This window comes from Echeneis naucrates, chromosome 17, assembly GCF_900963305.1.
Source record: "Echeneis naucrates chromosome 17, fEcheNa1.1, whole genome shotgun sequence".
Taxonomy (NCBI): Eukaryota; Metazoa; Chordata; class Actinopteri; order Carangiformes; family Echeneidae; genus Echeneis; species Echeneis naucrates.
In genome coordinates this window covers 2,035,159-2,179,337 of record NC_042527.1, presented here as the reverse complement: position 1 = coordinate 2,179,337, position 144,179 = coordinate 2,035,159, and the positions used below count along the sequence as shown (strand labels likewise).

The window sequence follows — 144,179 nt, the reverse complement described above, 5'->3', positions numbered from 1 at the left end:
AGCTCCCGCCCCACACAGTGATGCAGCTATTAAGGATGCTCTCAATGGTTCCTCTGTAGAACGTGGTCATGATGGGTGGTGGAGCACTTTCCCGCTTCAGTTTGCGCAGGAAGTAGAGATGCTGCTGTGCTTTCTTGGCCAGTGATGCAGTGTTGGTGGTCCAGGAGAGGTCATCGCTGATGTGCACCCCCAGGAACTTGGTGCTGCTCACCCTCTCCACTGCAGCACCATCGATGGTCAGTGGGGGGTGTTGGGTGTGGCCTCTCTGGAAGCTGACAACAATCTCTTTGGTCTTGCTGACGTTTAGCAGGAGGTTGTTGTCTTTGCACCAGTTGGTAAGAAGCTCCACCTCTTTCCTATAGTGGGTCTCGTCGCCGTTGGTGATGAGGGCCACCAGTGTTGTGTCATCTGCAAACTTCACGAGGTGGTTGGAGCTGTGGGTTGGTGTGCAGTCATGTGTCAGCAGGGTGAAGAGGAGAGGACTGAGCACACAGCCTAGTGGAGCCCCTGTGCTCAGGGTGATGCTGCTTGAGATGCTGTTGCCAACACGCACCGCCTGAGGCCTCTGGCTGAGGAAATGTTGCCAGTTGCAGAGGGAGGTGCTGAGGCCCAATTTGACCAGTTTGCAGATGAGTTGTTGTGGTATTATGAACGCTGAGCTGAAGTCTATGAACAGCATTCTCACATATGAGTCTTTCTTTTCCAGGTGGGTGAGCGCTGGGTGGAGGGCAGAGCAAATTGCATCGTCTGTGGATCGTTTTGCTCTGTATGCGAACTGGTAAGGGTCCAGGTTGGGGGGCAGGGTGGATTTGATGTGTGACAAGACGAGTCGTTCAAAGCACTTCATGATAATGGGTGTCAGTGCCACAGGACGGTAGTCGTTAAAGCAGGATGGGGATGATTTCTTTGGCACAGGTATGATGGTGGCAGCTTTGAAGCCTGATGGCACAATGGCTTGCCTCAGGGAGGTGTTAAAGATGTCTGTGAAGACGTCTTTCAGCTCCTCTGCACAGTCTTTTAGCACGCTACCAGGGATGCTGTCTGGACCTGCTGCTTTCCGGGTGTTGATGGCGGAGAGTGTCCTCTTCACTCTGGCAGCAGACAGGCACAGAGGCTGGTCGTGCAAAGGTGGTGGTGTTTTCTGTGGGCGAGTGGTGTTCTGTTCCTCAAAGCGTGCAAAGAATCTGTTCAGGTTGTTGAGCAGAGTGATGTCACTCTCACAGCTTCGTGACGGAGGTTTGTAATCTGTGATGGCCTGAATGCCCTGCCATAGGCTCTGTGCATTCTTGCTGTCCTTGAAGTGGGAGGTTATCTTGTTTGTGTAATCTTGTTTCGCTTTCCTGATGCCACGGGACAGGTTGGCTGTCGCTGTTCTTAGGGCTGAATCATCCCCAGCTTTGAAGGCCTTGTCTCTGGCCTTCAGCAGCCTGTGGATGTCTCCTGTTAGCCATGGCTTCCGGTTAGCTCAAGTGGTGATGCTCTTGATGTGGGTCACATCGTCTATGCACTTGGTGATGTAGGAGGTCACAGTGTCTGTGTACTCTTCAACATCTGTGATGCTGTTGTAGGTGGCTGCCTCCTTGAACATTTCCCAGTCTGTTGTCCCAAAACAGTCCTGTAGAGCAGAGGCCGCCTCCTGTGGCCACGCTCTCACTTCTTTCAGAACAGGTTTGATGACTTTCACTCACGGTCTGTATGCAGGCATTAGCATAATGGTGAGGTGATCAGAGGCGCCGATGTGGGGGAGGGGGTGGCTTTGTATGCTCCTTTGTGCATAAACAAAGTCCAGAATGCTGTCTCCTCTTGTAGGAAAATGGATATGCTGATAAAACTTTGGAAGAACAGTTTTGAGATCAGCATGGTTGAAATCTCCAGCAAGGATGATGAAACCATCTGGTTGTGCTGTTTGTTGTTCACTAATAGCCTGGTACAGTTCATTCAGCGCCGCACTTCTGTTGCTGTTGTTATTAGTTGGGGGAATATAAGTAGCAACCAGCAGGATCAAACTTATCTCCCTTGGCAAGTAAAAAGGGCGACACTTCACGATCATGAACTCCGCCAGAGGTGAGCAGTGTTTGTATACTACAGTGGCATCAACAATTAGCACATTCAGCGATTTACCCAAAATTTGTGTTTAAAAAAAAAAAAAAAAAAATTACATCTCAGAAAAAAATTTGGGTTACAGGACAGTACATTGAGATAAACCTTCTCAGGCATACTTAAAATATCATAAAATATACAGATATGTTGCAATCAGATAAATGTGCGGAACACTTTGCTTGTAAGAAAAGGTATTTTACAGTTAATTGTCATGCAAATTTATCCATATAATTACCTGGGAACGGAAACGGCACCCATTTGCTCAAATATCTATACTTTTAGACTGGAAATCAAGTAAGAGAGTCAATTTAGAAAAACAGAGGGAATAACTGTCACTAAATAATAATAATAAAAATATTAAAACTACAAGCAGTGATGAACGGGCCCTCACACACCTGCAAAACTCAGATGACCCTGGATTCAACTCCACGAACCCATTAAAACTTGACATGATTTGTTGTGTGTGGCGTGCATGCAATGTATTGTGAATGTAGAATATGTGGTGCTGGGGAGCAGGACTTCCACTTTTATGGCGACCTGTTGAAATTGCTACAGCCAACACGTGTAGTGGATGAAAAAGAACGTGATGACTTTTCATCTTCAGTGTCTTGAAATCTATATGCATTTGAACTTATTTGGATAAAAGGTGCATGCATTGGGATTTCTGACTTCCTGTCTTCAGTAGGTGGCACTCTGCGTGTCGCTCAGTACCCAGTACAGATAGATGATTTCGGGGCAGGGGTCTGAACGGGTGTGCAAAATTTTGTAAAAAATTGGGTACTATAAGTACCGGCCTCCCCTCAAGAACAATGCGCAAAAAATATTTTGATAATTCGTAATCTTGAAGGTTTTGAAATGACACTCAGTGAATATGAAGTCATTTAGATTAAATTTGTATGAGGAGTATGTCCATCTATGAGGCATGGGCCTTGAGTGATTTCCTGTGTCGAGTTGGTGGCGATCTAAGTCTGACTCAATATTGATATATAGACGTGTTCAGGGTGGCTGAATTTGGACCTGACAATGTATACTGGAGTTATGAAGACTTTTCATAGCGAAGCCTGAAATCTCTCTGCAACACCACACCCAACAGGGACGAGTTATTAGAAAGATTTTGATAATGTGACATCTTCATGGTCTTGAGATGGGGCAGCACGGCAGTGTAGTGGTTAGCGCTGTCACCCCACAATAAGAAGGTTGTGGGTCATTTCCATGTAGAGTTTGCATGTTCTCCCTGTGCCTGTGTGGGTTTCTTGTGAGTACTCTGGTTTCCTCCCACCGTCCAAAGAAATGCATGTCTAGGTTAACTGGTGACTCTAAGTTGTCTGTAGGTCTGAATGCGAGTTTGAGTAGTTGACTCTGTATGTCAGCCCTGTGATGAACTGTTGACCTGCCAGAGTGCACTCTGCCCTTGCCCAGAGTGAGCTGGGATTGGCTCCAGCACCCCCGCAACCCAGAAAAGGAAAAGCACTAGAAGATGGATGGATGGTCTTGAAATGACACATTTCACATTTGGATGAAAACTGAAGGAAAAGTATGTACTGTAGCTTATGATACATATATGTACCAATTGTTGTCCTGCTATGTCAAACCCTGAGCAAGAGGCTGAACAAAGGGTGGCACTTTGGAGCTAATTTTTGACGTACATTTCTGCAACTAATGAAATATAGAAATTTCATGCATTTCTGACAAGCAGTCCAAATTTGATGAGTTTTAGGCTATGTTTAAGTCCCCAAAAAGGCCATTGAAGCGGGAAAACAAAAATCCCTGTAGATGCACTAGGGGTGTTGCACTGTCGAGTGCTCAAGCCCAAAATAATAATTAGAAAATTCTTTTGCAGAAATTTTGAGAGTACCTTGGGGGGCTGCTGCCGGGATGAGTACATAATCCATTTTCCAGTCTTCAAAAGTCACCCCAATCATATTCTGGTTTGGACAAATTACTTGTTATTGTATTGTTACTGTAGCACCCCCAGTTTTCACAAAGGGCTCATTTAAGACACACATTTGTATTGTGACTGTATGTACAACATCTTGTATTTTCCTCTTTGACAGTCACGTGACAGCGTATTCCCATAACAAACTTCCACACCCACTGGGTCTCCACCAACGCTGTCCGAATGAAATAAATGAGTGATTACAGTCTGCTAGACCTACTAGTATTGTAATAAGACAGCAGGTTGAGCTGTTTTCCCTGAAAGACAGACTAATGACAATGATATACACCTGTGGGATACCAGGTAGGGAGGAGAGATGTTAAAAGGGACATTTATTCTGCGATTGCTATGATGGCTGTAACTGCTTTGCGTTGATTGGCGGCTGGTAGCCATTTGGGCTAGGGAGGGGCACTTGCAGCTGGTTAGGGTTGCCGGCATGAAGAAGGTAAGGTAGGGGAGGCTACCCTGAGTCGTAGCCAGGGCCGGGGTCTTAGTGGGGACGCTGGTCGCCACTCTCACAGCCGTCTGCCCAGTGGCACTTCATCCTTGGTGCTGTTGTTGTGGGCTCTAGAGCTGATTCCTGACTGGACACGCTGCCTGACTAGGAGCTTCGGATGGCGCATCAAGCGAATTGAGGGAGCATCCTTGCCAACGGGCGAGTGGAGTATAATTTACTTTTTATTTTGTGTTTTATTATTGTAGTTTGTCTTGTGTGTTAGGCTATCTTGTTGGCTTGGCTGTCACATCCTTGGCTGTCTAGGTAATCTGTGTTTATTAATTCATTTTAGATTGTGTGGGGGCCAGTGGTTTTAGTAGCAGGGAGGTGTGGATGCAGGGGGTCCAGCATGCAGTAGCTCACAGGCTGGGACTGTAGTGGTGTGCTGTTTATATAAATCACAGCACACCACCACCGGCTTTAATCAGAGTGTGGTGTATTTAAGCTAGTCTGTTCTCTATCTAGCCCCCAATGGCATTTGGTAAACTCTGGGTGATTGGTACTCCCCCTCCTGGCCGTTTATCCAGCTCTGTGTGTGTCGCATAGTGCCGTCTTCCTGCATCCTAAATTATTGTCCAGTTTTTAAAGGAATAAATAAAGCTTATATTTTTATATTATTGTTGTCTCGTGTTTCCTGTGTGGGTTTGTTTGATTCCTCTGACATATTGGTCAAATTTAGGTGGTGGCAGCATTCATCTGTCCTGTTTAAGAGGTTCATTACAATATGTTTAGTACGGCCCTCCTTGCCCACATATTTGGGACAGACGTGATGATCAGCGTTGTCAGCTACTCAGTAAGGAAAGTCAATCAATCAATCAATTTCCATAATTTATTGATGATAGGCATGTCATTGTAATTGACACTGACGGAGAATATCTAATGTTGTGGGAGAGACAAAAAGTGAGTAAAAATCATCTTAAATGTGTTTAGAGCTATCATTGAACTTTCTTCTGTTAATTTTTTCTTATTTTTTGCCATTGAAACAGGCCATTGGTTTTTTGAATAACTTAATGAGATTTATTAATGCTTTGTCAGAGCCACATTACATAGGAAAAATAAATTTTTTCCTGTATTGTCTAATGTTAGAATATAGAGCAACCAAATGTCTTTCACTGTGAAACTTAGCATTTACATTCAGGTTTTCATTAATTTGCAGTATGGATGCTAATGGAGGGGTGAGGATCTCCTCTCTGCTCTGGCTGCCTTTGGGAAGGTGCCGCTTTGAGGGCTTTGGGACGGAGCTCACGGCCATACCTGCTGCTGCTCCTGCTTGTTGAGAGTTGCAGAGCGATTTGAGCTTTCACATCAGTCTACAGCAGAAAAGTCTTCATTAACACCACAGTCGCTAATTCAAATGACAAAGACACTAAGTTGTAAAATAAGTAAGAATAAGAAATGTGACTCTGTGCAGGCCCTGAGTCACTAATAATGCACCTACAGAAAAGCTATTCATCATGCATGTTAACAATTTAATCATGACAACTCCGACTGAGACTGTTTTGGCAGAAGACTAATACATACAAACACTCACAGCAGGGTTAGGGTTAGGGTCCTTTCAGACAGTGGTATTGTTTCTGATTGTCTTCTAAAGTGTGGAAGAATTTGAGAAAAGGTGATTCTTTGAAGAAGTGTCTGCACTTTTTGCATGTATATATATATATTTATACATATATATATATAAATATATATATATATATATATATATATACATTTTTTTGGGGGGCGGGGGGGGGCTGTTTCCAAATTTGTTATTCACTTGTGGATGTTGAGTTGCAGTGTGCTGCAAATGTGTTATTTTTGAACATGTTGAGGCAAAAAAGTGCTTTTAAATACCATTCCTTCTCTCTCTGTCTACCTTGAGCATTCTCTTTTTCTCAGGTGGTCACCCTGAAGTGGACATAGGAAGGAGGAAGATGGAACTAGATCTAGAGATGCTCAAAGTAAAGCATCTAATGGTTCAATACAAACATTTACTTGTTTGAATAACCTTATGAATGACCAACAGTTACAGAATGAGTATACTTATGGGTATTCATTGCCATGGATAGTAGAACACCTACATTAATCAATCTGCCTATCTGTCACGTCATCACTATGAGTTTGCTCAATACCTACAGTGTGTGTCTGTCTATCCTGTGATTTACAGGACTCCCACAATGCAACACACTCCCTACAGCAGCAGACCCTTAATTTTTACCAGCAACAGACCAGCACACTGCAACTCAACATCCACAGGCAAATACCACAAACACACACCAAAGAGACTCATGCGCGCACACCCCCACACACACACACGTATAAACCAGTCTGACGTATTGGTCTCCTCTCACTAATCAGGATAGAGATGGCAGTGGAGGCTTTGGAGCAACAGGAGTCAGTGGTTTCCACCACTGAGAGCTTTATACTGAACAGACTGAAGGCTGTAGAGAAAAGTCCAGAGGAAATTATTAAGGTACACACACACACAAACTGTACTTTTGTGCTTCCATTTCATTGCTCTAACTTTGTGCTTGTTCTCTAGGAGGCTCTGGAAGACTTTGTTCCTGGTAAGTCATCACATTAGTCATTTTATTATTTCTAGATGTAGCCAACAACAAAGATTAATCGATGTTTAAAGGTTTGCTTTCCATCCAACAGAACCGGCACAGGTTGCCATGGTGATCCCTAATGTTCTACAATTGCTTTCTCCACCTGTCAAGAATCATACTGAACTTGACACAACAAAAAAGAGTAAGCTAATTTTTCTGTTTGTATATACACATAAGTCATCTTCAGTTTGGTTCCAGTGGACTGCAGTGGCAACCTATTTCAACCCTGTTTTTACCCAGCATGAGCAAACATGATCTTCCCTCTTTGTTTCAGCTGTGTTTGCCATGGACATCAGTGTGACTAAAAACCTGGTGACTGGGGAGAGGGCCGTTCCCCCTGAAGAGTTACATCAGCTCAACCAGGTTTGGGACAGTCGGAAGTGTGTCCAGACTCTTGACTCACAACAGGTATAATCATTAATTACAATAATTATTTTCAGTCTTGTATGTACAATTTAAAACAGCATTATATTAAATAAACAGTATTGTTTCACAAAGACAAGGAAAATTATTGTATACCATAAATGACTACTACGAAGAAGTTAAAGGTTAAAATGACTGTTAAAAATGTGTGTTTTGAATAGTTGGTTCACTGCAGTTCAAGTTGGAAATACTCACTAATGGTGCTGGCTGATAATTTCATCTGTAGTTATTATATAAACATATTGTTAACAAGGTTTAACACTTGATCTTCATCAGAAGGTCTTTATCATATATTTCACCTGTTTTGGCATTGGGTTGGTAGAAGATACTATTTTTAAGTAAGTCAGACTGCTCATTGATTTAGATTTTCTGTACATACAAAGTCATGGGAATGTAGAGACAGATGATGTAAAAAGAGTGAATGTAAACTACTTTTATCTAATTTATATTGTCATTGTTTTACCACAGCATGGACACACCCTGTTTTGTTGCCAGAGAGAACCACAGGATGACTATCACTATGGTCGCCAGGGAAACCATTACAGTGAGGAAAAGAGGCACAACCAAACCAACCAAAAGGACAGTTACCACTTTGGAAGCAACAAGACAGTGGGATATTACTATGGAAACTGTCCCTACAGTTGTTGTCAGGTAAATAGTGTTTATACACATAGGTCTGCTGGGCACCATAGTAACAGCTTTATCAGGGGCAATAGAGTAAATGGAGTCAAACCCAATGACTGTCCCCCTCCAAAATCACATGATCAGGATACAGTGTCAGCTTACCCAAAACAGATCTGCTACACTCCAGCCAATTATATTCTTCCAAGCAATTACATAAATGTGGATGAAGAGTTTTTTTGTTACAGCCCACCCTCCTACCAAAACACTGCTCATTACAGTGGCCCAATCGCTTCTGACAGAGGGCCACCCTCTATCTATGGAGATGATGCTCTTTACACCATCCTTAACACTATGGAAACCACTGAGCCGACCACGGTCATTTTCATGGGCTTCCAGATGATACAGGATGATGGGCACAGTCAAGAGTTAGTCAAGAGCTCTCTGAAGGCCGAGCTGGTCTTCTTGGAAGACAGTGAAGAAAATGGCAAAGACATTAGCATTGAGAAAAGGAGGAGCCATGCTCAGCGAGGGGCCAATGGAGACATGAGGCTTGTGGAGGAATGTAGAGACAGACAAACCGAGAGACAGGTCCAGAAAAAACACAAACCCTGCTGTACTGTCTGCTAATGGTGCTAGCTGGCATCATCTGCCTACCCACCTTGTGATTAACTGCATAGGGTAATCAATTTCCAATTGCTGCTGGATATTAACTGATGAGCTGTTGTTTCAACAAGCATAAGGTTGGATGCTGGATCTCACCATCTGACTCCACTGCTGCTTTCATGCAAGTAAATGCAAGTGGGGCAGCTCAAGAGGGAATGCATTGTGTTGATTAAGGTTTGTGTTGTTGCCCACTGTTCAATTACTTGTTTCTGTTTCTGAAGAGAAGGTCTGATGATTGTCCTGTCCACTTCCTGTCAAGCCCACACAACTGACAAAAAGTTCATGGTGAACTGCAAAATGTTTGCTTGGCAGGTGAAATATTGGCCTTGACAAGGCTCTAAGGTGATATGCCAGGTTGTGTGTGGAAGTTTTTAGGTGGCTGAAAGATCAGTTACTGCAGTTAAAGCTTTACCAGTTAGGTACATTGATGAACCTGTGCTGCACTTAAAAAGTTGTCAATGTATAAACCTAAATTATCTGCAGCCTAATGCTTCTCAGTGCTTCATAAATTTATTTTCTATAATATATCAATAAATGCATATGTGCAAACAATGAATTGAATATCAAGATTGTGGAAATTCCTAAAAGAAATGCAGCTGATAAACTCAAGGTGGGCTTTCCTTTGGCTCCCTCTGATAGTGTTAACATAGCAGTGCATTAATTTAAAATTAAGAGCAGGTATGTTACTTCAGCTAGGTAGCATGGCAGCATAGTGGTTAGCACTGTTGACACACAAGAAGAAAATTGCAGGTTCAATTTCCAGGGCTGGGGCCTTTCTGTGCAGCGTTTGCATGTTCTCCCCCTTTCCCCCAGGTGCTCCTGTTTCCTCCCACAATCCAAAGACATGCATGTATAGGGTAATTGGTGACTAAATTGCCCGTAGATGTGAATGGTTGTTTCAGATGAAATTATATGAATCCTTTTGATATTTATATTTATATATATATATATTTTTTATTTTTATTTTTTTTTTTTGCTATTTTGCTTTGCTTTTGTCCAACTGCTGTTGCTTGTCACTGCTTACACTAACTTCATATCTTTGTACTGTACATGAGTACATGAATTAAAATGGGTTTTCAGGTTGCACACCCAATAAAAAATCTAAAATCTTTGATAATAGTCAGCTTGGCACCTTGTGGCTCCAGCTCACAATACTGGTGATATTCATCTCAAACATTTCCACAAGAAAAAAATCTAGTTCTCTGAAATCCCCTATTGCTGAAAGATTTAACATATTTTTCCCCTGATCAAAAGAATTTATGTCCGTCTCAACTGTAATTGAAGGTGCTGGAATAATGATCCAGATCAGTTCAATCCACTTTAATTGCTGCTGATAAAATTTTGTCGATTTTGCTGATTGATGTTAATAACTTATTTTGTTGGTATTGATCAAATGCTGAAAATGAGAGAGAGAGCAAGTAATCCTCTATGATTTCAAACAGCTCAGATGTGCCCAAACCAATCATACTGGATATTAGCTTGTGTGAGGTCACATTAACAATGATACAATATTGTGTGTTTCTGTGAGGTGCCAGCGTGTGTGTTTGTGTAGACACATTCTATTAGTTTTAATAACGTTGGTGACAGTAATTGTATCCTTGGCACATACAGACAGTCAACATTAATTTGTCACTGAAGACAATGGTGCTTTAGTCACATTAATGTTTTCATTAATTATCATACTTTTAAGTTTAGGGGCAATGGTGGAGACAGGTTTTTACAAAGACACAGTAAAAACAGGGTGCACCCTCAACACTTGAGGCAACTTTGGTCTCATCACACTGGAATTAATGACTCTTTTAATTTCATATTGACAAATATACCTGGAAACCAGTTTCCCACTCTTTGTCTGAAGTGGAGGGTCCTAAGAAGAAATCCAAACCTTTTAACCTGGCTAGCAGCTTGAATGCGATGTCAGTCAACAAATGTCTGGCCTCAGCTTGACCTCGCGAGTACATGAAGAAATGGGAAAATGGATTGCCACTTAATTTTCTTGGGCTGGAATGGGAGGAGGGTGAAAACCCATCGAAGACATGAATGGAAACATACCCGAGCTGGAACCAGTTGGTTACCAGTTGTTTGTGTATTCTACCATGGATAGGTGGGTGGACCAGAAGGCAAGATATCTAGATGTGGTTTGGGGAGTTGATTTGAGGTCTTAGTTGGCCTGCTCCATCTGACTGTTGGTGATACCCGGACGAGAGGCTGGCAGATGGCCCCAATGGCTGGCAGAAACTTGAATCTCAGCTCTGGAGAACTAAGGGCCCTGGGTGGAAACAATGTCTCAATGGATGCCATGGAGTCTGAACATGTACTGGGTGAGGAGGAGAAGTAGAGGACCACAGTGCCCAGCCTTTCAAAAACAGCCAATGTTTGTTACCCTCAGAAGGTGAGATTCCAATAACGGGCAAAACATCACTTGATTGCTACACACTGTTATCCATGCAACTCCAACTGGCCGCTCCCATTATCAATTCCAGGTCATCTCCAGAGTTGGGACATTCTATATCTGGTTTGTTAGTTTGTGACTTCTACATTTGTCTAGGCGTTTGTTAAAGTGTGTCACATTTTGTTAATTTGTTTTCTGAAAAGTAAATATAAATTTGTTATGCTAATGCAATTTTGTTTTATGATATGTAACACTTTTTTTCCAAAATGTAAATTTATTTCAAGCTTTGCAAAAGTATTTCAGATTTTGTAATGTTGGTTTGCACCTACCACCCACCGTAGTTAAACCATGTGCATGACACTGTTCCTGTTCTGTTTCTGTTCTGGATTTGATTTGATTTGATTTAATTCTGTTGTCTGCTGTTGGTACCTATTATCTAAACACATAATCCAACCCAAGATCCATGAGGAAGGAGTGCCACTCAGACCCCTTGTCAGTAGCATCAACTCGGTAATCTACAGCATCACCAAGAACCTCTTTTTTATCCTGTCCCCTCTTGTGAGGGAACACGGCACACCACATCCAAAACTCCATAGATTTTACAAAAAAGGTACAGAACCTCACTCTGCTACTGAGTGAAACCATGGTCAGAAACACAGCTGTGCCATGGGTCATTCAGTGTCTCCTGTTGTGGCAAAAATCTACATGGAGGAAGTGGAGGAGCGGGCACTGACCTCATTCATGTACACAACCACCAGCCACTGGTTCAGATATGTGGATGACAAATGGGTCAAAATCAAAACTCAAAAAGTGGAAGCTTTCAGTTAACACATAAATTTAATGGACAAGAACATAAAGTTCACCAGGGAGGATACGAAGGATAACAGTTTGCCCTTCCTGGATTGTGTAGTGTCCTTTGGTAAGGATGGCAACCTCAGCTTCGGGGTCTACCGGAGACCTGCACACACAGACCAGTACCTCTTGATTGACTCCCACCACCCAATGGAGCACAAACTGGGGCTAATCCGAACCCTGCAACACTGGGCCCAGAAGGTTCCCCCAAGCACAGAGGGAAAACAGAAAGAATTGACACACATAAAGGCAGTACTATGAGGTCGTGAGACTGATCAAGTCCCTTATTTGGATTATATCATTTGATTCCATGGGTCACATGGAAGCGTTGAAGGAAACTTTCAATCAGATGAGTATAACACATATCACACATACACAGGATAAGCATCCATAGTGAAGACTGATGAACAGCGTGTAACAGAAAGATTCACAACGTCACTGGAAAAATTTATGTTTACGTAGCACATTACATGTACACATCGGAACACAATTAAAATGTATGACACTGCTAGAAGGGTTGTTAAAAATACACCTGGTGGATATAGCTCACATTGTAATGCAAATAAAAGGAGGCCACAACCAGTTCGACCCCACCAATAGCTCAATGGGAAGAAGTCAAGAGAGGCCATGGCCTGAGGCTCATCTCATTAATAAGTTATTAAAGGAAGGTGAGGCCCAGAGTTGACCTAGACCAAGTGGTTTAGAGCAGAAAGAGTCAACCTGACATAGAAAACGTCACAGAACCTCGCCCTATATAAGGGACCCAGGAACTTTAAAAAAAAAAAAAAATCCAAGCCAGGAGATATTTGCAATCGGTAGAATAGAGTTACGGAAAATTCATGCTAATTGTGGGAAGCCAAATCAAGCGACTCCAATGATGACAGAGTAGCCCAAAATGAAGTTTTAAAAAAGTAATGGTCAGTGACATCAGGGGAAGAAAGAAAAAAATATAAAATTTAAAATAAATTAAACAGCTCAAAAATATAATTAGTCTCAGATAAAGAGGAGTAGAAAGACTCAAAACCTTTTAGTGATAAAGTCTATGAATATTCTCATTCATCCAGGTCATTGTTCTCTCTCTCAAAAATTGATTCGTAGGCAACTGAAACGAACCATAAAAACAAACAAACAAAAAAAAAAAACAACTAATGCCCATATTTAAGCTGTGGAGTTTACTTGTGCTGTTGAACAAAACCGCTGTTCATAACAATCAGAAAAATAAGGTTTTATTGATCTGATTCACCGGCTTTCTTTCTGCCTGTAGGCTTGTTTACTCTCACGGGCTATATTGAAAGCTATGAGCTTACATTAGCAGCTCAGCTAATGTTAAGTAACACTGTCAGACAAAAGGCAAGCCCTGCCCCCTTCTTTCACAGCAGTTCAGCTTGGAGTCACTTCTTTCTCTGTGTGAACAGGAAAACCGGTTCCTAGTGAAGCACTCTCACTCACATACACACGTGCATGCATGTTTGCACGCAAGCAGCTTTATGATTCCTTTTCAGTTCTCAGAAACTGTCTTAGACCCAGTACCGACTAGCCTCTTTAAAGAGATTTTTTACTTAATTGAGCCGTTCATTCTTGATCTGATTAATCTGACCTTATCGTTGGGTTATGTACCTCAGACTCTAACAGATCTTCAACAGATCACTGAAGCTGTGTGAAGTCCCCTCCTGCTTCAACCACTCCACAATAATCCCAGTCCCAAAGAAACCTGCTATCTCTGGACTAAATGACTACAGGCTTTTAAGAGACTGCTGTTGAGCCACCTGAAGGACATCACAGGCAGCCTACTGGACCCCCTGTAGTTGGCATATCGGGTAAGCAGGTCAGTGGATGATGCAGTCAACATGGGGCTGCACTACATCCTGCAACACCTTCACTCCCCAGGGACATATGCAAGGATCCTGTTTGTGGACTTCAGCTCAGTGTTCAACACCATCATCCGAGACATCCTCCACTCCAAATTCACCCAGCTCACCATCCCAGCCTCCAGCTATTAGTGGATCACTAACTTCATGACAGACAGGAGGCAGCAGGTGAGGTTGGGGAAAATCACATCCAGCACTCGAACAATCAGTACAAGTGCCCCCCAGGGATGTGTGCTCTCCCCACTGCTCTTCTCCCTACACACACCTTGAGTGACCCATCTGTGAAACTCCTGAAGTTTGCAGACGACACAACGGTCATTGGCCTCATCCAGGATGGTGATGAGTCTGCCTACAGGCAGGAGGTGGAACAGCTGGCCCTCTGGTGTGGTCAGAACAATCTGGAGCTGAACATGCTCAAAACTGTGGAGATGACTGTGGACTTCAGGAGTAGCCAATCCACACTGTCCCCCATCACCATTCTCAATAACTCTGTGTCTGCTGTGGAAACTTTCAGGTTTCTGGAGTCTACCATCTCCCACGACTTAAAGTGGCCCCCCAACATTGACTCCATAATCAAAAACGTCCAGCAGAGGATGTACTTCCTGCGTCAGCTCAGGAAATTCAACCTGTCCCAGGAGCTGCTGATCCAGTTTTATAATGCAGTCTGTTCTCTGCACCTCCATCATAATTTGGTTTGGATCAGCCACCAAACAGGTCACGAACAGACTGAAACGGACAATCAGGACTGCAGAGAGAATCATTGGTGTTAACCTGCCCTCCATCAAGGACTCATACACATCCAGAGTCAGGAAATGGGCAGGAAACATCTCAGGACCCATCACACTCCAGACACAACCGGTTTGAACTTCTCCCCTCTGGCAGGCGTTACAGAACACTGTACACCAAAACATCCAGACACAATAAACACGAAGAAATCATCTTAGAAATCCCAAATACCCCCCCCCATGTGCCTGTCTTGCTCTCCATTGAGCCATCTGCCTCGACCGGTTGCCCCTATCTGACAGCGAAATAGCCCTTTGTGGTGATCTGAACTGAAACTGGCAGTCGCCAGCCTCAGATGAATTGATTCTTCCACTCGTTCAATTCTAAAATGTCCAGAAAAATCTACTTTAATCGATTTGCTCATTACTAATAATCCTTATAAGTATACCTCTGTAAATGTATTTCCATATAATGTGAATGATCACTGTATTGTTGCAGGTGTCAGGGATACTAGAATTCCAAAGGTTAAGCCTTACATCACAAAACGTGACACAAAACACCTCAGTGATCAGGGCTGCAGACATCTGAATTTCGCTGATTGGAGCAGGGTCTCCATAATACCTGACGTTGAACTAGCCTGGTCTTATTTTGCTGACCTGCTTATGTCAATCATAAACATGCCCCCTACAACAGGTATAGACTAAGGGTTAGGGAAATTTGTGAAAGAAATTATTATTGGGCTGAAGCAAGAAAGTCAAATACTGATGCTCTCTGGACCACTTTTAGATGCTTAATGAATAAATGTACTGCCATAGTTAAGAAGGTTAAATCCAGCTATTATCTTGCTCTTACAAAGGAAAATTTAAATAACCCTTGGAAATTCTGACAGTCAATTAAATCATTATCTCCAACTAACTCCTCTAGTCTCCCAACTTGCATTGTGTCAGAGTCGGCCACTATCCATGACAGAGCTGAGATGCTCAATCGTTTTAACAAGCATTTTGTTTCATCTGGTTTTCTTTTTGACAAAGTAAATATTTCCTCTTCTGCCGTGTTCTCCGTGTTCGGTCTGTGCAAGGAATAGGATGTCCTCCAGGTCACGTATGGGACTGCTGCAACCACTGCCCATTCCCTCCAGACCATGGTCGGACAAATCCATGGACTTTGTGGGCTCCCAGTCTCTCAAGGTAACACCACTGTCCTCACAGTGGTGGACAGATTCTCGAAAATGGCCAGATTCATTGCCTTGCCCAAACTGCCTTCAGCCAAGGAGACTACTGAAATTTTGATTAATCATGTGTTCAAGATTCATGGCTTTCCCAAGGACATTGTCTCAGTCCAGGGGCCCCAGTTCGTGTCACACTTCTGGAGGGAATTTTGCCAGCTCGAGGACGCCCACAACTCCCTGCCCACCTCTGCCACAGGATATTCACCCTTCAAGTGTGTATATGGTTATGATCCTCCTGTGTTTGCTGCCCAGCAGTCTGAAGTGATGGTTCCGTCATGGTCTGTCGTTGCCAACGCATCTGGGCTGCGGCACGACAACTTCTTATCCACCAAGGGGACCGGACAAAGATAGCAGCGGACCGCAAGAGACGACCCGCACCTGCCGACCAGCAGGGTCAGAGAGTATGGCTCTCTGCCAAGAATCTGCACCTCCAGGTCCCCTCAAAGAAATTGGCTCCATGTTTTGTGGGTCCCTTCCCCATCACCAAGTCCAGCATCATCAGTCCAGCAGCTGTCCGTCTGTGCCTGTCTCGCTCCCTCTGTGTCTACCCCACATTCCATGTCAGTCAGGTCACGCCGGCCAAGGAGAGTGCCTCGGTTCTGCCCCCTCCTCCTCCTGAGGTTATAGACGGGGTCACGTCAACAAGGTCAAACGGCTGCTGGCTGTCCACAACAGGGGCCGGGGCAAACAGTATCTGGTGGACTGGCAGGGGTACGGCTTGGAGGAGAGACAGTGGATTCATTGCGGATCAAACCCACATTTCAGACTTTGAACGTAACCACCCTGAACAGCCTGGACCATCTGGCAGCCGGTCCTAGAGAGGGGGGTTCTGTCACACCGTGGTGAGGTTGTCTTGTCTTGGTTTTATTTTGTCTTGTCATTTTCTGTTTTATTTTGAAATTTCTAACTTTCCTCTCGTTTCAGAGCACTTGCCCTTCCTCATGTATCACCTGTGCATCTCCCTGATTACCATTGTATCTTGTATCCACCTGTTCCCCATTTCCCCCACATATTAAATAGCCTTTCTTCCCCTTGTCTTGTGCCAGTGTGTCGTTGTCCGTGTCCCACACCAGCGTTCCGTCTATGCCACAGCCCTCGACTCCTGTGTAAGCTTTTGATCCTCGATTGAGTGAATTTTTGTTTGCAACTTTCATACCTTAGTTAAATTCCTTAGATCCATTGCCTTTTGTTTATCCTCTGTAAGGGTAACTTTTGTTTGTTTCATAGACTAGATTCTTAGATAGATTTATGTTCATAGCTGTTGTGTTTTCCTCGTTAAGAGTGATTTTTAGTTCTTGTAACGTTTTATAGAATTACCTTTGATCCTCCGCTTAGTAGTGTGAGTGAGTTTCTTTTGTTTTCTTAGTCAGGTTTTTCCTCCCTACGGAGTGTTTTGTTTTTTTTTTTTCCCCCCTCTTGGTTCCTCTAGTGTGAGTGAGTTTCTTTTGTTTTCTTAGTCAGGTTTTTCCTCCCTACGGAGTGTGTTTTTTTTTTTTTTTTTGTTTGGTTTTTTTTTTTTACCTCCTTCTGAAGTGATTTTGTTTTTTTTTGCTGATTTAGACCCTTTAAGTTAATGTTACATAGCTCTGTTTCTTTTTATCATTCGGTTCTGAGATCATTGCTGCCACGAATAAAGTCTGTGTCTTGCAAAGCCTCTGTGTCTGAGTCTCGGCCTGACAACCACATCCTAAATGCATCCTCTTCAATCCATTTGTCGTTAACTTTGCAATGCCCCACCTTTGCATGTTGAAGTAAGGTATACCCACTACAAAAAAAGTAGACTACACTACTGATTATGTATGAAATTTTTCAAAAACAAAAGCCAACAAAAACAAGCAGGTTTCCACTATGGAGCAGTTCAAGGTGCAATACACAGTCAATATGTCACAACAGTTAAAAAACACATAATTTTTTTTAATACATGCAAGTGAAACACACCGGAAGTTATGACTGCGACATTGATATACATTATGGATTGTTGATGGTATGATGTGTTGAAATGTCTGATTTTATGCTCCTCACATGCTTTTATACTCTTTAATGATTATAGATTTTGAACTTAATGAACTGCTTATGATAAAATACAGAGTGACATTTACATGAATAAAGAAAGTAACAGCTGCACAATGTAATGAGGATAGAATGTACAGACATGAGTGAAAAACATCTTTTAAAAAATATCCATATACGGTATATAATGCAACTGTGACCTTCTGTTAATTGCTGACTGAATGCAGAAGATACACTGGGGTTGTGGGGGTTGTAGTTTGTGTCTGTTCTTCCTCTCTTTACACAAAAATAGGGACTATCAATGGCCGCCAAGGCTCAATCATGAGAGTGGAGCCAAAGATCATGAGGTAGTAAACTGTAAACAATCTCTTTTTCTATTGTCTATTTTGCTGTTTGATGTTATAATAAAACATGTGAAACTGATTTGGATGTCTCCTGAACGTATGACTCTGAACGGGTCATTTTCAATGGGCAAGAATTCAAATCTATACATGACGCTCCACTGCAGCCGCACGGCTCTGATCCGTTAACATGGCTGCCAAAATGAAAAGCAATAGGTTCTGCAGCGCGCACGTGCTGCTCAAGCTGGCAGTGTGTTCCAGGCCTGAGCACTTTGACCATAAACAAATGATGCAGCTCGACGTCAGTCTGTCGTTTACATACTGTAAAGGGGCTAATTTGCAGAGTCTCTCATTTACTACACAGACTTTTTACCAAGTTAATCAAACAAATAAGCTACACGCTATGTTTTATGGTCAGCCAATGTGCTTTCCCATCTGCATTAAACACACCTTCTGGAAATCTAATAACTATAGCAAATTTATGGTAAATTTAAGACAATTTAATGTTTAATTACCCGGATTTGAAATTAAGACATTTTAAGACTTTTTAAGGATCCGCAGGAACCCTGGGAAGAAGAGATTCAGCTCACCAGGGACCTCCTGTTCACTGGTGAGCCTGATCTTTTGGCAGCTCCAGGCAGCAGTTGATGAAGTGACCCTTGTGGCCACAATACAGACAGTGCTTCATTTTCATCCGCCGCTGACGTTCTGCTGGAGGCAGGCGCCACCACAGGGACAGTTGATCACTACTTTGATGGCTGATCTAATGGCCTCATCGAAAGTCGTGCATTCCTCTCAAAGTGCTACCCCCCTCCCAACTTCACCGTTGAGCCTGTTAAGGTGGTGATGAGCGCTGCCTCGCTCCAGTCTGACTCCACTGCTGCAGTTTGGAAACGACTCACAAATTTCCGGACAAAAAGCCGTCCTTGGCGGATCTGGGAAAGCTGCAGGCTGGCGTACTGGCCCTGCAGGGGATGATCATACACCTGCATGAGCTCCTCAATGTAGTCATCAGCTGACATGGCGAAAGCGGAGTTTTGCTCAAATAAAGCGTTGTAAAAGCTCACTGGAGGACCCTCCAACAGGTTGACCAGGTAAGCCACCTTAGCCATTTCACTGGTTGAGCATTCAAGGTTAACTGCCACCATGTTAGAAATTGGCGACATGTGTTGAGGTCACCTGAGTATTTTGCTGAAGGAGGAATATGGGGTTTGGGACTGGCTGAGGCGTTTTATGGAGCTGGCTTAGTGTTAGCTGGAGGATCTTGTTGTTAAACAGGCGGCTGAACGATGAGGGCAGGAGCAGCGTTGAGCTAATTGGTGAGGGCAGTTAGTACAGCAATGACTTGGGTCAGCTGGGCTGTGACATCCCGCAGGGCTGTGTCATGCTATCCCAAATGCAATCCCTGGATGGCTATTGCCCACCTGAGGGCCTTCTGCTCTGTAGAGTCCATGGTGGCTGGATAATTCTGTCCTTAATTGGCTTCTCAGCCACGCTTTAAACCTTCTGACTCCGCTGGATCCTTTCTAGCTAGACAATTCTGTTACAGTTTGATCAAGGACAGCCAGGACCCAAATGCAGGGATGTTTAAAGAAGGATTTATTTAACAATGGAGAAAACAAAAAAATGCCGTGCAGGGAAAAACGGAAACTGCAAAAACTACAAAAACACAAAAGCCATAATGGCAAAAGTAGCAAAAGATTAGAAAATCACCAAGGGGGATCAAGGGAAAACTAGACTTACTCAACAGCTCGAACTCAAGGTGCCTTGGACTAAAAAACTCAGTGGAGGAATTACTAGACAAAAGCAGAATTAACAATCACTAGAGAATCCCAAGAGGGCATAGCTTCTCGAAAGGAAGGACTCAGAGACTGGAGGCATGGGCATTAATCATCTGGCACAGGAGTCAGAGTGTGAGTGGTTTACAAAGGCTGCTTGATTGCCAATGAGAGGCAGGCTGACTAGTTTCTCTGCATCATCCTGAAACACAATGTTTCTGATTTCCATAATGTTTGTCAGGTGGAAGAAAGCTGCCCTACTGACTTGTTTGCTGAAACATCTGGATCAAGATTCGGCTTTTTAAGCTGGGGTTTGATGACTGCGGTCTGAAGGGTCTGAGGTACATAACCCAAAGATAAGATCGAATTAATGAGATCTAGATTGAATGGCTCAATTCAGTACAAAAAGCTCTTTAAAGAGGTTAGTTGGTACTGGGTCTTATAGACAGGTTGATCGTCTGGGTGATGAGACTATAGAAACTAGCGCTGAGAGATTCAGAGGTGAGAATGATTCCAGATGTACAACAGACGTTGCAGTTGATTCAGGAGTCGCTGTATTCAGTAGGAGATTATTGTCTAATGTAGGTAAGAGCTGATGAATTCTTTCTCTCATTGTGAGAATTTATTCAGTAAAAAAGTCCATAAAATCATCGCTGCTTAGAGCTAAGGTGATCACTGGCTCAATTGAGCTATGACTATCTGTCAGTCTGGCTGCTAAAGAGAAAACTTGGGGTTGTTCTTGTTTTCTATTAGTGCTAAGTAATATGAACGTCTAGCACTGCGGAGAGCTTTTTTATACATTTTTAAGCTAACTTTCCAGGCTTGGTGAGACTCTTACTGGAACGCCAGTTTCTTTCTGATTTCTGTGACGTCTGCTTTAAGGCAAGAAATTGGGAATTATACCAGGGAGCCAGCCTTCTCTGTTACATAGGACATTACTTTCTTTTTGAGTGGGGCGGCATCATCAAGACTTGAACACAGTGTGGCCGTAGTGCTAATCACAAGGTCCTCTGCCATACACCCTAACCCTGTGTATGGGAGAAATCCTCATTTGAATTTAGATATGGCATTGTTTGAGATGACCGAATGTTCTCTTTAAATTTAGCCACAGCAGCTTCTATAGCTGCATTTATTCCTCGACACTGTGCAGCCAATTAAAGTAAACTCAAATGTAATCAGGTAATGGTCAATCAAACATTTGAGTGGGTTCACTCACATGCTGGGAAAAGCCATTTGAGTCTAGTAGGGAAAGAAACCCAGAACTAAGGCTGTCTGAGATGTGCTGAGAGACATGTTTAATCGTTTTGTCTTTGTATATCTGGATGATATTTCATTTTTTCTAAGACCCAGAAGGAACAAGTTACCCATGTGTGGCAAGTACTCCACCTGCTCCTCCAGAATCAGCTCTACATAAAACCTGAAAAGTATCAGTTTCACCAGTCTACTGTCTCTTTTCTGGGGTTCATTATTACCGCAGGAGAGATGAAGATGGACCCTGAAAAGGTAAGTGCAGTCCGGAACTGGCTGGTCCTGGCTGACTGCAAACAGATAGATGTTTTTAGGCTAATTTTTACAGAAACTTCATCAGGAATTACATTGCCATCGCAACTCCCCTCTACACCATCACCTCCTCCTTTGTCAAGTTTTCCTGCTCACCAGAAGCAGACCAAGCCTCCCAGGACCTACGCTTGAGGTTCTCTTCCTTCCCCATTCTCTACATGCCTGACCCCAAGCTCCAGTTCATCTGGAGGTAGACGCCTCTGACATAGGGGTGCAGTCCTATAACAGCACTCCCCCGTGGATAACAAGGTATAACCATTCACCAATTTCGCAAAGAAACTGTCTTCTGCTGAACGCAATTATGATGTAGAGAACTGGGAACTGCTAGCTGTGAAACTGGCTCCGGAAGAATGGCAACACTGGCTAGAGGGGTCTGAGCAGCCCATTGTGGTCTGGACAGCGCACAAAAGTGCATAAAAAGACTAACAGACTCAATGCTAGTCAGGCCTGGTCGGCCTTGTTTTTCGCCCACTTCATCTTCACTATATCCTACGGGTTCTAGAATATCAAGCCTGATGCTCTGTCCCCACAGTGACTCACCTGAACATTCCCCCAGCAAACTGCCATCCTGCCCCCAACTTGTGTGGTAGGGGTGTGTGGTAGGAGCAGTCACTTGGGACATTGTGGAGCGGGTCCGACGGGCGGACAAAGAACAAGAAACAAGAACAGGGTTTGGTATTTGGACCAATCCTCGTCACTGTATATCTGCTTCCTTTAGGCAACATTATCAGGAAACACAGCATGAAATTTCCCTGTTATGCAGACAGCACTCAGCTGTATTTATCAATGAAGCCAAATAAAATTACACAAATAGGTATACTACAGACATGTCTTCAAGACATAAAAGTCTGGGTGACCCGTAACTTTTTACTTCTAAATTCTGACAAAACTGAAATTATTGTACTCGGCCCTAAGCACCTCAGAGAAACCCTGTCTAATCATCTAATCAGTCAGGACGGCCTTACTTTGGCTTACAGCTCCGCTGTAAGAAATGTCGGAATAACTGTCTCTTGTGAATTTTTAATGGGTTTTCTTCCGCCTTCTCCACATCCACTAGCTCTCTGGCAATCACAGACTGGCCCAGAAAACCCTCAATGTTAAGCTAGACATTCATTGCCCCTACTCCTCCTTACTCCCTGACCCCTACATGAAATGGGACACTCAGAGGAACGCGCACAATTTAGAGGTAGGGCTTAAACCTTTGAAACAGATTGGATTTTAAACAACACATTACACAGCCCACTTAAATTAGAGGTCACATGTCAGACTCAGTTTTTTTCGTTGCCTTGTACACTTCCTGTTTTATTTTGAAAATCTTGTGTTCCATGTTGTTGTTTGCAATTTACTTCCCCTCTTTGTTCTTTTTCCCGCCATGAGTTGACTCCTAATTTGTTTCACCTGTGTTAGTTCCTGTATATGTAAACCCCGCCTCATTCCCCATGTCTCTGCCAGATTGTCTTTGTTACCTTCTGTGTGCTAAGCTCTCTCGCGTTACCAGTTGTTTGCTCCCAGTGTATGACCGGACTGTTTTTTGGTGTTTGATTCTCCTGCCTAATCCTGCCAGCCTTTTTGTGTATGACCCCTGCCTCCATTTGGATTAAAAGCTCTTGCCCTACTGGACTCACTACCTCTGCCTCGCTTCCCCTTTTTGCACCTGGGTTCACTCTCATCAGCTCTGACATCACATCTTGGATCTGGTCATAACCCATGGCCTGTCCCCTGGTGTGTCTGACCATCACTGTCTTTTTTGACATTACCAGTTTTAGCTGTCAGGAATGACAATGATGAGGAAACGTTATCATACTTCTGAGGTGGCTCATGCTGGAGTTTTACTTGCATCTTGTGATTCTATTGCCAATATTTTTGACAATAAACTGAAGTCAAGCCTGGACTCAGTGGCTCCCATTTTCACAAAAATTTAGGGGTAGGGTTAAAAAGTAGGGATAGGGGGTATATTCGGACTGGGCCTTACTCTGCAAGTAAGGAGTCTGACATACTCCTCCTGTCACCATTCGCTTTTAGCCTTATTGGCAATGGTATTGGTTTGCTGGGGGTACATAAACAACAACAGCAGCAACAATATCAACATAAGCCGTGAGAGCAGTATTTTCCATGAAATTAGTGTTATGCACTTTGTATATATGTGTGTGTATGTGTAAGCTACAGTTTCTCATTGGATGCTGTGGATAGCTGACTGTGACTGATGTGGGGGGCTGGAACAACACGCCCCCCAGCCCGGGATAGCAGGCAGCCACCAGGGCACCCAGCAACCCTGAGAGCACAGGCAGCCCCAGGCCATTCCCCGGAGACGGTTTATGTTAATATTGTTGTTGCTGTCATTGTTGTCTCTGTGTACTGTCAGGGTCAGTCAAGTTATCCTGTTATCCCCATATGAGTAGGTATTCACACGTGTTTCCCAGGTCTCACCTCTTCAACCCATTGGACTGTCACTAACAATGCCATCATCTCTCTTGTATATACTGATAATTCATTGTTGATTCTCTTGTATCCTTTAAATTTTAAATTTTGGAATTATAAATGAAATACCTATTTTGATACATCTGTATATATTTGAATGTGACCATTGTAGTTATTTCCTATATAATGCTTTATTAACTGTGTTATTATCTTAATGCTTTTTGTTTAACAGAGTGGGGTCCACACAAAGTTCAGGAAGTATTCAAGGTTGTGTCACTGAGAGTGGAATTGTTGGACTGAGGTTTATTGCTGTTATATCAAGTACTTTAGCTTTTCCCTCTAATGCCCATCCAAAGCTTTTTGTTTTTCTCCTCTCCTTTTCCCATCATGGTTTCAGTACTTCTTGTGTTGGATGATCTCTATTATGCCCTTTTAAATTCCCCCAGTAACTTAGAGCAAGCTGTTTTCGCCTTACCTCTAAAGGCATTTCTCCCATTTCCACTTGTAATGCTGAAGTCAGGGTTGTTCTAGCTGCACCTGTCACAATCTTTGTCGCGACTGAACAAGGACTTGAACCCAAATGCATGACTCGAGAGACAATTTCAAAATAAACAAACTTTTAATGACAAGTATCAACTGAAAATCACTCAACAGAGGAAAAACTATCCAAGATAAAGAATCACTCACTCTGAGGTAAAACCGCAACAAAAAACACTCTGACTAGGTAAGGCCATGTATCAAAGAATACAAAACCTGACTTGACATGAAAACTGGCATGGACTGGCACTTGCTCACAACCTTCACAAGACAAGATGAACTGGCAAAGGGACAAAGGGAAACACAGACTATATACTATCTCTCTCTCTCTCTCTCTCTCTCTCTCTATATATATATATATATATATATATCAAATCAAATCTCAGGGCTCAGGGGGGGCGGCCATCTGCCTCGACCGGTTGGGTTGAGAGTGGGAGAGAGAGAGAGAGAGAGTGAGACAGGCATGGGGGGGGGGGGGTGTAGGCAGGAACATGTTGCTGCATGGAGTTCATGGAGTTGAGCTGTAGTGCAGAATTCATGAAATATGGGACCAGCAGGTGTTGCAGGAACATGGGATGGGTCACCACCTGCAGGATGAGGACAGGGAGAGAGAGGAGAGGAACTGGGAGAGACTTTGGCAAAACATTGTTAGTAAATGCAGTATAAATGCTTAGAACTGGGTGAAACTGTGTTTTTTAAGAAGGGTGGTTCTTATCAGCGCATGCAAGGAGGGAGGGAGAAAGAAAGAGGGAGAGGGGGAGAGAGGGTGACAAAGAGAGAGAGAGAGAGAGAGAGAGAGAGAGAGAGAGAAGCTCAGTCCTTCCCCCAGCAGCCTAGGCCTATAGCAGCATAGCTAAAGAGTAGAGGACTTTAACTTTTTAACTATAAGCTCTGTCATACAGGACAGTTTTAAGCCTGGTCTTGAAAATTACTAGAGTCCGCCCCCCGGACCGATGCTGGAAGTTGGTTCCATAGAAGAAGAGCCTGATAACTGAACGATCTGCCTCCAGATTTACTCTTGGAGACTCTAGGAACCACAAGTAAACCTCCATCTAGAGAGCGGAGTGGCCTGCTAGGACAGTAAGGAACTATGAGCTCTCCGAGATATGATGGAGCTTGGCCATTAAGAGCTTTATACGTTAAAAGAAGGATTTTGAATTCTACTCTATATTTTACTGGCAGCCAATGAAGAGCAGCTAACACGGGAGAGATATGATCTCTTTTCCTAGTTCCTGTTAATATTCGTGCAGCAGCGTTCTGAATTAATTGAAGGCCTTTTAGAGATTTGTTTGGACATCCAGATAGTAATGAGTTACAGTAGTCCAGCCTAGAAGTTACAAATGCATGGACTAGTTTTTCTGCATCATCCTGAGAAAGGATGTTTCTGATTTTCCTAATGTTTCTCAGGTGGAAGAAAGCTGCCCGACTAACTTGTTTTATGTGATGGACAAAGGACATGTCCTGGTCAAAAATTACTCCAAGGTTTCTTACAGTGGAGCCAAAGTAATGCCGTCCAGACTGATGAGATGATTAGATAGTATTTTTCTGAGGTGCTTAGGACCGAGTACAATAACTTCTGTTTTGTCAGAGTTGAGAAGTAAAAAATGACCAGTCATCCAGACTTTTATGTCTTCAAGACATGCCTGCAGTCTGACTATCTGAGTGACTTCATTTGGCTTCATTGATAGGTACAGCTGAGTATCGTCTGCGTAGCAGTGGAAGTTGATGCTGTGTTTCCTGATAATGTTGCCTAGAGGAAGCAGATAAAGCGTAAAGAGGATTGGTCCAAGTACTGAACCCTGCGGGACTCCATGACTGACTACAGTACATGAGGAGGAGCTGTTGTTTACATGAACAAACTGATGTCTTTCTGATAAGTAGGATTTGAACCACCTTAGTGCAGTTCCTTTAATTCCAATTTCCAATTTCATTTTGTATATATACACACACACACACACACACACACACACAAGATAGATACAATAGATAGATAGATAGATATTGGGAAACAGGTGGAAACAATCAGGGCAGGGCAGGTTACCGAAAACAAGAGAAGAGTAGGATGTCACAATAAAACAGGAAGCCACGGGACAAAAACTAAAGATAATTTAACATAAGTTCTTGGACATGAAAATCTTAATGCCTGAAATGTAATACTTCCTTACTCTTACTAGTCCTATGTAAATGGTCTTTAACGCTTTTCTGTCTGATCCCCATTCGCTTCCAACAAGTACTCTCTTCACTGTTTCAAAGCGGCTTGCGAACAATACGGTTTTCTTCATCCGAACTGTTCCCCTCTAACTCTCTTTTGTTTCTCTGGTTAGCATACCAGTTCGCACTTACCTCCTTGTCCTGCCTCCCGTTTGCTTTACCTCGCACTTTTTCACTCACAATAGGAGCCCTGTCATCACAGTCCATTTCATCCTCATAATCTACCACCTGAGATGTCATCCCGATCCAGTTCGCGATCCAGTCACAAACCAGTTCATGCCAATCGCCTGCAGCCCAGCGCCCTCCACCCTTGTAGAACATCCTCCGTAGCCACAATGTCTAACCCTTCCGGGCTTCAGACCAAGACAATTGATTAGACTCGATTCACATTAGCCCCACCTACTGACTTTGATGGGTGAGTTTGACAGATAATATAAACAGGACCATTAAAATAATCAATTAAATACTGAGATAAATATATATATTTACATTAAATGAACAGTTTTTAATTAATTAATGGCACATTTCAGTAATTATTAAAAGATTTATTTATATATTTAATTCTGTCCCTTTTGATCCTCCATAGAATGAAAGTGTAGGCTCTCTGTGGTGGCATTCCCAGTGGTTGCAGGCTCTGGAATTTCTTGGTTCAGACACCTCCTCTAGTTATCATTTCTTCACCTGGATCCTCAGTGCCTAGTAAAAAAAACAAACGAACAAAAGCTGCTGAGTGTGTCTGTGTGTGTATGGTGGGGGTAGGGTGTGAGGTTTGGCTTTTAACTCTAAAGTAGTTCATGCCACATGTTTGAAAAGTGCCATATAAATAAAGTTTGATTGGTTTTATAGTATACTTCTGTGCAACGTCAAAATTTCTGAGGTGAAACGCAAATTTTAAATTTTTACTGTATACTCAACACAGTTGTGACTGACCCTGTGTATATGACAGTAATCCTACATGGGCAAAATCGCACAATCATGTTGGATGTTACGTTGTGTGAGTGTTACAGATGAGGCGTAAAGGAACCAGACCAGTGCATCTGATATGAAGTATGCACCACTAGCTTGGATGTTGTGCCCTGTGAGCTGTGACGTGTGTAACCCTGCTAAAAATCCCTATCCATAAAAAAATAGATTGTAAATAATAAAAAGTTTGAATATGTTCGTCTCTGGGTAAAGTTGTTTAGTTGTAAAGTTGTATAAAAAGGAAATTTCATAAAGGTTAAAATAGTTTGATAAAAGTGTAAAGTGTAATAAATATGTTTAAAAATGCTTAAGATGATACAAAGGTACATTGTTACATTTTTCATTTTATTTTGAAAAAAGCTCATGGGGAAAGAGGAAGTACTGATTGAGCATAAGTGCAATCCTGGTCCTGAATTGGTTAAGGTGTGATTGACAGATTAGCTAAACCAGCTCCTGCTATTGACTGTGCCTTGTGGTTTCAACGTGGGAATGTGAGGATTAATCTGGACCACTGCCGACCTGCACATGACTTGTCTCATGCAGACATTGTTGCAGGCTACCTGGGAAAGACTCCATTCTCGCCTTCTCACCTGCCTAGTCTATCTGCAGCATTGCCCCATTAAAAATTAGTTTCTTTACGAACTCAAGGTCCCTCTGCTGTAATTAGAAGTGGGCTACATGTTTATAATTTTTAACGGCAGGTAGATGCAGCAGTCTGACAGTAAGGAATTTCTGTGTGAGTCTCTTGGCTTTTGGAAGCATTAAACACTGAAAACCGCTAATTAGGGTAAGGGTATAATATCCCTCAGTTTTTTTGGTTTATTTTTTTGTTTTGCCCACTTAAGCCACTTTAGTTTGATTGCCTTAAATCACTCTGGGCAGGGTTCTAATTCTGTCAAGCTGTCACAGATGAGAGGAGGAGAAGGGAAAATAAACAGAAGCTGATACACTATGGGAGCTGAACCTACTGGGGTCATATGCAGACTTACAAGAGTTCCTCAGGGCCATAACCCTCCAAATCCAGAAATTGATAAACCTGACCACTGCGGTGAAGGCGGGGTGGCAATGAGCTGGGCCAAGGTTGGGGCAAGACAGGCGGACACAAAGGCCTGTAGGAGAGACATATAAAATCACCCCTGTGACTGTGACAGGGTTGATTACAGAGTTCACAGTGTTTGGACAAATAAACCTGGGTGCCATCTTATGGGAGAGCAGAGGGCAGCTGAAGACTTTGGGCCAGCAACTTGGGGAGGAGAAACCTCAGAACCAACAGTGGTTGTGGGGGGAGGGGAAAGACGGGCCACCATTTTATCTAGATGGGCCTGAATCTGAGCAAGAACGGGTGCATGTGTCTGAAAAGACTCCCCAATTCCCTGGAGAACCCTGGAGTGTTGGTCGAGGAGAATCCCATGAACCGCTAAGACTTGATGGAAGGCAGCTGGGTCTGCTGAGTCCACATGGCCAGATTGTGCTGTCATGTTACGGCATAATACATACAGACAAATGTCTCTGTCGCTGAAATTGAACTGAAAATAAGGGTCTGATCACTAAAAGATGCAGCTGACAGATAAAGACACACACAGTAGATTTCAAGAGTCACATGCTTTATTCAAGCTGTTACCACCAAACCTTTAATTTGGCAATGGTAAACAACTGGAACTCAAAGAAGTATATACTCAAAAATAAACATAACAAGGATTAATAACACGTGAGCTAATTCTTTACAAATTAGAGCAGTTTTTGATATGAGTTGAAGATCCTTGCAAGCAAAGCAGGTGTTGCCCAGTTTTATCGCTATGATTATTGAAAAGTGATAAAATGAACACACCAGAGAGGTGAAGATTAGAAAATAGCAAGACAATAATGTGACAAAATAGATGTAATTTTGAAAACTAAACCTGAAACACTCTATAATAGTATTGTATAAGTATCATAAGCTGGCATAAACTGCACCAAATCTAAGACAGAGGTAAAACCAGTGTGGAAGTGAAAAAAAAGACCCCAACTGCGATGAAATCATATGTCAAATGCTGAGCATACAGTGGTGTGTAATGTGTACTAATATAATAATGTTCTTGGTTGTGCAAGAAGCAAAGCAATAAAGACACATTTTACAATCTGCCTGGCTTTGTGCTAATATCCAATTTAGTGAGGAATTACTGAGTTTCGTATCCGTAATCACCATATTTGGGAATTTCTTAAGGTTACCTGAGCCTCTCCTTTGCAGTGCTGACAATAGAGTTACACCACAACTCACGAAAACACACTCATCTCATTTGGCTAGTTCAGATTGATCCTGTGTAGCAGTAGTTTTACATTGTAACACATTTGTGCAAACACATTGAAAACCTGCAACACAATTAAAGAAGAAAAGGTTGTAATGAGCATGGTATCATTTTATTTGAACAGTTTTATTTTTATTCATCCTCTTCCTGAGTTAACCTGAATAAACCTTTATTCAACAACTGAGCCACATTCGGTTTTCAGCCAGTGTGTTAGCTGGTTTTGGAGCTAAAGCCATACCAAAGTAAGGTTTGACTAACTGACGTGTGGAGGATGATTTGCATACACTAATGTGCATGCACAAAGCAAGCCAAAGTGATGCCGTCCAGACTGATGAGATGATTAGATAGTATTTTTCTGAGGTATATATAACTGAATGTACTCCAGACAAAAGGCAATAGGATTATTGATTCATTCATCTTCTACTGCTTAACTTAACATATTATAATGCTTGTAATTTCATACTCATATACTATTAAAATCATAAGTGTATGTGTGTGTCTGTGCGCATGTATGTAGAAATACATGTACACATATATTTACATATAAATGTATAAACTGTGACATGACAGACAGTTTGTGTTATCCAGTTACATACTCTCATGCATAAATCAGATTTTGAATGTCGCACTTCAGCTCACTTCTCTTGGGATGTGTCATCCCATAGAAAAAATATTCATTCACAGTTAACAATGAACAAACACTTTAGGGGATCTTTGCTGTTGACAGACAATGACAAAGTTAGAAGTAAACAAAGGTGTGGGATTTCATTTTAGCTTTAAAATGGCTGTTGTTCTTCAATCCTTCTTCTGATTTGCTAATAAGGAGGCCTCCCATCGCTGTGCCACGGCCTTCTGTCGTTGAGGCACTGATGAAAGGGAAGGAGGGAACTGTGGGGGGAGTCAACTAAACCACTGGATCCAAGATGCATGGTTGAATGGATGGATGATGAATTTTTAAAAAGAGAAAAACACAGGATTGGACATTTGGAATAATTATTAGACAGAAGAATGCAAGAATTATGGGTAGATGATAATAATAATAATGATTCTAAAACCTGAACTAATGAATTAAAATTATTAATCAGTCCAAATGATTGACAAATAATAGAAATAAATAAAGGAAACAAATGATCAATGAGTAAAAAAATTAATCTCTCGAGTAAAATGGGTAAAAAAAATTATGTTTTCATATTGCAAGGACCAAACGTGACAGTACATGTTTGAAGCCATCATGACTTGGCTCAGCACAGCAAGTGTTCAACCAATCCTGATGGAAAAGTACTAATTCTGCCTGATCTCCTGAAGCTATTGGCTATTATTGTGTTTCCATACTCAACAATAACTCATCAATAACTAATCAATATCTAGGTTACATGGTAAACCAATCTGAACTTCAATAATTTGCTTAATTGAATCATTTTGACATGTTAATTTACAGCATGACTTTGAATGAAATCATATCAGAATGTGAGAGAGAATATCTGAGGGATGAGCCTAAAGATAAGCCAGAGCCGAGTGTGTGTGTGTGTGTGTGTGTGTGTGCAATTACATTATATCAATCTATCACACTTTTCATTAAGACACACTGTTGTGTTTGATGTCAGACCTGAAGTGATATATGTATTTGTATGAAATCTTCTTCAGTTTATGTGGATTAATATATAAACTGAGTCTTGTTCATGAAAGCTGTTGGGAAGATGGCCAAGTGCTTTTAAACTCAAATATAGACATGGGAAAGAATCAGACCTCTGTCTCTAGACTGATATATCGACAGACTACATATGGCTTCCTGCAACTCCTTACCTGGACTTCAAGCCATTCCAACGATACTTTTTTTTTTTTTACCTCAGATTCTGTTCACTCAAATGACTTTATGTACAGGTGATTAGTATCATCATTGCAGCTCGATTCAAGCATACTGCCTTTGATATCTTGTGGCACTAATGAGATTTATTCATTTACTACTGAGGTTACAATATTTTGGGAGCAAAGGATGGAGGATTTTCCAATCATTCAATAGTGTTAAAACTATTTCATGAGTGGACACAAGTGTCTGCCCACCCTAAATAGTGGATCACTTCACCTTTTTGTGTGTGTGTGTTATGATTTTTTAGCAAACCTTGTGGTCACGTGACAAACTGGATCGTTCCATTTTGCGGGTTCTTGAAGGCGATGGAGGGGAGGAGAAGCATCTGTCTGAAGCCTTCATCACTGGAATGAAAATCATTTAATAACCAAGTACAAAAATAATGTTCTACATAGTTCTGTACCAGATAAGACATCATCTCAGGAGCACTGCAACACCCAGAAAAGGTTTTGTGGACAATACGTACCATTGTAACCAATGTTATCATTCAGGCCTGGAGACACCAACACAGTATCATAGCTCTCTCTCCCTCTTCTCCAATCCTCCTCTCTCCTCCTTCTCCACATCTCCTCCCTTTGCCTCCTCCACTCCTCTTCCCTCTGTCTCACCATCCTGATCTCCTGCTCTACCAGTGACTGGCTGCTGAGGGAGCGCAGCTTAAAAAATGGATTGGATGAGAAAGTGCTCTCCTGTGTTTTCATAGCCACAGGGGCAGAACTTAGGCAGAATTCAGAAGCACTGCGAATTATCAAGTTGGAGGTCTCCACAATGATGATGTTGGCAGAAGGCACCACATCCAAACTCTGCAGCAAATCTGAGAGACCCCCAATTGCAGAGGAGAGTAGGCTCTGGGGGGAACACTGAGAGGAGTCAGGCTCCAGGATGATGACATTGTTGGCAGTCATTTCATGGTAGACAGATCTGGGCAGGGAAGGGGAACAGGACGGGGAAGAGGAGATAGACAGAGTGGGGGTGCGGCAAGCAGGAGGATGGGTTGCACATTGTCCCGGTAGGCTTGATGGTCTGAAACACATCAGAAATATCACATCAGGTTTCATTTTGGGTTTTTCACAGTTCAATTGGACAATTAAACATCTATAGATTTAATAATCTTTGTATTTTTTTTTTCTTGGTGTACATGTCATACCATAATCTATACGTAATCTATAATCTGTGGTGTGACACTCAGGGCACTTTAAGGGCTTCCTTTTACTGTGACCCTGTGACACCAAGGCATGGAGAGTAAAGGCCAACAAATGGTCTAATCCAACAGAAAATGCTGAAAATGTTAATGTTGTTTCAAGCACTGTGTCAAGCAAACAGAGCATCCAAATATGTTTGTGTGGAGTTGTTTAGACTGGTCAGGGCGCCTGTTCACCACAAAAAATGGCTTCAATGGGCATGTGAGCCTCACAAACTGGACCATGGCATATGACTATGGAGAAAATGATCTGGTCTGTCCAAGGTTCAAGGTTGGTTTTCTTGTCATTTGCATTTTAGCACATGGACTTAATTTAACTCAATTGAAAAAACTGTAGTCTATCACACAGTGAGAAAATTGCCTTCAGTTAGGACACCTCAAAGAAACACCTTAAAGACATGAAATACACATTCAGACTCATGACACAGATAGCTTCAAACCACAAGTGACTTAATTGGCAGAATGCCCCGTTTACTCCACGTACACCATAAGTTTAAGTGAAATTCATATACAACATAATAAGTTAAAAAAATGGTGTATATAACAACTACAGTTGAGCCGGATCCTCGGCTGAAACAAGCGTCCGGTACAGATATAGCAATTTTGACGAGTATGAGTATCATAAAGTAATACGAGTCAATACTCAAGTTTAAACGTTCCTTTTTACTCCTATGTGAGATGTGAAGATACCGCATTAATATTGGTTAGTAATATTATTTATAATATATGTATAATTTAACAATTTAATTTATAATATTATTTATTTTCTGTCAGAAGTTAAACAAATGAAATGTAAATAAAATTATTATATCATAAACTAAAATTACTTACTTCTGACCAGTCAGAAGCTTCAAGCGTTACATGAGAACACAAACAAATCTAAATTCTTTGGTCAATTCCAAAAAATTAAAATAGGGTATACTAAATAGAAAAGTCTCAATTCTGACCAGTCAAAAGCTCGACACATTTGCATTGCATGCTACTCTGCTTCTTGTCGGACTTTACATAACCAAAATATCCCCACACTACCGAATTTCTTTCTTCCTTCTCAACAATGTCCTCGTGTTTTGAGCCTTGAGCTGTGTCCATTAGGGTGTCTTCTTCGGGGACGCTGTAGCTCGTGTTAACATTTGCTGCCATTTTGGCATATTTCGCTCCCACTCCCAAAGTACTTGCAGCCAAAACATAAGTACGTGTGATTACGTTTAAACCGGCTGCATGACCTACTCTCTCTATGTGTGTCAACCTAGCCTGACTTCGCTGTAACTCTATTACATTTGCGTGATTTGCTCGGCACGGCACTATTCTCATTATCATTGGATGTTGGAGCTGTCTGTCAAAATAAGGATGGAATGAGTTCTATCGACCGTGTCTTATATTACTATCGAGGAAAAGTTATTTGTTATTTGTTTATTTGTTTATTTGTATTATTTGTAATAATACCATAATAAAACCAGGCTGGTTCTTCTAATATATACAAGCGTCATCAGTGCCAAAACGAGCATTTTTGTCCGCTTGAAAGCCTGTAGAATCTTGGTTTCAGATTTGGTATTTTTAAATATGCGATTGTAATCTGTCTGTTTGTATGTATTTAGGTTTCCTCACTGGGATGTATTGGGGGCCATGATATTAAGCGTGTTACATGGAACATCCTGGCCCGCATATTCCCTGATAATGTGGGTCGCAAGATTAATTGGAAGGGCATCAAAAAATCCTTCAGCCAGACGGCGACCAAGACTTTGCTTCTGAGTAAGTAATTGTGATAACGGTCTTAGACCGTGACATATCTGTTATAATAGATTACACGAAATGACTAACGCTAATTAATTTGATTGAGGGCACTGGGGAGGTGATCAATGCTTGGGGCATCAAAAAACATTGCAAACACCAACTAATTAACTGCAACGTGCACATGAGACAAACAGCGCTCAGGAAAAGTGACAGTAATTCATGTTAATATGCACAGAATTGTCAATGTGATATAAACACTTTATGCAGAAAGCATATTTTTCTATAACTCTATGGAGTGTCAGCGAAGTGTGAGAACTATACTGCGGGCTGGAGTTTACAGTGAGGAATAGACAGATCTGCATTATGCATGTCCTCTATGGAGCATCTGCATTCAATGGAAGCAAATTTCTGCCAATTTGATGGAGAAAATGAAAGTTTTATCATATTCTTTAAGTCATAATGACAATTACTATATATATATATATATATACATATACATATATGTGTGTGTGTGTGTAATGATACAATGAAGCTTCTTGGATGAGAGGCGTAACGTCTTCAGATAAGACTTTTGAACAAGTGCAGTTGCTTTGAAATTAATCCTTCCTGAGATTACAGTGACCTGGACGAATGACAGCATTCACATATATTAACAGTAATTATTGGTTATGGCAGTTATAACAGTGAAAAGGCAAAGTATAAAGTGTTGATTAGTGGGTTGTAGGGATGCAGTTATGTGAACTTTTTTAGATTTTGGTAAAGCCATATAAACTGTTTACACACGTTTCCAGTATTTATACTAAATTAAACTAACAAATATCTGGCTGTAGCTTTAAATTCACTGTTCAGACATGAGATTTGCTGAGTTGTGTCAACAATGCAAATAAGGACACCTAAATGTCAAGGAAGCAAAATTTCACTTGCTTATATGCATCTTTTTTAAAACATTACAGCTGGTTATTGTAATGGGAGTTCATGAAATGTTGTGTGATTTCAGATGCTGTAAAAAAGAGCCACATTGGCCGTGCAGCGACAGAAGCAGAAGCAGAGATAAGCAGACATGCTATTCGCTGGTTCAACCGGGCAGCTCAAAGGGGAAACTCCCGGAGGTGTCCCAGTACTTTAAATGAGGACCAACTAGGGACAAGTTAAGAAAAAAAAAATGTATGCAGTGTTCTTTTTTGACTGATTAATCTTTTCACAATGTTCCCTTGTTGTTGTTGTTGTTATTTTTCATGTCTAACTGTAATGATTATTTTCCACATTAAATAAACCATAATTGTCATAATTTTCTCCACTAATTGATTGGTCTAGAGTGGGTTAAAGTGGGTTAAAGTCTCTCAATATATATATATATATATTGTATTTTCAAGTCTTGAATGTATTGAATGTTTTATTACTATTAATAGAGGCAGACTGGTTAAAGGAAGTATTCAAGCTTTTTCAGACCAATCTAGATATTCGTCAGCTAGATTTTAGATACCTCTGTAGCTAGTTATGGCCAAATGAGCCATTTTGAATAAAATCTGGCCCGGATCAGCTACTTCATGAACGGATCTGGAACGGATCCGGACCGGATGAGTTACTTCATGAACGGATCTGGATTGGCTCCGCGCCAGATTTTATGGTTTTTATCCGTTCCACCGTGCAAGTGGACTCTGATCCGGATCCATTTTGCAGATCTGTTCCGGAGCCTATAGCAGATCCTGGGCGGATCCGGGGCAGAGTCAGTTTGCTATCTGGGTAGCTTGTCCGCACCCGTGAAAAAATTTTGATTCGAAATAAAACTGGTGCTTTTGTCATGAGAAATGGCTGCATGCATCCCACATCGCATTTATCATTCTCACTGTTTCTTTACCGGGCCAGCTTTTTTCCCGGTTGGCTCACTCATTTTGCCTGGGAATAAATATAGCAACTTCTGATAAACCAATCAATTTCAGGATTAAAAATTTTACTTTCTGTAAAAACCATGTGTACTTCCGTTTTAAGTCCCCTTCTGGGTGTGAATACGGATAGAGATAATGTAGATGGTTGAAAAGATATGCACAGTGGTGAACTCATTCATCCCTAAAAACAACTTATATACAAAGTGAAAGTGCATTCAAGAATTCACCAGTCTAATGACCTCTGGGTCAAAGATGTATTTCAGCCTAATTGTTCTCCTCTTAGTGCAGCCTCTTGCCCAAGGGGAGGGGATCAAAAAGTCTATGGGCAAGTGGGTAAGACCCACCATGATCTAGGCTATCTCCAACACACCTGATTCAAATCAGTTCGTCATCAAGCTGTGCTGAAGTCTGATTAGGAGCCACTCATTTGAATCAAGTGTGTTGGAGCAGGAACCATCTAAAACATGCAGGACAGTGGCCCTCCAGGACTGGAGTTGGAGACCTCTGCTCTACAGTGCCTTCCTATAAGTAGCAGAGCAGTTCCCATACCAGGTAGTGATGGAGGAATTGGGTATACTCTCCACCACATGCCTGTATAAAGCTACCAGCAATGAGGTATTGATGACGGTCTACCTCAGCCTCATTAGTGGACCCTCTTTGGTGGCCCTCTTTAAGATGGTGGAGGTGTTTATTGTTCACTACAAGTCCTTGGAAATGTTGATTCCAAGGAACAAAGACTCATCATTGTGGGATATCAGTCAAACTACTGCTGTGTCGTCTTTAAATTTCACAATACAGCTGGTGTTTGGCTGAGCAGTTGTGTGGAGAAAGCGTGTACAACAGGAGCCTCAGTCCAGAAAAAGCAACTTGTCAAAAGACTCCTTACTGTCCGGATGGATGAGAGCAGTGAGAATAAAAGACGATACTGTATCCAGTGTAGAGTGTTTCTTTACAGTAGGTGTACTGGTGTGGATCGATATTCCTGTCAATGTGGTGGATAATGTGGACCATGACTAGCATAAGCTTTGTATATGCATATACATATACAAAGCTCAGTTTTACAGCCACAATACATTTTACTAGTTTATATGAGAAAAGATCATTCAAGGCTTAAGGTTCCAAGGGATCAGCTTCACCTCTATTCCAGTGGTTTTCATGAATAATTGAGCCACATTCATGACAACCATCCTCCACCCCGTTTCCTTCTTCACTTGCTCAACATTGCATTCCTCTGCATGTCAAGTTGGACCAACATTTTTACATTGTTTCTACTGTTGAAGGGCTGCTGAACGCCAAAGAACCAGCAGTCATGGACAAGAGGCAGAGAGAAATTCACCCCTGAAAGAGCTATGCATTGGGATGTGTGCAAACCATAGCCCTCTGAGCATGTGTGCAACCACAGCGTGTATTGCTGGTTGCTGAGGGCTTTTTTTTTTCTTTTTTTTTTCTCTGCCAGGCAGATCAAGGAGCATTATGGCAGGTCAGATGGAACACTGAGAGATAGCAACACACACCAGAGCCTGATGAGCTAGACAAAGGCAAACAGAACGAAAGGACTCAGCTGCCTCAACTGCCTTTTCAACTGCCTGTGACTAAGAATTCTCAATTCTTAGTCATATGCCTGTTAGAGACACTTTCAGATTTTCACACCACTATTTATTACCCGTTTTGCTTTTATTGTGTCACAGCACATTTTATTCTTTTATCTGGTATTTTAGCATTTTACTTTTTAGCATGCAATAAACTCAGAAATGTTCTACTGCTTTACTTTTCATCTCAACAGTGAAAATCAGTGCTGGAATTTTTTTAAAAGAATCCTTCACATCCCTGCATGACATACACTCTGATGGAATCACCCCACAGTTTCGCTGCACCATGAAGAATATACTAAAGTTGGTTGATGTTGACAGTTAATTTTACCTGGGTATAGTCAGACCCTGTGCAATTATCCCCCTCTCCCTGCGATGTCTTTCTTCTCTCTCCAAGGTCATTCTGATCTCTTTTTCCATGGCACTTTCTGGCTCCTCTAATGGGCTGCGGTAAGATGAGTCATCCAGACCTGAGTCCTCTGAACTGGGGAAGAAGGTGGAGGAAAAGGGGGGCTGGATCTCCCTTTGAGAGGACAGGAGGCATCACCATTAAGGCGAGATAAGCTTACACTAGATCACCAAAAATGATTAACATGTTGTGCTTTCATTTCATTGTTCATCATTTCATTTCATCATTCAATTTGATTTGATTAGGTTTTTCTCAGGTCTTATCAGAGACAGATATGGCAATATCAAGTTATAGTTTCCATTAGTCTACCATGGTATGCACTGTTTTATTTAATTTTAAATGGACATAAAGTATGAGATATCTTGTTAGGAATTAGCTGTATTAGTGTTGTTTCCTATTGCCCCACATTACGAAGGTCACAGGTTTGGTTCCCAGGCCTGGGGCCTTTCTTTGCACGTTCTCCTCATGCCTGCATGGGTCTCCTCCGGGCATTCCGGTTCCCACCATCCAAAGACATGCATGTTTAGGTTAATTGGCGACTCTAAATTGCCCGTCGGTTTGAGTGTGAGTGGTTGTTTGTCTGTCTCTGTATGTTGGCCCTGCGATGGACTGGCAACCTGTTGGCTCTAGCACATCACACAACCCAGAAATTAATAGGTGGTAGAAGGTGAATGAATGAATATTTCCAAAGAGTGGTAAGTAACTTTTAATTCTGACATTAGCTATGTGGTAAATAGATAAATTTATATCACTCCTTAAAGCAACCAGCTGTTTCAGCTCTACAGTCTATTTACTCTCAGTAATAAATTCTTATTGCCAGGGGGCAATATATGAAAGCAAGCTAGCACCTAAGTGTGGTACTTTGGATTGTATGTAATTAATGGTTTCAACACAGTGTGTGAAAAATGTATTTGACAAACTAAACTAAATTAACAAATTCCTATATTAAACTGTTTGATTTCAAAATCGCATTGTATCCTTTTATCCTTGTTAGTATTGGGACTGTATCCCCGCCTGTCATGTGGAAGGCCGCAGTTCTATTACCTGATAAGGAACCAAACCCCAGCTTTGAGGTGCCCACAAACCAGTGATATTCTTGTGTTTGTCCAAAGCCCAGGGACGGTTGCGTCAGTATGGACATCCAACGCAAAACTGTAACCAAATCTAATCATGCAAGCCAAGCTGACTTGCTGTGGCAACTCCAAATAGGGAAAAGCCAAAAGAAGACACACATATTGTGTTGTTTTATCTATTGTAACCATTGTAAACCTGAAAATATCTACCTGTGTTTGCGGCGGGGGCTCCGGGTTGGGGGGTACAGGGAAGTGTGTGTGCCCTGGAAACTCCCATGGACCCTGAGGCATGGTTTGGGGACGCGCTGACCTTTAGCCTCCTCCTCCATCTTTTTCCACTGCTGGCGCGCCAACAGAAAGTCTAGGTGCTCAGTGGAGACGTTCTCACTTTGTGTCTTTTGATGCACACAGAAATCTATAGGGACCTGAAAAGAACAGGGAAGCAGGATGAGCTTGTTAAAAATGGGTTTTCAGCCTTTGAATGTGCATATTAATATTGTTGAGAATAGAACAGAATAAAATAGACAAAGGAGAATATGTGTGATAAAAGGCTGGTACATTTGGCAGGCCGCTTTACATATATATATATATATATATACATACATACATCATATATATACATATCAGCTGTTGAATTATTTATTAGAATTTTTAGACTAAAAATACCTTGGATAAGTTACTACTGAAAATGTTACTGATACTGAATATGCATCTTAATGGCTAATAATCAAAATTAATGTTTTGAATTGACTTAGATAAGGCCTACCCTCCGGCTGGGGTCTGTGGAGCTGGCTGTGGAGCTGGCAGGAGACCGTAGGACAAGGTCCTGCCATGACCTTATCTGCTCTGCATCATCGTCACCGACACCCCTCCACTCCTGCTCCTCTGTTTCCATCCTCTGCTCCTGTGCTGCACTTTCTTTCTCTGCCTTATTAGCTTCTTCGTCATCACCTATCCTCTCCTCTATCCCGCTCTCCCTCTCTCTTATGCCACCCGCCTCCTCATTGTTGGTGACATCAGAGGTTGCAAAAAGTGCCCACTTGTCTTTCCCAGCATTTCTGTCAGAGTAAACAATAGCCAGCTCAGCCTGGAGACAGTCATTAAAGTGACCGTCACCGAGTTCATCTCTGTTGCTGAGATCACGACCCCAAGGGTCTTCCATTTTGGCTGCTACTGGCTGCTGTGAAGGGTGTGAGGTAAAAATCAGGGGCTCTGATGGTGTAGGACATTGTAGATTGTCAGAAATGAAGGAGAGCACAGACAGAGCATCTGCTTTTATTTCTCGTTCTGCATCTCCACCATCTCCAAATTCTGCCTCTTTCTTTGCCTTTCCTTCATCACCCCCCTCCATCTTTTCTCTTCTTTTCTCTTCTCCTTCAATCTTTTCCCTTCCTTCATCTGCCACCTCAATCTTTTCCCTTACTTTATCGTCTCCCTCTATCATTTCCCTTCCTTCATCTTCCACCTCTATCTTTATTCTCCCTTCATCTTTGCCCTCTTTTTCTCTTCTGCAGCAGTCTTTGTTGTATGTTTTTGCTTTACCCCTGACTTCTAAATCTACTTTCCCTCTAGTTTTGGCTTCTTTTTTTATACCTTTTTCTTCAACTTGTCCATCTGTTTCTCTTCCCCCTTCTTTCTCTATTTTTATGATTCCACCTTCACCCTGTCCCTCAGTTTCTCCTGTTCCTCCACCATATTTGTTTTCTTCTCTTCTCTCTTTTTCTTCTTGTTCTTTACTTTTGCATAGTTTGTCTTTTCCTATTTCAGAATCGAGGTGGTCACATTCATCTCTGTCTGTTTTTCCATTTTCTTCCTCAGCTGCTTCTTCTTCCAGCCCATGGACTTCTGGGAAGTGTTGCTCCTCCACAGCGTGGCTATGGCTGCTAAATATGTTGTCTCTTTCCAAATCTGTTAATAGCAGTGGTGATGAACTAAACGCCATGGTAACTGACTGTGTGAGAGTGGGAGAATCGTCCATTTGGTTACAATTGCCAGAGCTACAATTGTTGTGGTTGTCAGTCAGCTCAGGTGTTGCCCTCCTTAAACCAGCTGTGGCTCTCTGTGGAAAGAAACATTTCAATCATACACATTTTCTTATAGCCCAATATACCTACTCTGATTTAAAAAGATAAACAAATACCATATTATTCACACTATGAGGCGCACTTAAAATCCTTCAATTTTCTCAAGAATCGGCAGTGCGCCTTATGTATGAATTCTTGTTGTGCTTACTGACCTCAAGCCAATTTTGTGTGGTACACTGCAATCTGTCAAAATGTTTTAGTGCAACTTTGGTAAGTGACAAAGTCGCTCCGCTTGATGGATTGTCAGAGCATTCCCAGCTAGTGTTGTGCGAGTCATGAACGAATTATTCAGTACTCGAGAATCACTTTACTGACTCATGAAGCACGATTCTTGGTCTCCACTGACTCATTCACTGACTCATCCCTGCTACCGCTAGTTGGTTGCACAGTTAACTGAAGACACCAATCAGTATGCCATTACTGTCTATCTGCTATTCTAACAGCTCTTGTAGAAACACATCAAGCTAATCATTGTAATTGTGGCAAAAGCAACAGTTCATGTTTTTTAACTGAACTCCCCATTTCCCCTGGCAAACCGTCACTATTTCCTTCCCTGCTATAAGCTGTGAGTGAAGGAAAAACATTCGTTACAAAGCTGACGTCAACCTAGCTCCACTCAAAACACAAGACTCACTAAGCTCACAGTACGTAGTGTCAGCGCGCACGAGTCGTTCACTCACCCCTCCCTCCGGGTCAGCTACAAATGGCTGCAGCTCGCAATATACTCGAGCCATAAAGATGAACGTATCACTCACTGACACACCCCCTCCCTCCTTGTGAGCTGAATCACGGCAGCCCGCAGTATGCACCTACTGGGTAACTGATTCTGTGACTCAAATGACCCAAAAACTCGATTCACTTTGTTGAGTGACACATTTAAACTCGATTTAGTCAAAAGAATAAATTTTACCATCACCCTAACCCTCCCAGCTGACACAGGGACGTTGTATTAACGTTGGTCCTTGGTTTGATATGGGTTGCAACGCCAGTCAACGTTAGATAACTAATCATGTAGTGCTGGCAAGCAACCATCATCCAACATTTAGTCAATGTTACCTCACTATAGTTAGACACTAAGCCAACGTTGGGCAATATAACGTAAACCCAACTTTCAAACCCATATCATAATCCAATTATAATCATATGCTGGGCTACAACATTGTTCCAACGTCACACTAACTGGCAATGATAAACCAATCCAACAAACCAATACCGGTATGTACTGTGCTTCAAAGAAATATTACTGTACATTAAAATGTGAGTGTATTTTTCTATATTTGTCACAACTGAACAATATTCTGAGTTATTGTGAATGAGTGGAATAAAGTTCAACTTACCTGACTGTTTTGTTTTGCTATGTTTTACCATACGCCTTATGTATGAAAATAGACCCGTTCATTGATACTGCGCCTTATGGTCCACAAAATACAGTAATACAAATAAAAGGTTCCATAAAAATGTAAATTTTTGGGGGGGGTTTAAATTAATTATGTAAGTTTATATCTTGCAAAATGAGAATTTGAGTGACGTAGTTGTATATGCTATCTAAGAAGTGCTAAAAGCAGCCAAAATAAAGAAAAACAAATAAACGAATGGTATACTTTTTCTGCATTTTTTTCTCAATTTGCACTTTTTAATTACATTATGATATCTTTGACTTAAAATTATGGCTTAGTCTTATTGTTTAAAAGAGTTTTCACTTACCATCTTAAAATTCTTACTCAACTTAAAAGCCAGTGTACAGAGATTTAGTGGCATGTGCTGTTAAGTTTGCAATTTGCAGCCAACTGCTTACTCCCTTTAGAAGAGAACAGTAAACGGTGAAGCACTGCATCGCTGGTGTTGGTTTGCTAAAACTATTACAATGTTACCTATATACCTACGCAGCTATTAAATGTTTTTATAAACCTTAGACACCTGCAGATAAAAACATATATAACAGTACAGCACATACCCACAGAATAAACAGATTAAAATTAGTACACACAGCCCAAAAATGTTCAAGTTTTCACATCATTACCACTGTGACACTGTTAAGGGCTCACAAATTGTCATGGTCTCTTGTCGGCATGTGCCAGCAGATGAGAGCTGTTGCTATGGTAACAGTAAATGTAGCTGTAGAAGCGGAAAAGCTGCTATAATCAGTATTCTTTTAGTTAAGTCACTAATAGGCCTTATAGAATGACCTTTTCCTATTTCTGAAGATGTTAATGAAATCTTTTCAACACTGACGTGTGTCTGTGTCTGTAAGTAAATGTAACTGTAATAATAATAATAATAATTAATTGTCATTTTCCCCAAGGCAGAGTTGGATAAAGAAATTACTATTGTATTAATCGCTTTCAAGGCCTTATTTAGGCCCTGTACAATTGGGTGACAGGGACAGTCCCTGACTGGGTGACCTGTACCTGGTGAAACTTGTGCCTGAAATTATCCATAATTTCAGTGGCGGAGGAAAAAAATGTTGAGCACCGACTATTATTTCGGTGGCCAATAAAACTAACCTGCTGATGTTACTACCAGAAAGCATGCACCTGAGAACTGAATATGTGGCAGAATTGTTTACTACAGACCAAAGTGACTATGAAAGGTTGGAACTCTAATGCCTCCGATTTTCATTTCAGAAATCTGGTCACCTTACCACACAATTATTTTCTGATGTGACCTCTTACTGAAAAGGACCCAGTGTTCAGTATTCCAATTCAGGGGCCTAGTGGAGTCCATGCCTACATAGGTCAAGGCTGTTTTAGCAGCAAAATGGGGACCAACACAATATTAGGCAGGTGGTGGATCATTGTATAGTGTATAATAAATTTATGACCGCAGGTTATTAAATCAAGAACATAGAAATGTTAAAAATCTGTCACAAAAAAAGGGAAATTGCATTGTTATTTATTACGCAAATAACACACTGGAATAACTAAATAGTCCTTATTCACATGTACATTAACCGAAAATCTGAATGTTTTATTTGAAATTTATTTGGATTAAACTTTTGTGCAACCTATTTTTTAATTTAATAAATTTGAGATCTGTTCAATCGTATTAAACTTTGGACTGTGGACTATGTTTCCCTGTGGGTACAATACAGCTAGCTTTGAAACCTTTTCCAGCCTTTCTAAGGACATAGACACAATGATGCTGACCAAAGAATTCATACTTGGACTTGTCTGTGCAGAGGACCTTCTTCCAGTCATCTACAGTCCATAGTTTGTGCCTCAATAATGGCTTCCTAGCAGCTATTTTTCATTTAAACCTTGTTCCTTCAGTTGTCTAATTTTGGTCAGTTTTGGAGACTTTCTCAGATTCTGATCTAGAAACATTAATCTTTGTCTGAAGATCAGAGATCTTCCTTCTGTCTTTACTGCTTAAAACCCTCCTCACTCGCAGATCTTGTGCCTGCCAGTCTCTATCATTGAGAACACTTTTTCACTACACATTTTGAGTGAGGAATTTCAAATTGAATTCACAATTTCATGCTCAAATTAGAGCCAGCACACTTGAATTATCTTAGAATGTTAGAAAATAAAGAATAACATACTGTACAACCACAAAAACAAATATTTCTGTTCAGGAATTCAAGTAAATTGTCAGACTGGTACAAATATAGGACCTCAACATACAACAGAGACTCAGTAACAGTCCCAACAAAGTCTTTATTTTTACAGACAGAGGCAAAGATGAGGCTCAGGCAGTTTACAAGGTCAAGTTTACAGGCAAAATTCAAAACCAGGCAATACAAAAAACCAGGGTGAAGGCACAGGTGGGGGTCACCAAACTCACAGGCAGAGGTACCAACAGGGAACAGGCAAACTCCAAAGGATCCAAGAAAACATGCTGAGTGAAACATGAAGAACACTAGGAAAACACACTGGAAACATTGGTAAGTAACACAACAAAGTTGGAGCAAACAGCTGAAGACTCAGGACTTATTTAGACAAGGGCAGGAGGATATGAGAGACAGATGTAAGATTACATATACATCCGGGGATGCTTCTCCTTCATTCACCTTGAGTGAATGTAGCCTTGGCCAGGAGGATTTGATGTCTTCAGGTGGTATCCACTGGTCACTGGCTGTTTCGGCCCTTAACCACAACAGCCTACCTGTGGCGGGCCGGCAGTGGTGGCCAAGTCACTGCCCATCTCCTCCTCCTGGCTTCCAGCTAACCTCCTCCCTCCTACTCCATAACCAGCACGAGGCTTTCTCCGCTGCCTCCCCCATCCTGCGAGCTGCAACCTTTCTGTCCCTCCCTCCCAGTCCGATGGCTGTGAACATTCTCCACACCGACTGGGCAGGAAACCCTCGACAGCCGACCTCAACAGGGAACAGCCATGCCTGCCATCCCTTCTCCCTACACTGGTGCAGAAGGTCCTGATACTTGGCACTTTTTCTCTCAAACGCCTGCTCACACCCCTCTTCCCATGGGACAGTAAGTTCTATGAGGATGATCTTCTTCGCCTCTTCTGACCACAGTACCACATCCGGCCTCAGGGATGTCTGGACAAACTGCGGGAACTTCAGCCTTCCCCCCAGGTCGACCTTCATTTCCCAGGATTGGGCCTTTTGCAGTAGACTGGATTTTGCTGTAACTGTGGTTGGTGGCTTTCCCCCTTCCCTTACAAACTGGATTGCTGTGGCCTTTAGATGTTTCTGCCGTTTCTTCTTCCTCTCCTGCTCAAGGGTGTCAGCAAGTGTCATGAGCACCTTGTCATGGCGCCACCTGTACCTTCCTTGGGCAAGTGCGGTTTTACACCCAGACAGGATGTGTGCCATGGTTCCTTTCTCCCCACAAAGCTTGCACAGTGGGCTGTCAGTCAGTCCCCACCTGTGCAAGTTTGCTGGGGTTGGGAGTGTGTCATACACTGAGCGCAGTAAAAAGGAAATGTGAAATGGTTCCAGCCTCCATAGGTCTGCCCAAGTAATCTTCCGCTTGGGGAGGTCCCACTTGGTCCAGGCTCCTTGGGAAGATAGCGCCACAGCCTTTGACCTTCGCCCTTCCTCCTCCAGACTTCTAACCTCCTCCTGGATCATTGCTCTTCTGTCCCTGGTTCCTGCTTTGCTCCACTGCTGGAAATGGGCTGCTCCAAGACCCTGCCTTCCTATGCACGGTGCTCCGATGATGTCGAGGATCTTCAGCATGCTCTCTGCTTGTGCGACCGCTGACTCAGCTCCCCACTTGCGGCCGGATCTCGTGGTGATCCCGGCATGTTTGATTTGGTCATCGTGGGAGTCTCTGTAGGTCATAACGACTCGGCACTTGGCAATCTTAAATTCCTCGACCACGGACGTCAGAGGAAGTTGAAGTTGTCCCGATCTGATGTACAGGCCTACTGAGGTGAAGCTTGGAGGAATCCCCAGCCACTTCCGGAGATACTTGTTGATTTTTCTCTCCATTCCTTCCACGCTTGTCATCGGGGCTTCATACACAGTCAGTGACCATGTGAGTCTTGGCAGCAGTCCATGTTGATAGAGCCACGCTTTAAATTTCCCTGGCAGTCCTGACTTCTCGATTCTCCTCAACCATTCCTCTGTCTGCTTCTCCATATTGACGATGTTGTTGTGATCGGCCAGTGATTTGTCAAACCACTTTCCGAGACACTTGATGGGGTTTTCCTCTAATGACGGGATCAGTTCCTCTTGCACATGCAGCCTAAACTTGTTGGTCAATTTCCCATTTCTGATCACCATGCTACGGGATTTCTTTGGTTTGAACTTCAGTCTGGCCCATGTTGCCACATGGTCCAGAGCTGCTAGCACCCATCTCGCCTCCACATGGGTCCTGGTTGTCACAGTAAGGTCATCCATGTAACCCCTTATTGAGGGTTGTTGAATGCCTGACTCCATCTTTGGACCCTTTGCCTCCTTTGCTGCAGCCGTAATCAGCAGATTCATTCCCATGACAAAAAGGATGGGGGAGATTGTGCATCCAGTCACTATGCCCTTTTCTAGGCTCTGCCACCGAGTTGTAAAATGGGCCGCCTTGAATCGCATCTGGATCCCTCCAAAGTAGCTGGTGATCATTCCCTTGATGTGTTGCGGGATGTGGTAGTGGTCTAGTGCTGCATGGATTAGGGCATGAGGAATAGATCCATAGGCGTTGGCCAGATCAAGCCAGACTACTGTCAGGTTGCCATTTCTGGTCTTGGCCTCGCGGATCATCTGGGTAAGAACACCCGTGTGTTCCAGGCATCCGGAAAAGCCAGGTATTCCGCCTTTCTGGATAGCCGTATTGATGTATTTGTTGTCCGTCATGTAAGAGGTCATCCTTTTGGCCAATACAGAAAAGAAGATTTTTCCTTCCACACTTAGTAGAGATATGGTTCGGAATTGCTCAATGGTTGAGGAGTTCTCTTCCTTTGGTACAAAGCATCCTTCTGCCCTCTTCCAGCACGATGGAATGGCACCCTTTCTCCAAATTCTTCGGAACAGCTTCCACATCCTCCGAAGGAGCATTGGGCACTTTTTATATACCTTGTAGGGTATACCGCTGGGGCCGGGGGCAGATCCTGTTCTGGCCTTCCTCACTACCTCCTGGACTTCTTTCCACGTTGGATCATTGGTATCGAGTTCCTTTTCTGGGGCCTCTACGCTGCTGATGGTTGGGTTACCTTCCAGGCGCTGGTTCCTGAAGATGTCATTGTGAGTCTCCTCCAGGAATGCCTCCACCTCTTCTCTCGGGCTGGTCAGCTTCCCAGATTTTGTCTCACCTAGAAGAGTTCTGGTGAATTGGAAAGGGTCTTTGATGAACTGGGCCCGTTTCTTCTCTCTGTCCCTACTTTTCTTCCGTAACCACTCTGCCCTTCTGAGTCTGCGTAAGCGATCCCGGATTTGACTCGTCAGGTCCTTGAGGCCTTCCCTTTCCTCCATTGGGGCTTTTTTGAATTGTCTGGATAGTGACTTAATTTCTCCCCTCATGCGCTTGATTTCTCTCTCTCTTCTGCTAGGCTGATGTACAGACTTACTTTCCACTTTCTTCTCCTCTACTCCAAACCGCTCCCTTGCCAGGTTATAGGTTATCGTTGTAAGAGTGCTAACTTTCTGCTCGGCTGTTCCCGCCCGTGTGGCTTCTAGTATCTTGTCGAGGTCTTGATCTAGTTGGTTCCATTCCTGGTTATCACTCATCTTGGGCCATTGTATTCTTTCCCTTGCAGGGTGTGGTTGGCTCACTGGATTGGCATCAGGTTCGTCCCTCCTGCGGTCTTGAGGTAACTCAGGTGCTGAGAGATCTCCGGTACTGTGGGGTTGATCCTGCCTGGAGTTCTCCTGCGTCTCACCAGGTGTTACCACTGTGCGCTGCACCTGTGCTCCCCCCTTTCCACAGGCAGTTCGGCTCCGATGGATATTGAGCCCTCTTATGTTCTTGCAGATTTTTCCACAATGACACTTTACTTCCAACGCCTCTCCAGTTAGCGTTTTCTGAGTGAGCAGTCTCTGTGTCCGTAGTCCGTTCCTGGCCGTTACCATTGAATCAGTCCGGTTGAGTCCCTCATCCTCCCCCCCTCTCGGGACACATAACACATTAGGGTGGGGACAGGTGATGAAACGAGCAAGACAAAACAGGGAAACAGGAAGTAAAATGATCATACATTAAACAAGAGGAAGACCTACCAAAAAAAAAATAAAAATAAAAATCAAGAAGTGGCAGGATGAACATGAACATAGACTGTAGATTGGCGTGACAGTAAATAACTGTAATTTGGCATCTATATCAAAAAATAATGTGCTTGAATTTTTTCTCAACTTTTTGTTTTGAAAAATAATGGCTACAACCGGTGGCATTGTGGTTGGCACTGTAGCTCCACATTAAGAAGGTCGCAGGTTCAGCCTAGGGCCGAGTTTGTATGTTCTCCCCGTGACTGCATGGCTTTCCTCCAGGTACTCTGGTTTCCTCCCATTGTCGAAAGACATGCATGTCTAGTTTAACTGGTCATTCTAAAATTGTCCGTAGGTCTGAGTGTGAGCAATGGACTAGCAACCTGTCCAGAGTGTACCCTGCCCTTGCCCAGTGTGAGCAGGGATTGGTTCCAGCACCCCTGCGACCGAGAAACAGATAAGCAGTTGAAGATGAATGAAGGGATACAACCAATAATTATATTTTAATTCATCATTATCATTATCATCATTACAGATATCATTTTGATTAAAAGGCTTGCGTATTGTAGTGCTCACTTTTGATAGTTGGTTATAAATCCTATGCAGCAAATTAAAGCCTGAAGTCCAAGCCCATAGATATCATCAGATGCTTGGTTTCATCCTTGGTGATACGCTACTACAGAGCTGTCTTCAGTTGCTTCGTGTTCATGCAGTTTTTTCTTCAGTTTTGTCTTCAGCCAGGGAAATTCATGTTCAATTGCATTCAGGTCAGGTGATTGACTTGGCCATTGCAGAACATTCCCTTACTTCTCCTTCATAAACTCTTAAGGTGTTTCTGGGGTATGCTTTGGGTCATTAGCCATCTGCACCATGAAGTTCTGTTCAATGAGTTCTGAGGCGTTTGGCTGAATATAAGCAGATAATATTAACAATACCTCCTGAAGAATGTTCTTGATCTAGCCAACTGTTGTGAAAGGGTTTTTATTGACCAGGGAACAAAGCTCATCGGCAAAGCTCTGTTCGTATTTTTTTATCAAACTTTCCCCTCAGTCGGGATATTCTCACCTTGTCCCACTGTTTCAAATTCATCTTGAACCTGACTTTATATCTGAGAGGAAAAGAACCGTACAGGTTTTGAAAAACTAAAAACAGAGGTATTTTCCTCTGTCACCTGCTGAGGGGTCATTTTTATACTTTTATGGTAGCTGTTGTTATAACTTTTCACCAAATCCTGTAAAACATCCAAGTATCTGCGGGTGTTTTTAGCGGTAAAATACCTCCACATTCTAGTTTTCAACATACGGCTAAATCTTTCCACCACCGAAGCTTTCAGGTCGCTGGAAGGGCAAAATGTTTTAACTTGTGTTTCTTCATCAGCCTCTGGAAATTCTTATTGAAAAATTCTTTACCAGAGTCCGTTTGTAACTTTTCAGGGGTCCACCTCTCTTTAAAAACAGATTGAAAAGCATTCGCAGTCTCCGAGGCGCTTTTATTCTTTAAAACTCTCAAGTAGGCCTTTTTGGAAAATACATCTATGACCTTCCAGAGATAATGATAACCGTCGTTGTGCTCGGCCATAGCCTGCATATCGTAGAAATCGAACCATCGGTCGTGGCACAAACACTCTATTCCTGGGAAAATTTACTCTGACCGGCTTATGCAGAGTAAAACCATCCTGCTCTGATAGAAATTCTTTAACTTTTTCCACATTTACTTTTTTACCCGTTTCATCTTGCAAGGCTCTGCGGAGTCTGTCCGCTCCTCCAAAGCTGCCCGGGTGAACCGGGTTATGATATGCTTTTGTCATGATGCTTTTCTCAGACATGTTAACACCCGCGCCTCTCCAGAGTTTATGAAAAAATCAGCGAGACTCTCCTTTTTTTAATACAACTTTTATTTTTCATAAAGCATCAGAAATACGGTGCAAATATATGATGGTTCAAAATATATGAAGCTTCAAAATACATTGAAAATATATGATGGATCAACACACACACACACACATTATAATATTTAAACATCGAGGCTGTACAAGGTGGTCCTCATCACCGAGGCTCCAATGGTGGCTCTAACAACACAATGCAGCTTCAGCAATTCATTCGAGACGTGTGTAGGCACATTGTTTCGAACACGTCGATTTATGACATCTACAATCAAAGCATATATCATAAATAGATTATCCACATTGTCATAATTCATCTCTCTGATCATTTCATCAAATGCTTCGGGTAATCCGCAATTTTCCACAATAATCTCCCATTTCTTAAACTCTTCTCCGCCGTTCCACAGGGTGAAGGCTTCTTTGATGCTTTTCAACTCCAGAGCATTTCCTTTTTCAACCAGTTTATCGAACAGGTCAGTGATTTTCTCATTCATGCGTCTTTTGAATTTCAGATCGTCGAGAAAGGCTTCTGCCAGACCTTGGATCCTCTCACCCGACACGTGGATGGAGCAATTTTTCAAGCCCGCGGCGATGGTGGGAAGAAATTTATCCGTCCAAAGTCTCTTGTTCACCTGCTCAAAGTACTTCAGGTAGAAGTAGTCTGGCGCATCCTCCAGACACCCGTGCTCCCTCTTACTGGGGTGGCCGGTGATACAGCCGTAGCAGATTTCCGAACAAAAAACGGAGATGACGTGGTTCAACGGATGAGACACCACGGCTTTCACTGTGTTCAAAAGAGCGGCGGACAGCCGTCTGTCGGTCACATCCTCTCTCTCCGCTGCACTTTCTGTCGAAGATTGGCTCGCCTGCGGGGAAGGGGGTTAGGGTTAGGGTGTCAGGAGCAATCTGTGTAGCCGTCTGGGAGTTCGGCGGCATTGCGAGATATCTGCTGAACGGATAAGGAGCGATCCAGGTCAGATGTCTTTTCCTGCGAGACCACAAAGTCAGTGGCCTAGGAGGACGAGGACTTGGCGGGCGGACCGTTGTCAGTATGAAAGACATGATTTTATGTTCTTGTTCTCGTTGTTCTTTTTAAAGTACGGCTGAGAGGAGGCGGAGTGACTCGCACGCCATGTTAGCCATGTAAGCATGTTGGAATTGGTCGGGAGGAGAAAGAGGAGGAGGCTGAGGAGTTATTCGTAGGCCAATGGCATAGAAGGGGTGGAGTCTAATAAACCAGATTTTTTTCTCACCAGCAGAATGTCTCTGAAATGCTGACTGCTCGCAAACAGTGTATTCCTCCATCACCGTCAGCCAGTTCTTGAACGGAATGTGCAAACATCTCTGAAACACTCTGCACTCCAACACAGACTTGTCCTCATACCCTTCACTCACCCAACAGGCGGCTCTGTAGTACCATCGACCCGACGGGGTGCTCTTGGTCTCCCACACAATGCTGGCTGCAATTCTTTTTTTCGGAACTCCTGATTATCCCTCTTCTTCTTCTTCTTTTTTCGCACCATTCACTTTTAAATTTGTTACACCCACCAACGTCAGTGCCGACCAGTCTGTTGAGGTGAGTGTCGCTCTCGATCCCATCGGGCTGTAAACCTCATATTTTTCCAACTGGTAAAAACACATCTCTTGAGAGGTATAGTTGAACACGTACCCCCAGCCTTGGGTGCTGGATTCTGAATCTGACACAAATCTGTCACCCGCTTCTTCGGAGCTCCTCGTAATTCATGATAACTCATTACAGGAGTCTCGCCGATGTTCGGCAGACTCTGATTTCATGTTGTTTTCAGCCATTTTTCTTACTCTCGCAAAAAAACAGACCTCAACACTTTTGCTTTCACTGCAGCACACCTCCAAGCTCTTTGCCTGTCACCCTCTATATGAATTGAGCGCCATTCTGCTTGTGCCTGCCCCCGGCATGATCTGATTGGTTGTGACCTCATTGCCAGGGGCGTGGAAACACTAGGGGAGTGGTCAGGAGCAGGGAAACGCTCTCATTGGTCGAGAGGGGAGGGGCCAAAAGGTCAACTAAGATCAAAGGACCTATCAAGTTTGACAAGAAGGTGTACATATTGCTCTCTGTGGTCTTCTGGGTCTTTATGTGTTCTGGAGCTCACCACTGCATTCTTTCTTTTTAACAAAGTACAAATTACTCAATTTGGCAAAACCTAATGCTTTTGTTATCTCTCTGGGTTTGGTTTGCTTTTTCAGCCTAATGATGGCTTGCTCCACTGGTAGTGACAGCTAGTCGAACTTTATATTGAGAGTTAACTTTATGTGACTGCAAACACACAAATGCCACCCTTGAAATTAACTCTTGACCCTTTACCTGCGCCTTGTAAATGAAATAATGAGAGAATAACACATGCCTAGCAACAGCTTGAACAACTGAGTAGCTAATCCAGTCAAATTGCTTTTGACCCTTGAAAGGTGAAGTGCACATTTGGTTGTAAAATTTGTAATTCCTAAACTGTTGTTCTGATAAGTAAATACCCTCAAATTAAAAATGAAAGCACATAAAGCACATCTTGACTGTTTCATTTCAAATACATTTTGGTGGTGTACAGAGCTGTAATGCACCACCTGCATGAAATGAAAATTGTTTCAGCGTCCAAATAATTATGGACTAGATAAATATACATCAGGGACATGTGGACTGAATTGACAATTGGTTGTCTGTGGTTGCTAACTGTTAACTGAACTGTTCATTTTGAAGCATTTGGTCTTAATGGTTTGACCACTATTCAATGTCCCTCTCAGTATACTGTCAAGTCAGTCACAGATTGCACTCTCTCTGCAGAGTCAGCTCTTTTGAGTTATGTTGATGATATGATGATTTGTGTTCTGTCAGAAGAACCTTGCAAAATTGGTACAGTAGCAGTACTCAAACATTTGGCAGAAAATGGACATGTCTTTAGTATGCAAAAACATGAATTTGCTCAAAAAACCCTAACCCTAACCCTAACCCACTTTGGGATATGTGATCACACCAGAGGGCAAAACCCTCTCTCCCAAACATACAGCAGCAATCCAATCAGAACTTTGGGCTTGCCTACGCCTACTATCACATTTAAAATTACTATCACAAAATTACTTTGTGGAGCAGAAGGACTGCTATATGACATCAGAGATGGCAGCATAATGGAGGGAAGCTTAGGTCTGGTGCCTACTTTTCCTCAAAACTGGATCCTGTAGCAGCAAGTTTCCTTGAAAGCTGTATTCGCATTATGAGACATTGTAGGTTTCTCTGATGTGACGTTCATGGTTCCCCTGGTACATTTCTTACAACTAGAAAATTAAGGCAAACCACATGACTGTCTTGAAGTTCATCATGAAACATTCACCCCAAGGTCTTATCTGTTGAATGCATGCCCTTGCCGACGCAGCTCTTGAGCTGTTTGCTTATGGTTCTGCCACTTGCTCACCTGAAATGGGCAAAAGTCAGGTTGGAACTGATACTGATACTGAAGTGAATATCTACACTGATTCATGTTGTTCATTTAGTGCAGTGCATCGTTTTGGATTTTTGTTTTGTTTGATTTTCGCACCCCACTCATGTTTATACTCTTACTTACTCTTATACTGGACGCTATTTTGTTACTCAAACCTGTGTCTGTTGTTAAATGTGAAGCTCACACTTCTTCCTTTGATCTCTTTTCTGTAGGAAATGCAGCAATGCATGCAGCAACAAAAGCAGCATGCTCATTGGGCTCCTTCTTTCCCCTCTCTCACTTGCTCTCTACATCAATTGACCTTGACCCACATACTGATCTTCTCTCGCCAGTGCACTGGAGTCCTCCCAGTGGAAACGGTCAGGTGCTGTTTTTAAGGGTGGAGTTTTGACAGGCCTTGATGGCAAGTCCTGTTTACCAGGGCTCCCATTCATACTTATGTATTATCTCCCAGAAGATACCTAGTGGGCAAAGGGATGATGAGTACTGCTAACAATCCAAACTGGTATACCCGAAGTTTTTAAACATTTGCGACTGATTTTTGCAGAAAATATGTAATTTGTGCTGCAAATAACGGCTCTTCAATTAAAATTCCACAAGAAGGACACTGTCTTCCAGATAAACTCTTGAAGCATTTAAATGTGTATTTTATTTAATGAACTCCATCCAAAGGGAAAAAATATTTCATGGTGATAGAGTGCATGTTCTGATAAATTACAACTTCTAATTTGCATTTTTCAACTCTCCTTTTCCTTTTCCATCACAAGTTTTTACAGAACCTCAAATGTGTACTTCAAGTTTGTTGGATAACTCAAGTCCAGTGAGTACATGAGGCCAAACAAAATGGCGAGTGCATTTGCAGTGGTACCAAGGTCAAGGAACACTTCAACACATTCAATGATTATTCCAACATCTACCAGGCCATCTGTGGGCTCTGCATCTTCCATCTTTATGGCAAAGATTCCCATGACTGTCTGTTCCATAGCCTCCTGGTTGTCTTCAACATCCTTAAAAACAGAACAAATAAAAAATCAGTTACAACAAACACCAGGTAAGCTTGATATGCTATTATTCTTTGGTATAAACATATTAAAAACTTCTAAAATTAATATCACATCTTCAGTTTCTGCAGAGAAATTATGTAGGAAGCATAGGCCAAAATACTGTCATGTACTACAGTGTAGAACAAGGAAAATGTGTAAGGGTGGTTATATTGTGGGAGAAAGACAAGGTTCAGAGGCCTTGTCTCTGTTCGTGCGTCAATATGAGAATCAGGACCTGCTCTGGCACCTAACAAGTCAAAACAATAAGTAGAAGACATCTGGGTGCCAGGACAGAGAACTACACCACACATATGCACACAGAGCTGCACAATCACTATGGTTTAAGTTCAAGATGAGGGTGAAGGCTATCCACACAACACACACACACGTAACCTGTCCTAGGTATAAGAAGCATGTCACATGTTTTGCTGGTTGGTTCTGTCTCTGACTACGTTGTTAGTAGGGCTGATGTGAATAAAGACCTTCTAACTGTGAGAACTATGGTCCCAATCAGTGATGAGCTGGTCCATGATAAGCGTATATATTTACACATTTGCAGCATGAGAGCGCAGATACAACAAGGCTCCACACACACAATATGGCTAGTATGGATGTTGGAGATGAGTGAAGGGCAAAAATTCTTACTTTGTAATACATGCATCAGTGCATCTATGAGGATAGATTGGGGCCATCTTAATCAGTGTAACTTCAAGAAGCAAAACAGCTAAAAATGTCTTGCCATCAACTAAATGAAAGGACTACAACTTCCAACAACATAGAGCTGAGTGATATAACTTACAATCAGATTCAGTTTCATAATTAATTGATTCTTACCTCATTTTTTGATAATTTCTTTCTTTTTTTAACACTGCCCTCAATTCAATATCCAGCTGAACAATTAAAGCTAGGATGTTTTTAGTCAAAGAGTCCACATCTTTGTGAATTTAAAATACTTTAAGAACCACAGATGAAATATTTATGTCTAGGCTATTTATTGAATATTTTAAAATAACAAAAAACATTTAAATCTCTAATTAATATGATTTTGCTCATGTTGGTTATTTTGGTTTGAGCTAATTTTGTTGGTTAGAGGTTCAAATGTCAGTACTCAGTTATTTTTGGTTAATGGAGCATCCTAGGCCTGGGCCATGTATTGATATTTTATCACTATCGTGACATGAGACTAGATATCGTCTTAGATTTTCAATATTGCAATATTGGGAGATAGCATTCATGTTATCTTTTTCTGGTTTTAAAGGCTGCAGCTGAGTAAAATAATGCATTTTTTTTACCTCACCAGACCAGTTTTATTTGCCTTTACCGTCTTGTCATTATATCCACATTACTGATGATTATCAAAAATCTCATTGTGTAAATATTTAGTGAAAGCGTCAATAGTTAACTATACAGAACTGATGCAATATTGGTAAAAATATCCAGATATTTGGCTCTGTTGGTATTGCCCATGCAATAGTTTTTCATGTTGATACTGTGCAGATGACTGTTAGCAGAATTGTCTGTGTGAGATTTGGCACATGTGGCTTCAATTTAGGACTGTCTGTTTGCTATCACTTTACAGAAAAAATATATTGAGATATATTGCACATCACCATTTAATTAAAAAATCTCAAGATATGAACAGCACATTTAAGTAACAAAAATATTCATGAGTAGACTTATATAATAAATAAATATACCTTGAAGAGCCACATATGAATGCAAACTGTCCAGCCCTCAAGCTCAGAAATGTAGGGGAGACCTGTAATATCATTCATCAGACTTGTGATTAGAAAATAGCAAATCAAGCCACAATTGAAAATAAAATTCATCAATTCTCCAGCCTTTAATTCAAAAACAAATATGGAAATACCTTTTCTTCTATAATGCTTTCAGATTATAGTACATTAGTTATTTTTCCAAATCTATCATAGACTTTTTCTATTTTTCATCATGTACCACATGCATCAGCACAGAAGCTACAGGGGCTATGTGTAATGTCAGAGACCGCAACTGGGAGTACATTGAACTACTGCAAGTTCACAAATAGAAATTAGGGATTTGACAGTTGTTCTACTGCACTTTCACGGGTAAAAGGTTGTAAAAACACAGGTTATGCAATGCCTGGAACGGCATTTCACACACAGCTATTACATTACTCTTGAATTGCTGACCTGTCTGTCCTGACGGAGCCTGATGCTACCTCATTGTTGATCACCCAACTCATTCACTCTGCTAGCTTACCATTAGCGATTGGCCTGCAGCTAAATTACAAGTTAACACCGTTTTTGAATCTAGCCATCAACAAAACTTTGTCCCCAACTTGTAAACCAGTTATCAACACATTTTTTAAAGGCAGTCTAACCTTGCAACCCACACAATGTGTTTTTTGGAGGGGAAAAAAAAAATGCATAAAAGTAAACCAAAGTCATACTGAATTTCTGGAGGTCACTAAACTAAAATTATGTATGTTTCATCTATTTTGGGTTTTTTAGATATGTATCATGAATGTGTGATAAACTGGCTTGTTAAATAGCTAACATGAGCTCATATGCTCTATGCTATATTTTCGAAAGACAAATACAGCAGCACCTGCAATATCACTGTCAAACCATGCACTATTGTTCCAATATCACATAATGCATAAAAATATATACTTACTTTGACAGAGAGACTGATGTCTTTTCAGAATGCTGATGGTTTAGACCTTGACCTTGATCCATGCGATTCACTTGCCCACTTTCAGTATCAAAATGTACGTGAAATCAGCATCTGAGCGTGTGCAATGTCCAAACAACGGAAGGCCATCTAGGACATCCTTGGTGTGTACAGAGGTTATTGTGTGTTTCATTTATCAGTGTTATGTTGTATTTACTTAGCTGGCTTCATTTGCTTGAACAAGTTTTCATTATAAGTTACGCTTAATTAGGTGGACTACATTTTTACCCTTTCATGTCCTGCTCAACCGTTTGGTAGAGCACATCTTAATATTTGAATGTATTTTAATACTTTTACCATGAAGTGTCATCTCAACTGTCAACATTTTTATTTTGTTATAATTGCCCCAAGGAAATAAAAATACAACAAAATAATTTTTCCATAGCTTTTTTCTTAGTGAGGACATTGAAGGGTTAATACCAAACACAGAAATGTTGATTAAATTTAACATATATAAATTTTTTAAGAATTCCTAGAGTCCACTTTTTTGAGTGCACCATCAAAGTGAAGCAGGCTAAGGGCTGTGAAGACACAGGGTTGTTGTAGGTAAGTACCAGAGCTCTTCCACATGTGCATGCAAATTAGAAATAGACCATTGTCTTAATCCTTTTGAAATAGTGTTTGGAAGGCTTACATGCATGGGAATGGGTCCGGTAATACCACACTTGACAACTGACTATTACGAAGATATAATGTTGAGATATTGTGCTAACTTGTCAGTTGCCCTCTCAGCCCTTCAGGCACAGATGAAAGTTAGCACAGCTAGCACAGTCCAATATCACCTGAAGCCAGGAAGCCGGGTGTTCAATCTTCAAGGACCACAGGGTAAAGCACTGGATGCAAAGACACGGCACAGGCCATTTCCGAGTTCAGCTGACCACAGAGACAGCAGTAAAAGTATAAGGAAGATTGACTTGGATCCACGCAAGTCTTTGCAGCCCAGAGAAAGGAAAAGAACCAGCTGCTGTCACCAACTAAGAGGCAAGTATGAAATAGCGCCTTCCTCAACTAGCAGTGTGCCAAATTATGAGTATCAGCTGTGAAAAAGGCCTGTGTCACCAGAGGAAGCAGCAAGTCACTCACCTAAAATACAAATACCTCAGTGAGAGGGGCAAAGTGCGAATTGGGCTCTGCCTGCAGTCTTATTTCAATAAGACTCATTCACAGGTGTGACAGTTTGTGGTGACATAGGAAACAAATTGTGATGCAAATGTGGACTAAACTGACCTAAATTGGCTCTTACAGTTGTTGAGGGCTTTCATGGAGGTTTACTTCATGTGGTTCCTACAGTCTGGATTTTCAAGACCAGGCTTAAAACTTTTCTGAATGACAGAGCTTATAGTTAAAATGTTAAAGTCCATCTACTCTTTAGCTATGCTGCTATAGGACTAGACCGCTGGGGGAAGCACTGAGCACCTCTCTCTCCCTCTCCCCCTCTCTCTCTCTAACCTTAACCCTTTTGAATATCCCCTCCTCTTGCTCTCATTCTCTCCCTACTCTACCCAAATTTGCTTGTGCCTCTCTCTCCCTCTCACAACCCAACCAGTTGAGGCAGTTTGCTCCCATAGGAGACATGGAACAGAAAATTATGAAAAAGGACAGCTTCCTCAACAGCCTAAAGTTGGGCTGGAGCTCCTGACTGGAATAATAGCTTTCCACAACCCTTGGCAAGCAACAAAATGCTTTGTTTGTAATGCGCTTTTTCACCAATATTAACTAGAATTTTGAATGTATTACCATCGATGAAAAATCTTTTCCACAGCCACTTCAGTTTCCTGAGTTATTGGATTGAGAAAACAGATGAACTTGAAGACACTCACACAAACATGTGAGATAGAGCTCCTAGCTGCTGTATAAAACGAGACAATGGATCTGTTTCTTCTCTCATCCCAGGGTTGCAGTTCTTGCAAGAGTAATGAGCGAAGTAACTTTAGGATTATTTTATCACTGCTGACAACTAATTGACTGGGTATTCCAGTTTCCTCCTACAGTACAAAGACATGCATGTCTCGGTTGACTGGTGACTCTAAATTGCCCACAGAAATGATTGTGAGTCAGAGTGGTTGTTCATCTCTATGTATTGGCCGTGCAATCTGTACAGGGTGTACACCGCCCTCATCCAGTGTTAGCTGGGATTGGCTTCAGTAGTCCCTGCAACCCAGAAATGGATAAGCAGTAGAAGATGAATAAATGAAATTCCCCCTTTCAAAAATATGGCTTGCAGCACCCCCAAAGCTGTCTGAAATCCCCCTGGCTGTGGCACCATCAATGAAACATTTCTAATTGAGGAAGTGACCACCCCCAGGGTGGATGTGCTACAATTCACAGATACTGTAGCCTTCACATTCATCAGATCTGCCACTTTAGACTGCTCCTCACCTAATTTTGAAAGCTAAGAAGACCCTAAGGAATAAGCACAACAGTCCAATTACCACAAGTTTCAGTTTCAACCTGTCTTCTGATAACTGCTGACATTAATCCTTTGCCTGAAATCAGCGTAAGTGTGTATCAGTGAGTGACAGGGGTTAGTGACCAAGTGTAATTACCAAATTTATATTTTAAGTCCCTTGTCATTACAGACTAAAGATGTAATATTACTGTAATGTGTTGTTGCCTGAGGCTATTTTGGAAAACGTTGAAACTGGATGTTTTGTTGAAAGAATGCTTTCAAAGGTTTAACACATTTTTTCAAGAGAAAATGTTTGTTGAATGTTGGGCTGGTGACCTCTGTTTTGTCTCCAAATCTGCATTCAGCCCAACCTATCTTCTGTGCTCTAAAAACTGCTGATTATGTCAGCATGTAGTTGTGTGAATATGGATATTAAGAGTCAATTCTAGCCTCTCTCTAAAGGTTGCACATTGATTAATCTCAGGATTTCATAAATCAATGTTTAGACTGCCCTCTGTGTAAGTTAACAAAGAGAATGAAATGAAATGAATCGAACGTGTCTAGCCTGTATCCACAGTGCAATTAATGAGAAATTCATTTAGATGTCCTCTTAGAAAACATATTGAAGGCTGAATGAATTCATGTAGGCATTTTTAAAACTTTAAAGCTGCAGCAAAAACTGAGCTCGAAAATTTTGTTTGGTCTCTGAAATTGGAAACAGGAATTTGTAATGAACTTATGGGGGAATCTGTTGGGTCTCTTAAATCATTTTATTAAGAGTTTGGTCAATACCTGCTCTGTATGTAAACTACATTGATGTATGTTTGGCACTGTATAAATTAATCTGGTTTGATTTGATTTGATTTGATTTTATCCCATAGTAGACAGTGTCAACTGTCACAGAATGAAATCAAGCAGTCAGTCAGCATGTTCAGAGCATCAACCTGGGTCAATCAAAGCTGAATGGAATGTAGCCATTAATGATGTTATTAGTTATAGTTATAGTTAGAGTGACTGCACTATAGCTGCCTGAACCTAAAATTGCCCCAAAACATCATTTACGAGCATGTGGAAAAACAAGTCTTATTCCAGTCCATGATAAGTTTATCAGGCAATAAGGCAATACTAGTTAAAAACAAACAAAGTATTTGTTTACTGATGCATTAGCTCTAAATGTATTTGTTTATGTAAAGTAATGTGACAGCTGTTCCTCTAAACATCTGTCTGCTTTGAATTGCAGGATCAGCTATGATTATCATTTTCAGTTAAATAAGAAAGATGTTCAAATATGTTGTTGATCATTACATCTGAAACATTTACTTGATGATAGGATGTATTGAGGAAATTTGAGGACATTTTTCTCATGTAATTCAATCAATCTAGCAATATAGTCAAACTTGGGGAACAGTTGGAGTTATTAGCAGCTCTTGGTTCTAATCCAGGTGTCTAATCACTGCTTGTTTTGGATTATTGGTGGACCTCAGTCAACTCTCTTAACATGTCATCAGTCCAGTGTGTGTGTGGTGACAAGATTATAAAGATGCTACTGCAGCCAAGGACTAAGTGAAACAGCTGCCTCATCAGTCAGAATTTATTATTTTGCTCTGCACTGTCACTGCTCTTCCATGTGTATTTACAGTCTGTTGAAGCTTCTCTGTTTTCCTGAAATATTCTTCCACCCTGACTCTTACATAACACAGCAGCTTCAAATCGGGCATAGACCTAGAAATTTGACAGATAAGCGCTGGGGGTGGAAGCAAGGACAAACGCGATTTGATGGAAGCTCGAGTTAAGCCAAAGCCTCGCGCACAAGCTACATGGTGCCCGCCAAACACGCCCCCAAATCTCACCAGCAAGAGAGACCTTAAGCCCCGGGGCGGAATGGAATTTCTGATCGAGACATCGTAGTGGTGGTGTTCAGTTACCTACCAACAGCTTCCAGCACAGCAGCCAAAACGAGATCATCTCCAAACGGCCGCGGCTCGCGCATTCCTCTCCACGTCTTCCTAACGGAAACGCGAGCAGCCAGGCGGCGACCCGCTGGCGCGAGGAAAGACGCATACAAGCTGATAGGTGCCACTGCGCCTTTATGCTTGAGCGTGATGGAGAAAGGTCGAGACTGAGAGGAAGGGAGATGGAATGCGGGGAATGATATATTGAACCGTACTCTTGTCCTGTCGGTGAATTAGAGCAGAAGACATAAATCCATACTGTCGGACTACTGTAAATGTCTCTCTCTCCCTCTCTTGCTCCGATACTGTCCTCCTACTACCGTTTCACGCGCATGCCGCAATGGTCTGTTTCCGCCCTCCACGCTCAACAACACTGTGAAGGATTTGCTTCATTTGGAAAAAGAGGTCGCTGGTATAGGGATGGAACTGTGCTTCACTTTATGTAGAATGTGTTATTAAACAAAATAAATGAATGGAAACCTTTTTTTGGCCCTCAGGGAATTTGTTTTGCACAAATGAGCACAAAAGCATGTACCCATACATACCAGCACATAGGAACAACCATTGGCAAATAATAATAATAATAATAATAATAATAATAATAATAATAATAATAATAATAAAAGATATGATTTTGATCCATATTGTATAAGTGTCAGGTCCTAGAATAAAATGTCAGAGCTTTTTTAGCAGCTGAATGCTATGTGGGGGAAACAATGTATGTCTCTTATAGTCCTCATGCCGGGTGTGCTTTATCTCTGCCTTGAAGATAAAAGCATATATTCTAAGATCAGAAGGTGCCATTTATCAGCTATCATCTCAAGAGTTACATTTGTACTGTATACTGGTCTGCCGTACAGGGAATACTGTGCATTGGTTTCCCAGTTATTTTACAGCCAATTTTACAACCTTGTCCAATCGCCGTACCTGTCCCGGCATAATGATCGATCTCAGGATTTATCAGTATAATTACCAGTATAATTGTCTATCTCAGTATATATATTTATGTCATGGCTGCTTCCTCCATGTTTGACATTTCCTAGTGTGTTCTTGTGTGTCCCCTTATGGTTCTGTCTCTTTTGCTGTCAGCCTCTGTGTCATGTGTTAGACTGCTGGCATGGGTGGATCCATCTCCGCTCTCTGGTTGCTGACACTGCCTCCGTTCCCCTGCATCATATTCCACTCCCAGTCAATGATACTCACCTGCAGCTCATCTACTCATCAAGATGTGGTGTATAAATACTCTAGGTCTTCAACCACTCATTGCCAGATTGTTGTATCTTCCACAGTGGTATAGTAGCTATTAGCCAACAGAATACCCTAACTTGTGCTTGTGGGCTGTTTTTGTTTTTTTTTTAAGTCTCATCTAACCTCTCCTTCCTTGTGTCCCAGGAGCATGGCACTTTGTCTGCCAGCAGAAAGTACACTCTCTACCATCTTCACTGGAGTCAACTGGTGGCTGCCTGGACTTTTCCCTATCACCATGTTTTGAATTTGTTGAAAATAAACTCTTCTTATCTTCCCATCGTCTTGATGCCTTGCTTGGATCCCTTTGTTTGCCCTAAAAATCTCTAACTATATCTTCCTTAACACATTTGACATTACAGCATATGTCCATAATTATCTGTCACAGTATAATTATTTATCTTAATGTCTGTCCAAATATAATTACTTACCTCTGTATCTGTTCCAGTATAATTGTTTATCTCAGTACCTGTCTGAATATAATTATTTACAGTATCTATACTGTCTATCTATATGGTGTTCATATTATACAATAGTCTCCACTACAAAAACCAAGTGATGCAGAAGCACTTCACACACACATCTTTGTTTGTGTCACAAAAGTGGTCACTGACTTTTATATTTCATCTATATCTCTCTGCTGGTCTCAGCTCTCAATTTATGCCTACCTCTATCTGTCAGATACTCTGAAACACTCTTTACGCATCTGTTCTTTACAATACGGCGGATTTACTAATATGTATGGATCGCAGAACAGTCATGCTTTATTTTATAAAGCTATTAACTTTAATGCAAATACATAGTTGCATTAAAGTACATTAATCAGGATAATCATCTGTAAACTTCAAGCAGTTCGAATGTTAATGATACAAAAAAAAACAAAACAAATACGTGAATAAAATCGACTGAATAAATTCCAATAACTGTGATGACGTCATTCAGCAACATTTAGGACAGCCAATAGCAACTTTCCTCACTGAGGAGTTGCTCTAATCCTGATTTATCCTACTTTTATGTAATATGATGGAGTGGTTGTGCTGTGACTGTGTTGTATGTCTTGGACCTGGTTTTTCCACCAGTGGCAATTATTTTGTCTTTTGACATGTATCTGAAAGACAAGGTCACAGCGAGATGACAACCCAGATGCACACAAAAGCACATGCACGCAGTCACGCACACACTAACACACACACACAAACACACATCCCCAATGTGTCACCAAGGGCACAACCCCCGCCCCAGAGGGTTAAGAGATTAAAAAATATCAGATTAATAATGAATAATAATAGTATGTATATATATGTTATATATATTTTACCTGTGAATATTGTTATTGGACGTTACTTTACAATGACATAAATGAATGTGACCAGGCCATTTATTCATTCCCCACATGTACAAGTGCTTACATAGTACATAATACATGTACTTAATTATGCTTGCAAGGCTGTTCTTGCCCTCCTTTACTTCAACTTTTGTACATTCACTTGTTTACACGTTTTCTAAAAGAGCTTCTTTCAGTAATTTATTCAGTATGTCTGTTTGTGGATAAAAAGAATTCTGAAATATAAAGACTTAGGTGAAATGTGAATGCAATGCAAAATTCCAGCTCTTTAATATCTATAATTAATAAAAAATATTATCAGATGTTATCAGGTATTAGAAATACAATGATAAATAGAACACAGGGGTTAAATGTCAACATTTACATCTAATGTCTTCAACATGTCATCAATGTTTTTCGTAGGGCTCGTGAAAACTTTACGTAGCATAGAAAACTTCAGAAGAAATGAGGAGGCGAATCTTACCTGCTGATGAATTCGTGATGTATCAGCTCGTCTCAGTGGTGTAAGTGTAGTGTATCACTCTCATTCTATTTTCCCTTATATTATCCCCATCTGTCCCCTCTCTCTCTCTCTTTCTCTTTCTCTAACTATACACCTCATTGCTTGTGGGTTACATATTGAGTGTGTGTGTGGGTATCAGCCAATGAGAAAACAGCAGATTTGGTGACATTTCTGACACAAACATATTCACACACGCACATGTGCACACGAGTGAAGAACATCTGTCATTAGTTACCATCTTATCCAACAACATTTTGGTGGATTAATCAGGTTTTAAAATGTTTAGTTTTTTAATTTTTTCTATTTTTGGATGTTGAAACTCGACAGGATAATGTCCTCCGCACATGTGTCTTTCTATGAGTGTGTTCTAAGTGGATATTACATAGTTCTGATTTCATGTGTAACGCAATGTAATACTTTTGTTTCAAATGTAGTGCAGACGTGCTGCTATTTGTAATGTCATGCTGATTTGTTGATTCAAAATCTTTTACAGATAATAGATTCAGAATCTTATGTGGAGGGACCACATCAGCTGTTTCACTACTCTGGTTTCCAGCTCCACTGGAAGAAACCTTGGAGTAACTTTTGACCAGGACATGTCCTTTGTCCCTCACATAAAACAAGTCAGTAGGGCAGCTTTCTTCTACCTGAGAAACATTAGGAAAATCAGAAACATTCTGTCTCAAGAGGATGCAGAAAAACATGCCCATGCTTTTTTAACTTCTAGGCTGGACTACTGTAACTGTGTTGCCTTTATGGCCTAAGTTCGTATATGCTTTAATTTTGAAATGTATTTTATTTTGAAATGGGTTTTCTCCACGGAGGGAGTTGCATGTGTACAATTCGCTTCCTGTTAGTAGTGAAGAAGCTAGCTGAATCAACCTTCCTGTGTTTCTGTGTTCATCCGAACAATTCATGCTGTAAACGCCACAGAAGCAATGTCGTAAGTAGATAATTTCATTTTTGAATATAAATAATTGTTAAAAGAAGGATATATTATTTACATGAAAAAAGGATTTGATTTGTTGTTTTAAAATATTTAATTTATGTAGATTTACAATGTGAAAAGCACATGTTGAAAAGTAAAATGCATTTTTTGTATTTTTATGTTACAGTTTTCACTCTGCTCTGTATGATGGTACAAAAGAGGAACAGTAAACAGCAAAGAAAAGCTCACCGTGCCTCGACTCAATCATTTGCAGAGAAGAGTTTAGCTAGTTGTATAGCTGCAGTTGCTACACTGTAGTGAGGACAACATAGTAACTCATTACTTTCTGGATGTCCAAACAAATCTCTGAAAGGCCTTCAGTTGATTCAGAACGCTGTTGCACGAATATTAACAGGAACTAGGAAAAGAGATCACATCTCTCCTGTTTTAGCTGCTGTTCACTGGCTGTCGTTAAAATTCAGAATAGAATTTAAAATCCTTCTGTTAACATATAACAGATAATGGCCAAGCGCCATCATATCTCAGAGACGTCAAAGTTCCTGATTGTCTTAGTAGGCCATTCTGCTCTCTAGATGGAGGTTTACTTGTGGTTCCTAGAGTCTCAAAGAGTAAATTGTGAGGCAGATCTTTTAGTAATCAGGCTCCTCGAGTCACGTGGGACCAAAGTGCAAGATGGCTGCATGTTAGAGTTTTCCTAAGCCCCATTTACTTAAATCCTGAATAATCTGCCCATTTCTCAGCCTTTTTTCAAATATTTGTTGAAGTATTTCACTACAGTCAAGCGCATGGATGAAAATAGGAGCCGCCGCAAAAATGTCAGACTGTTGGGCTATAAGGAGGGCATGGAAGGTGATAACCTGGTTGCATGTATTGGAAAGGTATTGTCAGAGGATCTGGACATGCACATTGAGAACAATTTTGAAATTGAAAGAGCGCACCACTCTCCCGGATCACGTCCAGATGAGGACCGTCCTCCGAAGATGATAATGATAAGATTTCTGCTTTCAACTGCGAGAGATAAAGTCTTAAAAGCTGTGAGGGTGAATGGAGGCGCAGTGTGGAGTGGATGCAACATTTCCCTGTTTCCGGACATGACCAAAATGCTGGCTGAGAGGAGGAAAACTTTTACACGGGCGAAACAACTACTGCGTGACATCAATGTGAAGTTTCAACTAATCTTTCCAGCAACGCTTTGTTTCGCGTGGAAAGGGAAGAACAGAAAATTTGACATTGCATCAGAGACGGTCAAGTGCATCGAGCAGCAGGCTCCCAATTGAGAATAAACTGTGAAACATCCAACAGCGCAAGGAGAATGAGGGAGGTACGATGGGGCCGGATAACTTTTTGCAGCTCTTTTGGTTTATAGCCTTTTGGGCGAGTTGGATATATATATGACCTAAGTTAAGTTTTGTTTGTTTTATGGACATTGATTTAATGAGAAGAGGATCTTCAGTTGGCTACTGGAGAGGTTCTTGTGTTAATGCCTCCTCCTCTTCTGCGGTGGGAGGGTTTTTGTTGACGTGTTTGGTCCTGTTGGTTAAATTTAAAATTACAAGTATCCTAATAATGCTCAGTGGTACAAAAGATGCAATTTCTGTTTTTGGAATTAGAGGGTCAGACAACACTGGATGATATCTATGCCAATGTTTTATTTCATTTTTGTTTTCTTATGTGAATGCCGCATAGCGCTTATGTTAAGGTAGTCTCCTGGAATATTAATGGCCTTGGAAACCCGGTGAAAAGAAAAAAGGTACTTTTATATCTTAAGCATAAACAAGCTGACATAGCTTTCATTCAAGAATCGCATCTATTGGATGATGAAGCTAAGAAATTTAAAACGGACTGGGTTGGCCATGTTTACTATAGTTCTTTTCCTAGAAAGCGTAATGGAGTTCTTATTTTGATCCATAAGAGGTTGAACTTTTCTATCTTGAAGGAGTGTAGGGACAGTAATGGCAGAATCATTTGTATAGAAACCAACATAAATGGAGGGGAAATAACGCTATGTAATATCTATGCTCCTAACAAGGAGGACCCATCTTTATTTCATGGTCTTAATAGCATATTAGGAAATGCCCAGGGTAAAATAATTCTGGCAGGAGACTTCAATCAGGTCTTAGATGGGATATTAGATGAAAATAGATACTTAGGTATCTCAACATCGAAGGATAGAGCTGCCATCCACATGCTGATGGAGGATAATGGCCTGATTGATGTTTGTACATGACCGGTCAATCCTGGAAATCGAGAATACACATTTTACTCCCACCATCACAAATCCTACTCAATAATTGATTTAATTCTGATCTCACAGAGGCCTTTGATAGGGTCGAGTGGGGTTTTTTACACTCGGCCCTATCAAGGTTTGGTTTTGGCTCTGGTTTTGCAAAGTGGATAAAAATAATATACAACAAACCTAAGGCGTCAGTTTTGGCAAATGGTCTCTCCTCGCCTCTGTTTGATCTTTCTATAGGAATGCAACAAGGCTGCCCCCATCGTCTCTCTTGTTTACAATTGCGCTTGAATCCCTTGCAGTGGCCATAAGAGCAAACCCTGCAATTAAAGGAGTGGACGGTGGTGGGAGTGAACATAAACTAATGCTTTATGCGGATGATATTCTTTTCCTGACTGGTGATCCCCAAAATTCTTTACCTGCACTGATGAACACAATAGATTCATACTCTAAGATATCTGGATATCTAATAAATTGGACTAAATCAGAGGCAATGCCTTTATCTAAGCACTGTCAGGCATGATTTATCTGGGCATTAAATTAACCTCAGAGCTTCGTGAAATGACTGAAGAATTGGAATGAATAATTTTGAACCTCTCTTTCAAAACATTAAAACGAACTTGGGCAAATGGGGAAAGTTAAACATAAGTCTGTGGGGGAAGATAATTAAAATGGTAATAATGCCTCAATTTAACTACAGTATATAGCTATGATGTTGCCCCTTAGTAAGCCTGATCACATTTTTAAACAATATGAGAGTGTAATTAGAGAATTTCTATGGGCAGGGAGGAAGCCCAGATTTAAATAGGGTAAGATGTGTGCGCCCAAAGAGAAGGGAGGGCTTAGTCTCCCAGATGTTGAGCTATACAGTTTGTCATTTGAGATGGCTAAGATATTCAATCATTGGAGAGGAACGGTATCTGGTTTAGTATGGGCTGATATAGAGAAGAAACTGGCAGCACCATTTCATCCAATAAATGTACTATTCCAGTGCTGTCAGCATAAAGAGAAGGACATAAACCCAGTCATTAAGCATTATCAAGTGGTCTGGGCAAAGGTTCACAAGTTGCACAAGATTTCCCACTACAAACAACCTTATGCCTCACTCTGGCTCAACCCAGAGATGAAAATTGGGAAGCAGACAGTGTTCTGGAAAGGGTGGCTAAACAAGGGCATAAATACAGTAAGCGATCTCTATAAAGTGGGGACATTCATGTCATTTAATGAACTTGTCCAACAATATGAGTTACAGGAAAAAGGAGACTTCTGGAAATACTTGCAAATTAGACACTGTATAACTAAAAAGTTTCAATCAGAGAGAATGGCTATGACTATTTAGATAACCCTCTAAATCACTAGGCATCAACATTTTATAAAGACTCAATTTATTTAATCAGTAACTTGTAATGTATAATGTAATGTAATGTATAATTTAAGAATAAAGTGGCAGAGAGACCTTATTTGTGAAAGTAGTAAAGATACCTGGAGTCATATATCATAGCACTAAATGGCAAATATGTCAGAGAAGCAAGAGGGAAATTTGTTCAATAAAAAATCCTGTACCGGTTTGGACGCCTTGTAGGCTCTTCAAAATAGGGCTAATAAATAATAGTTCATGCTGGAAATGTCAAAAAGAAATGGGAATATTTTTGCACCTCCTGTGGGAATGCTCCATGGTTGAACCACTTTGGAACAGTGTGCTGAAATTTCTGGAGACATTGGTGGGAGTAGCCCTGCCGGTGTCTCCATGTTTATGTCTTTTGGGAGACAAAACAGAAGCCCCAAACTTTATCAAAAAGTGCTTTTTCAGTTCTGACGGTAGGGATAACCTCAGCTGCCAGAGTTATATTAAGATACTGGAAATCACCCACATGCCCACCACTCCAAGAGTGGAAAATCCTAATAAGCGAGACTGCATCATATGAGGTTATGCTGGTGTAAGGTTTAAGCCACCTAGAACATTATTAAACACACAGGGAAGAAAGACAAAGGACAACAGCGCTCATTTTTACTTGCAAGGAGAACAGACAGAGACATGTTCAGTTACATTCTCTAACTGCTCTGACATATCTCTTCCATTCTCCCCTCTTTATTTCCTTAGGGTGTTCCTTAGTTACATGATGTTGCAGCTCTAAAGGGCGGGGAACACACAGCTGCAACGTAGTAGATGAATAGATGCTTGTTGTATAATCATATTCAATTTACGCCTCTGAAACATGACACACGAACACATTGAGGAGCTAGTTCATAACCGAAGTAATCTGGTTTCAGCCTCCTCCCTGTCTTCATGTTCCCCTTCAAAGGTCGTTGCTTTAAATTCCCCTCTTTTTTTCTTCTCCCTGTCCTCTCTCTTTGATCTTTTTTTTCTTTCATTTCTTTAACTTTCATTAATTTTGTAAATTTTGTAATTTTTTTAAACTCCTTATGACAGGGACTACTTGAGCCTTAAAAGATTTTTTTTTGTTTACTGTGTTTAAATAAAAATTTTAATTACAAAAAAGTAATCAGGCTCCTCTTCTATCGAACCAACTTCCAGTATCGGTCCAGGGGGCGAGGTCTTTAGGAATTTCCAAGATCAGGCTTAAAGCCTTTCTGCATGACAGAGCATTCATGCGTCTAATAAAGCTCAGACAAAGTGCAATGGAATTAATACAACCAAATGAGCTTTATGAGGATTAATGCCACAGTTTCCAGTGAGTGGTTATTAGCATTTATTTCTGTAGTCATCACCTCACACCTACACAAAAGACTACCTGCAGTCCCCACCCCCTTCCCATTTGACTCCCTGTCTGCCCTAAAGATCTGTTAGGAAGATGTGTGTCCTTCCAGAAACAGAAACCCAGCAAGGCTCCAGAACCGAACACGGTGTCCCCCTCCTTCCTGAGAGTTTGTGCTGACCAACTGGCTTCCATCTTTACCCCGATCTTAAACACATCTTTGGAGCTCTGTGAAGGTCCTTTCTACTTCAAACACTCCACCATCATCCAAGTCCCCATTAGTCCATTATTGAAGGACTAAATGACTACAGGCCTGTCAGCCTGATGTCTGTGGTCATAAAGTCCTTTGAGAGACTGGTGAAGGACATCAGAATTCCCTGTTGACCCCCTGCAGTTTGCCTACAAGGTAAATAGATGATGTAGTCAACATGGGGCTGCACTACATCTTGCACAACCTCAAGTGCCCAGGGACATACATCAGGATTCTGTTTGTGGACTTGAGCTTGGCCTTTAACACTGTCATCCCAGACATCCTCAACAATAAGCTCACCCAGCTCACTGTGCCCGTCTCCACCTGTCAGTGGATAATCAGCTTCCTGGCTGACAGGCAACAGCAGCACACAAGAACCATTAGCACTGGCCTCCCCCACAGCTGTGTTTGCTCCCTGCTGCTCTTCACCCTCTGACAACTGCATCCCAGGAGAACCATCTGTCAAACTCCTGAAATATGCGGATGACACCACTGTCATTGGTCTGATTCAGGACAGTGTTGAGTCTCTGTACAGATGGGAGGTGGACCAGCTGGTCCACTGGTGCAGTCAGAACCACCTGGAGCTTAACCTGCTCAAGACTGTGGAGATGATGGTAGACTTTCGGAATGCCTATGCAGTGCCTACTGTGGATCACTTAAGATTCCTAGGATCCATCTTTTTGTGGGATTTGAGGTGGTCCTCACACATAGATACTGTCCAGAAGAATGCCCAGCAGAGATTGTACTTCCTGTAGCAACTCAGTAATTTCAACCTTCCACAGGAGCAGAGCTTGGTAGAGCCAGAGTATTTTCATACAGGTGGCATATAGGATACCACCAGTTAAACTAGGGGTGCCACCCAAATTAAAGCAATTTATGTATTGTTTTTGTGATCAACTTTTTATTGAAGTTTAAGAAACAAATAATACAGACAGGGAGAAATCCATTCACTCAATCAGGGGGCCATCAGGGCCAGACATTTACTCCCTTAGTTATTATTTTTTATTTCTTTTTTTTAGTAACTGAGTAGAATTTAGAAAAAACACAAGAAACTTGTGCGACAAAAAATGGACCAGACTCAGTGATTACCTTCCTAGCAACAAATGTTCCCTGCTATAATATCCAACTAGGCCAGTGAGCGGTGCTAGCTATCATGTCTTTGGGGTCATCAGGTGGGTCGGTGTTTCGTCTAGTTAGGCCCACAAGACCTCCAGAAGGCTAGACCGTGAACACTGGCGTCCCAGAGTCACCCCCTAATGCCAGCCATCACCACTCCTCACACAAAGACAACTATCTCAAACAGCACGACTGTTAACTTCTCTGACCTCTCACCAACTGCACCAGTGAAAGCGGGGTGGGGATACAGAGCCTGGTTCGGGTAGTGGAGAGAAATAGAAGAGGTGGAGATAAAAGTAGGGATGGGATACAGACCCTGGTTCAGGTAGGCGGCATGAAAGTATAGAGGGTGCAGGAGGTGGAGGCAACACGAGCTACACTAGCAGATTCAGCAACTAAACTCACCTGAACAGTCCTATGCTCAAACAAAACCAACACACCAACACAGGCTAACTCCCCTGGGCTAACCGCATGGTGTCAAAGAGGCACAAACACAAAGAGAAGTATTTCAAGCAGCACCATTGTCAACTACTCTAACCTCTCACCAATTGCACCAGTGAAAGCGGGGTGGGGATACAGAGCCTGGTTCGGGTAGTGGAGAGAAATAGAAGAGGTGGAGATAAAAGTAGGGATGGGATACAGACCCTGGTTCAGGTAGGGGGCATGAAAGTATAGAGGGCGAAAGAGGTGGAGGCAATACAAGCTACACTCGCAGATTCAGCAACTAAACTCACCTGAACAATCCTATTTTCAAACAAAATCAACACACCAACACAGGCCAACTCACCTGGACTAACCGCATGGTGACAAAGAGGCTCAAACAGGCCACACCCTCCACTTAAATACACTTCCCCTTCCTGGATTTCTTCCTTTGCTTTTCCCTAGAGTCTGTCTATCTTAAGAGCTACTATTACTTCTTCTAACCCAAACCCACTAACTGGATCTTACTGCCTCATCTGACATTTCCTTCACTGTTTTCCTCACCCTCTGTCCCCTTTCTCCTAACTCCTTCAACAAAGCAATAGCAGATCTGGCTACAAACCCTCTACATCCTACTTCCACTGGACAAATCCTAACCTTCCATCCTCGCTGCTCAGCATCCTTACCTAGATCTGCATACCTGAGCTTTTTCCTTTCATATGCTTCTTCAACTGAATCCTCCCACGGCACAGTAAGCTCTATGAAATATACTTTCTTTCTACTCCTAGACCACAAAATTAAACCTGGTTATGTCGCCACGTATATCAGCCTTGTGAGAGACTAACCTTACAACCGGACAAGATGTGCTTTAGAGTTGCAGTACCTGAACACAACGAACATATTGGGTCTCCATTTACCCAGAGTTTTAGTTTTAGAAGTTGGCAATACATCATATGTTGCCCTTATCAAAAATCTAATACTACTTTCCTCCAAAAACAAAAACAAACAAATGAAGACAAACCAAACACAACCATAGACCACCACACTGATACTTCTCAATACATAAGCACATTAAATCAATGACAACACTGTATTATCAAAGCAACCATTACCTTTTAGACAACCAGCCAGTAAAAGGGCTCCAAGTAAACATATAATTTTCCAGTTTATCCAGTAGGGAATAAGTCACCCTCTCGTAGGCAGCTAACTGTGGCATTGTTGTAGTCCATTCCTCCTTCATAAGGAGGTGGCTGTTTTTTTCATCCAGTGTCTTAATATTATCTGTTTTGCTGTAGTGAGAGCCAAAATAATCCATCTTTTTTCAAAACATGTAAAGTCATTTTCCTGAAGCTCAGTGGTCGATCCCAAGACACCCAGTTTTGCAGAGATTTGGAACATTTTGCACAGGACTTCAAATATAATCTGATGTGTGTTATTTCACCAGTCCTTAAGTGCTGGACATGTCCAGAGTATATGTATCATAGAAGCACCACTCCCGTCACATCTCCAACAAGAGTCTTCTGGTATTAAATTCCATTTATAAAGCTGTTGTGCATTGATGTTATTTAAAATGACTTCCAATCCTCAGGAGATATGTCTATAGCCAAGTCGCCTGCCCAGTGTTTCTTAACCTTGAGCAAAGGGTCACATAATTGTTCCTGTAATAAAATACTGATCTTAAAAGTAATGCCCCTAGCTGAACTTGATTTGCTCAGCAGTTCTTCGATTGGGCTGCAGATAAGCGGGCTTCCTAACCATTTAGACAGGGTGCTTTGCATTTGGACATATCTCCAGTACTGATTACATGGTAATTTGTATCTATGTACTACTTGGTTGAAACTTAAAAATAGCTTAGTGTTACTATCAAATAAATGTGAAATGTAGTTTATCGCTGCTTTTTGCCAAATAGTCCAGTTAACTGTTTTGTTCCCAATTAGGATTTGCTTGTTATCCAATAAAGGTGCATGAGGGGATTTGAAAAAGAAAGCAATTTTTTTTAGATGGTACTGACTAATTTTGTCTTCATCCTACGTTCTTTTTTTTTTTACTTATTTTTTTTATTTGACAAATATACATGCATACAAACTCAACAAACACACATAGAGGGAATGTGTATTATAGAGAAATTAAGTCCTTTAAAAGTCTTTTCTTTTTTTCTTCCTTCCTCCCTCCCTTTCTTGTTGACTGTATCTCTGTAAATATCCAACACTCAATTTTACATCATGCCTCCTAGAGTCCCTTACAGGTGAGGTTAACAACAATACAAACAAAGAGGGACATTCACTCCTGTATTAAAAGTAAAAAGAAAAGAAAAGAAAAAAAGGGGGCAACTCCTGAATCAGCTGCGACGCCACTTTTACATCTGGAATCATTCTCACCTCTGAATCTCTCAGTGCTAGCTTCTATAGTTTCATCATCCAGACTGTCAACCTGTCTATTAGACCCAGTACCAACTAGCCTCTTTAAAGAGATCTTTTATTTAATTGAGCCGTTCATTTTATATTTGATTAATCTGACTTTATTTCTGGGTTATGTACCTCAGGCACTTAAGACTGCCGTCATCAAACCCCAGCTTAAAAAGCCTAATCTTGATCCAGATGTTTTGGCAAATTATAGACCCATATCGAACCTTCCATTTATTTCTAAAATCATTGAGAAAGCTGTAGTAAAACAACTACACGAGCACCTGGATGGGAACAGTTTGTTTGAAGAGTTTCAGTCAGGATTTAGAGCCCATCATAGCACAGAAACAGCACTGGTTAAAGTCTCCAATGACATTCTAATGGCCTCAGACAATGGATCAGCCTCCATACTTCTCCTTCTAGATCTTAGTGCTGCATTCGACACCATAGATCATAATATTTTACTACAGAGACTGGAACATGAAATTGGAATAAAAGGAACTGCACTAAGGTGGTTCAAATCCTACTTATCAGACAGACATCAGTTTGTTCATGTAAACAACAGCTCCTCCTCATGTACTGTAGTCAGTCATGGAGTCCCGCAGGGTTCGGTACTTGGACCAATCCTCTACGCTTTATCTGCTTCCTCTAGGCAACATTATCAGGAAACACAGCATCAACTTCCACTGCTACGCAGACGATACTCAGCTGTACCTATCAATGAAGCCAAATGAAGTCACTCAGATAGTCAGACTGCAGGCATGTCTTGAAGACAAAAGTCTGGATGACTGGAATTTTTTTACTTCTCAACTAGGAACAGAACAAAACAGAAGTTATTGTACTCGGTCCTAAGCACCTCAGAATCTAATCATCTCATCAGTCTGGACAGCATTACTTTGGCTTCCAGCTCCACTGTAAGAAACCTTGGAGTAATTTTTGACCAGGACATGTCCTTTGTCCCTCACATAAAACAAGTTAGTCGGACAGCTTTCTTCCACCTGAGAAACATTAGGAAAATCAGAAACATCCTTTCTCAGGATGACGCAGAAAAACTAGTCCATGCATTTGTAACTTCTAGGCTGGACTACTGTAACTCATTACTATCTGGATGTCCAAACAAATCTCTAAAAGGCCTTCAATTAATTCAGAATGCTGCTGCACGAATATTAACAGGAACTAGGAAAAGAGATCATATCTCTCCTGTGTTAGCTGCTCTTCATTGGCTGCCAGTAAAATATAGAGTAGAATTCAAAATCCTTCTTTTAACGTATAAAGCTCTTAATGGCCAAGCTCCATCATATCTCAGAGAGCTCATAGTTCCTTACTGTCCTAGCAGGCCACTGCACTCTCTAGATGGAGGTTTACTTGTGGTTCCTAGAGTCTCCAAGAGTAAATCTGGAGGCTGATTGTTCAGTTATCAGGCTCCTCTTCTATGGAACCAACTTCCAGCATCGGTCCGGGGGGCGGACTCTTTAGTAATTTTCAAGACCAGGCTTAAAACTTTCCTGTATGACAGAGCTTATAGTTAAAAAGTTAAAGTCCTCTACTCTTTAGCTATGCTGCTATAGACCTAGGCTGCTGGGGGAAGGACTGAGCTTCTCACCCTCTCTCCCCCTCACCCTCTTTCTCTCTCCCTCCCCCCTTGCATGCGCTGAACCATCATTCTTAAAAAACACAGTTTCACCCAGTTCTAAGCAATTATACTGCATTTACTAACCACGTTCTGCCAAAGTCTCTGTCTCTCCCAGTTCCTCTCCTCTCTCTCCCTGTCCTCATCCTGCAGGTGGTGACTCATCGCCATCCCATGTTCCTGCAACACCTGCTGGTCCCATATTTCATGAATTCTGCACTACAGCTCAACTCCATGAACTTCATACAGCAACATGTTCCTGTCTACACCCACTCCCCCCCCAATGCCTGTCTCTCTCTCTCTCCCACTCTCAACCCAACCGGTCGAGGCAGATGGCCGCCCCCCCTGAGCCTGGTTCTGCTCGAGGTTTCTGCCTCTTAAAGGAAGTTTTTCCTTGCCACTGTTGCCAAGTGCTTGCTCATCGGGGGATCTGTTGGGTCTCTTTAAATAAATTTATAAAGAGTTTGGTCTAGACCTGCTCTATATGTAAAGTGCCTTGATGTAACTTTGTTATGATTTGGCGCTATACAAATAAATCTGATTTGATTTGATTTGGAGGTTACTGGAATCCCAGCATTGCTTGCACTAGTAATGACCATCTTCTATCAAACAAGTCTGATTTCAACTGTAGTTTTGCTGTAATTTTTTCTATGATGAGCACATTTTTTACCCTGTCTCTCCATTGCGTTATATTTGGAGGCTGTAGCTTCAACCAGGAAGCTGTTATTGTCTTTTTTTCTATCAGTAGGAATGTTCTCAGTAAATATTTAGAGCTCTTATCTGTCATACTGTCAGGCATTATACCCAAAATATAAATTGCTGGTTCCAAAGGTAAGTTAATACCCATAATCTGTTTGATCTCCTTTTGAATATTTTTTCAGAAATTTTGTAATTTTGGGCAATCCCAGAATATATGGGTGGAGTCCCCCACTACCCCACATTCCCTCCAGCATAAATTAGTCATGTTGCTGTATTTCGATGTAATGAACGGAGTGTAAAAGTAACGCATTTTCACTTTCCAGCCAAATTCCCTCCTGGTTGGGCTGTTAGTTATTTTATGACCCCCTTTAAATGTTTCCTCCCATTCTTCTTCTGATATTATGATATTCGCTTCCAGCTCCCACTTTTCTTTGATATCCAAGTTGTTTTCCTTAGATTCTTGTTGTAGTGTTTTGTCACTTTTTTATATCACTTTTTTGATTTGTCCTATGAGAATGATCATAACACCTCCTCTAATTTAGATAAAAATTTAATTCAATTCCTTTTGAAGTTGTGTGAATGATTTCATTGTTTGTCCCTGAAACAAATATATAATCAATATATATTAGCCCCTTGTTAGCCCATTTGTTTAATCCTGCATCCATGACAGATGGTAAAAATTCTGGGTTCTTTGGGATCTTGGTAGCCCAAAATTTGAGAGTTTCAACTTCTTTCATACCGCTGACCAGATTTTCAATGTTCCCTTGACCCATTCATTGCCCATCTTGAGTCTCTTCCGAGTCCTCTCATTTAAAAATGTAAGTAATTCTAAATATTTAAATATTATATAAATAGATATATTTTGACATGCATTTTGCTCCATTTCCACCCACACTGAATCTTTCTCTTTAGTGATCCACATAATTAAGGCTTTGAGTTGTGCTGCCCAATAATAATTACTTAAATTAGGTAGGTTCAGCCCTCCCTTCTCCTTTTTGCTAAGAAGCGTCCTACATATAATTCTAGCTTTTAAATTTTGCCATAGGAATTTAGATATGATTTTGTCCAATTTTTTCAGAAAGGCTCCAGAAATCGTAATAGGCAATGATCGGAACAAAAACAATAATCTTGGAAGTATGTTCATTCTTACTGCTTCTACTCTACCCACCAGGGTCAATGGTAAAATCTTCCACCTTGCCAAACCATTCTTTATCTCTGTTATCAGTTTTCCATAGCCATTGACTCTAATCCGTGATTTGGGATTTTTATAAGCCATTTTTACCAAGTCTATAAACACTGAATGAAACCCAAAAACCTCCAATGTTTGATACAAAAAGTTCCTCTTCACACGGTCTCACACGGTCTCACACAGTCTCACACGGTACGGTACAGTTCACACGGTATCGAATTTCCCCGGGAAGCCATCTGTACCTGGAGAAAGAATTCTTGTGTTTTGGACTCGATGAGCTCAGACTCTGATTCGCTGTATAAGTTTTCATAATATTCTGCGAAGGCCTCTGCTATCTCAGTTGGCCTAGCCATGATTAAATTTGAACTGGGATTTCTTATTTTTGTAACTATTCTATTACTATACTGGCTTGCCCTGTTGCCCACCTCATAATATCTTTGATTTATAAAGCAAAGACCTCCTTCTGCTTTATATGTTAAAAGATAATCTAACTCATGCCTATTTAATTTTTTTTTAACTCCAGGAGAGTGCAGTTGTTGGATGTTCTTTTATGTTCTAACTTTAACTCTTTGATTTGCTTTCTAACTTTCCTTGCTGTTCCAGTCGAGCTTTTTTCAATCTGGATATTATTTCCATTATTTTCCTCTTATGACTTATTTTCCTCCCTCCCACAGAATAGCTGGTGAGACCTCGCCATTATCATTTATTTGAAAATATTCCTATAAATTTTCCTTTAGTTCTTGGACAACCTTTTCATCTGACAGGACAGACACATTGAGTCTCCAGTACTTAAAGAGGCTTCCTTGCCCAGCTCGAGAGATAGTATGACAGGGGCGTGGTTGCTTATAGTTCTCTGACTCTATGCTGCAGTTCCTGACTTTGTGTATCTGTTGTTTTGAAGCACAAAAAAAGTCTATTCTCAAATAACTACCATGTGGGTTAGAAAAGAAGGTAAAATCCCTTCCTTTGGGATTATTATTTTCTCCATGGATCAACAAGACCTAATTCTTTTATAACATTATTTAGTACTTTGGATTTTTTGTATTTGGGCCCCTCTCTGATGGCAACCTAACCTATCCAGCGGCGTTGTGTTTATACAATTATTTAAAGAGACCCAAAAGATCCCCCCATGAGCAAGCACTTAGTGACAGTTGCAAGGAAAAACTTCCTTTAAGAGGCAGAAACCTCAGGCAAAACCAGGCTCAGGTGGGACAGCCATCTGCCTGAGAGAGGCCATTTACAGCATTAAGTTTTCAGCACAACATCCTACACTTGTTTCAAAATAAAAGCACTGGTCCTTCTCCTTCAGCTCACTTCTCGGTGTTGTTTTATTTTCCATTTTCTTGTTGAAGGTTTAGCTGCTGGCTGCAGCCACTTTACACTACTTTGCGTGATTCATTGTCATTCTAAAGAACTAATGGGGCTGGGAGCACCCTGTCATCTTCTACACTGCTATGATTCAGTCCATCCCGTGCACATCCATCACTCTCTGATTTGGCTAAGCGACAAAACAGAAAAGGGCCACTGTTCAAAGGAGAATCAGGTCTGCAGAGGAGATCATTGGTGCTGATCTTCCCACCATTCAGGACTTGTACAGGTCCAGGCTTAGGTAACGGGTAGCAAACATTTCTTCAACCATAACATCCTGGACAACTCTTTAAACGTCTCCCTTCAGGCAAGCACTACAGAGTGCTGCTTGCAAAAACCAGCCACCATAGACAGTTTCCCAGGCTGTCACTCTGATGAACATTTCACAGTCAGAGTGCTAAAGGACATGACTGTGAAATAACAGGCTGTTTATTTAATATAGGTCATTTGTGCATTTGCACTAATCAATGTGCACTGTTGAATTAATATTTAAGGTTATAGTTTGCATATTTTATTTTTATCTGTAAATAAATTTTATATTTATTTTATATATATTTTGTATATATATATATATATTTGTATATATATTTTGTATTTTTACTTTCATCTTATTCTGTATATATTTCCTATTTAAAAATGCTTGCATGTTAAGACAATGAAGACAGTGAAGTCAACCTGACTTGTGTGCACAAAATTTCTGTCAAAACTTTAAAAACAACTTGAAAAACTTGACATAATGAAAATTCCTGACCCTCCCCCCAAAAAAAAACAAACAAACAAACAAAAAAAACAAGACTGTCATTTTAAATCTAACCTCTACTGAATCATTCAACGTGCAACAAAATGCGGCATTTTGTTCCTTCTTGCTCCGGTTATTACGGTAAGAGCCGAACAGCTGCCTTCCGTGGACCACGCCCCCTGATTTCAGCTACTGCATCAGAAAAAGGCCGAGTGTTGTTCAGCGACCTGATTCTTCTGCTTCGGGGACTGAAGCTGGCAGGTAAATGACTACATTCGCACGATCGTCTTCGTCTTGTAATATCGTCATAGGCTTAGGATTCAAATAGTTTTATCCTTGGTTGGTGAATGACAGGTTGGAGGACGAACGGCTAGCGCGATCACTGAAGTTAGCTAATTGTTCTAACTTGACTAGGAACTTAACATTCTTAATGTCTCGCTGGGTTACTAGTTAGTCGATTTTAGTCTGGGTATTTATGTTCTCGCGTGGTTTTAGAGAACGACTGCTGATCAGCATTTTAAATTCTGTCGGTTTATTTGGTGCTTTCGGTCGTATCCTGCCTCTTCGTGTTGGTACTTGATGTTCCCTTATAAAACACGTAATGAAAATATGACACCATTCTTAACCTGCAATCAGCGTGAACCAACCTTCGTTACTTTCTGTGGTAAAATTCCAATTTGTCGTTATCATCCACTATATTGCAATCTAACGGGAGGTGACATTGATATTACATTATTATTCCGAATTACACACTAGTCATTTGATAAGTGGTTTCTAACAATTGTTACAGCGATGAAAAGGTTTGACAGGAAAGAACACTTAATTATCACTGTTTTAATAGAAGTAAGTTATGGCATTGATGTGCAAATAACCGCCCGCTTTCTCAGTGCCTTTGTGTCGGTGTGGACCCTAAGGGGTCGGAGAGTTTTATAAATAGGTAGTTTGACATTAAGAACTGGATTCCTGACCTTGTCCTGATCGGACAGAAGTACTGCGCAGACTCATAGGGAGGGCTTGACTGGGGTTCAGTGACTCTGGATGCGTTAACCTGCTCGAGTTATTCTACAGCTCAACCAAAAGGATCTGCTCCTGCTTGTATGTGACAGCCACTGTTCGGTTCTGTTACTGAGCTCAAACAACTCATAAAGCACTTTCCTGAGGCCCATGGAGTTCCAGGAGGTCCCTGATTCAAAGAGAGAGGGGGAAAAAAAACATAAGTAGCATAACACCTGTAACAATTCCTAATGTTGCTACACAGTTAATTGTCTCAGAAATAATTGCGATTAACAATAGTTCTTACAATATTAATGCTATACAGTTTTCAAATATACTTTTATCCAAGTGCAATGGTTGTCACTATTTGTAAAACTATGTGTTAAAATAGTCATCACCGCTTCATGACTTGCATTTTTTTCCCCAACTGTCTTCTCCCTTGTCATTGTAGTTGACATGAAAGTGTATAAGGACAAGTGCCAACAACAGTTTAAATCATTGTAATACAGCACGAATATACAGTGGGTAAAGTATTGAACACATCACCATTTTTCTCAGTAAATATTTCTAAAGGTGCTACTGAAATGAAATTTTCAGCAGATGTTGGTGACATCCATGCAAGCCACACATGCAAAGAAATCAAACCTTAGATGTCCATAAATTGAAAGGTCCACCCTTGTCTCATCTTTATCATCCTGTTAGATAGCAGCAGATTTTTATCAAGAATGTTTCTGTACATTTTTCCTTTCATCATTCCTTCAATTACATGAAGTTTGCTAGTGCCGTATGATGAAAAACAGCCCCACACCATGATGTTCCCACTTCCAAACTTCACTGTTGGTATGTTACTTTTGGGGTGTGCTGTGCCATTTGACCTCCAAACATGGTGTGTATTATGGTAGAGTTCAATTTTGGTCTCATCTGACCAGACTATATTCTCCCAGTATTTCACAGGCTTGTCTAAAAAGTTGTGCAGCAAACTTCAAACAAGCTTCAACGTGTTTTTTCTTCAGCAATGGAGCAGTTGTACCTGCTAATTCAAGGTCTTTTTGAAGCTCTCCACAAGTGGTCCTTGGCTCTTGGACAACTCTTCTGATAATTCTTTTGACTCCCCTGTCAAATCTTGTGAGGAGCACCTGGTCGCAGCCGGTTTACGTTGAAATGTTTCCATTTATGGATTATGGCCCAACAGTGCTCACTGGAACATCCAGAAGGTTTAGAAATACTTCTCCAACCAATGTCATCAGCATGTTTTGCAACAATAAGTTTTGCAAAGGTCTTGAGAGAGTTTTTTGCTTTTACCCATCATGAAATGTTTCTTGTGTGACACCTTTTTATCGGCCATCAGTTGGGACTGAACCAGCTGATATCAATTTGCACTGACAAGGGGCAGGATTGCTTTCTGATTACTGATAGAGTTGTCAGGTGTCTTGGTTTTTGGTGTCTTTTTGTTACAGGCCAAAACACAATGAAAAGTCATATTTACTCACAGTATATATATTAAAATCTCATGACGCATAGCTGCTTCTGTCAGAATGTTATTTTAGTGCAGACAATATAGCCTTTAAGTTGTTTTATTTTGTAGCAGTTTTAAAAAATAGTTTTTTCAAGTTTCATCACTGAACCAGTGAAATACTGATTACCGTATTAGGAAAAACTTAAACGTTAAAGTGGCTTACACAACATGTGCCAATCTACTTGCAAAACTGCCTTTAAATTCTTTGTTTAACTTAAACACAACATAACTCTCCCTTTTTATAAATGAATAATAGATTAAAATCACCACCTGTAAAAAAAAAAAAAAAGAAAAAAAGAAGAAACACATTCGCATATATTAAATCAAACATTAGTGCCATATTTACTGCTAAACCTAGTTGAACGCCATTGCAAACAGCTACTTTATATGGAGAATAGCTAAAATAAAAATATAAGTTATCTGTTCACTAGCCTTTTCATGGCATAATCACATCATACTTGCATTTATCCTGGTTTCGGTCTTTACCTGCTGTCTTAACTCCATTGTTCTGTGGTTACGTATACAGTGTTTTGATGCAACTGACTTCAAATGGAAACTGTTCTCTTTGACATTTTATCCAATTTTAACCAAGTTACTTCCAAACTGATCATTAGAAGCTTACTAAGGTCAATGTCAGCAGCCATGTAGTACATTGAATGAGGTCCTCCCAAAGTCTGACCTAATGCTTGTGGGACTATACAGCAATGATTGCACAAAAAGATTTTTTTTTAACCAAAATAAATAAATAAATAAATAAAAATCTATTTAAAAATTGCCTGTAAAACTCCCTTCGATGAAGTTGAAAAGATAGCATCATCCTTCAGTCAGTCAGTCAGTCAGTTACATTTGTGCTAGAGCTGTGATCTAGGCAGAAGGAATAAATTAAAGCAAAGCACTGGAGAAACTGTCACAACCCAAATTGGAAATATAGCTTATAAACATATACATATACTGTTGGTATGATGGCATGGTAAGACAATACCATTCTAATATCACTACATTGGGGACAAAACTCAACCAATAATCTGTTTAGAATCGTGTTTCTTTATTGACAGAGAATGAAAACAGGAGGAGAATGACAAAAATGTATGCAAAAACATACAGATGTAGCTGTGTAATAGGCTTATTGGTTGGTAAATCTTTCTTTTGCTCTTTACAGGAGATTGAAGATCAGTTTGAAGAAATCGCCTCGAGATGTTGCCTCACCACCTAAAGCAAATCCGAGTTCTTATGCTCAATGACAAGGAAAATTTAGAGAGGACGCTGTTCAGGCTTGAACAAGGTAATTCTTCCTTAAACAACTATTCCTCACAATGGCAACATGCTATGCTACCAGTATGTGATTTAGCAAAGCATGTTTGACAATGAGAGGAGGGGCTATTTACAGACATCAGCTGCGAATCTCAGTGTGTTTAGTGTGTATGTGTGTGAGAGACAAAGTGATCAGGGCAAGGAAATACATCTGAACTTTACAAGGCATTTTTAAATAGCATATTATAAAAAATGAAATCCAAACTCAGCAGGGTAGAGTTGTCAAAATCTAATTTGTAAGTTGGATAACAATCGAAATAACAACATGATTTGACCCTCAAAATCAAAGGTCAAATCAAGGATGTAGCCTCACCCCCAGCGTCATATCCCACAGATGTGTCAAGAGGGGGAATAACACACACGGATGTGGAAGTGCAGTGAGTCAACATTACCTCTAACTTGAATTTACAGCCAATTAATGGACATTCCAGCATCTGCTGATCTGGAAGACACATTAACACATCTCTAAACCCAGCCAATAGAGATAGAAAGCACTGCCTTCCCCTAGTCTGGTTCTGTTTGAGGTTTCTGCATTGTAAAGAAATCCTATTGGACTAAAGGACTTCTACTAGCCACTGTTGCCTTGTTGGGTCTCTTTAAATAACTATACGTTGATAACTACAACGGTGCCATGTATGAAAAGAATACTTGAGAGACTTAATAAAAGCTTAAAGTGGGCTACTATGAGAATCAAGCCTAGTAAGTCTAGAAGTATCTCAATAAGTAGAGGAAGATTAAGTGATCGAAAGTTTGTAATAGATGAAGAGGCAATTCCAATAATTAGAGAAAAACCAGTAAAGAGCTTAGGTAGGTGGTACAAGGCAGATTTGCATGACGGAGGACAGGTATTGCAGTTTAGGAAGGATGTTGCTGAGGGACTGGATAGAATAGATAAATCAGGACTTCCAGGAAAGTTGAAGTTGTGGTGTTTGCAGTTTGGATTGTTTCCCAGGTTGATGTGGCCACTGTCAGTATATGAGATTCCAATATCGGCTGCAGAGAAAATGGAAAGACTAGTAAGCTTTTACATTAGGAAGTGGCTTGGGGTTCCGAGATATTTAAGCACTGTGGCACTGTATGGGAAAGGGGTACTTCAGCTCCCAGTATCTAGTCTAGTGGAGGAGTTTAAATGTACTAAGGTTAGGACAGAGCTCCTGTTATCTGGGAGTAAAGATGTGGTTGTTAGTAAAGTGGTTCCAAACCCAACCAAGGGGAGATTGTGGGTAATGTACAAATAGGCCGGGGAGGCTTGGGGCTTGGCTCAGGCAAATAGGTGTGGAGTAGAGCAGATCCCAAAGAGAAGAGGAAGCTAATTGTAGAGCAGGTTTATAGACAGGAGGAAATATTAAGCGGTGCGAGGGCTGTGGCTCAGGCTAAGCAGGGACAGTGGTTGAACTGGGAAGGTGTAGAGAAGAAAAAGCTTAGTTGGAAAGAGATGTGGAGTATGGAGGAAAGTAGGATTAGATTTTTGATAGGGGCAACATATGATGACTTGCCAACTCCCCAGAACCTAAAACTATGGGTAAATGGAGACCCGTTATGTTCGTTGTGTTCAGGTACTGCAACTTTAAAGCACATCTTGTCCGGTTGTAAGGTTAGTCTCTCACAAGGCCGATATACATGGCGACATAACCAGGTTTTAAAAAGCTTAGCTGCAGGCATTGAAGATATACGGAGGCAGGCAATTTTAGGAGGGTCTAAGATAAAGAGAGTTGCAATACAGTTTGTGCAGGAAGGAGGGAAAGTTAATAAGACAATAAGGAAGCAAGGCAGCTTAGAGGATGCTAGTGACTGGGAGATGCAGGTAGATTTAGGAGGAAAGCTTGTTGTTCCCCAGGAAATAGCCTGCACAAAGCTAAGGCCTGATATAATTTTGTGGTCTAGGAGTAGAAAGAAAATATATTTCATAGAGCTGACTGTGCCTTGGGAGGATTTAGTTGAAGAAGCATATGAAAGGAAAAAGCTCAGGTATGCAGATTTAGTTAAGGATGCTGAGCAGCGAGGATGGAAGGTTAGGATTTGTCCAGTAGAAGTAGGATGTAGAGGGTTTGTAGCCAGCTCTGTTGTTGCTTTGTTGAAGGAGTTAGGAGGAAGCGGACAGAGGGTGAGGAAAATAGTGAAGGAAATGTCAGATGAGGCAGTAAGATCTAGTCAGTGGATTTGGGTTAGAAGAGGTAATAGTAGCTGGGGGCTGGGGAGCTCTTAAGATAGACAGACTCTAGGGAGAAGCAGAGGAAGAAAACCAGGAAGGGGGAAGTGTATTTAAGTGGAGGGTGTGGGCTGTTTGAGCCTCTTTGCCACCATGCGGTTAGTCAAGGTGAGTTGGCCTGTGTTGGTGTGTTGATTTTATTTGAATATAGGATTGTTCAGATGAGTTTAGTTGCTGAATCTGCTAGTGTAGCTTGTATTGCCTCCACCTCCGGCACCCTCTATACTTTCATGCCCCCTACCCGAACCAGGGTCTGTATCCCATCCCTACTTTTATCTCCACCTCTTCTATTTCTCCCCCCTACCCGAACCAGGGTCTGAATCCCCACCCCGCTTTCACTGGTGCAATTGGTGAGAGGTCAGAGTAGTCGACAGTGGTGCTGCTTGAGATAGTTCCTTTTGTGTTTGTGCCTCTTTGACACCATGCGGTTAGTACAGGTGAGCTGGCCTGTGTTGGAGTGTTGGTGTTGTTTGAGTATAGGGCTGTTTAGGTGAGTTTACTTGCTGAATCTACGAATGCAGCTTGTATTGCCTCCACCTCCTGCACACTCTATACTTTCATGCCCCCTACCCGAACCAGGGTCTGTATCCCATCCCTACTTTTATCTCCACCTCTTCTATTTCTCTCCACTACCCGAACCAGGCTCTGTATCCCCACCCCGCTTTCACTGGTGCAATTGGTGAGAGGTTAGAGTAGTTGACAGTGGTGCTGCTTGACATACTTCTCTTTGTGTTTGTGCCTCTTTGACACCATGCGGTTAGCCCAGGGGAGTTAGCCTGTGTTGGTGTGTTGGTTTTGTTTGAGCATAGGACTGTTCAGGTGAGTTTAGTTGCTGAATCTGCTAGTGTAGCTTGTGTTGCCTCCACCTCCTGCACCCTCTATACTTTCATGCCGCCTACCTGAACCAGGGTCTGTATCCCATCCCTACTTTTATCTCCACCTCTTCTATTTCTCTCCACTACCCGAACCAGGGTCTGTATCCCCACCCCGCTTTCACTGGTGCAGTTGGTGAGAGGTCAGAGTAGGTGATAGTTGTGCTGTTTGAGATAGTTGTCTTTGTGTGAGGAGTGGTGATGACTGGCATTAGGGGGTGATTCTGGGACGCCAGTGTTCACGGTCCAGCCTTCTGGTGTTGTGGGCCTAACTAGACAAAACACCGGTGAAAGGAGGTTCCCACCTGATGACCCCAAAGACATGATAGCTATCACCGCTCACTGGACTAGTTGGATATTATCTGTAGGGAACATAGAGCAGGGTGAAGGTGATCACTGAGTCTGGTCCATTTTTTGTCGCACAAGATTCTTGTGTTTTTTCTAAAACTATACAAGTTTGTTCTGGACCTGCTTTTTGTAAATTGCCTTACCTTGATGCAATTCTGTTATGATTTGTTGCTTTATACATAAATGTTATTAGATTTTTGACTTAATGAACTGAACTCCCATGAAATCACCGGTGTAGAAATATGGTGTTTTTTGCACAAGTGAAAAGAGAACTACATTTTGTAATCTTTGTTACATGTGTGTAGCAAACCTGACAGGGAACACAACAAATATGGCAGGACTTTTCCACAGGTATCAACATGAGGTAAATATATCCTTAAGCCATCCTGCCCTCATTTATAGCTGAACTCCCATAATTTTAAAGGCTTGCGAAGGCAATAAATTGCTCTTGGAGGATTTGCATTATTGGACATGCAACCTTACTAGGTGGCGATTAAGGATTTAAGCAATAGTTCATGGGTAGTGGTGTCCCAATCCCTTTTTTCATGTAGGGGTTGTGGGCATAACTAGGGATAGGAGCTATGCCTCTAGCGCTTCAGATCGAGGGTTTTCAGATGCTGACATCCCGAAGAAGGGCCAGTGAAAATTTCCCAGAATGCTTTCCGTCATTTGCATACTGAATCAAACAACAATGGGGACAACAGACATCAATGGTGTATTCTTCTCCGTGTGCCTTTTGGTTTATTTATCAACCGAAGCATGATGAATACTCAAAAAAATGACTGCAGCCATAGCCTTCATGTTGCTGCTGGGATTACGCAGCCACTTGTGTGCCTGAATATGAACTACGCAGTAACATAGAAAGTGTGGTGTCCCAATTACTAAGAGATTACAAGTAAAAAGGAGATATGGGTTCTCCAGGAAACTGGTTGTATAAGAGCGGCAAGGTAGGGATGATGTGTCTTGGTAAGAGAACACGGAAGCAGTCAGATTATAGTATCCTTCATTTATTTAGCTGTGGTCGCTTCTCATTTATACACAGCGGGAAAACAGGGAATCAGGATAGCTAACGCTGCATGAGGTGAAGGAAAACTGTCTGCTCTTGACCGCATGGAAGAAAAGAGAACACTAATGGAGCAGAAGCATGCACACAGGTGGTGCATTCAGGAACGTCGGTAAAACCGAGACGCATTCGAAAAAGTGGGAAAAATAAGTTCTCTATGCAAACACACTTTATAACACATAAATCTCACTTGAACAATGTGGGCTTTCGAACAACAAGATTACAAAGCCCTACCCCTTGTGGCTTCCTTTCGTGGGTGAGGGCTAGGGGTAGTGAGTAGGGTGAACATTGGGATTGAGGTTACAATTGGTCCTTTAACAAGTGATGATTGACTTATCAGTTGATCACGGTGAAAAACCAACAACAAAAAGAAAGCCTAGTCCTTTGTCCCTCACATAAAACAAATCTGCAGGGCAGCTTTCTTCCACCTGCAAAACATTAGGAAAATCAGAAACATCCTTTTTCAAGAGGGTGCAAAAAAACTAGTCCATGCATTTGTTACTTCTTGGCTGGACAATTGTAACTCATTACTATCTGGATGATCTGCCTCTTAAAGGAAGTTTTTCCTTGACACCAAGTGCTTGCTCATGGGGGCATCTGTTGGGTCTCTAAATAATTTTATAAAGAGTTTGGTCTAAACCTGCTGTATATGTTAAGTGCCTTAACGTAACTTTGTTATGATTTGGCGCTACAGAAATAAATCAGATTTGATTTGAAAATAAATCTCGGCACTTACAAGTCAAGTTTGACAGATTCAAATGTAGCTACATGCTATACTAATTGTCTCTGCGCAGACGTAAGCCTCTTACTTTTCGTTGCTTTCCTTTGGAGTTCGAGGGAGAAAAGAAAAAGATCTGCTTCAAGTGTCCACGGTGCATTCCGTGACTGGGGTTGAGTGGTCCATGCCTTGCTTCTCTTGCAAGGTGATGTGATGAGTTACTTTATGGCAGCGGAGAAGATCACGAGTGGAGAATGGTGTACTTTATGTCCTTAACAAAGTTGGCGTGCTTGTCTTCACATACTGTAAGATCAGCTGATTGCGCAGCAATCTATGTCAGGTTCGACGAAGAAAAAAACGAGGAAAAGGGAAACAGCAACAGCAGTCTATGTGCTCGTCCCAGGAGTTGAAGATTGTGACCTAGGCTAAGGTTGTGGAAGTTAAATGTTTGAGATGGTGCTCCCTTTAATGACCAGATCGTGGAGAAAGCTTGGAGTAGCTCTCTACCTGGTGCATTGGGGAAAAAGCAACAGAGGAGGGTTGCAGCTGCATCTTTATTACTTCAGTGTACCTGATTTCAGCCAATGTCCATGCTGAGGTTTAATTAAAACTCGGATTCACATCTACGTGTGAATTATGGGGATCATGGGGCCGTTTCCAAACAGTCAGACCACTCTGGCTCAGGCAGATGTAGGCCTCTCTATTGTTCAGAGCACATTGGTAGAGATCCCAATAAGCCACATGCATTTATTGGCTTACTTTTTCCAGACCTGTAACCCAGTTACATCTTTCTCTAAATGTGAGCTAAAACTCAATAAGAATGTTTAGCCTCTTCATGCAGAGGCAGTTTTTGGCAATTTCCGCATGTTTTTGTATCACTGCAATTAAAGCTTTATAACTACACAAGTACTAATCCCACCACTATGGTTGATGGCTTAAATGAAATAAAACCTTTTTCTCTTTACATCTATTGACTTAAAATATTGAATTGAGTTATTCTATTAAAAATGGGGCTAGTGAAAATATAATATAATAAATATAAATAATAAATAAATAATTAATAAACGAGTTTGAAATTTTGTGTTAAAACAGTGATATTTCAAAATCTTAGTTATAAAACAGGTTGAATTTTACAGGTATGGTTCACACACTACCTATCCACAGGTGTACCAAATTTTAGGTTGAAATGTAAAACTACTGAGGCACTAAAGAGTTTTTTTCCCCAAACAGTGTCCCTTTAGAAATCTCTAAAGGTGTGCCAAACCTATTCAAAATTGTCCAACTGGGCTAAAATGCACATCCATCATCCATCTATCAGTGATGGCTTAAATTAACAAAGACCATTGAAATAATTCATGGCAAACTTCCCCACGACAATAACAAAATCCAGGCCAACAGCATTGACTGTGTGTGTACATGTCTGTCTTGTATTGGACGATACCTTAGGGTCTCTACTATTTGATGAAAAACATGTCACCATTACGATTTTGATTGACAGGAGATCCTACCTTTTTAAATTAGCAGTCGCACAGAGGGGAAAATGACAGAACATAGGATTAGCTGGTCACAATAGATAAAAGTGAACCACGGATTATTGTTAGGCACATCTTCAGCTTTAACATGAGAGCAAGCTTGTGAGTTTATTCAATATTTTAGTAGGGGTTGAATAATGAAAGTTCGTATGTCATTGCAATAGAAAATGACTTCCTTTTTTTTTTTTTGTGAGCAAGCTTGTTGAAAACATTTTGGGATATAAACTCCATTTATGTTCTTTACATTTGTTACAGTATATGTTTTTGTCTGTTTTTTTTTTTTTTTTTTTTTTTTTTTAAAGAAATTGTGTAAAGATGGTACATATATATTTAAATCACCATTGTTGTTGACACGACGTCGCTTGTGGGCTGCTGTTGTCTTCTATTGTTTGAGACATTTTCAGTAACTATGATAAAACCGTAGCACCTAGAAACTTCAAAAGTTTTGTGCATGTTTCTTAAAGTGTCCTAAAAATGCCCGTGTTGAGATTTTCATTACACCATACTTATTTTTGTTGTATAACGGACGCATTTAATATGTTAATTAGATTGGGACGCCAACGTCCCAACCACTAGGGGGCCTGAGTGAACAGGTTAACAACACATAACTATTGCATCTCATCTCTTATTTAGTTTATTACTTTGTCATTGTCCAAAGCCATACAACAAAAATTTGATTGACAGTGGAACCCGGCTCAATATGATATGATTATGAAATGAAATTGATATACTTACTAAGTTTTCTCAGGAAGTACAGCCACTCTTGTGCCTTCTTGACTACTGCTATGGTATTTGTTGCACATTAGACATCTGAAATGTGAACCCAGGAATTTAAAGTGGGACACTGTGTTATTCACCCTCTGGCATTACAATGATATAAACTCCATTTTTGTTCTTTACACCTGTTTCTATGACAGTATATGTTTTTGTCTGTTTTTTTTTTTTTTTTTTTGTTTTGTTTTGTTTTGTTTTTTTTAAATGGTGTAAAGATGGTACATATATATTTAAATCACCATTGCTGTTGACACGACGTCGCTTGTGCAGAGAAATAGGCTCAGCGGGCCTTGAGTGGCTCCTGTGCTGAGAGGAGGAATGGTGTCAGCCCATCCTGACTGACTCACCACATTGTCAAGAAGTCCAAAGGCAGATGTTGTATGCTAGGCCTAGGTCAGAGGTGCCACCAGGTGGGGTCACTTAAAATCTTGGGGTGGCACACCAAAACTAAAAGCCACCATTTCAGGAATTTATTATACTGCTGTAGTATACAGGCTAGTGGAAAACTATCTGAAAGGCTTATGGAAACACCTACTGATATACTTTGGTTTATTGTGTTACATTTGATGTTACTACCGTATTTTTTTGCACTATAAGGCACACATAAAATCCTTACATTTTACTTACTCAATTGCAAGTAAAAGTGTTGGTGTTAAAAATACTTAAGTCAAAGTCAGCTTTATTGTCAATTTCTTCACATGTGCCAGACATAAAAAGCAATCGAAATTCCGTTTCTCACTATCCCACAGTGAAGACAAGACATGTAGACAGCAAAGTGCACAGGCACAATAACAAAAAGAGACAAATGTAAACTGCTAAAAACAGACATTTCCTAACATTAAAGTAACAAGTAAACGGTAAACAATAATTAAAAGTAAAGGTGTGCAGTAGATAGATAAGTGTGAAGTAGAAAAGTAGCAGCAGGTTTTATTTGTATGAAATAAATAATGTAAATATTTAAAAATGTAATAGTATAAAGACAATATAGCAGCTGTAATTTTCCAGTGTGCATGTGGCATGGTGGTGCAAAGTCAGATTTTAGCTTTCTGAAAACCTGGTAGATGGAGCTGAGGGTAGAGAGGGGAGAGAATTCAGCATCTTCACAGCTTGGTGGAAAAGGCTGTTTGAGTCTGAAGGTACGGGAATGGAAGCTCCCTTACCTCCTCCCAGAGGGCAAGAGCCTGAACAGATTATGTGCGGGGTGGCTTGCATCGCTCATGATTGAGATTGTGTTGTGGGTGAGGTGGGTGGTGTACCAATGATCTCTTCAGCTGTGATCACTATGTGCTGCACGGCTTTTTGTAGTCCATGTAGCTCCCGCCCCCAGCACAGTGATGCAACTTGAAAGGATGCTCTCAATGGTGCCTCGGTAGAATGTGTTCATAATGGGTGGTGGAGCACTTGCCCGCTTGACTTTGCGCAGGAAGTAGAGGTGCCCCTGTGCTTTCTTCGCCAGTGATGTGGTGTTGTTTGTCCAGGAGAGGTCCTCACTGATGTGCACCCCCAGGAATTTGGTGCTGCTTACTCTTTTCACAGCAGCGCCATCAATGGTCAGTGTTGGGTGTGGCTTCTTTGGAAGTCAACAACAACCTCCTTGCTGACATTCAACAGGAGGAAGTTGCTTCTGCACCACATGGTCAGAAGGTTGACCTCCTTCCTGTAGTGAGTCTCATTGCCCTTGGTGATGAGGCCCACTAGGGTTGTGTCGTCTGTAAATTTCACTATGTGATTGGCGCTGTAGGTTGTTGTGCAGTCGTGTCAGCAGGGTGAAGTGCAGGGGACTAAGCACACAGCCTTGGGGGGGGCCCTGTGCTGCTGCTTGAGGTGTTGTTGCCGACACGTACTGTTTGTGGCCTCTGACTGAGGATGTCCAGCAGCCAGTTGCGGATGGAGGTGCTGACCCCCAGTTTGTCCAGTTTACAGATAAGTTGCAGTGGTATAGCAGTGGTGAATGCTGAGCTGAAGTCTATGAACAGTATTCTCATATATGAGTCTTTTTTTTCTCTATTTGAGTGAAGGCTGGGTGGTGGGCAGAGCAGATTGCATCCTCTGTGGATCGTTTGGTTCTATATGCGAACTGGAAGGTGTCCAGGGTATGGTGGAGGATGGATTTTATGTGAGACATTACTAGCCATTCAAAGCACTTCATAATGATGGGGTTCAAAGCCACAGGGCGGTAGTCGTTGAAGCAGAATGGTGCAGGCTTCTTTAGCACAGGTATGAGGGTAGTGGCCTTGAAGCATGATGGAACAACAGCTTGCCTCAGAAGTGTTGAAGATGTCTGTCAAGACATCTTTGAGCTCCTCTGCGCAGTCCTTCAGTACACGACCAGGGATGTTGTCTGGACCTGTTGCCTTGCGAGTGTTAATGCTAGTGGCACACGCACAGAGTCTGTTCGTGAGGATGGGGTGGAGTCTTCTGTGGGCAGGTGTTCTGTGCTTCAAAGCGTGCAAAAAAGCTGTTCAGGTCATTTAGCAGAGAGGTGAAGGCCTGATGGATGGCTTTGTATGCCCCTTTGTGAGTAGAGTAGACCAGGCCCAAAGTGTTATCCCCCTTGTTGGGAAATCAACATGCTGGTGAAATTTTGGGAGGGCAGTCTTGAGATTGGCATGATTTAAAATCTCCAGCAAGGATGGTGAAGCCATCTAGATGTGCTGTCTGTTCTTCGCTGATGGCCTGGTACAGTGCATTAAGTGCATGTCACTGTTGGTAGGTGGGGGGTTGTAGACCGCCACTAGCAAAATCGCAGTAAACTCCCTGGGCAGGTAGAAAGGACGGCACCTTATGACCATAACCACGCACTACGCATCCCGGATGTAAACACAGACTCCACCACTGCGACCCTTTCCTCTGTTTCCTCTCTCTCCCTGTCCTCATCCTGCAGGTGGTGACTCATCGCCATCCCATGTTCCTGCAACACCTGCTGGTCCCATATAGCATGAATTCTGTATTACAGCTCAACTCCATGAACTTCATGCAACAACATGTTCCTGCCTACACCCCCCCCCCCCCCTCCAATGCCTGTCTCTCTCTCTCTTTCCCCCACTCTCAACCCAACCGGTCGAGGCAGATGGCCGCCCCCCCCTGAGCCTGGTTCTGCTCAAGGTTTCTGCCTCTTAAAGGAAGTTTTTCCTTGCCACTGTTGCGAAGTGCTTGCTCATCGGGGGATCTGTTGGGTCTCTTTAAATAAATTTATAAAGAGTTTGGTCTAGACCTGCTCTATATGTACCTTGATGTAACTTTGTTATGATTGTTATGATTTGGCGCTATACAAATAAATCTAATTTGATTTTGATTTGTTTACGAGGGCCCTGTCCGCTCGGTAGCATGCTAGCTGCTCTAGTTTTACGACAGAGTCAGGAATGTTGTCATTTAGCCATGTTTCAGTGAAAACAACCACACAACAGTCTCCACTCACTGCCTGATTCACTGACCTCAGCAGTTGTACAGCATCCATTTTATTGTCCAGTGATCGTACATTTGCCAGGAGTATGGATGGTATGGCTGGGTGAGTTGGACTAACTGCTACCCAAGCCCGGATACCTCCATGCTTGTCCTTTTTCTGCTTCCTCGCACACTGCTTCCGACATCTCCCTTCCATGGGAAGAGTAGCAGTTGAGTCCGGTGTGATTGCGGCCCAGCAATGTAGTCTGAGCTCACTTAATGTATCTGTTTCATAGTCCAAAACGTTGCAAATCACACTCTTGCAGATGTTTAGTAGAGCCTGTCGACTGTACTTGTATTCCGACATGGTGGATGAGACAAATACGAAAAACTTTCAAACACTTGTTTCACGAACAAAACACCACACGGATGGGAGAGAGAGGGGTCACTGCATCTACACGCTCCACCATCTTAAAAGTAGAAAGTACTCTCAAAAACTACTCGATATGACTTCTACTATGATAATTAATTACTTTTTAACCAATGGATGTTTTACTGCATCGTCAATAGATTTGATTCATCTGTATAAAACATTTCTTGTAAACAAATGTAGATATAAAGCAGGAAATTCAGTTTGACAAAAAATTTTTTTGAACCTGCACAGGGTGTTTTAAACTCTTAGACATAATAGCATTTCTATCACACTTCACTTTGAGCCTTTTAATCTGTTAACTTGGAAAACAAGCTTCTACATAAACTGAGTCTGTCCAGCTTTGGTTGGTATGACTATTATGAGGAGTGTAAAGACACATGGCACACGTTGACACACATGAATAGCTCACTGACTCCACAACTCACACCATTCCAGTCAGCCTCAATTTATCCAACTGTAATATTTTTGAAGGATCCCATAAAGCAGGAATAATAAAATAGAATAGGCAAAATTGCATAAATACCGCACGCAAAATAACCGTGTGGGTTTTGCACAAAACTGCAAGAAGTTAGAGTGAAGTGGATGTATCTGTAAAGGGTTAGGCCTGACGCTTCTCATACAATTTTAATTCAGGTATCTTGAAGAAAGAGAAAAAGGGACCCCTTGCTCGTTTGCCAATTGTTGCACTATTTACTTACAAGCTAGCATAACAATTTTCAAAGGATGCTAGCGCCATTTTAATATCAGGCTAACCAATGGCAGTGACAATATCTTTGCTGATTTATTTTAGCCAAACTAACAACCTTAACACATCTTCTGAGGTTGATGCGCACGTCTCAATTGTTGCCTCCATCCCCCTGCATGGCAAGTGGAGAAGAGCTGATGTCCGTGTGACGTCCAACACTGCAGGTCGCAAGGGCCAATCAGATATACAATCCGATTCTGGCGCGCAAGCTGTAATTTAATTTCATTTGCTTAATTTTACTCTGTAACGGCTGTTATTTATAATTTAGCAGATTACAATATTCAGTAAAATGTATACTCAAGTAAAAGTAAAATTGTTTTTTTTTTTTGTTTTGTTTTGTTTTTTTTTTTTTATACACTACTCAAGTAGTGAGTAGTACAAATTGCACAGAAATGCTACTCAATTGCAGTAATGAGAGTAAATGTATTTCATTACTTTCCACCCCTGCTGGCAAATACAAACAAAAGCAAGTACATATTTCAGAAGTAATGATGCAACGGTACTCGGTAAACGCGTGTGTGTGTGTCCGTGTCCGTGTCCGTGTCCTACCTCTTGTTGGCCTACCATGAAATCTTCCTCTACCTTAGCCAATCATCACTTCTGCAGTTGGCAGCTTCAATGAGTTGCTTCACGTCACACTTCATAACGTATCACATTTAATTGTCGGTAACGGCGTTGTACCTGTACCAGTCTTTGGGGAAGCACTGTCTTCTGTCCCCTTGATCGGTTCGAGGGAAGTTTTTCAGTTGTGGCTGCATGAGCTGCTCTGCTTCTGCCAAGAAAGTGGTTAACACCTCATGGGTCAATTGCTTGGGTGTAATGCCTGCAACCACGGAGTCAAGTATATGTCTTGTCATCCAAGGTCTGAACATATCCACTCTAACATAAGGGATTCGGGGGTCAGTGCTCTGCCTGCCCAAGGGTAGATCCGCCATCTTTTGTGTCTCAGTTCTCCAACTGAACTTGTCACAAGTCACACAGCTACAAATGATAGCACTGACACGCTGCTTTCCACCAATGACCCACACTCCAGCTGACCTAACTGCACCCTATAAATTGCAGACCGTGCCATAAATCAGCATAAACCTGCCTAACCCCACAGAGAGGTACCATTCTCTGACCCTCCACTCGGGTCGGCCTGATGACATTATCAGGCGACGGATGCAAATTGCCACTCTGGAACGCATACAGGCCAACAAGGACACAAAAATTGATATAAGAAATGGGATATTCCGATCAAATAAGAGACTGCAAACATGCCAAAATGATTCCCCTGCGAAGAGGACTTCACAGCTGTTTGAACCATTTTTGGCTGAGATAGAATTTACACCGGACAAGGAACTATTCCAATTATTAACAGTGCCACCTGAATGACAAACCAACGGAACTGTTGGCATATTGTCTAAGCAACGTATTTAATTGTGTTTTACAGTGAATCAGATAAAACCATGTCCATGTCCACCAAAGTAACCACAACAAGCAGAGAAAACTGAGTTCTGGGGAAGTTCTGAAGAGGAGAGCTTCCCCACGAGACATGACATAGCAATAACAACCACAACCGAAAAAGAAACTCAGAAGTCAGAATTTAGCCGCTAAGCTACAGGGGTTAAGTTCCAACTTGAAGCCAGGCTGCTGGAGACCGGAACAAGTTTGGCTGCACGGTACTCAGCCTCCAGCGTCACGAGTTGCCGTGGTAACCAGGGCCGCTTGTGCTGCCCGTGGCTCCAGTCTATTTTCATCAGGAAAGAGAACAATAATTTGGATATTAACTTAATAACCAAGCCAATCGAGTGGTGCGAGGCATGGCTATTAGACCACAGTGAATCAAATTTTAGTCCTCTTTCCTCAGACAGACTCCCCCTTGGATTTTGATAAATGATCTGCCATTCATTCGCCCAAATCCTCAAGAATCACCAGCCACTTAATAATCATTGTTAAATCATGCCATTCCGTTTACATATCCAAGCTCACCTGTTTCACCTGGTTTATGCTATGATTTACACCTGTATATAATGAGCATGTTTTGTTTTGTTTTTTTTTTTAACCCCTTTTTAATTAATAAATCCCCCATAAATTAAGCCATTGTTACATTCCTTCCTTCAGTAATTGTTCCACAGTAAAGAACATCCCTTCCAGATTGAGACTTGATGAAAGGCAATACTATACACAATCCTAGGTACAACAATGTGTATATGTATATATGACAGATGAGCAAGTACATATATATGCCATTGCAGTCCAGTAGCCACACAAACAATAGATATCAATGGTGACCCTGTCAGCATCTGGAGAAACTAATGGTTTCTCTGTCTCCTATTCAAAAAGATGGTCTCTTCCTCACTGGCTTGGAGGCATCAGTCATGGGGTTTCTGGTCAGAACAGGGCTTCCAGCACCATCACTATGTTCGATGTCATGAATTATTATGCTGGCCCCTTCAGCTGTACTTTGTCCTTTTGCTTGTTGCATTGTATCACTACCATCGACACTGAACAATTTCCTTTGCCTCTCTGTCTTCTCAGGTTTTGAGCTGCAGTTTCGTTTGGGTCCGAGTCTTCAGGGCAGGAAGGTTACAGTGTACACCAACTACCCCGCTGAAGGACAGCGGTTTGAACGGAACAAGTTCCGTGTTTTGCTTTGGAACTACCCAACAGGGAAGGAGGATGACTCAGATAAATTCTGTTCTCTGGATCTCAAGATAGCGGGGCCCTATCAATACTACTTTAGGCATGGGTAAGACCCTCCTGATAACAGCATTTTTTAGGGCCTTGGCACTCTCTAGTTCAAGAGCACTATTGCATCCCTTGGCATTTTTTTTACTTTGGCATTTCAATTGCCCTTTAGGGGACTTTAGCATACTCAAAAACTCATGAAATTTGGACAGTATGTCACCAGTGTGTGAAATAACAATATAGCAATAACTATAGAGTGCTGGCAGAGCTCAGAGTCACTATTGTTATTGGTCACATTATTTTGTCTGATTATTCCTCTTCTGTCAAAAATTTGATTCACTGCTTTTTCTAGGGTTTCAAAAAAACCCCTGCGAATTATACCTCAAAATGTGTGGTTCATTCTCGATTGGTGTGCTAAGTACTTTTGTCTAAGGAATACGCATTTTGGCGATGTCAATGGTGAAAAAGCAGCCAAAAAAATAGAAGGTTGGTCATTATCTTTGTGTATTTTTGTGTAGTTCCACATTTAATTTTTCAGCCTTTTATAATCCTCTACTACTGGTGCTGTGTGATATGGACAAAATTTTTATCCCAATATAGGTAATTTTATATCCCTAATTAATTTTATATTGATAACATTATATATCCTGATATAGCATTATTTCTTAAAATTATACACACATGAAATGAATGGCAATTTCTTATCTTTTCTCCTTTTATTTATAAAACACATTTTATTTATAAAAGGACAACACAATTAAAACACAATACAAATTATAAATAAAAACTACACAAAACACAAATGTCAAATCAAATCAGATTTATTTGTATAGCGCCAAATAATAACAGAGTTACATCAAGGCACTTCACATATAGTGCTAAAGAGTCCGCCCACAGGACCGACACTGGAAGATCTGCCTTCCGATTTACTCTTGGAGACTCTAGGAACCACAAGTAAACCTCCATTTAGAGAGCAGAGTGGCCTACTAGGACAGCAAATGAAGAGCAGCTAACACAGGAGAGATGTGATCTCTTTTCCTAGTTCCTGTTAATATTCGTGTAAAAGCATTCCGAAACAACTGAATGCCTTTCAGAGATTTGTTTGGACATCCAGATAGTTAATTAGTTACAGTAGTCCAGCCTAGAAGTTGCGACTGCATGGACTAGTTTTTCTGCATCCTCTTTTTCCTTGCCACTGTCACCAAGTGCTTGCTCATCAGGGGATCTGTTGGGTCTCTTAAAAAATTTTATGAAGAGTTTGGTCTAGACCTGCTCTATATGTAAAGTGCCTTGATGTAACTTTATGATTTAGTGCTATACAAATAAATCTGATTTGATTCTTGAGAGAGGATGTTTCTGATCTGATGTTTCTCAGGTGAAAGAAAGCTGCTTGTTTTATGTGAGGGACAAAGGACATGTCCTGGTCAAAAGTTACTCCAAGCTTTCTTACATTGGAGTTGGAAGCCAAAGTAATGCCGTCCAGACTGATCCGATGATTAGCTGGCATTTGTCTGAGGTGCTTAGGGCCGAGTACAATAACTTCAGTTTTGTCAGAATTAAGGAGTAAAAAATTTTAGGTTATCCATACTTTTATGTGTTCAGGACATGTCTGCAGTCTATCTGATTATCTGAGTTCATTTGGCTTCATTGATAAATATAGCTGCATGTTGTCTGCATAACAGTGGAAATTGATGCTGTGTTTCCTGATAATGTTGCCTAAAGGAAGCAGATAGAGTTGAAGTGGATTGGTTCAAGTACCAAATCCTGTGGGACTGTACAGTGCATGAGGAGGAGCTGTTGTCAACACAAACAAACTGATGTCTATCTGATGAATAGGATTTGAACCACCTGAGTGCAGTTCCTTTAATGCCAATTTCATGTTCAAATCTCTGTAGTAATAATAATAAAACATTATGATCTATGGTGTCAAATGCAGCACTGAGGTCTAAGAGAAGTATTGAGGCTGATCCATTGTCTGAAACCATTAGAATATCATTGGAGACTTGAACCAGCACGGTTTCTGTGCTGTAATGGGCTCTAAATCCTGACTGAAACGCTTCAAACAAACTGTTCCTATGCAGATGGTTGTGTAATTGGTTTCCTACTGCTTTTGCAATGATTTTAGAGATGAACGGAAGGTTTGATATGGTTATATAGTTGGCCAAAACATCTGGAACAACATTCAGCTTTTTAAGCCTGGGTTTGATTCCCCTACTGCTCTTTCTCTGTCTCTCCCTCTCTTTCGGGATTTTTTGGGTCTCTGTGCCTTGATTTAACTTTATGATTTGTTGCTATATAAATAAATTTGATTAGATTTTTTTTTTTTTTTTTTTTTTTTAATTTAAAAGATTACATAATGAAAATATGTAATCTGGGTGGTCATTAAAACTTTGTAAAACGAAAAAGCTAGTGGTGGACTAAGACTCTATGGTTTACTGTATATAGTAAACCATGCAAATAATACAAATAACCTTGCGGCTACACAAATTGTCATATTGTAGGTTGTCATATCTTCTCTTCGTGTTACTACAATTGTAATGGAATTATTTGTTTCAACGAAACCCATTCACCTCCACCTATAATCATCATGAATTATTGCTTTGTTTTGTCTGTTACAGAGACAAGGAGCGGTCAGGAGGAGGATATATTGTGGTTGACCCTGTTCTTTGTGTTGGACAAGACGACCACATTGTGCCATTAGACTGCATCACCAGTCAGACTTTTCTGTCTAAATGTTTGGGATACTTGGATGACTGGACTGATCGACTGAGGGTAGCCAAGGAGTCAGGTAAAGTATGCATGTACACACATACATGTTTTTGTGTGTTGTTTTTACTTAATAATGAACTGGGAGGCTCAATAATAATGGCACAACATTGGTATCGGCTCTTAGAGGCTGATAAAGTTTATTATTGGCATCAGCAGGTAAGAGTAACATGCAGAGTACCGTATTTTGCAGACCATAAGGCGCACTGCATAATAAGGCAATATCAATGAATGGGCCTATTTTCATACATAAGGTGCACCTGCTTATAAGGTGCATGATAAAACATAAATAAAGCGAAACAAAACAGTCAGGCAAGCTGAACTTTATTCAACTCATTCACAATAAATAAGAATAATGTTCAGTTGTGACAAATACAGAAAAATACACTCATATTTTAAATCATTCGTCCACCACAAATCCATCAAATTCCTGATATGGATTTGAAAATTGGCTTTACGTTAAAAACCAGACGTTGGCTTGACGTCTAATTATAGTAAAGACATTGGCTAAATGTTGGATGATGGTTGCTTGCCAGCACTACATAATTAGTTATCTAACGTTGTCTGATGTTGCAACCCATATCTAACCAAGGACCAACGTTAATACAACACAATACAATTTATTTTTTTAACATTTTTTATTTGACATATACATACATACATACATACATACAACAAACATTGATGTATAACATATACAATTGCACTTAACGTTCTTTAATTGTAAGTCTTTTCTGAATTTCCTATGGACTAGATCCTTATAAAATCAAATAAGCAATCCTTTATATAGCATATTTCCCATAATCCATTCCTCACCTTTACTCTATTAACCTTGACCTGCATTCACCATTGTTATTTTCAAGTGAAAGAAAGAAAAAGGAAATAAATAAATAAGGGAGGTGGCAAGAAATCTGGTATCAGCTGTACTAATAATGACCAGCTTTTAAAAAAAAACAAAAAAAAAAAAACATCTGTTTACAGCTCTAGTCTTGCTGTGATTTTCTCCATGCATATTTTTTACCCTCTCTTCCCATTGCGTTATACTGGGAGGCTGTGGGTTTAACCATGTAGCTGTTATTGTCTTTTTCACTATCAGGAGCAGGATTCTCAGTAAATAGAATTTTTATCTATGTTAATATCAGGAATTATACCTAAAATGTACAGTGCTGGTTCCAAAGGGACATTAATACCCAAAATCTGTTTAATCTCCATTTGTTTCAGAAATCCTGTATTTTTGGGCAATTCCAGAATATATGCATAGGGTCACCCACTACTCCACAGTCCCTCCAGCAAAGTTCAGATGTATTGCTATATTTCATTGTAATAATTGTTAAAAGGCATTTTCACCTCCTATTCCCTCCATGCTGGGCTATTATGATGTTCGTTTCCAACTCTGCTTTATAGATTTTAGATATAATCCCTTTTTTTTTTTTTTTTTTGTCTTCAGAGAATAACCATAACATTTCATCCAGTTTGGATGGTGTCTTACAAATATTCCCCCATTCCTGGTGTTTTTGTAGATAATCTCTTAGCTGTCAGAATTTCTAAAAGTGATAAGCTGGTAAGTTAAATTCTTTTTCAATTTGTGCTATTGACTTCATTTGTCCGACAAACATTTGATTGATATTAGGGTTGAGCTACTGGGCTGAAACGAGTATCTGGTACGGATATAGCAATTTTGAGTATCATACGAGTCGTCCGGCAATAGAGACAGAGCGCAACATGGCATACTCTGAAAGCCACGGCCACCGGAGGGGAAAACAATCGGTGGCGCAATTTAAATTACACTATCAAGTAGTTCACATAAAACATTATCTCAACATGTTAGATGATTATTTTAACACGGTAGCTATACCGGCGAAAAAATGGTACAATGGAAAAGCTCATGCATGGGTCTTTCTTGTTTTCCCTTCTGTTTGCCTTCATTTTTATGGAAAAATTATCCCACTGAATGGCCAGAGGTGACATACTTTGATATTTACAACTACCTGATCGAGACCCCCGGTAAGGTAATCACTTAACCTAACAGCGATAAAAAGTTAGGCTACATCCGCATTACTACATCATTTTAAATAGCTTTTTATAACCCAAATGTTTCAAATCTGCACCACTTTATGGGGTTATGAGATAAAAACTTGATTCATAACAGAAGCAGTGCTTGTGTGGCAAGAAAGGGCTGCATGCAGGCCGCATCACGTTTCTCATTCTTAGTCAGGCCCCCCCCCATCAGCTCACTCTTCTTACCTTGGTGTATAACAAATTAAGATATAAACAAAGATATATGGAGCCCTACAATAAATATAGCAGCTTCTGACCAACCCATGTCAATTTCAGGCTTAAAAATACAACTTTTTTATAAACCACGCCCACTTCCAGTTTATGTCCCGCCCCTTCCAAGTACAAGTTAAGAGTTAATCAGGGGTCACCAACATGTTGCCCCCAAGGACCACATGAGTCGCCCACAGGCCTGTTCTAAAAATAGCACAACACACTAGTGAGCTGCTTCTAAAATTTAATTGTATTCTGTTGCTATTTTTTTATGACACTAGATTTAAAAATTACAATATCTTTAAAATATCTTCACTATACATGAAATTTAGATAAGTTTAGGTGAACTCTGACCTGCTGTAGTTCAAAGGTCAGTATTGTGCATGTGACAAAACCAGTGCTCGTGGAGAGTAAGCTGGCAGGCACAGCAAAGATCGGTGCTGAATGCAGTTTCTTACCCCAAAAACATGGCAGGAAAAAAGAAAGAAAACTTATCACTTTCACAACAAATGGGAGGATGAGTTCTTTTTTACGACTGTGAAAGAAACCTGCGTGTGTCTCATCTGCGGGGTGACTGTGGAGACGGCAAAGCAGCACAATGTGGAGAGACACTTCACTACGTGTCACAAAAGCTACCATGCTTAGTACCCACCGGGAAGCACACTACAGGCAGAAGTGTTAGCTAAAGGCAGCTTTGGTTAAGCAATAGTCTTTTTTCATGAGGCCAATGAAAAAGTCACAAAAAGCAACTGAAGTTTCGTATACACATTTTCTGATCAAGAAGAAGGTCTTTTCAGACGGAGAAGTTGTCAAAGAAGCATTGATAATTGCTAACACTTAAAAATGAGAAAAATTGAACCAATCTAATGTCCACTCTCCCCAACGTCCAAATGGGGGCATCAACGATGGCTAGACGAGTGTCAGCTATGTCTGGTAACTTGGCCAATCAGGTGGACTGGGTGCAGGTGGTTTAGCATCCAGTGCAACGAGTTCAGCAGCAGTACAGCGCAGCTGTAGGTTTTTATCTGGATGGTGTTTGAAGATTTCTCCACAAGAGGAGAACTCCTGACACTACTGCCCTTAAAGACAAGTACAAGGGGAGTTGAGATTTATAACACAGCGAAGGAGTTTTTCGTGCAGAAAAAGGTACCACTGGAAAAGCTGGTTGCGGTGACTACAGAAGGGGCTCCTGCTATGATTGGCCTACATACAGGTTTCATCGCTCACTGTAAAGGTGACCCAGACTTCCCACAATTTCTGCATTACCACTGCATCATTCACCAGCAGGCATTATGTGCAAAAGTGATCGGCTTTGGGCACGTGATGACTCCCATTGTGAAAATCATAAACAATATCTGCTCCAAAGCAAAACAGCACAGGATTTTCAAGGTGCTATTGGAGGAGATGTCAGCTGAATATGGTGACCTTCTGCTACACACAGAAATCCAATGGCTCAGCAGAGGATGAGTTTTACTTCGTTTTTTGTTCATTTTTGGGTGAAATCAAAGAGTTCATGCAGTCCAAAGGCGAAGACGTCTTACTGTAAGAGGACATAGAGTGGACACTTTGCACTTCTGACAGACCTTACTGGTAAACTAAACCGCTTGAATTGCAAGCTGCAAGTCAAAGGTAAGAGGGTTGTTGATATGATAAATGTTTTAAATACATTTAAAGCCAAGATGAACATTTTATGTGGATTTACAGAGAAAAAGGGTTCTGCACTTTCCCTCTGGGCAGTTGGTGCCGAAAGACAATATTTCTACATCTGACACATGCAGAAAAGTACTGTGAAGTCATAAACAGACTGGGGCAAGAGTTTGAGAATAGGTTGTGTGACCTTGATCAGCTTGAGCCATGTGTGTCATTCATTTCCAATCCTTTCATGAATATGGACACAGCATGCTTTGCTGAGCAACTAAGTGCAATGTTCAACTTGGATGCTGGACAGGTGGAGATTGAAATCATAACATTGCAAAATGACCTAGGCCTAAAAGCCTACCAGGCTGCACCAAACTTTTGGTGCCTTGTTTATACAGAGAAGTACATTGATGTATACACAGCAGTATGGAGGTTGCCAGCCTGTTTGGTTCAACCTATCTCTGTGAATCAGCGTTTTCTGACATGAACTTCATCAAGAACAAACACAGAACACACTTCACTAACAGATGCAGTGTCAAGTTACATCTTAGGTTGGACCTTGCATTGCTACCATAGGAAGTGAAGACTTGCAAAAGAGGTCAGGGCCAACCTCCAACTGAAGAGATGTAATCAAAGGGAGGCCTCAGTATCTAAGCCACGAGAGGATCCCGGAACCAAGAGAGAGGAGCCCAAGAGGGCACGAGGGAAGGGAAAGCCTCAACAGAAGAGAACTAGAGAGGGAACAAACAGAGGCTTTTATAGTCCTGGGTCATGCGCCATAAAGTGACCAATAGTAGCTGGTAGATGTGAAAAGATGTGCATTTTGGGAGGCAGAGGTCAAAGGACCCTCCGTTGTCTGTGGAACAAAAGGAGCATGTTGTTTTGTCCCTTTCTGGAATTGGCTGTGGCCCAACATAATGGAGTTGAACACATCCTAGAATGACCTTGCTAAAAAACACACGAACCCTGTGTTATTCTGTTTGGGACAATTTATACAAGTTTTGAGGGCTCTTGTTAATGCTGTTGATTAAAATTAAATTAGGTCAGGGTTGTGTGAATTGGTGACATTTGTTATCCAAATCAACACCTTGAACTGGTTGTTGTTGTAAATCATTCCTGAAGCATTGTTGATGTGAGGCTACTACCATTAGAGAACTACATGGATGCCTAGGCTTGGTGTGTGTGGTGTTTTTTTGTGTTTGTTTTTGTTTTTTTTTTTAAAAGAACAAACTAAACACAATCAACAAATGTATAGCTAAAATGTTAAAGCAATAAAAGGTAGCCATTTTGTTTATGTAAAATTATCAACCGGCCAAATATACACATGTTCTCTAATGTGGGGGAGGAGAAACACAGGGGTTGTGCCAAAGAAATTACATAAATCCAACAAAACAGGGCCAAACTCATGTCTGTGCAAGGGGAAAGAAACACAAAAAGGCCTGACTCTCTAGCTAGCTAGCTAAAAATCAAAAAGGCTTCCATTAAAAAAAATGTACAATGGTGGCATCAACTTATAACCTTGTCCAATAGACATTAATTATCTATGGTGTTGAAAAGTGTAAATGGTACCCCAGCCATACTTCAGTGCAAACCTCCCACCACAAACCACTTAAACATAAAGCAAAAGCTCAAAGGCGGTCACATCAACAAGCCAAAATTCATGATGAAGAAGCTCTTCTATGGCCTCCAGACAGGTGCATTTTAAGAGGATGGGTCCAGCATCTGATTGGCCAGGTATTTGTGACAAGGACCTCCAGGTGGCTGCATATTTTCTAATGATCACCTGTCGGGAAACAAGAGGTGATAGAGAGACAGGGAAAACACACACACATACACACACAAAAAAAAAAAAAAAAAAAAAAAAAACTCTGACACAGGCTTTCAACAGTCTGCAACAATCCAGGTGGATGGCATCTCCCAAAGTGACCCAGAAGAACATTGGCCCATCACACTGTCCGCACCATAGGCACCTCAGGTCACTGGGTCATGTCACCAGGCAATTGGCCTCAATTGACTGAGAGACTCAAATGTATCATTTCTGTTACACACATGAAGTGTTTCCCATGATACACAATTCAAATTATTTTAGCTCTTTTGTGTTACAGACCATTGTATGTTGTTTATTATATTTTAGTAACTTTCCTTGTTGTCCTCTTTCAGGGTATACCATGATCCACTTCACTCCTCTGCAGACTCTAGGAGAGTCCAGGTCCTGTTACTCTATAGCTGACCAGCTAACCTTCAACCCTGAGTTCAGCCCATTGGGTCATAGCCACAGCTGGGCAGATTTAGGTGCACTGGTTGAGAAGATGCAGAAAGAATGGAACATTCTGTGTATTACTGATGTGGTGTATAATCACACTGGTGAGTATGTTAATTAACATTTGTATATTTACATTGTGCATAATATTAAAAAATGCTATCAAATGTTTCCAGAATGCATCACAATAAATGATGATGTAATATTAAACGATGCTAAACCAAACAGTTAATCTGTATTCCACATTAAAATATTTAAGATAATTAGTTAGTGGCCCTAATCGTAACTGCTGTCCACTAGTATTCTTAAAATGCACATAAAACTGTAATGGACTCAACTTTTATGCAGTACACACTAAAAGTTCCTGTCTACATCTGCCACACACAGATACTAATTTTCAAGTAAAAACCAAGCACTCATACATGTAACTGAAAGTAGATGTAGTGACTTAATTGAGATGGATAGCTTCACTACATTTTAATGTCTGTTAATCAGTAACTGAAGAAAAGTTTAAGACTTTAGCACATTGTCAGATGTTTGCTGTACTCCTTGAGAATCCAACACGACCTCATATCCCCTCTCAGAAAAGGGCAAGAATTAAAATGAACCTGATTAAAAGCTTAGACAAGTATTTGGGTAGGTTACATTCTTAGTATTAAACTAGTGGCAAAGAAAAAGTCCTAAAATCTGAGTGCACATTCATGCTGCAAGTTTGCCACCATAATCACTAAATACAACAGCCTAACTCAGTTGGTCCCTTACTCTAACCTGATACATGACATCTTATAAAATCTAAATCAAAAGTCATAATTGATTATATTGCACACATAGAGGTTACATGCTTGGTCTAAAAGACGGTACCACATTTGGTCCCATCACAAAGCTGGCAGTATGCTATCATGTTAGGTAGGAGGCTGGATAATGGAATTGGACATTCCATTCCATGCACTTCCTGGGGGCCTAGAAACTTCCCTTTTAGCTGTATTTTGCGTTCAAATATTTCCTGAATTGTAATGTCTTTGTTGTGTTTGGTATGACATTTGTTTTATAATGTTTCACACAGAGTTGGAAATAGTCCTTAAAATAGACAACCTGGAATCTAAGTGTGTGAGTGTGAGTGGGAGATCACAAGGTGTCCTGAGTGTAGAAAAGGTTTTACACCTTAGTTATGTCTTTATCTAACCAGTCTCACGCTGTAAATCTCTCCAATGTTGGTTTCTGGTATGTCTCTTACTTATCTAAATGAGACTTTGCCTGTAGGAGGCAGGAAGAGAAGATGTTAGTAACATACAGTACAGGCCAAAGGTTTGGACACACTTTCAAATTCATTTCAATGAGAAGGTGTGTCCAAACTTTTGGCCTGCACTGTATGTTACTAACATCTTCTCTGCAACATTCAGCATTCCAAAAACATGATTGACTCTCACCCAGTAGCTCTGATACCAATATTCATGAAATGCTTGAGTGGCTAGTTTTGGTCTACATAAGGAACCACAGTGACAGGAATATACACTGATCTGGTACAACATTAATTCTACTGACCGGTGCATACTGTAGCCCTGTGCACTGCTAAAAGCATCAACAATGGACACATGTACATCAAAACTGGACCACGGAGCAAAGATGGTGGCCTGGTCTAAAGAATCAAATTTTCTTTTACATCACGTGGATGGCCAGGTGCATGTGCTTCATTTAAATGGGGAACACATGAAACCAGGATGCACTATGGGAAGAAGGCAAACTGGCAGAGGCAGAGGCATGCTTGAGACAGTGCTGCTGGGAAACCTTGGGCCCTGCCATCCATGTAGATGTTCATTTGACACCTACAACCTGGAAATGTTACACTGTGGTGGCCTGTTGCCTCTTTCAGCACGATAATGTACTGTAACACATAGCAAAAATGGTTCAGGAATGCTTTGAGGAGCACGAGTTTGAGGTCCCTCTAGATTCCTCAAATCTAAATCCAGTCCAGTGTAGGACAAACAAGTCCAATCCATGGAGACCCTATATTGCAACTTACAGAACTCAAATGATCTGCTGCTCATATCTTGGTACCAGATATCTCAGCACAACTCCAGGGGTCATGTGGAGTCCATGGATCATGCCATGGATCAGGGCTGTTTTGGCATCAAAAAGGGGGAACCATTACAATACTAGGCAGGCGATCATAATGTCATGCATTATGGCGTTAGATCCACAGCAGTATACTTACCTTTTTCTGGAGTTCTGCGTTTAATACGATCATCATGAAGACTTTCTTCAATAAATTACTGTTGCCCTAATTAACACATTTCCTCTGCAAGTGAGTCCTGGAATTTTTGACACACCCACCACAAACAAAATCCACAGCATCTTGTCCTCTCCTATCATCCTCAACACTGGCTTCCCCCATATGTGTTCTGAGCTTCCTGTTGTACACATATTCCCATATGACTGCTCAGCCAAACACCCAGGAAGGCTTATTGTGAAATTTGGAGATGACGCAGCATTAGTGGGACTGATGACCCCCCAGTGGCGAGTCATCATACTGGCAGGAGGTGAAAGATCTGGTGGACTGGTGTGGAGAGATTAAACTCTGCATCAATGTGAGGAAGACGAAGGAGCTGGTCGAGTAACCATCCCCTCCCCCATTTCATCAGTGGAGCAGTATCTTGGAGTCCACATTTCCAGGGACTTTCAGTGAACAACAAACACCTCCACCATCTTAAAGAAGGCCCATCAATAAGGATGAGGCAGGTCAACCTCAAAACCTCAGTGCTGGCAGTTTTCTACAAATGTGTGGTGGAAAGGGCACCCACGTCCTCCATCACCACCTATGGGAAAAACTCTGCCACTGACATGACGACACTATAGAGGGTGGTGAAAACCGCCCAGAAGATTGCCAGCGGCAGCCTTCCTTCCATTGGCGATATCTATATCAATAGTTGCAGGTCTATCTTGCATCAGGTTTTTTTTACGCCCCCCCCCCCCCCCCCAAATGTAACAAAACGTCAAGTGTATTTAATGCCTTTGCAACATGAACGTTAAAACCTAATGCTAATGCTGTTTTTTTTATGGATTAATGAAAGGGTACGCACACAATACATACATTTCACTAGGTAATGCATTGATTGCTCAATGCGGCTTTAATTGCCAATACATTATCCATCATACTTACTACATTCAAATTAAATTTTACTAAAATAGAAAATAAAATGTCAAAAGTAGTTGATGTCAGTTTTAACTGTTTGTTTCCACTTTTCTTTGCAGCTGCTAATAGTGTGTGGATAAGAGAACATCCAGAATGTGGGTACAACCTAGTCAACTCTCCCCACCTGCGTCCAGCCTGGGTCTTAGACAGAGCTATCTGGCATGTAACCACCAGAGTAGCAGACGGACACTACACGATTAAAGGACTTCCTCCAGATATTACTAATGACAGCCATCTGAATGTGAGCCCATGCAATCTGCACAAATGTACTGACCACAAAAATGAAAACATATTTTGACTGTGTTAACATCACACCTTGCCATGTAATAGAGACCTTGATGCTACATTTCACAAGAAGAGCATTAAAAATGGCATGTAGAAAATCTGAAAGCTTTTGTAATGGCTTTATCCCAAACTTTTATGATACAACACAAATTCAAAACATATAATTCAAGAGCATTTTACAGTTCATGACAGCTATACAAACAAAGGTTTATGTGATAATATATTATTTTGCTTCTTTCTCTCTGTATGTTTATTTTTATGTATCAGGCAATCCGCAGTGTGTTGTGGCAGGAAGTGTATCCTCAGATCAAATTGTGGGAGTTCTTTCAGGTCAATGTGAACCGTACTGTGGAGCAATTTAGAAACCTTTTACAAAATGGTATGTTGGTTAATTTTCAAAATTCGGCCAGTGTTTCAATATAGCACCATCAATGTCAGTGTCTACACAGTCCTGTGGCATAAATTTAAATATTTAACTCTGAGCTAAACACAACTACTGAGATTACATGTGTATATATATATTTTTCCTCTGTAAACACCTGTGTTTATGCACATAAAATTTTGTCTGTTCTGTCAAACACACAACACTGAAGACTGAAAAGCAACTGAAACCTAAAAACTTACAGCTCTGTGCAGTATCTCAACAACAGCGAACAATTCAGATTGTGCATCCAGGGAATGAAGATTGTTTAGTGCGCTGTACATACGCTGCTATGGCCATAGTGTGAAAGGGATATAAAACATAGATATACTGGACTTGAAAATATGCAAAGTTTATGATATTGCTATTTAAAAGAGTTAAACATGTACTTTGTTTTTTATTTTTAAGGTACCAAGCCAAACCACAGTAAAACCGGTGGTAAGAAGGGTCTAAAGACCACCCAGGACCCACAGTATCGTCGTTTTGGCAACACAGTGGACATGGACTCAGCTCTGGAGACATTCGTCCCTCACAGGTCTTTCACAACCACAGCCGTTATTCTTTATATATGAATTGACAGTTTAATGTCTGCTTGAGTTTTAAACTATAGTAACAATTGGAGCATAAAAATTACCAAACAAGTATGTTTCAAATATTGAAAATATTCATATCAATGTGAACAGGTACTCCAACTCAGTGTTGTACAGGAACATACTGTCCACAATTATTTTCTATATTTATACGTATGTGTACTGTATGCAAAACTTCCATTCTTACTTTCTGCTACCTATTTCCCTAATTCTCTTTGTAGCTCCTCTGCTCAGCACATTGAGGAGTGTTGTGGTTGGCTAAGACAGAAGCTGAATGAGCTAAATGAAGAACAGCACCATATCGTACATCAGCATCAGGAACAGGTGAGGGTATTTGGGATGTCCCTTACCCAAAGTTACGACTAACAGTATCAATATACATAGTTACAGTGTAGAACAGTAGCTCTCTATTAAAAGAATGTAAGACATTTGAGCATCCGTGTGTGAGACATGACGCCTGTTGCCATGGCTCCAGGTGCATTCCGGGAGGAAAAAAATACCTCCCGCCATCTGTACCAGAGGTTTTTTAATAATTTATTGAAAAGGAAACCAGCCCAAACTATTGAATTTCAAACATGAAGAATTTCTGTATACTGCATACTATTTGCAATTACAGTATTCACACAGTACAGGTAATCATTTCTTATGATGTCTTCTTTCTCTTCAGGCTACAAACTGTATTGTGGGGAATGTAGTATACGAGCGTCTGGCGAAACATGGTCCAAAACTTGGTCCTGTTACCAGAAAGAACCCTCTGGTTACCAGGTAATGGAATTAAAAAGGTGAATTTGGAGAGAGAGACAAAAGGAACTGAGTTGAATTTAATAATGGAATGAAAAGACAGAGGAGGTCTGGAAAGATGGATTAAAAATAGATTTCTCATTCTTTTCAGTTTACATTTAACATAAATAAGGGCAGGACAGCAGCATTAGGCTAGCGATTCCCAGGCCTGATGCCTTTCTGTGTGGATGTTTTCCCAGTGTCTGCATGGGTTTACGCCAGTTTCCTCCAACAGTCCACAGGCATGCATGATTAGGTTGATTGGTGACTCTAAATTGCCCATAAGGATGAGTGGGTGTGTGAATGGTTGTTCGTTTCTGTCTGTTTCGATGTGTTGGCCCTGCGATAGACTGGTGACCTGTCCAGGGTGTACTGCACCCTTGCCCAAAACGTTGGCTAGAATTGACTCCTGGTATCCTGGTATCTGTGGTAAAAGGACCTCCCCTGATGGTGTGATAAGAGATGTTTCATCCTCTAGCGAGGAAGAATATTCTCTCTAAATGTCAGACAGTTACAGTTGTCTTTTTCCTATCCAGTGTCCATGTTGTTTAAGTTTCAAATAAAATTGCATCCATCTTAGCAAAAGTTGGCACATTTCTATCTTGAGACCAACAAGAACCTGGTTTTGGTGCACTATTTCACTGTCATGTTAAGCATGGAGGAAGCGGGTATACAAACAGGATATATATTCCCTCATCATCCATTCACCAACTAGACTGAATTGCTCTTTCCCCATTTTCATAATGAGATGAAAATGTATTTACTCATTGTCATTTGAACCATGGCCTCTTTATAGAACTGTGTAGAGCCCTCAGTATTCTCATCTGTCTATCTCAGGTATTTCACCTACCCATATAAGGACCTGACTCTTGAGCAGGAGATGCAGCTATTGGATCAGCCAGACCAGAGCAGTCACTTCCTTGCTCACAATGGTTGGGTAATGGGTGATGATCCACTGCGCAACTTTGCTGAGCCAGGTGAAAAGACAACCAGTTGCAATAATAATCGTGAAGAATAACATTAAGAGACATAAAAACATGTTCTAAATGCACATTATAGAACAATGAACTAGCAAATCTGACATATCAATAACTCATAGAATGTAAGTTCATGTCAGAATATGTGTTGATCTCTTTCCTTTAAAGTATTAATACATTTTTCAGGATTGACATATGTCTTTTTCTTTGTGTAGGTTCTTATGTGTACCTGCGCCGAGAATTGATTTGTTGGGGTGACAGTGTCAAATTGCGATATGGCAATGGCCCGGAGGATTGCCCATACCTGTGGGCCTACATGCAGAAATACACTGAAATCACTGCCAAATATTTCCATGGAGTCAGACTGGATAACTGCCACTCTACACCATTACATGTAGCTGAGGTATTGTCATTTATTATCATACCTTGTACTGCTAGTGCTCCAATAGAAACCAAAGTTAGGGCTAAAATTAGTGCCTGACATGTTGAGGAATCAAGGCAAATTGTATGATCCGAAAGAAATTAAGAATCAGGTTTCTTATGTTTCCTGTAGAATGTGTTACCTAAATGATCAAAATCATCATAGCCACTGAAACTAGTAGGAGTGTGAACACATTTCAGTCAAATTAAGTTTCCCATATCAGTCAAATGTTCAAATGTTCTACCAACCCTAAGTTTGGCTTTAAAAAATATTCTAAATTTGAATTAAGATATAACTACAGTTTTAAGAGATATGAAACAAATTTGTCAGCTAAATGTTCTCAACTACATCACAACATATGATTACATTATACAGGTATTTGTGTTTTTCTAGGTGTCTGTGTTTTGAGAATAAACTATAAAAAAATACATATTAACACATAACGTGAAGAATCACCTTCATGATGCACCAGGTAGCACACCACCTCATCAAAATGTGTTACACAAAAAGATTTGTAATGTGTGTGACACATTTTTAGTAAATAAAACAAAATCAACAAACTGAACTTGAAATCTATGAAAACAAATTTCAGTTGAACTGCTAAAACTTTATATGTAACAGAATTGAAAACTATGAAAAAAAAAAAACAAACAACCACGCGAACAAACAAAAAACTCTCAGCATAGCCACACCTACCTCATGCTTAGGAATCATCCCTAAACTGGATTCTCGTTTGAGTCTGTGAATAAAATAGCTGGTGTTTTCACAGCCAAAACAGGACTAATGTTCAGTGACTTCAGCATTATCTTCACTTTCCAACTCCGGAGTCTCCATCGAATTTTTATGTATAGCCTATTTTTTCTGTAGATTTCCTGTATGCATAAAGTTGCACATTGTTGGTTAGTAAATAACCACAGTAACAGTGGACTTCTCTTTTCTCCCCGTGTCTGTGATGCTGTTGTACTCTCTTGTCCAGGCAATGCTAGATGCTGCCAGAACAGTCAGACCCAATCTGTATGTGATAGCTGAACTTTTTACAGGAAGTGAGCTCATTGACAATGTGTTTGTTAACCGGCTGGGAATTAGCAGCCTTATAAGAGGTACAAAACTGTTGCATGAGCTAACTCTATGTTTTTGTCTCCTCCTTTTCTCCTCACTGCATTGCTCTACATTCTGCCTCTTCCAACATAAATATTAATTTTCTATTTATATCTGTACTCGCCGTATATATCTGTCGGTGGAATGTATGACTGCATGGTGTGTTGAATCTGGGACCTGATGTTACTGGCTCACTTTATTACCTTCAAATTAACTCCCCCCTCCTCCTCTCCCCCCCACCCAATTTTTGTGCATTGCCTTGCTGTGATTAACCAGTTCATGTTGGACGTGGCCAGAACAGTGTGCCCTAACCTGTATGTGGTAGCTGAGCTGTTCACCGGTAGTGAGGAGCTGGATAATATCTTCGTTACCAAACTAGGGATCACATCACTAATTCGAGGTACAGTGTTGTATGTTTAAAATGCACACAAAGTTCATACACTTTAATTGACAGTATATTGATTAAGACTGACAAAGTAGGCAGCTACCAAGGAGATGTTGGTGTATATTTTCTTTACAGATGGTAGCACATCAAAGTAAAAAAAAGTAACATGTAATGTTAGTAAGGTCCTGACACTCAGAGCAGCATCATGGCCCCTTGTCATGCAAGTGTGTGGAGATCTAATTATGCCTGCAATCATATATTTAAGTTTTTAGTAATTTATCACTACCTTGATCACAAGTTACTACTAGTACTCTACCATCCAGTCATCCATTTATGACAATTCCAAGATCATAGACAATTGAATGTTAAGCACCTAACTGTTTTTGAGCCACTGATTTATAAGTGGGTTGAGTTTTAAGAGAGAACCTCAATATAGTCACTATTGTCACTTGTGTTCTCCATCAACTTTAACTGTAAAACACCTTCATTGCCAAATTGGGATGTGGCCAGAACTGCACTAAACTGAATGTATGAGTGAATATGAAAACCATGTTGCTGGAATTGCTGCAAGGCTTTTGTTGAAATACCTGTCCTTTCCTGTGTCATCAACTTTTTAGAGGCCATGTCAGCTGGTGACAGCCATGAAGAGGGAAGATTAGTCTATCGTTATGGAGGTGAGCCAGTGGGAGCCTTTGTTCAGCCTAGTCTTCGCCCACTTAAACCCTCCATTGCACACGCCATGTTCCTTGATGTGACCCATGACAATGAGTGTCCCATACAGGTGGGTCCCTGTAAAGATTAGGTTTGAAGTTACGGTGGGGTTAAGGAATTCAAGGGGTTGCTGATAACTAGTTGCAATAATTTTGCTGAAGAAGAAGGAGCCTTGACAGCGTCACTGTTTAGCTGTACCACTTTTAACTGTAGCTGTTCAAATTTTATAGCTACGCTCAGCATTGGACGCACTACCCAGCTCTGCTATTGTCTCTATGGCCTGCTGCGCTACAGGCTCCACCAGAGGATATGATGAATTAGTCCCACATCAGGTTAAACACACACTTACACATACACCACATCATTTCAGTTCAGCTGTTATTCTGAGCCAAAATATGGTTTGCTTAAAGTGTTTGGAGAAAAAAAAGATAATTTGTACAAAGGTTTGTAATATACAAATCTAGGGAAACTCATTACAATCTGTATTTTACCTCTACTAATTATAATTCTTGATAATTGAGCATGATCCTTTTGATTGGATTAGACAAATGTGTCACTTCACACATAGAGAAAATGTGAGTATAAATATGAGCATGAGACAGATGTATTTTTAATCTTGAATCTAATAATGGGTCAATGAACATTACAGAGGAAAGCAGTAAATATGTGGTGCTTTTAATGATTAGCAAAATGTCTTAATTTTAATAAATGAATAGTGAATATATTCATAATCTTCAGTTTTCTTATCATTGCAGAGCTAATACCTATACCCATATACCCATATAGAGTACACACCTGCTCACCTGTTTGCTACAGAAAGATTTTAAATTACAAATTTTAGTAGTAGATTAATAGATTAACAAATGGTCTTGATTTTGCATGCGCTTAGATTTCAGTAGTGAAGGAGGAGCGTTTTTACACAAAGTGGAACCCCTCAGCAACCCTCACATCCCCTAATGAGGTTGGAATCCAGTCAGGTATCATAGCTGGGAAACTGGCCCTCAACAAGCTTCACCGGGAATTGGCTGCCCAGGGATTCACACAGGTACAGAACACACAAAGCCCAACTCACACTGAAGTTGCTCTCGTGTCATACCACTTTTCTGTTCAAAAGAATTAGCATGGTCACTAAGTTTATCCTTGTGTTTCTTGGCTATATTTGCCAGAGATCACCTAGTATCCAAGTTTAATCTCTGATTATCTTCCTCATCAGGTCTATGTGGACCAGGTTGATGCAGACATTGTTGCAGTTACTCGTCACTGTCCCAGCACTCACCAATCTGTAGTTTGCGTGTGCAGGACTGCCTTCTGGAACCCCAACACCCACCAGTACAACAATCATGTCCCACCCATGTTCATACCTGGTATGACCATGATATGATCAAATGTATGGACCAAATATTAGGATTTTGGAAAACCCGGTTAATGTACAGCCATGGCCACAAATATTGGCATCCATAAACTTCAGCTAATTCACTACTTCCACCACTGAACTGACATAAACCAATAAGACACTTCTAACAACACAGTCATAATGTATTCAAATATAAACAATCAAGAGGCTAAATCAAGAAAACATAATTAAATTGGAAGACAAGCAAACTATTCAAGATGAGAATGCGCAAGTATAGCAGTCCCCATGTCATAAGCCTTCATTCTGAAGCTGGAACCAGAGCTTTTACCCTACCCTGACCGGTTAGATCACGCTGATCATCTGGAACCAGCATGATGATTTGATTGAGATTAGAATCCTCAGTAAAGGATTAAATCTCAGCCAAAACCAATGAATGGCCTCCTCCCCACAGCTTCTAATTGGCAACTGCAGGCTGACCTGTGAAAGCAGCTGACATTCCCTCAGCACATTGAAACAAATTCAACCTGTCCAGACATAATCATCATCTCAGAGGCCCAGAAACACCTGATCATGCTGGAACTGACAGTGCCTTGGGAAGAGCACATTGAGGAAGCCAGTGAGGAAGCATGCCAAGTACCAGATACTAGTGGAGTACTGCAGGGTCAGAGGCAGGAAAGCAGTGTACCAGCCCATAAGAAGTATGCTGTTGAGGATGTGCAGGAAATTCTTTGTGTAAGCTCCTCATTTGGTTGGATGTCACCGCACCAGCCAAGAAGAGGGGCATTCAATTTGCCAGTGAAGCTGCAGAAAAAGCCACTCGGTGGCTTTGTTAAAGAGGGCTAATATGTGGGTAACTGCTGGAACAAAGACAGGGCTTTTATTAATTGATTGATTAAGCCTAGCTGGGTCGCCTGGGTAAGGATGTATGTTTTGAGACCTGAAACACCTTATGACAGCAGGTCACAACACTGGGATGATGTATCCCAGTGCATCCTGAAGATGTTTCTTGAAGACTTGTTTGAATGTAATAAATATATTTGACCAGCAGATTGTGACTTATCCACAGGCCGCAAACTGGATTCTGTGATCCTCGTCTTGTGGTATCTGGATCACAATTACCTTAAGTGGGAAGTCTTTGAAAAACCCAGACAAAATGTACAAGATAATTTTTTCTGGAATAGCAAAAAATTTTGATTTACTGGGCCCAGAAGAAACCTGGATTTAGACACGAGGAGACAGGGCAAGGGAGAAAAATAACAAATGAAACAGAGACACATTGAGACACACAGAGTTCTTTTTACAGAAAAATTCAAAGAGGCTTTCAAGAAAAGAACACAGTTATTACTGTCAAACGTGGTTACGGTTCACAAGATGTTCTGAGGTTGTATTGTTTTTTTTTCTGGCATTGGATGCTTTGACTGTGTGAATGACATTACCCTTAAGATCTGAAAGCCTTAAGGGACCTGAACCAGTTTGCAAAAGAAGAGTGGGAGAAGTGGTACATTATCTGACATAAGTGGAGGAAAGCCAATATGTTTGGTCATAACTGTATATTAACCAGGTTTCCTAATAGAGTTGAAAATATTTCTTTCTTCTTTAGGAGAGATAGAGGAAGTGGTACTGGAGGCGAGGACAGTGGAAAGGCATGCTGGGAGCTATAAGAAGGATAACAACTATATTAATGGCATGCCAGAGTACAGTGTGGAAATAAAAGAGCATATATTGGTAAATATCACTTTGATCATGATTACGTTTTTAAAGTGTAGAATAATCTAATTATCGTATGAAAATAGTTACAGGAGAGTAAAGTTGTGAAGCAGGCTGGTGTGACATCAAAAGGACGGTCAGAGTTTGTACAGGAAATTACTTTTCAAAAGTTGACTCCTGGTAGTGTTATCGCCTTCAGGTAAACTTGAAATACCTTTCTATTTCGATTAATGAAAACTAAATTTCCAGTGTACATTCTGGTGAGCTATTATTAACAAAATGTTTCTGCCCCCGTCTTTCCTCCTCTCAGGGTCAGTTTGGATCCGAGGGGCAAGAAGTTGGTAGGGGTGCTAAGGTATTATCTCTCCCAGTTCAGCCCAAAGTACAAAAAAGGCAGCATAGCAGAGGAGAACCCACCAGAAGTAATGCAGAAGCCTCTGGCACAGTGAGTACACACAATGAGAAAGTGTTAGGAGAATGAAAGAAGCTTATCTCAGCTAATCAAAGAAGCTCAGAATACTCATGTCTACTCATTGTAAGAATGCAGTGTACTATATGACTATATCACCTATAGTGTATATGGCAATAAAGATTAAATTAAATTCAATACTACAGCAAAAAACAGAAAACACGGGATGCTGTTACAATACAATACATGCATACATACAATGAGCTTGCACACATGCATGCATTTCATTTTGCAAATCTGCAAGTGTGAACTCTTATTTTGAAATTGCGTGTCATACAGGCTGCTGTCCCAGCTGAAATTGGCAGACCTGAATGTCCTCCTGTTTCGCTGTGACTCAGAGGAGCAGGAAGATGGAGGAGGTTGTTATACCATCCCAGGATGGGGGAGCCTGAAATATGCTGGACTACAAGGTAGATACAGAATCATAGATTCTATGACCATAAAAACTGATAATTGTGGTCATAAAAAGTTTGTTATAATTTTCCCTTTTACAAACACACATATATTAAAATGTTTAGCAACCACTACTGAATATTGAAGCTTTTTAACAAGTAAGTTGACTCACTATACACAGGTGTACAGATACCTCCTGAGTTAAAGGTATGTATCTTCTAATGTGTCTGTAATTTGAAAAGACTGTGGAAGGTCTCCTGTCTCTTTCCAGGTCTCATGTCAGTCTTGGCTGATATCCGTCCAAACAATGACCTAGGCCATCCCCTGTGCTCTAACCTGAGACAAGGAGACTGGCTGATAGATTTTGTGTCCAACAGGTTGATACACAGAGAGGGTCCCCTGTCACAGGTGAAGACTTTATAGCTGTATAGGGTCAAACATGTTTTTATTGAACAAAAAAAAATAGTTTTAGATTTAGCTTTTGACATAACCACATCAACAATAAAGTGTTTCCTTTTTTTGCTACAGGTGGGTCAGTGGTTGGAAGCCATGTTTAACTACCTGAAGCACATCCCACGCTACCTCATTCCCTGTTATTTTGATGCCATTCTAGTGTCAACCTACACCACAGTCCTGGATGCTGCCTACAAACAAATGTCAAGGTACAAGTGATGATGACACAAAATGGAAATCTAAGACTGATGTGTTCACTGGCATTTCGCTTTTTTATCTAAAGTTTTGTGCAGAATGGCTCCACCTTTGTTCGTCACCTGGCACTGGGTTCACTTCAGATGTGTGGAGTTGGACGTTTCCCTGCTCTCCCTCCACTCTCTGAGAAGCTAGAGGGCATTCCCTATCGCATTAGTCCAATCACAGGCCAGAAAGAACAGTGCTGTGTCTCATTGGCTGCAGGTAGAACCCTGCACAGTTGGTGTTGCTTCTGTTGTTTTTATCAGAAGGAAACAAAGATGAAAAAAAAATATTTTCAATGAAATACATTTTGCCAATCTTATTTACTGTATTTATTGATGCTTTGGTTCATCAGGTCTTCCTCACTTTTCCTCTGGGATTTTCCGCTGCTGGGGCAGAGACACTTTCATTGCACTTAGAGGGCTGATGCTGCTCACAGGGAGACACACTGAGGCTCGGTGTGTATGCAAACTGTTTGGATGACACAATTTCCCAATTTAGTGGCGTTCATATTGAAGTCCAATGTTTGTTCCAATGTGTCCAAGGTAGCTAATTGAAAACTGGTCTTACCTCCTGGTCTCCATAGCAACATAATCCTGGCCTTTGCGGGGACGTTGCGTCATGGTTTGATCCCCAACCTTCTTGGTGAGGGTCGTTGTGCTAGATACAACTGCCGGGACGCTGTGTGGTGGTGGCTGCAGTGCATCCAGGTATGTACACACACCCATACAAAGAAGAAGAGATGTAAAAGTAATAGACCTAATTCCTTCAAGCCTCCTAACCCTCTTGAGAAACTCCAATAATATTTCAGCTGCAGCATGTTAACTACTTTCATCTGAGAAAGCATATTTAGTTAGTATGTTAGTAGTAGGAGTAGTTAGTAAGGCCAAAACCTGAGGACATAAAGTATGAATAAAAATAAGCATGAAGAGCAAAGCAGGGACAGCTGAGTGTCAAGGTTAAATCCCTACAACAGGAAAAGTCTATTATTCATTAAACCTTACACTGCCAAAATCCTAGCAACAGACTTTGCCACTAAATCCCACAAATATCAGTGACTCTCCAGTAATATTTGTCTGATTACATGTGATTCTTGACTCATGTCTAAGAGGTAAAATGATTAAAATTGAAAATGTGAACTCCATCAGAGCCTTTGGAGCACATTGATTGCAGGATCATAACCATGTCACCTTTTGAGGGATAGTCAAGGAACAAATAATTATGACTGATTGACTTAATTCATGGGTTTTGAGCTTAATAGCTATCATGTTTTTTTGTTTTTTGTTTTTCAATTGATTTATTTGTGACATAATCAGAAAAGATACAGTGAAAGGTGTATTAATATTAATTCTAATTCTAATGTGATATTAATTGAGTAAGATTCTAATGTCATATGTTTTGTTTTAATGTTGTGCTTCATACTGCACAGGACTATGCTACCCATGTTCCCCAAGGACATTTAATCATCTGCTGCCCAGTTACACGCATGTACCCCAGTGATGACTGTGAGCCCTGTAAACCTGGAGAGGTGGTATGTTTACACAATACACACAATACAGACTAGACATGTGAATGTACATATCTATGTTTCGGTGTATGTGCATCATTATGTGTGCACGGTTGTCTCCAGGAGCAGCCTCTGTATGATGTAATCCAGGAGGCTTTGCAGCACCACCTAGAGGGAATTTCCTTTCGAGAGAGGAATGCTGGACCCAGGATAGACATGAACATGAGAGATGAAGGTAAGTTAGGGGTGAGTGCACATGTGACAGAGAACATGTTGATTTCTGCTTCTTCTTTTTTTTTTTTACCTGGTCTCTTCATCAGCTGGGGCAGGCAGTATGAATGCTCCTGGTACCTTGTTGTACTGAAACAGTTTTACTCTGCAAAGGAAGAGTCAGATTCCTTTCGCCATCTGCGTTAACTTTATTGGCAATGGTATTGATTTGCTGCTACTGGGCTGAGGCTCAGGAGTGGATAGAAAGAGAGAACAGAAGCTGACCAATTGTCAGAGCTCAAACCACGCCTGAACCATGAAAAGGACTCAAATGCACGACACGAGAGTGAGAGAATAGTATAGTTCAGTATAGTTTGATCAAACCAGAAGAGCAGTCAGATCAGGCAGAGATTAAACCACAAAAGCAAAACTATGAGACAAATGCTGGAACGCAACAACAAAGGTACAACATCCTGGCACAGGACACAGGGTCGACACAAGGCAAAATACATAAGGGAAAATGGGATGATGAGGCACAGCTGGTGAGAAACAGGGACCGGGTGAGCACAAATGGGAGAGGGGTAAGACGCAGCACTTAAAAAAAGACAACAAAACAAAAAACACAAAATAAAACAAACAAAAACAAAACAAAGAAGTGAGGAACTTTTCAAAATAAAAGAGGAAAACAAGATGAGTGAATGTAACAACAGGTAACTTAACTAAGGAGCGGGCATGACAAAAATAATTTTCTGGTTCAGTAAGCAGCAGAATGCTTAATAAAATCTTTGCTGGTCATAAACTTTTCCTGTCTTTTCTAGGCTTCAACGTGGTTGCTAAGGTGGATCCCACCACAGGCTTTGTTACTGGAGGAAACCGCTTCAACTGTGGCACATGGATGGACAAGATGGGAGAGAGTGACCGAGCAAGAAACAAAGGCATGCCTGCTACTCCAAGGTAGCATAGACCCACATACCCATCACACACAATAACCCTCCACTTTTTAACTGGGTCACTGCAACCGATTGTAGTTTAATTTTCCAATTTTTTTAATTGAAGATCTCTGATGTTGTATTTGACATTGTCAGACTTGAAATAGTAATTGACTAAATTGAAGTTACTTAATGTATTTACAGGGCTTTCCACAAGCATTGGTCGCCGGCCAGATAGCCTTTTACTCAATGATAATATTGATATATTATATATTATGATTCGAAGAAAAAAAGAGAAGGAAAAAAAGAAAAAAAAAAAAAATATATATATATGCTTTTTCCATCAGACTGATAATAATGTTAAACTGAACCGAACTCATTAAAGTTGATTCGCCTTTACTGATGACCACAAATCACACTAATCATTACGCACAAACTCATCCCAGCCTCAACATGCGTTGTGTGTGTGTGTGCATGTGCACGTTTAGCTGAATGGTGTCAGAGGAAACAGAAGCAGAGCTCCCCACAAAATGCTCAATTTGCCATCTTAAACACGGTACGTCCTTACTTACTCAGGCTATCCACTACAAAATTCCAACAGTTTGATAACCCATGATATGATGACATGACAAATGATATTGACAATATTTTATAAATATCTATAGTGATTTCAAGAAGAGAGGTAATTTAGTCCCTGGATGTATCGAATTATATGACCTGAATTATTTGTTCATTGTTTATTCCTGCCCATAAGTGTGGAGATAAAAGAAGAGATGCCATCTTAAAGAAAATCTTATCAGCTCTGAAAGGCTTCTTAAAGAAAAGAAGTGGTGGTCAGTTTAAGTGCTTCAGAATAAGATTCAGATTACTTTATTCATCCCAAAAGGGACATTATTGTTGCCAATTATTATTATTATTATTTTTTTTTCAGAGTATTTATTTCAATGTAGGCCTAAATATGTAATATTGTTACTTACTGCTGCAGTATGTGATTTAGTGAATTCCAATCATGTGCTACATGAAAAAGAGCTCATAATTCAGGAACTAAAAGAATGTAGATTGCCTCCTCCTCCCCTCTGTGGTCTTGGTTCAGATGGAGCAAGCGTCATGACAGGTTCCAAATCAGGGATTGGAATACGCCTGAAGAACACTTCAGTGATTATGATTCAAAGTCATTGTATTAATCACTGTCTTGCACTGGCATGTGGGAACACAAATGACTTTGAGAAATACATTCAAGTTGTTGAGACAACATTGAGACAGGTCTGGAAATGGCTTGAATGCCCAAAACACTCAGCATTTTCAAAGGTCTGTAAACTCACCAAAAATTGTATGTTGAAATTGGGAAGAAGCTGAAAAGAAAGCTGTGTTAACATTCAGAAAGTTGGCTTTCAACAGGCAAAGCTGTTGCCAGTGTCAACCAACATTTAGTCCCATTCTTCCAGACTTTCAGAGTGTTTCAAGATAATGATGCAACTGCAGCTGGCCTTTTACAATGTATGTTTACAACACTATGTTTGTTGGTACACTAATCAAATCAAGTTACATTTATTTATAAATCATAACATAGTTAAATCAAGGCACTTTACATGTAAAGCAGGTCTAGACCAAACTCTTTCTAAAATTATTTAAAACTTCAATTTCAAAACTTCCGGGGGATAGGGAGGGGTCATCTGGGTCAAATGAGAGCAGGAGGAGGTGATATTCAGGTATACAGGTGCAGGCATGAACATATGATGCTGCATGAGAGAGAGAGAGAGAGAGAGAAATGCTCAGCACTCCCCCCAGCAGTCTAGGCCTATAGCAGCATATCCAAAGACTGAATGAACTTAAAACTTTTCTGTATGACAGAGCTTATAGTTAAAAAGTTAAAGCCTGGTCTTGAACATTGCTAAAGAGTCCGCCCCCCGGACCCATACTGGAAGTTGGTTCCATAGAAGAGGAGCCTGATAAATGAAAGATCTGCCTCCAGATTTGCTCTCGAAATTCCTCTGTCCATTCCTGCTGAAATGTACGATACTCCTCATCTTTTTTTCTTTTAGCCATCTTCTTCGTCAAAAGGGTTTCTGCAACTAGCTAACTGACTACATGATTAAAAGTAAAAGTGCAAAGTAAAAGGAACTATAAGCTCTCTGAGATATGATGGAGCTTGGCCATTAAGAGCTTTATATGTCAACAGAAGGATTTTAAATTCCACTCTATATTTTACTGGCAGCCAATGAAGAGCAGCTAACGAAGGAGAGATTTGATCTCTTTTCCTAGTTCCTGTTAATATTCATGCAATAGCATTCTGAATCAACTGAAGGCCTTTCAGAGATTTGTTTGGACATCCAGATAGTAATGAGTTACAGTAGTCTAGCCTAGAAGTTACAAATGCATGGACTAGTTTTTCTGCATCATCCTGAGAGAGGATGTTTCTGATTTTCCTAATGTTTCTCAGGTGGAAGAAAGCTGTTCTACTGAATGAGCTGGAAGCCAAATTAATGTCGTACAGACTGATGAGATGAATAGATAGCGTTTCTCTAAGGTGCTTCGGGCCAAGTACAATAGCTTCAGTTTTGTCAGAGTTGAGAAGTAAAATATTTTCGGTCATCCAGACTTTTATGTCATGTCTGCAGTCTGACTATCTGACTGACTTCATTTGGCTTCATTGATAAGTACATCTGAGTGTCGTCTGTGTAACAGTGGAAGTTGATGCTGTGTGACCTGATAACGTTGCTTAGAGGAAACAGATAAAGCCTTAAGAGGATTGGTCCAAGAACCAAACCCTGTGCGACTCCATAACTGAGTACAGTGCATGAGGAGGAGCTGTTTTAAACATGAACAAACTGATGTCTGTCTGATAAATGGGATTTTAACCACCATAGTGCAATTCCTTTAATCCCAATTTCATGTTCAAGTCTCTGTAGTAAAAAATTATGATCTATGGTGTTGAATGCAGCACTAAGATCTAAAAGGAGAAGTATGGAGGCTGATCCATTGTCTGAAGCCATTAGAATATCATTGGAGACTTTAACCAGCGCTATTTCTGTGCTATGATGTGCTCTAAATCCTGACTGAAACTCTTCAAACCATTCCCATCCAGGTGGTCGTGTGATTGTTTTGCTACAGCTTTCTCAATAATTTTAGAAATAAATGTGGAAGGTTTCAATAGTTTGCCAAAACATCTGGATCAAGATTAGGCTTTTTAAACTGGGATTTGATGACTGCGGTCTTAAGAGCCTGAGGTACATAACCCAAAGATGAGGTCAGATTAATCAGATCTAGAATGAATAGCTCAATTAAATAAAAAATGTCTTTAAAGAGGCTAGTTGGTACTGGGTCAAATAGACAGGTTGAAGGTCTGGATGATGAAACTATAAAAGCTAGTTCTGAGAGATTCAGAGGTGAGAGCAATTCCAGATGTACAATAGGCATTGCAGTAGATTCAGGAGTTGCTGTATTCAGTAGAAGATAATTGTCTAATCTCGGTAAGAGCTGATGAATTCTTTCTCTGCGAGAATTTTAGCTGTAAAAAAAAAAAAAAAAAAAAAAAAAAAAGTCCATAAAATCGTTGCTGCTTAGAGCAAACGGGATCACTGGTTCAACTGAGCTATGGCTCTCTGTCAGCCTGGCTACAGTGCTGAAGAGAAACCTGGGGTTGGTCTTGTTTTCTTCTATTAGTGCTGAATGATATGATCTTCTAGCACTGCTGAGAGCTTTTTTATATGTTTTTAAGCTATCTTTCCAGGCTCTGTGAGACTCTTCCGACTTACTTAGTCTACCTCATGGAGGAGAAAGAGGATGAAGAGGAAAGCTTAATGGACAAAAGGGTCCAGGCTGAGGGAGAGGGCATTGCAAGCACCAAGGAGAAGCTCAATAGGGCCCTTTTTGACCTTGGCATGGATTCTGATCCTGAATGTGAAGATGGTGAAGATGATGATGAAATGGGAAAGGTTGAGACAGTTGTTGTAGTTGTTCAATAAATGAAAATAAATATGAATGTGTTGTTGTCATTGTTAGTTTTAAGACGAGTGAGTGTATATGATGCTATAGGCCAATTGTGCCTACACCCCCCCACCCCCCGACTGGCTACTTATTTCTCCCGGCTGGTTAGTAAGTGCCTTAGAGGAGAGCCCTGTGTTTAGTGAAAACATGAAGTGAACTACTAATGGACATGATGTTTTCTGTTTGACTGTCTAGAGATGGAGCAGCAGTGGAGATTGTTGGTCTCAGTAAGTCTACTGTTCGCTGGGTGGTGGAGCTCCATGCCAAAGGATTGTTCCCTTACGATGGCGCTAAAGTACACAGAGATGGTAGTACACAGGCACACACACAAACACACAGTAAAATCTTTTGTCTATACACTTGGCGTTACAGCAGCTGTTCCTAATGTGTTCCAGGTCAAGAAGTGTATATTTCATATTCCCAGTGGAGCCAGCAGATCCAGAACTCATTTGAAACTAATTTCTGGGTATCAGCAGACCCAAAGGACCCCACTGAGAAACACCCTGATCTGGTGCATAAAAGGGGCATCTACAAAGACAGCTTTGGGGCCTCTAGCCCCTGGTGTGATTATCAGCTGAGACCCAACTTCACGATTGCTATGGTCGTGGTAAGTGGAAACTAGTCCCATTTTCTCTGTAATAATTCTGACTAAATATTTTCTTCTCGTGGTTAATTTGTTAGCTCCATAGTCTGATGAGAAAGGAGATGTCTTAGATGTGATTGGCTGGTTGGCATGATGTTGTGATAGGCTCCAGAGCTGTTCACGGTGGAAAGAGCTTGGCATGCTCTGGAAGTGGCTGAGTCGAAACTGCTAGGACCACTGGGAATGAAGACACTGGACCCAGAGTAATCCATGTTTAAACACAGAACTATATACAGCCATTGTGTTTGTTTGTCATGTACCCATAAACATTCCTAACTGGTGTTTTTGTATTCTAATATTTAACAACCTGGTTTACAGTCAGTCTCGTGCTGACCAAATGTTTGTGCTGTTCTAGTGATATGGTGTACTATGGTGTCTATGACAATGCATTGGACAATGACAACTACAACCTGGCAAAAGGTTTCAACTATCACCAGGGACCAGTAAGTGTAAAAGTCAGTCGGTGTAGATTCATAACCATCAATGTCTAAAGGTTCAGAGATAAAGCACTGTTTTGCCCTATTTGTGTGTGTTCAGGAGTGGCTGTGGCCAGTGGGCTACTTCCTGCGTGCCAAACTCTACTTTGCCAAGAAGCTAGGAGAGGAAACCTACACCAGAACCGTCACCCTGGTTAAAAATGTCTTGTCACACCATTACACCCACCTGGAGAAGTACGCTTGTCAACCTGTGCCCCCACCCAAACCCCCCAAACTCCAAGTAATAGAGCCGTTTATATATTACAGTCTTTCTCTCTCTCTCTGCTTCCTTAGGTCTCCATGGAAGGGTCTGCCAGAACTGACCAATGAAAATGGCCAGTACTGCCCATTCAGCTGTGAGACCCAGGCCTGGTCTCTGGCCACTATTTTGGAGGTCCTCCATGACCTCTAGATGACCTTAGCATAGCAACCTGTCTGTCCCCTTATGTCACACCTGGTATTGTTTCGGAAACAAAGCAAATGCCTCTGGGATTTGCCACAGCTCAGTCTGTTAGTCACCAGGTTCAATTGTTACCTGCAACATATTGCTCAGTGACCAGAATGGTGTACATCATGTGTTTGTGTGTAGTGTTTCTTGTTTCAGTGCAATTCTTAACCAATCAAACTGGTCCTCATTCAAATGTACTGAAGTTCTTTACAACATATCAGAATCAGAATCAGAAATACTTTATTGATCCCCAAGGGGAAATTGCTTTCGTCACATTTGCTTTGTTTCCGAAACAATACCAGGTGTGACATAAGGGGACAGACAGATCCCCTATTCAAGAGTCTTAAGAACTAAGGAAAGTATAAAAATATAACAGTAAGGTAACATAACAATCATTGCTAGTTTCGTAACCTTTAAACGAAACGGTATGAATCTGAAGCTGATGGAGCTGTGCGTGTAGAACCATAATCACACCAACACACAGTATTTTCTTTGACAGAATGGTTTTCTGCTTGCATTCTGTTTAAAAGTTTGTTTTTAAAATGTATGTATAATGCATCTTTTAAGAAGAGACAATTGGCCAATCATATCTTTTCAAAAAGACAAAAAAAAGATGAGGTGGATTGTTAATCAGCATGAAGCTGATTAACAAAACACAGGCTCAACTGTTGTCATGAGCAGACAAACCTGAGTCAGCTGAGATGTCTCTGTGTGTATATGTGTGTGTAACCATGCTGTAGATGTCTCTTCTTTAGTGGCTGTAGACAAGTTTGTGAAGTTTAACATGAGACATTAAAACCTGCTGAGAACACTTCCTTGTGTCACAAGTTTGAAAAAAGAAGTCTCCAGAATCTCACCTTCAGCTGTCCTGTCTCGACGATCCTCCACCCGACCATATGGTCTCTAGGAATCATGTTTATTTCATTGTTTGATTCAATTACTTTGTTTATTTGTATGGGTGAAGCAAACGAATGACGGTGATTGACATGTTTATGACAATCATTTCACAACAAATAACACAAGACAAACATGACAGAACAGCCACAGTGAATTGTAGAAGATGGAGTAATGTGGTGCAAATGGGAAAAAAAACAGTCTGTGATGGGGGTTCCTGTTAACTGAGATGCAATTAGAGCAGATGCATGCACGTAGAATCAAAATTTTGTGTAATTTTAACACATGGTGTGCTGTGAATTAGTTAATGGAAACACCTAAAAGGTGGAGTTTGCACACATCATCACTGATGACGCCTGGGTCATAGGGTGTTTCGGGTCTCAGAATATCAGACACCCTCATCTATGCAACCCATTTGGGGGTGATCAGACCCTGGCTTGTGCCCAAACAGTGTGCTACGCTATGCATCACTGAAGCAGCTTTGGTGGCTTTTCTTTCTTGCCACCCTCTAATGAAAAAGACCCAAATTGCCTGGTGAAGGGACTGCCCAGGAAATCCCCTGCAGCCCACCTTGATCACTCACAGCGGGCCCTCCATTCATTGGCTCTGCAGGCCTTAACCAGCTTGAGGTATTTGGCCTTCTTTTGCTCATGGCCCTCCTCTATTTGATCTTCCCAGAGGACTGCAAGTTCCATTAGCAACACTTCCTAAGAACATTTGGATGTTAAGACGAAATCTGGCCTAAGTGGTGTCTTTGTGATGTGGTCTGGACATGTCAGCTGCCCCTCAAGTTCCACTTTCAACTGCCAGTCAGCAGCTGAGGTTAACTGCCCAGTTATGACCTTGTGTTCTTAATGAGGTTTTTTTCCCCTGCCCTGACAAAGACGATGTTGTGTTTTGCTGGGAGCTGGTGTTTGCTCTGCTGGATTCCTGTGCGGACAGTGTTACGCCAAAGCGCTTTACATATAGAGCAGGTCTAGACCAAACTCTTATTGAAATGATTTCAAGAAACGCAACAGATCCCTCGATGAATGAAAATAAAAAATATTCCTTTAAGAGGCAGAAACCTCGGGCAGAGGGGCAGCAGCCATCTGTCTCGACCGGTTGGGGGTAGAGTGAGAGAGAGAGAGCGATTCGGGGGTGGGCAAAGTTGGGTAGAGGGGGGAGAGAATGAGAGCAGGAGAAGGGGATATTCAACACAGGTGCAAGCAGGAACATGTGATACTGAATGAAGTTCATAGAAATATGGGAGCAGCAGACGTTGTAGGAACATGGGGTTGCAATGATTCACTACATGCAGAATGAGGACATGGAGGGAGAAACAGGGACTTCAGAGAAACATGGTTAGTATTATGTCAGTGCATGCATGGGGTAGGGAGAGAGAGGGAGAAGGTGCTCAGTGCTTCCCCCAGCAGTCTAAGGCCCAATCCCAATGTTCCCCCTACTCACTACCACTAGCCTTCACCCTCGAAAGGAAGCCACAGGGGGTAGGGCTTTGTGATCTTCCCTAGTAATTGGGACACCACTTGCTACGTCACTCTGTAGTTTACGTTTGTGCATGCAAGTGACTGTGTAGTCCCAGCAGCAACATGGAGGCTACGGTTGCGATTGTTTTTTTAGCATTCATCACACTTTGGTTAATAAATAAACCAAGAGGTACATGGAGACGAATGCACCATCGACATCTGTTGTCTCATGAATTTTTTGTGGCTTTTCTTCTCCAATTTCTCCACATCCTCTTGCTCTCTGTGGGTCGCCATTGTTGCTTGATTCAGTATGCAAAGTATGGCGTAAAGCATTCTGGGAAATTTTCACTGGTCTTTCCTTGGGAAGTCAGCATTGAAAACCCTCGATCTGAAGGGCTAAATTCATCTCCCATACCCCTCGTTATGCCCAATACTCCTACATGAAAAAAGGAATTGGGACACCACTACCCTCGCAGGAACGTGCAAAATTTAGGGGTAGGGGGTGTATTGGGACTGGGCCTAAGTCTATATTAGCAAATCTAAAGAGTAGATGGACGTTAACTTTATACAGAAAGTTTTTAAGCCTGGTCTTGAAAATTGCTTGCAGGAGCTAACCAGCAACATTATGCTGGTTTGGTCGTTCCAGTTTAAAGCTTCTTGAGCGATTATTCTTATTTCCATCTGATCCTGATCCACTCTGAAGTTATCATGAAATCAAGTCTTATTGATAAGCAAAGACAGTTTAATATTTTAAAGAAACACAATGTAGAAAAGGATGTGTATACTTTATTTCATTATATAGTGGGCCTTTTCTAATACTTTTTTTTTTACAAACTATTACATTTAAAATAAATTAAACAGCATGAAAATATTAGTCTTAGATAAAGAGGAGTAGGAAGACTCAAAACCTTCTAGTGATAAAGTTTTTCTGTATGCTAATGGCAGTCACAATTTAGGCTCATTCACTAAACAAAAGGAAGATGTGACGAGTTTTTCTTGGTGTGTGTTTGTGAATAACAATGGACAGGGAGGAAGGAAGAGGGTAACAAGTAGGACAGGAAAGTCAGAGAAAACATGCATTGTTCCGAGCATTGCCTCAGGATCCCAACTGAAACTGCCCAGTCATTGGATAAGATTTGTGTGTACCCCTTAACAACCACCCTAGACTGAGCAAAAATACTCGCAACAATTTTTATGATTATTATTATTGTACAGTAATTCAGGTTGGGATTCTTTTACCAGTTATTATATATGTTATTAATTATTATATATTTATATTTAATCAACATCCAGTCAGGTCGTGATATAGGCCCACAGGGGCAGACTCGGGTATAAATTCAGGCAGGCAATTTTTATTTTACAAGTTAACAAATGTTCCAAACAAACAAACAAAAAAGACAACTAATGTCCATATTTAAGCTGTGGAGTTTATTTGCACTGTTGAACATAACTGCTGCACATAACAATCAGAAAGAAAGCCGGTGAATCAGATCAATAAAACCTTATTTTTCTGCCTGTAGGCTGATGGTTGTTTACTCTCCTCTGCTCTATTTAAAGCTATGAGCTCACATTAGCAGCTCCTTAAATACAGTAGCCTTCTGTACATGGTCAGACAAAAGGCGAGCCCTGCCCCTTCTTTCACAGCAGTTCAGCTTGGAGTCACTTCTTTCTCTATGTGAACAGGAAAACCGGTTCCTAACTAAGCACTCTCACACATACACACAAGCAGCTTTATGAATCCTTTTCAGTTCACAGAATTGTTTTATAAAGTTATAAAAACTGATCTTTATAAATTTTTTTCGTTGAGTAAAAATCCTCTCTGAATTATGGAACTGATTAGAACAAATATGCTTGTATGGACTTTGAAGCCTCTGTAGACTATGTGTAGTTGTTTCGCTCTCTAGTTAGCCATGGCTGCCATGGAAAAGGGAAATCCCAATCTCAGACATCTTGATATATTACTTTCAAGGCTATAGGCTAATTATTATATTATATTTAAGCAACATCCAGTCAGGTCATGACATAGGCTCACAGGGGCGGACTCGGGCAATAATTCAGGCCAGCAATTTTTATTTTACCAGTTAACCAATGTTCCAAACAAACAAACAAAAAAAAACAACAACCCTAATGTCCATATTTTAGCTCTGAAAAAACAAAGAAAGTGATTATCCAAGGTCATCTAGCTACATTGTGGCTCTCACATCCCACGAGTGAAGTAACCATTTTTAACCAGTACCATCTGTAACAGCAGTTTCTGCCTCCAGTTACAATTTCTTCAACTCAAGTTGAAGCTCATGCTTCTCTTTCTTTTCTTGAGCCCCCACCTGGAGACGAGCAAACTGCAGCTTCAACTGAATGCCTTTCCTAGACAGAGCAATACTCAAGAGAAAGTGGGTCAAAACGCGGTAATGTATAGGGCTTCCTTTCCCCCTCACTATCACTACTATTAATTTTATCCTTTTCACTGGGTGTTTGAGACTGCACTTTAGTCACCTCTCCCCCTGGGAAAGAGAGTGGCCAACGACAGCGGGCTCTGCCGCAACTAAAGTGCCCGTCACCCCTTGCACGATGTCTCCAGCGCCCACAGGAAACAGGACAACCCCTTTAACAGTCAACCCTTTTAACAGCCTTCAGCGCTCTCTTACGAAGCGCGGTGGACTCAGGAATGCCATAATGTCTGGCAATATCATGCATGTCCTCTAGTAAGTAACTCAAAGCAGGGTTTGTCACAAACTCATTCAAATTTAAAAGCAGCCATACTCATCACAACACCGATTTCGAACACCACTGTGCTCACCAGCTAGTCACACTCTGCTACAAAACACTACCACTGAACAGTTACCTCGTCAACTAGCAGCTAACACAATAGCTCAGTGCAAACAAAGCTAACGGCATAGCCACTGCTAAGTCAAGAACACAAGCATCATAGCCTACAACACCGTCACCCATATCTGTGACTGACTCCTACCAGTACCGAACGGGATGATTCTGATGTCCAAACACAGATTATTACCAAGCCCAACCACACTAAAAGAACAACCCAGACCCTGCCTAACAAAAACTTTACCTAACTTCCCTGTCTTCTGGAACACACTGGGCTTGAGGCAACTTGAAAGGCTGCACATCAGTGGTGTTGAGTTCCAAAAGTGAAGTTGCGTATTCGTTTGATGCAGGAGAAGTCCAAATCAATTTCATACATTTTATTATAACATCTAACAGCAAAATAGACTATGGAAAAAGAGATCGTTTACAGAGCTCCCGACCAGACTGTTTCCCTGACCAGCAAACAACTCCAGCATCAGTTCACAAAGTCTGATATTCTATCTTTCCCTTATGTTATTGCTTATGTTATGGTTACACAAAAGGAATGATGTATATGGGGGTGACTTCTTCAGGTTGCAAACTCCCTCCTCGTTTTATCTGACTCCATTCTCGTGATCAGCCCCTAGCAGCTGTTGATGGTCCCTGGTTTCTGTGCAAAAAGAAGAACAGACAAACTACAACTCCTACAACCCCAGTGTATCTTGTGCATTCAGTCAACAATTAGTAGAAGTTAACAGTTGCAGCATATACCGTATATGGATATTATATAAAAAATGTTTTTCATTCATGATTGTCCATTCTATCCTCATCACATTGTGCAGTTGTTACTTTCTTTATCCATGTAAATGTCACTCTTTACTTCATCATAAGCAGTTCATTAAGTTCAAGCAATATAATCATCAAAGAGTATAAAAGCATAAAATCAGATATTCCAACAGTGGCTGAAGCCCTGAAACGCCTACCCCCACCAGGGAACTTAATCCCCACACTTGATTTACTATGAAAACAAAAAAGACAAAACAACAAATGAATACCTACAGGAGGGACTACTTCAGCCCAGCTGTACACTCACCACTCTTACCTACTGCGAGGAAGCAGTTGACACACACTGGACAATGGATAACAGAACACCAAATTCACCCTGATCAAATACGGGAGATGATTCACGACCACCTGTGGCTTGCTGTTGCAAAAGTAAGACAAGTAAGGCAGACCACAAGACACACGCACCCACACAGACCACCGGGCCGCAACAGAAATGAATTACAGTAGGCCAGCCTAGAAGTAATGACATGGACTAGTTTTTCTGCATTCTCTTGAGACAGGATATTTCTTTTTTTCCTAATGTTGCACAGGTGGAAGAAAGCTGCCCTGAAGACTTGTTTTATGTGAGGGACAAAGGACATGTCCCGGTCAAATGTAACTCCAAGATTTCTTACAGTGGAGCTGGAAGCCAAAGTTTCGATGATTAGATGTTTTCTCTGAGGTGCTTAGGGCCGAGCACAATAACTTCAGTTTTGTCAGAATTTAGAAGTAAAAAATGATGGGTCATCCAGACTTTTATGTCTTCAAGACATGTCTGCAGTCTAGCTATCTGTGTAGAGACGTTTTTCTTTGCCAGTGTTGCCAAGTGCTTGCTCATCGGAGGATCTGTTAGGGCTCTTTAAATAAGTTTGGTCGAGACCTGATCTATATGCAAAGTGCCTGGATGTAACCTTGTTATGATTTGGTGCTATACAAATACATGTGGTTTGATTTGAACTTCATTTGGCTTCACAGATAAATTCAGCGGTGCATCATCTGCATAACAGTGTAAATGATGCAGTGTCTCCTGATAATGTTGCCTGCCTTGCCAGGGTGAAGAGAATTGGTCCAAGTATTTTAGAAATGAACAGGAGGTTTGATATGAATCTATAATTGGCCAAAACATCTGGATCAAAATTATTTTTCTAAAGTTGTGGTTTGATAACTGCTGTCTTGAGAGTCTGGGGTACATAACCCAAAAATATGGCCAAATTGATCAGATCTACAATGAACGCTTAATTAAGTAGAAAATCTCTTTAAAGAGGCTGGCCAGCACTGGGTCTAACAGACAGGTTGATAGTTTAGATGACAAAACCAAAGAAGCTAGCTTCTTTCAGATTCAGAGATGAGAATGACTGCAAATGTAAAACAGGCATTGCATTTGAATCAAGAGTTGCTGTATTCAGCGGTAGATTACTTCCTCATGTAGGTAAGAGCTGATGGTTTCTTTCTCTGATTCTTATAATTTTATCTGTTAAAAAGCCCATAAAATCACCACTTTTGAGAGCTAAGGGACTTCAAAAGTTGTCACGAACAACAAGCACTTGGCAACAGTGGCAAGGACAAACTTCCGTTAAGAGGCAGAAACTGAGGAAAGAACCAGGCTTGGGGGGGGCGGCCATCTGTCTCGACTGCTTGGATTGAGAGTGGGAGAGAGAGAGGGTGAGAGAGGCATGGGGGGGATGTAGGCAGGAACATGTTGCAGGAACATGTTGCTACATGAAATTCATGAAGATGAGCTGTAGTACAGAATTCGCGATAAGTCACCACCTGCAGGATAAGGACAGGGAGAGAGAGAAGAGGAGCTGGGAGAAACAGAGACTTGGGGAGAACATGGTTAGTAAATGCAGTACAAATGCTTAGAACTAGGAGAAACAGTGTTTTTTAAGAAGCATGCTTCTTATCAGCGCATGCAGGGGGGAGGGATGGAGAGAGATGGAGGGAGGAGGGGAGAGAGAGAGAGAGAGAGAGTTCTTCCCCCAGTAGCCTAGGCCTATAGCAGCATAGCTAAAGAGTAGAGAACTATAATCTCTGTCATACAAAAAAGTTTTAAGACTGATCTTGAAAATTGCTAGAGTCCATAGAAGAGGAGCCTGATATCTGAAAGCTCTGCCTCCAGGTTTACTCTTGGAGACTCTATGAACCACAAGTAAACCTCCATCTAGAGAGCGGAGTGGCCTACTAGGACAGTAAGGAACTATGAGCTCTCTGAGATATGATGGAGCTTGGCCATTAAGAGCTTTATATGTTGAAAGGATTTTAAATTCTACTCTGTATTTTGCTGGTAGCCAATAAAGAGCAGCTAACACAGGAGAGATGTGATCTCTTTTCCTAGTTTCTGTTAATATTGGTGCAACATCATTCTGAATCAACTGAAGGCCTTTCAGAGATTTGCTTGGACATCCAGATAGGAATGACTTACAGTAGTCCAGCCTTGAAGTTACAAAGGCATGGACTAGTTTTTCTTCATCACCCTGAGAGAGGCTGTTTCTGATTTTCCTAATGTTTTGCAGGTGGAAGAAAGCTGCCTTACTGACTTGTTTATATGAGGGACAAAGGACATGTCCTGGTCAAAGGTCACTCTAAGTTTCCTTACAGTGGCGCTGGAAGAGAAAGTAATGCTGTCCAGACTGATTAGATGATTAGATAGTGTTTCTCCAGTGTTTTTCTGTTTTTCTAAGTTGCTTAGGGCCAAGTACAATAACTTCAGTTTTGTCAGAATTTAGAAGTAAAAAATTATGGGTCATCCAGACTTTTATGTCTTCAAGACATGTCTGCAGTTTGACTATCTCACTGACTTCATTAGGCTTTATTGATAAGTACAGCTGCGTGTTGTCTGCGTAACAGTGGAAGTTGATGCTGTGTTTCCTGATAATGCTGCCTAGAGGAAGCAGAAAAAATGTAAAGAGGATTGGTCCAAGTACCGAACCCTGCGGGACTCCATAACTGACTACAGTACATGAGGTGGAGCTGTTGTTAACATGAACAAACTGATGTCTGTCTGATAAGTAGGATTTGAACCACCTTAGTGCAGTTCCTTTAATCCCAATTTCATGTTCCAGTCTCTGTAGTAAAATATTATGATCAATGGTGTCGAAAGCAGCACTAAGATCTAGAAGTATGGAGGCTGATCCATTGTCTGAAGCAATTAGAATATCATTGGAGACTTTAACCAGCGCTGTTTCTGTCTCTAAATCCTGACTGAAACTCTTCAAACAAACCATTCCCATCCAGGTGGTTGCGTAGTTGTCTTGCTACAGCTTTCTCAATGATTTTAGAGATAAATGGAAGGTTTAATATGGGTCTATAGTTTGCCAAAACATCTGGATCGAGATTTAGCCTTTTAAGATGGGGTTTGATGACCGCAGTCTTAAGTGCCTGAGGTACATAACCCAAAGATAAAGTCAAATTAATCAGATCTAGAATGAACAGCTGAATTAAATAAAAAATCTCTTTAAAGAGGCTATTTGGTACTGGGTCTAATAGACAGGCTGACAGTCTGGATGATGAAACTATAGAAGCTAGCTCTGAGAGATTCAGAGGTGAGAATGACTCCAGATGTAAAGGAGGCGTTCTAGTAGATTCAGGAGTTGCTGTATTCAGTAGACAATTATTGTCTAAGGTAGGTAAGAGCTGATGAATTCTTTCTCGGATTATGAGAATTTTATCTGTAAAAAATATTAGTGCTGAGTAATTTGAACTTCTAGCACTGCAGAGAGCTCTTTTATATGTTTTTTTAAGCTATCTTTCCAGGCTCTGTGAGACTTTAAGGCACGGATTTGGGAATTATACCACGGAGCCAGCCTCGTCTTTTTGATTACTTTCTTTTTGAGAGGGGCAGCATCGTCAAGATTTGAACATAGTCCTGAGCAAGAATACCAGAAAGAGCATGTACTTTGGATTGAAAGTGAGAATCAGCTGTTGGAAGCTTTCATCCTCAACCATAGACAGTGGGCATATGTCTGCCACAAGCATATTTAAAATGTTGCCTGCTAACTCAGCAGCTTCTTCAGTTGAACATGGAGCTGTCCGAATGAAACTCTCCATACTTCGCTGTGATGTTCTGAAAAAGAGATAAATCAAATAAAAATAAAAAAAATATGATGATCTACTTATATGACATAACATGAATTAAATTAATGCAGCAGCATTTCTGCCCCTTTGAACTAAAGTTAGGGATATCATAACTCACCATCTCTATCAATTCACGTTCTTAACTAGCCATCACAAATAACCATAATTACCATACGTTCTTACTAGTGTTCATTTTGATTAGCAATATCCTTCAATTAGCATGATTGTATTACGTTGCCTTACCTTTTTTGTGAGCTCGGGTAGACTGACTACATTCAGGTGAGCCGACATTTGCCTTTGCAGAGTCAAGCCAGCCACACAAACATCTTCAGTGTGCCCGTGTCATGGAACTTACGTTAATTCAATACAGAGTGAGATTACTTCTGGTTTTCAAAATAAGGCATTGGTAATACAAAGGTACAAGTCAAGATACAAGTCAAGCTCACCCATTCATTCTAATTACTAAAATACAATTTTTAATGTGCAGTAATATCACTTTAGTCCATAAGTTCTCACAATGGTTGGTACAGTTGAGCGCAAGACCATCCTGACTACTCCTTTACTCAGTATCAAGCACTTTTACTGTATCATTTCAGAGAATTGATTTATTTTTCTACATACTTTTTTTCTAAAATGTGTATTTAAGTTTGAATTAATTCTTATTTTGTGAGTTCATAACGATCACTGCATAAGATATTTTCCAAGAAAATTGCACATCCATTGGAAAATCGGGTTCAAGACCTCGTTGGTTGCTGGACTTGGTTTCAAGAAGGGCTGCAAGAAAAGGGTAAGTGGGCCTTATATTTCCCAAGGCTATTTGGCTAAAGTAACATCTGATTTTTAAATTTGTCTATTGTTTATTTGTCTATAAATGTTAATATTTAATATGGGTTAGGAAAGACATTTGTGCTGTCCCAAATAGCTAAATAGGATAGCTATGGGGTCAACAGAGACACGTAGTTAGCTTAATGCAAAGTGTGTACTATATATAAGTATTGTTATTTTTTTATTTTATTTAGTTTGAATCAGTGCAAATTCCAGAATAAGGCACTATGTTAATTGGTTATTATGCACAGGTCTTGTACCTGGTGAGATAGAGGAGGGGGGCCAGGAAGCACCCCACAGAGCCCAGAGCCTCCAAGTGGTGCAAACAGTCCTTCCAAACAGGCAGTCAGTGAAGATAAGGATCAGATGGCCCCAAGCCTATAAAACAGCAGAGTGGCAGAAGTTTGACGAGGATGCAGACAAGGTGCTGGAAGTAACAGACAAAGGGGATGTTGAAAGGAGGCTCCAGACTATGATGACCGTCATAGTGAGCATGGCTGCTGAGAGGTTTGGTGTTGAGGAACCAAAGTGCAGTTAAAATCCACAACATCAGGAATGAACTGAAAGCCTTGAAGAAACAGCACTAGGCAGCCAGTGAAGAGGAGCGTGTACCACTGGTAGAGCTCTGTCTCATTCTAAGGAAAAAGCTCCTAATCCTGCACAGAGCAGAACAACACAGGAGGCGGTGGAGGGATAGGGCTAGGAAGCGGGCTGCCTTCATCAACAACCCATTCAGCTTCTTGAAGGGGCTTCTTGGACAGAAGCGCAGTGGACGCCTGGTAAGTCGACAAACACCGCCGCGATACTTTCAGTGACCCAACCCGAGACCAAGAGTTAGGACAGTGCAACACAGCAATGACACCACCAGAGCAAGGTCCAGGTCAGCACCAGCACCAAGCAGAACATCAAACAAGGTCTATAAGCATTGTCCCAGGAGGGTCTCAGCAGGGTCAACAACATCTGAGTGGCACAGAATCATCACAAGCTGCACCATCTCAGTGATCCTTTTCGCTCTGGCAATGAACATGTTGGTGAAATCTGCAGAACCAGAGTGCAGGGGTCCCAAGTCTAAGTCTGGGATCCGCCAAACGCCAATCCATGCCTTCATGCACGACCTGACAGTGACCACCGAGTCAGTGCCTGGAAGCAGATAGGTCTTAACAGGGTTGGAGAGGCTAAGGGGACGGGCCAGGATGTCATTCAAGCCAGCAAAAACAAAAGATCCTTGGTCTTGAAAAAGGGCAGAGTGACAGATAATTTCTGCTTCTCTATCGCAGGAACACTGATCCCTACCATTTCTGAGAAGCTGATAAAGAGCTTGGGAAAGTTCTTTTACAGCAGCCTCAGGGATACAGCCTCCATCAAGAATACCTGCGAGAAGCTAGATAGATGGCTGGAGGTTGTGGACAAGACTGGCCTTGCGGGAAAATTCAAGGCGTGGATTTATCAACATGGGATTCTGCCAAGGATACTGTGGCCTCTGCTACTCTATGAGTTCTCCTTGCTACTTAAGCAGATTCGACTGCCGAGGCACTTGAGCAACATTTCCCTCTATGCAAACACCTGCAAACTGGCACTCCCCTTGAAATCAATTGATGAGGAGTTCAAGGTCTTGTGAGCAAGGGAGGTGTTGCGATTCCGTCAGCGGGCCCAAAAGTATTAGGAGCACAAGTAGCAGTTAAGACTGGCAGGAAATGGAGAGCAGATACGGCAGTGGAGCAGGCAGAGTCTCAACTGCACCACAGAGTCCTGGTGGGAACAGTGGCCAGAGGTAGGGCTGGACTAGGAACCATTCCATCCCCCCGTTTTGATAAGGTGCGGGGACAGGAGCAGAGGCAACTAGTCCAGAATGAGGTGAGAGTAGTGGTGGAGGAGGAGAGATTCAGCCAAGCAGTCAGGATGAGGCAGCAAAGCACCTGGACAAGATGGGAGAAAGTTGCGGGGAGGAAGAGCTTGTGGACTGAGCTCTGGCGAGCAGAGCCACAGCGCATCAAGTTCTTGGTCCAGGCTGTCTACGATGTACTTCCCAGCATTTCCAACCTGCACTGCTGGGGTTTGGTTGATACACCAGCATGCCCCCTTTGCCAAAGAAAGGGGACCCTTGAGCACATACTTAGTTGCTGCCCAAAAGCTCTGGTGGAAGGCAGATACCGCTGGTATCACGATCAGGTGCTCAAGACCATTGCAGAGAGCATCTGTAGTGGCATCGCCAGCTGTCGGAGGGCAAAACCCATAAAGAAGGCCATCAACTTCATCTGGAGAGAAGCCAAGAACAACACAGAAAGCAAGATCAGGGCTTCTCAACACTGCACAGGACTAGCAGTTGTCAGTCGACTTGGGCAGCCAACTCAAGTTCACCCAGCATGTTGCAAAGACCACCCTCAGACCTGACATCATTCTGGTGTCAGAGGCAACAAAAAATGTTGTCACGCTGGAGCTCATA

The 144,179-nt window shown here is 41.2% G+C and overlaps 2 protein-coding genes and 1 long non-coding RNA gene across 4 annotated transcripts; 1 reads left to right on the top strand and 2 right to left on the bottom strand.

Annotated features, from left to right (window-relative positions):
• Positions 1-29,342: 29,342 nt before the first annotated feature.
• Positions 29,343-34,251, bottom strand: LOC115058133 (uncharacterized). The gene is made up of 4 exons (XR_003842029.1): positions 34,091-34,251; positions 32,327-32,883; positions 32,113-32,204; positions 29,343-30,905 (listed from the first exon to the last, which is right to left on the bottom strand). It is a non-coding gene; the product is annotated as an uncharacterized LOC115058133 (long non-coding RNA).
• Positions 34,252-40,733: 6,482 nt separating this feature from the next.
• Positions 40,734-63,814, bottom strand: LOC115057507 (cilia- and flagella-associated protein 251-like). The gene is made up of 4 exons (XM_029524659.1): positions 63,803-63,814; positions 62,853-62,963; positions 40,790-41,808; positions 40,734-40,746 (listed from the first exon to the last, which is right to left on the bottom strand). The coding sequence occupies exons 1-4, from the start codon at positions 63,812-63,814 to the stop codon at positions 40,734-40,736; spliced, it is 1,155 nt and encodes a 384-aa protein (XP_029380519.1).
• Positions 63,815-81,839: 18,025 nt separating this feature from the next.
• On the top strand, positions 81,840-131,661 carry LOC115057393 (glycogen debranching enzyme-like). 2 transcript variants are annotated; one of them, XM_029524480.1, is made up of 35 exons: positions 81,840-81,940; positions 85,348-85,470; positions 100,098-100,308; positions 102,866-103,035; positions 109,080-109,283; positions 112,429-112,610; positions 112,922-113,033; positions 113,484-113,610; positions 113,887-113,989; positions 114,333-114,430; positions 115,283-115,422; positions 115,638-115,825; positions 117,218-117,341; positions 117,944-118,107; positions 118,268-118,369; positions 118,927-119,082; positions 119,251-119,401; positions 120,992-121,116; positions 121,185-121,297; positions 121,409-121,543; positions 121,847-121,977; positions 122,232-122,368; positions 122,489-122,622; positions 122,697-122,872; positions 123,006-123,108; positions 123,237-123,360; positions 124,080-124,181; positions 124,281-124,392; positions 125,186-125,321; positions 129,479-129,591; positions 129,679-129,890; positions 130,032-130,129; positions 130,282-130,369; positions 130,464-130,597; positions 130,697-131,661. In XM_029524480.1, exons 2-35 carry the CDS (start codon positions 85,383-85,385, stop codon positions 130,812-130,814), a joined length of 4,611 nt encoding a protein of 1,536 aa, XP_029380340.1. In that variant the 5' UTR covers positions 81,840-81,940; positions 85,348-85,382; the 3' UTR covers positions 130,815-131,661. The 2 variants fall into 2 exon arrangements, with proteins under 2 accessions (XP_029380340.1, XP_029380341.1); XM_029524481.1 differs by lacking the exon at positions 117,218-117,341 and adding an exon at positions 116,820-116,943.
• The last annotated feature ends 12,518 nt before the right edge of the window (positions 131,662-144,179 follow it).

Bases quoted from the DNA above. Each gene is read 5' to 3' on its own strand.
- LOC115057507 (XM_029524659.1), bottom strand. The intron at 41,809-62,852 runs GTAGGTAACTGA...TTCTTTCCACAG, and splicing joins TGCTGTGCTGGAAGCTGTTG to AGAGCCACAGCTGGTTTAAG.
- LOC115057393 (XM_029524480.1), top strand. From the start codon at position 85,383: ATGTTGCCTCACCACCTAAAGCAAATCCGAGTTCTTATGCTCAATGAC. The intron at 118,370-118,926 runs GTTAAACACACA...GCATGCGCTTAG, and splicing joins ATGAATTAGTCCCACATCAG to ATTTCAGTAGTGAAGGAGGA. The intron at 125,322-129,478 runs GTAGCATAGACC...TTGACTGTCTAG, and splicing joins GGCATGCCTGCTACTCCAAG to AGATGGAGCAGCAGTGGAGA.